The sequence below is a fragment of the Lissotriton vulgaris genome, chromosome 1_1, assembly GCF_964263255.1.
Source record: "Lissotriton vulgaris chromosome 1_1, aLisVul1.2, whole genome shotgun sequence".
Lineage (NCBI taxonomy): Eukaryota > Metazoa > Chordata > Amphibia > Caudata > Salamandridae > Lissotriton > Lissotriton vulgaris.
This window is the reverse complement of record NC_141685.1, coordinates 589,776,583-589,920,761: the sequence shown is the minus strand read 5'-3', so window position 1 is coordinate 589,920,761 and position 144,179 is coordinate 589,776,583. Positions and strand designations below refer to the sequence as shown.

Genomic DNA, 144,179 nt, shown 5'->3' with positions numbered 1-144,179 from the left:
CCCCTTCTATGTCTGGGCACTGCTGAGAGTCATATCCATACCCCCATATGTCTGGGCAGTGCTGGGAGTCATATTCACACCGCCTCCTATGTCTGGGCACTGCTGGGAGTCATATCCAGCAGCCCCTCCAATGTCTGGGCACTGCTGGGAGTCCTCTGCACTCACCCCTCCTATGTCTGGGCACTGCTGGGAGTCAATTCCAGCCACCCCTCCTATGTCTGGGCACTACTGGTAGTCATAGCCACACCCCCTCCTATGTCTGGGCACTGCTGGGAGTCACATCCACACACCCCTCCTATGTCTGGGCACTGCAGGGAGTCCTCTGCACAAACCTCCTTTGGCTGGGCACTGCAGGGTGTCCTTTGCACTCACCCCTCCTATGTCTGGGCACTGATGGGAGGCATATACACACCCCCTCCTTTGCCTGGGCACTGATGGGAGTCATATACAGCCACCTTTCCTATGTCTGGGCACTGCTGGGAGTCATATGCACACCCCCTCCTATGTCTGGGCACTGCTGGGAGTCCTTTGCACTCAGCCCTTTAATATCTGGGCACTGCTGGGAGTCATATCCAGCCACCCCTCCTATGTCTGGGCACTGCTGGGAGTCATATCCACACCCTCTCCTATGTCTGGGCACTGCTGGGAGTCACATACAGTCACCCCTCTTATGTCTGGGCACTGCTGGGAGTCATATCCACACCCCATCCTATGTCTGGGCACTGCTGAGAGTCATATCCACACACCCCTCCTATGTCTGGGCACTGCTGGGAGTCCTCTGCACTCACCCCTTCTATGTCTTGGCACTGCTGGGAGTACTCTGCACTCACCCCTCTTATGTTTGGGCAGTGCTGAGAGTCATATCCACACCCCCTCCTATGTCTGGGCACTGCTGGGAGTCATATCCACTCATCCCTCCTATGTCTTGGCACTGCTGGGAGTCCTCTGCACTCACCCCTCCTATGTCTGGGCACTGCTGGGAGTCATATCCACACCCCCTCCTATGTCTGGGCACTGCTGGGAGTCGTATCCACACACCCCTCCTATGTCAGGGCTCTGCTGGGAGTCATAGCCACACCCCCCTCCTATGTCTGGGCACTGCTGGGAGTCATATGAACACCCCCTCCTATGTCTGGGCACTGCTGGGAGTCATATCCACACCCCCTCCTATGACCGGGCACAGCCGGGAGTCATATCCACACCCCCCTGCTATGTCAGGGCTCTGCTGGGAGTCATAGCCACACCCCCCTCCTATGTCTGGGCACTGCTGGAAGTCATTTCCACACAACCCTCCTATGTCTGGGCACTGCTGGGAGTCCTCTGCACTCACCCCTCCTATGTATTGTCACTGCTGGGAATCCTCTGCACTCACCCCTCCTATGTCTGGGTCTTGCTGCGAGTCATATCCAGCCACCCCTCCTATGTCTGGGCAGTGCTGGGAGTCATATTCACACCCCCTTCTATGTCTGGGCACTGCTGAGAGTCATATCCAGCCACCCCTCCTATGTATGGGCACTGCTGGGAGTCCTCTGCCCTCACCCCTCCTATGTCTGGGCACTGCTGGGAGTCAATTCCAGCCACGCCTCCTATGTCTGGGCACTACAGGGAGTCATAACTACACCCCCCTCCTATGTCTGGGCACTACTGGGAGTCATAACTACACCCCCCTCCTATGTCTGGGCAGTGCTGGGAGTCATATCCACACACCCCTCCTATGTCTGGGCACTGCTGGAAGTCCTCTGCACTCACCCCTCCTATTTCTTGGCACTGCTGGGAATCCTCTGCACTCACCCCTCCTATGTCTTGGCACTGCTTGGAGTCATATCCAGCCACCCCTCCTATGTCTGGACACTGCTGTGAGTAATATCCACACCCCCTCCTAAGTCTGGGCACTGCTGGGAGTCATATTCATACCCCCTCCTATTTCTAGGCACTGCTGGGAGCCATATCCAGCCACCCCTCCTATGTCTAGGCACTGCTAGGAGTCCTCTGCACTCAACCTTCCTATGTCTGGGCACGCTGGGAGTCATATCCAGCCAACCTTCCTATGTCTGGGCACTGCTGGGAGTCATTTCCACACCCCCTCCTGTGTCTGGGCACTGCTAGGAGTCATATCCACACACCCCTCCTATGTCTGGGCACTGCTGGGAGTCATAGCCACACCCCCCCTCCTATGTCTGGGCACTGCTGGGAGTCATTTCCACACAACCCTCCTATGTCTGGGCACTGCTGGGAGTCCTCTGCACTCACCCCTCCTATGTCTTGGCATTGATGGGAATCCTCTGCACTCACCCCTCCTATGTCTGGGCACTGCTGTGAGTCATATCCAGCCACCCCTCCTATGTCTAGGCACTGCTGGGAGTCATATCCACGCCCCCTCCTATGTCTGGGCACTGCTGAGAGTCATATCCATACCCCCATATGTCTGGGCACTGCTGGGAGTCCTCTACACTCACTCTTTAATGTCTGGGCACTGCTGGGAGTCATATCCAGCCACCCCTCCTATGTCTGGGCACTGCTGAGAGTCATATCCATACCCCCATATGTCTGGGCACTGCTGGGAGTCCTCTACACTCACCCCTTTAATGTCTGGGCACTGCTGGGAGTCATATCCAGCCACCCCTCCTATGTCTGGGCACTGCTGGGAGTCATATCCACACCCTCTCCTATGTCTGGGCACTGCTGGGAGTCATATACAGCCACCCCTCTTATGTCTGGGTACTGCTGGGAGTCATATCCACACCCCCCTCCGATGTCTGGGCACTGCTGGAAATCGTATCCACACACCCTCCTATGTCTGGGCACTGCAGGGAGTCATATCAACACCCCCTCCTATGTCTGGGCACTGCTGGGAGTCATATCCACACTCCCTCCTATGTCTGGGCAGTGCTGGGAGTCATATTCACACCCCCTCCTATGTCTGGGCAGTGCTGGGAGTCATATTCACACCCCCTCCTATGTCTGGGCACTGCTGGGAGTCATATCCAGCCACCCCTCCTATGTCTGGGCACTGTTGGGAGTCATATCCACACCCCCTCCTATGTCTGAGCACTGCTGAGAGTCATATCCACACCCCCCTCCTATGTCCGGGCACTTCTGAGAGTCATATCCATACCCCCCTATGTCTGGGCAGTGCTGGGAGTCATATTCACACCCCCTCCTATGTCTGGGCACTGCTGGGAGTCATATCCAGCCACCCCTCCTATGTCTGGGCAGTGCTGGGAGTCATATTCACACCCCCTCCTATGTCTGGGCACTGCTGGGAGTCATATCCAGCCACCCCTCCTATGTCTGGGCACTGTTGGGAGTCATATCCACACCCCCTCCTATGTCTGAGCACTGCTGAGAGTCATATCCACACCCCCCTCCTATGTCTGGGCACTGCTGGGAGTGATTTCCACACAACCCTCCTATGTCTGGGCACTGCTGGGAGTCCTCTGCACTCACCCTTCCTATGTCTTGGCATTGATAGGAATCCTCTGCACTCACCCCTCCTATGTCTGGGCACTGCTGCGAGTCATATCCAGCCACCCCTCCAATGTCCAGGCACTGCTGGGAGTCATATCCACACCCCCTTCTATGTCTGGGCACTGCTGAGAGTCATATCCATACCCCCATATGTCTGGGCAGTGCTGGGAGTCATATTCACACCGCCTCCTATGTCTGGGCACTGCTGGGAGTCATATCCAGCAGCCCCTCCAATGTCTGGGCACTGCTGGGAGTCCTCTGCACTCACCCCTCCTATGTCTGGGCACTGCTGGGAGTCAATTCCAGCCACCCCTCCTATGTCTGGGCACTACTGGTAGTCATAGCCACACCCCCTCCTATGTCTGGGCACTGCTGGGAGTCACATCCACACACCCCTCCTATGTCTGGGCACTGCAGGGAGTCCTCTGCACAAACCTCCTTTGGCTGGGCACTGCAGGGTGTCCTTTGCACTCACCCCTCCTATGTCTGGGCACTGATGGGAGGCATATACACACCCCCTCCTTTGCCTGGGCACTGATGGGAGTCATATACAGCCACCTTTCCTATGTCTGGGCACTGCTGGGAGTCATATGCACACCCCCTCCTATGTCTGGGCACTGCTGGGAGTCCTTTGCACTCAGCCCTTTAATATCTGGGCACTGCTGGGAGTCATATCCAGCCACCCCTCCTATGTCTGGGCACTGCTGGGAGTCATATCCACACCCTCTCCTATGTCTGGGCACTGCTGGGAGTCACATACAGTCACCCCTCTTATGTCTGGGCACTGCTGGGAGTCATATCCACACCCCATCCTATGTCTGGGCACTGCTGAGAGTCATATCCACACACCCCTCCTATGTCTGGGCACTGCTGGGAGTCCTCTGCACTCACCCCTTCTATGTCTTGGCACTGCTGGGAGTACTCTGCACTCACCCCTCTTATGTTTGGGCAGTGCTGAGAGTCATATCCACACCCCCTCCTATGTCTGGGCACTGCTGGGAGTCATATCCACTCATCCCTCCTATGTCTTGGCACTGCTGGGAGTCCTCTGCACTCACCCCTCCTATGTCTGGGCACTGCTGGGAGTCATATCCACACCCCCTCCTATGTCTGGGCACTGCTGGGAGTCGTATCCACACACCCCTCCTATGTCAGGGCTCTGCTGGGAGTCATAGCCACACCCCCCTCCTATGTCTGGGCACTGCTGGGAGTCATATGAACACCCCCTCCTATGTCTGGGCACTGCTGGGAGTCATATCCACACCCCCTCCTATGACCGGGCACAGCCGGGAGTCATATCCACACCCCCCTGCTATGTCAGGGCTCTGCTGGGAGTCATAGCCACACCCCCCTCCTATGTCTGGGCACTGCTGGAAGTCATTTCCACACAACCCTCCTATGTCTGGGCACTGCTGGGAGTCCTCTGCACTCACCCCTCCTATGTATTGTCACTGCTGGGAATCCTCTGCACTCACCCCTCCTATGTCTGGGTCTTGCTGCGAGTCATATCCAGCCACCCCTCCTATGTCTGGGCAGTGCTGGGAGTCATATTCACACCCCCTTCTATGTCTGGGCACTGCTGAGAGTCATATCCAGCCACCCCTCCTATGTATGGGCACTGCTGGGAGTCCTCTGCCCTCACCCCTCCTATGTCTGGGCACTGCTGGGAGTCAATTCCAGCCACGCCTCCTATGTCTGGGCACTACAGGGAGTCATAACTACACCCCCCTCCTATGTCTGGGCACTACTGGGAGTCATAACTACACCCCCCTCCTATGTCTGGGCAGTGCTGGGAGTCATATCCACACACCCCTCCTATGTCTGGGCACTGCTGGATGTCCTCTGCACTCACCCCTCCTATTTCTTGGCACTGCTGGGAATCCTCTGCACTCACCCCTCCTATGTCTTGGCACTGCTTGGAGTCATATCCAGCCACCCCTCCTATGTCTGGACACTGCTGTGAGTAATATCCACACCCCCTCCTAAGTCTGGGCACTGCTGGGAGTCATATTCATACCCCCTCCTATTTCTAGGCACTGCTGGGAGCCATATCCAGCCACCCCTCCTATGTCTAGGCACTGCTAGGAGTCCTCTGCACTCAACCTTCCTATGTCTGGGCACGCTGGGAGTCATATCCAGCCAACCTTCCTATGTCTGGGCACTGCTGGGAGTCATTTCCACACCCCCTCCTGTGTCTGGGCACTGCTAGGAGTCATATCCACACACCCCTCCTATGTCTGGGCACTGCTGGGAGTCATAGCCACACCCCCCCTCCTATGTCTGGGCACTGCTGGGAGTCATTTCCACACAACCCTCCTATGTCTGGGCACTGCTGGGAGTCCTCTGCACTCACCCCTCCTATGTCTTGGCATTGATGGGAATCCTCTGCACTCACCCCTCCTATGTCTGGGCACTGCTGTGAGTCATATCCAGCCACCCCTCCTATGTCTAGGCACTGCTGGGAGTCATATCCACGCCCCCTCCTATGTCTGGGCACTGCTGAGAGTCATATCCATACCCCCATATGTCTGGGCACTGCTGGGAGTCCTCTACACTCACTCTTTAATGTCTGGGCACTGCTGGGAGTCATATCCAGCCACCCCTCCTATGTCTGGGCACTGCTGAGAGTCATATCCATACCCCCATATGTCTGGGCACTGCTGGGAGTCCTCTACACTCACCCCTTTAATGTCTGGGCACTGCTGGGAGTCATATCCAGCCACCCCTCCTATGTCTGGGCACTGCTGGGAGTCATATCCACACCCTCTCCTATGTCTGGGCACTGCTGGGAGTCATATACAGCCACCCCTCTTATGTCTGGGTACTGCTGGGAGTCATATCCACACCCCCCTCCGATGTCTGGGCACTGCTGGAAATCGTATCCACACACCCTCCTATGTCTGGGCACTGCAGGGAGTCATATCAACACCCCCTCCTATGTCTGGGCACTGCTGGGAGTCATATCCACACTCCCTCCTATGTCTGGGCACTGCTGGGAGTCATATCCACACTCCCCTCCTATGTCTGGGCACTGCTGGGAGTCATAGCCACACCCCCCTCCTATGTCTGGGCACTGCTGGGAGTGATTTCCACACAACCCTCCTATGTCTGGGCACTGCTGGGAGTCCTCTGCACTCACCCTTCCTATGTCTTGGCATTGATGGGAATCCTATGCACTCACCCCTCCTATGTCTGGGCACTGCTGCGAGTCATATCCAGCCACCCCTCCTATGTCTAGGCACTGCTGGGAGTCATATCCACACCCCCTTCTATGTCTGGGCACTGCTGAGAGTCATATCCATACCCCCATATGTCTGGGCAGTGCTGGGAGTCATATTCACACCGCCTCCTATGTCTGGGCACTGCTGGGAGTCATATCCAGCAGCCCCTCCTATGTCTGGGCACTGCTGGGAGTCCTCTGCACTCACCCCTCCTATGTCTGGGCACTGCTGGGAGTCAATTCCAGCCACCCCTCCTATGTCTGGGCACTACTGGTAGTCATAGCCACACCCCCTCCTATGTCTGGGCACTGCTGGGAGTCACATCCACACACCCCTCCTATGTCTGGGCACTGCAGGGAGTCCTCTGCACTAATCCTCCCATGGCTGGGCACTGCAGGGTGTCCTTTGCACTCACCCCTCCTATGTCTGGGCACTGATGGGAGTCATATACACACCCCCTCCTATGCCTGGGCACTGATGGGAGTCATATACAGGCACCTTTCCTATGTCTGGGCACTGCTGGGAGTCATATGCACACCCCCTCCTATGTCTGGGCACTGCTGGGAGTCCTTTGCACTCAGCCCTTTAATATCTGGGCACTGCTGGGAGTCATATCCAGCCACCCCTCCTATGTCTGGGCACTGCTGGGAGTCATATCCACACCCTCTCCTATGTCTGGGCACTGCTGGGAGTCACATACAGTCACCCCTCTCATGGCTGGGCACTGCTGAGAGTCATATCCACACCCCCGTCCGATGTCTGGGCACTTCTGGGAGTCTTATCCACACCCCCTCCTATGTCTGGGCACTGCTGGGAGTCATATCCACATTCCCCTCCTATGTCTGGGCACTGCTGGGAGACATATCCACACCCCCTCCTATGTCTGGGCACTGCTGGGAGTCATATCCACCCCCATCCTATGTCTGGGCACTGCTGGGAGTCATATCCACACCCCCTCCTATGTCTGTGCACTGCTGGGAGTCATATCCACTCATCCCTCCTATGTCTTGGCACTGCTGGGACTCCTCTGTACTCACCCCTCCTATGTCTGGGCACTGCTGGGAGTCATATCCACACCCCCATCCTATGTCTGGGCACTGCTGGGAGTCGTATCCACACACCCTCCTATGTCTGGGCACTGCTGGGAGTCATATCAAAACCCCCTCCTATGTCTGGGCACTGCTGGGAGTCATATGCACACCCCCTCCTATGTCTGGGCACTGCTGAGAGTCATATCCATACCCCCCTATGTCTGGGCAGTGCTGGGAGTCATATTCACACCCCCTCCTATGTCTGGGCACTGCTGGGAGTCATATCCAGCCACCCCTCCTATGTCTGGGCAGTGCTGGGAGTCATATTCACACCCCCTCCTATGTCTGGGCACTGCTGGGAGTCATATCCAGCCACCCCTCCTATGTCTGGGCACTGTTGGGAGTCATATCCACACCCCCTCCTATGTCTGAGCACTGCTGAGAGTCATATCCACACCCCCCTCCTATGTCCGGGCACTTCTGGGAGTCTTATCCATATCCCCTCCTATGTCTGGGTACTGTTGGGAGTCAAATCCACATCTCCCTCCTATGTTTGGGCACTGCTGGGAGTCATTTCCACACCCCCTCCTATGTCTGGGCACGCTGGGAGTCATATCCACTCATCCCTCCTATATCTTGGCACTGCTGGGAGTCCTCTGCACTCACCCCTCCTATGTCTGGGCACTGCTGGGAGTCATATCCACACCCCCATCCTTATGCCTGGGCACTGCTGGAAATCGTATCCACGCACCCTCCTATGTCTGGGCACTGCTGGGAGTCATATCAACACCCCCTCCTATGTCTGGGCACTGCTGGTAGTCATACCCACACTCCCTCCTATGTCTGGGCACTGCTGGGAGTCATATCCACACTCCCCTCCTATGTCTGGGCACTGCTGGGAGTCATAGCCACACCCCCCTCCTATGTCTGGGCACTGCTGGGAGTGATTTCCACACAACCCTCCTATGTCTGGGCACTGCTGGGAGTCCTCTGCACTCACCCTTCCTATGTCTTGGCATTGATGGGAATCCTCTGCACTCACCCCTCCTATGTCTGGGCACTGCTGCAAGTCATATCCAGCCACCCCTCCTATGTCCAGGCACTGCTGGGAGTCATATCCACACCCCCTTCTATGTCTGGGCACTGCTGAGAGTCATATCCATACCCCCATATGTCTGGGCAGTGCTGGGAGTCATATTCACACCGCCTCCTATGTCTGGCCACTGCTGGGAGTCATATCCAGCAGCCCCTCCTATGTCTGGGCACTGCTGGGAGTCCTCTGCACTCACCCCTCCTATGTCTGGGCACTGCTGGGAGTCAATTCCAGCCACCCCTCCTATGTCTGGGCACTACTGGTAGTCATAGCCACACCCCCTCCTATGTCTGGGCACTGCTGGGAGTCACATCCACACACCCCTCCTATGTCTGGGCACTGCAGGGAGTCCTCTGCACTAATCCTCCTTTGGCTGGGCACTGCAGGGTGTCCTTTGCACTCACCCCTCCTATGTCTGGGCACTGATGGGAGTCATATACACACCCCCTCCTATGCCTGGGCACTGATGGGAGTCATATACAGCCACCTTTCCTATGTCTGGGCACTGCTGGGAGTCATATGCACACCCCCTCCTATGTCTGGGCACTGCTGGGAGTCCTTTGCACTCAGCCCTTTAATATCTGGGCACTGCTGGGAGTCATATCCAGCCACCCCTCCTATGTCTGGGCACTGCTGGGAGTCATATCCACACCCTCTCCTATGTCTGGGCACTGCTGGGAGTCACATACAGTCACCCCTCTTATGTCTGGGCACTGCTGGGAGTCATATCCACACCCCATCCTATGTCTGGGCACTGCTGAGAGTCATATCCACACACCCCTCCTATGTCTGGGCACTGCTGGGAGTCCTCTGCACTCACCCCTTCTATGTCTTGGCACTGCTGGGAGTACTCTGCACTCACCCCTCTTATGTTTGGGCAGTGCTGAGAGTCATATCCACACCCCCTCCTATGTCTGGGCACTGCTGGGAGTCATATCCACTCATCCCTCCTATGTCTTGGCACTGCTGGGAGTCCTCTGCACTCACCCCTCCTATGTCTGGGCACTGCTGGGAGTCATATCCACACCCCCTCCTATGTCTGGGCACTGCTGGGAGTCGTATCCACACACCCCTCCTATGTCAGGGCTCTGCTGGGAGTCATAGCCACACCCCCCTCCTATGTCTGGGCACTGCTGGGAGTCATATGAACACCCCCTCCTATGTCTGGGCACTGCTGGGAGTCACATCCACACCCCCTCCTATGACCGGGCACAGCCGGGAGTCATATCCACACCCCCCTGCTATGTCAGGGCTCTGCTGGGAGTCATAGCCACACCCCCCTCCTATGTCTGGGCACTGCTGGAAGTCATTTCCACACAACCCTCCTATGTCTGGGCACTGCTGGGAGTCCTCTGCACTCACCCCTCCTATGTATTGTCACTGCTGGGAATCCTCTGCACTCACCCCTCCTATGTCTGGGTCTTGCTGCGAGTCATATCCAGCCACCCCTCCTATGTCTGGGCAGTGCTGGGAGTCATATTCACACCCCCTCCTATGTCTGGGCACTGCTGAGAGTCATATCCAGCCACCCCTCCTATGTATGGGCACTGCTGGGAGTCCTCTGCCCTCACCCCTCCTATGTCTGGGCACTGCTGGGAGTCAATTCCAGCCACGCCTCCTATGTCTGGGCACTACAGGGAGTCATAACTACACCCCCCTCCTATGTCTGGGCACTGCTGGGAGTCATATCCACACACCCCTCCTATGTCTGGGCACTGCTGGAAGTCCTCTGCACTCACCCCTCCTATTTCTTGGCACTGCTGGGAATCCTCTGCACTCACCCCTCCTATGTCTTGGCACTGCTTGGAGTCATATCCAGCCACCCCTCCTATGTCTGGACACTGCTGTGAGTAATATCCACACCCCCTCCTATGTCTGGGCACTGCTGGGAGTCATATTCATACCCCCTCCTATTTCTAGGCACTGCTGGGAGCCATATCCAGCCACCCCTCCTATGTCTAGGCACTGCTGGGAGTCCTCTGCACTCAACCTTCCTATGTCTGGGCAAGCTGGGAGTCATATCCAGCCAACCTTCCTATGTCTGGGCACTGCTGGGAGTCATTTCCACACCCCCTCCTGTGTCTGGGCACTGCTAGGAGTCATATCCACACACCCCTCCTATGTCTGGGCACTGCTGGGAGTCATAGCCACACCCCCCTCCTATGTCTGGGCACTGCTGGGAGTCATTTCCACACAACCCTCCTATGTCTGGGCACTGCTGGGAGTCCTCTGCACTCACCCCTCCTATGTCTTGGCATTGATGGGAATCCTCTGCACTCACCCCTCCTATGTCTGGGCACTGCTGTGAGTCATATCCAGCCACCCCTCCTATGTCTAGGCACTGCTGGGAGTCATATCCACGCCCCCTCCTATGTCTGGGCACTGCTGAGAGTCATATCCATACCCCCATATGTCTGGGCAGTGCTGGGAGTCATATTCACACTGCCTCCTATGTCTGGGCACTGCTGGGAGTCATATCCAGCCACCCCTCCTATGTCTGGGCACTGCTGGGAGTCCTCTGCACTCACACCTCCTATGTCTATGATTGATCGCTCCAGTCCGGATTTTGCACGTTGCAGTGTGAGCAAGTGAGCGAGCGCGGGACGACAGTCTCAGCAACAGAGGCAACAGAGAATCGCTGAGAACCGGAGAACCGGAGAACCGGAGAACCACAGCAACCCGGACCCACGGACCCACGGAGAACAGCGGAACAGCGGAACGGAGGCAGCAGCACGGACCTGGGAAATCAGGTATCGGGATCTCGTGGGGATTAACCCGCAGCACACAACCCTTAACCAGCGAGCCTGTGCTGGTGTCTCGTTGGGGGCCGCGGGCCACACAGAACTGAGAACTCAGCGAATCTGTGCGTGGTTGACGGGCGCTGCAGCGGTGCCGTAGGTCCGGGAGAGTGAGTGCGAGAGCTGGGCCATAGTTTTGCATCAGGAGCCAGGAGCCGTGGAGACGGTTTGGCGTGAGCCGACCGGTACTGTGCTCACCTCCGCGGGAGGGACCAGAGCCTTTCAGCCAACCTGGGGATCGGGCCAGGGGGAGACACTAAAGTCTTTTTGTCTCTCCCGCCTGCTTGCCTGCCCGTCCGCCTTCCTGCCTACCTGCCTACCTGCCTGCCCGCCGCCATCTGCACTCGCCTCCACTAGCTACACCTACTAGCTACACGCAAGGACGGGAGAAAGCAGGAGCAGCACGAGGTGCGGTGGCGGTGGCAGAAGTAAACAGAGGTGCCTGACCGTGCTAGCCCCTTTACATCCTCCTCTTAGAGCAGTGAGAGAGGGGGCTGGTACTGGGGGGCTCGGCAGCATTAACAATAGTAACAGCAGAAGACCGCAGACCGGCGCCTCAAGAACTACCTATGAGCTACTTATGACGACGGTCGCAATTCCTGCCCCCTTCAATTCAAGAGAGATCTTTTCACTACAACAGTTATATTGAACAACGCCTCCCTCCTATCCCCGCTCCCTCCCTGACGGCAGCTGTCCTTTACCAAGTGGCAGATAGGCTTGGGAGGGTTAGGTTTAACGTGAGGGTCAGGCTTTGGGTAGAAGGCTGAGGGTGTGAACACTACACATTCAGCCGCTATAGTTTCTCTACGTATCATCTGAATTGGGAACACAGCCTGCGACAGATTTGCCCGTGTGTGAGATCGACTCAGAATCCTGAGAACTCCGGAGCCAGCAGATTACACACAGTTTGCAAGAGGTGTGAGCGCGGAAGACCGCGCTGCGATAACAACGCCTCTTCAACCCAAGTGAGGAGTCTAATATCAAAACAACCGGGGATGCGTTCTGGGAAGATAAGATCAACAGGCCCCCAGACAAAGAAGGTGCGCAAGAATAAAGCACTGAATGTCCAAAACATAAAAGTGCAGGCAAACGGATCAAACCAAACCTTAATCTCACCAATTGCTCGGATGTTTGAAAGATCAACTAAAATACTGCAGAAATTCGACTTTTTAGCTGACCCGGCCGGGGTATTAATGTCAATGGAATCTGACACATCCAAAAACCAATTACAAACCTCAATTAAACCGCTAAACATCCTCATCCTTAAGGAAAAAAACGGAGACATAGATGAAGTATCTGAATCAACCGAGGAAAAAAATCCAATAAACGATAAGAACCAGAAGGTCTCTTTATGCGAAAACTTTGACCTAAGTAGGGATCAAGGACATCACACCCCATTGCAGCAAAAAAATGTAGAGATAACAAATACGGGCAAAAGAGGGATTGAAGAGTCAGCTGAAATCAACCCTCTGCAACAACAAATTATTGAACCAATAAAGCTATTACCATTAGAAGTTAAAGATGACATAACAAAAAAGAGAAAATTGGAAGAAGTAAGCTATAATGACATTGTCACTACGAAATCACATGTAGCAGAATGTATTTCATTAAAAAAACTCACAAATAATACCATAAATAAAGAACTGGAAATGCCAATTCCTTTCCCATTAGAGGTCAAAGTGGACATAACGAAAAAGATGAAATTGCAAGAATTAACTAATATTGACCCAGGAGCTACATGGGATATATTCTACCAAACTTCCACTTTAACACTAGAAGCACTGACATATCAGTCAAATAAAATGGACGCTCAGATTGAAATACTGGGAGTAATGGCTAATGCGGTTACCGGAATAGACCGTAAACTGACAGAACTAAACCGCTTAATAACTAAAGCCCAAAAACACGCAGAAATGAATAAATCCGTATGCACTTGTGAACCAATTATAAATAAACTTTCCACTATCCCTGAAGTAGTAAACACCATATTAGAGGATGTGAAAGATCTAGTTCACAAAAAAATATAACAATAAAAAAGATGAAATATGTCAGGCTCAGCAGCCAAATTACGATCATATTAATCCTTCAGAAAGAAAGCAATGGGGGCTGGTGGAAATCATTCAACCAAAACAAATGGAAAATTCAACAGGTCAGAATGCGATTATTGAAATGTCACCAACTATTGCGCAAGAAACTCACGGGAAAATAATTACTGAAACAGAAAAGGAAAAGGATAACAGCCAAGGATATAAAACTTCAAAGAGACAAAGAAAAAAACTTTGTAAAGCTAGAAATAAGATAAAAAACGATAACGTGGTAAAAATATATCCATCTTCAAAGAAAATACTAGAAACAAAACTGGAAGAATTATCACAAGAACAAATAGATTTAGAAAAAAATGAGGCGGATGTGACCCAGTCTGAAAAAGTGGAAAAGAACAAAAAATATTATGACATCTTTAACAAATCATCAAAAAAGGATATGGAAAATAAGTCACATGTCCTCTACGAAACTACAGTTGAAGACGGTATAGATCAAAAACAGCTGCCACAAAGACATACTAAGGAAAATAAAAAACAGCATCAAGAGGAACAAAAAAAGGCTCTGGATTGTAAAGTAATACGCTCTCAAAAAGGAAATGGATGTATCTCCTGGGGCCAGCTAAGTGATATACAAAGTAACCCGAATGAAACAAAGACTGGATTTTCTGAAATAGAGTCTACCTTACTGTTAAATGGGGAAAAAAATCAATTAGATTTAGGGATACAGAGGACAATTTCTCAAGAAAAAAACAACTCTCTGAACGAACCTACAAACTCCCTGCAACAAAATAAAAACATAGCCCCTAATCAAAAACAATCAGGTGCAATCAAGACTAACCTACAACGATCAAATAAAATGACGGCCACTGGAGACTTCCAACGTAACAATGAAGAACTAACAATTACAAAGACGGCGCAAGGCAAACTAATTACCTGTAAAACCCATCAAAAAGAAACTGAAAATAAAACGGACTCACTACTCTCGAAGACATTGTCACAAATAATACTGACGCCACTATACGACTCTAGAGGCACCAATGACATCCTGAATAGAGGTAATATCCACCAACTAATGAAATCAATACCTTAATTAGAAAAAGTAACAACAAAAGACATTGAATCTGTGGGCTTTGCACAAAATCTGGAGGGCACTCAACCACTCACAGTCTTAACGTTAAACACAGCCTGTTTAGTGGATCAAATCATGCTAGAGCAAGACATTTTTCAAAGTTGGGGGATAAAAATTAGTCAACCTCTCCCCAAACCTTATCCGACGCCGTTAAATAAGGAAGAACTCCTAAGAAAAGCTCCCAAAGAACCAAAGAAGAATCCGGTATATTCCATATTAAAAAACCCCCAGGGTAGTTCACACGAGGCTAAAGAAGAGAGTTCGGAAGAGCAAAAAATTGTAGAATCTAAGCGAATAAACGAAAACTGGATAAGGAATGCACTACACGACCACTGACAAGAAAATAAACGGAAACATTTTGAGGTAAGGGGGTACCCTCGACGCCCGATTTGTATATGTTCCGGGAACATTAATGGATTAGGAAAAAAAATCAACAACGCGGAAGTAGAATCCTTGTCTACTCACTACCAAATCATATGTTTACAGGAGACATGGGAAACGGACGCTTTCTTTCTACAAAATTACAAAGGATACTACGTACCAGCCATTAGATATTCCAAATTTGGACGTCCTTGTGGGGGTCTGGCAATATTCATTGGGGCTGACTTGCAAACTATGCATGAACAGCTGGACACAAATAACGCAAACATACAAGCAGTTAAGGTAACTTTTGCAACCGGTGAGCAAAAAAACAGGAATACGTTAATAATACTTAACATATATATCCCACCAAACCAGTCATCTCGCAAGAACATAAGCGTCGCAATAGTAACATTTCTACTGGAACAAATAATACTTGACCCGTCTGTGAATATTCTAGCTACAGGGGACTTTAATATAAACTTGCTGATTCAAATGACACGGGACGATTTTATCTACTCTCAAAATTATGAATGGTCAATCCCCGAACAAGTTCTAGACCTCAGCATAAATACCAAACAAAACCCAATCGGAAAAATCCTACTGATGGACCTGGAAGCCATGGGTCTCTGAGCACTAAATGGCAGGTTCCCAACCGATCAGCCCGCTGGCTGGTCATTCCACAACCATGAATCAAAATCAAGAATAGACTTTACATTACTGTCAATAGACATTTTTGATAAAATTGGTTCCTATAGACTAAAAAAAGTTATCGAGAGTGACCACAGCCAGCAAATATTGGGAATTTATTTGGAACTGCCAAAAAACCATATCTATTTAACTACACAAGGTCAGATCTGTACAATTAACCATAGGAAACTCATTTGGAAACCGGATAAAAAATATGTGGTGGAAAAAAAAGCCCAAAAATTGGTACAAGAATGCTTTAAGGTTCATCCGAGCCAGTCTATACTTATGCATTGGGAACAGTTCACCCAGAAGGTTGTCAAATTGGATGAAGGTACTCCGACCTGCAGGAAATCCAACCTAAGGAGGAAAATAAATAGAGATACTAATATTAATCTTCCATATACCATTAAAAAAGTTAGGCAAACTCGCAACATACTGAGGAAACAGCTAACTAGGTTACCAGCTAACGAGGAAATTAGAAAGCAACTTAAAAGTGCGAACAGTAGTTTGAGGAAATTACTGTGGTCTGAAAAAAACTTAAGGCAGCAGGTCTTTTGGGCAAAACTCTATCACGCAAGTAACCAAGCGAATTCCAGAGAATTTTGGAAAATAATTAATGCCATAAACAGACCTAATAATCATGTGATAGCGTCACCCATATCAGAGGAGGACTGGGTAAAATTCCTAAAAAAGACCTTATATGTTGAAGAAGATCTCTGCTCTCAGGATGTCAATCATACAGGGATCACTGAGAGGGAACAGGAAATTGATCTGGGGAAAAACTTCACAGAGTGCGAGGTAGCTAATTTAATAAAGAGACAAAAGGACGGAGCACCGGGACCAAACGGTATTCCATTTGCAGTCTATAAAGAGGACCCTGCCCTATGGGCTACCTATCTGACAATGGTATTAAACGAAGTTATCCAAACAGGGCACATACCGGAATCCTGGAGAGGATCACTAATATCACCCGTTTACAAAAAGGGTAATTGGCAACTACCTGAGAACTATCGTTTGATCACTCTCCAGGACACGGATGCTAAGCTATTTGCGGGTCTCTTATTATTAACTCTCTCTAATTGGGTCAAAGAAAAGCTAATATTACCCCCAAATCAAACCGGGTTCATTAAAGGCTTAGGAACCTCTACTAACATTTTAATCCTATCAGTTTTAACGGATAAAGCACTTTTAGCTAAACAGTCCCTCTATTTTTGTTTTGTCGATTTTAGATCGGCCTTCGATCTTGTTAATAGGACCCTACTATGGAGAAAACTTGTAGATTATGGTATCCCGGGCTCAATACTGATCCTCATCAAACTACTGTACTCTGAAACCTGGGTCAGGGTGCGGCTCGGTGATGGCCGATCATTATCTAATAAAATACCGGTGACACGTGGTCTCAAGCAGGGTTGTGTCCTTGCACCATTACTTTTTAACTTATTCATAGCCGACCTCTATGAATCATTGAATGAAATTAACTCACATCCACCGAGGTTAGCGGGAAAACAAATGTCGATTTTGCTATATGCAGACGACGTGGTGTTGATGAGCCACACAAAAGTAGGACTGCAAAGACTGATTGATCGATCACTAAAGTATGCAAAGGATAACCAAATGGTAATAAATGAGTCAAAAACAAAAATAATGGTAGTCACAAGGAGCAGAAGACAAAAAAATAAATGGATGCTGGGACAAACCCATTTAGAACAAGTTGATAGCTATCGGTATCTTGGTGTCCTATTTAACGAGAGCGGAAGTTTTCTCCCCCAAAAGAAAGATATCTCTAGGAAAGCAAATAGCTTGGTTGCCGCATTTAGAACCATACAAAAGAAAGTAACCGCCTTGACATATGGTCCTTTATTAAAAATCATATCTGCCAAACTACTACCAACTCTAACATATGGTGCCGAAGTCCTAAATGGGAAGGATGCAGAGCTAATTAACAATGCAGTGGCAAAAACATATACAATTCTTTTCAACCTACCATGTAACGCCTCACAGGCACAAATAAGGCTGGAGTTTGGGATAAATAATCAGCTTTATGCCCGGCAAGGCCAAATTTTAAAAGTGTGGAACCGGGTAAAAAACGACCAGGTTAATCAATTGTCACAAACATTATGGAAAGAAGTAAGAGACAATAGGAAACTTCAAGCCTGGGTATACTTAAACAAAGCAAAAGAAGATTTTGGATTAACATCAATTTGGGAAAATACTATCACCCAGGAAAGTTTAAAAAAAACAATTAATAAGGTGGTCATTCATCTATCACTGCTAAATGACAAAGAACTACTTGTAAAAAGAAAACACTCTTGGCCAATTGTAAACGATTATAAGAAAAAATAAGTGCAGAAACATCTAGAAACTCCTTGGTCTGTCAAAAGTAAGCGAACATTTATTAGTGTGCGCTTTGGTCTATGGCCAGGTTTGTGTCATCTTCCACCGTGGAAGTTAAATGAAGGCAATATGATCTGTAGGTTGTGTAAAGGAGGATAAGAAGATATGTTGCATCTTTTATGTTTGTGTCCTGCGATAGAAGTAGAAAGGAAAGTAATCCTCAGGCGGTTATTCAATGCTAGAGGTGTAAGAACGTGTAGACAAGCTCTAATGGCGTGCTTAAGCACGAACGATCTACTAATGAACTCTGCTTTTGTAAAATTTTTATCTGTGATTACAAAAGGCCTTAAGGCAAATCTTATTTAGAGTTCAGCTTTTTAAAATTATCTGTTTATGCTCTTAAACTTTTTATTGTTGAAGCTATTTTTTTAAAGTGTACTTTTTTGTAAGATTTTAATTAATCAAACAAATAAACTTAAACTTGAAACTTGAAACACCCCTCCTATGTCTGGGCACTGCTGGGAGTCAATTCCAGCCACCCCTCCTATGTCTGGGCACTACTGGTAGTCATAGCCACACCCCCTCCTATGTCTGGGCACTGCAGGGAGTCCTCTGCACTAACCCTCCTATGGCTGGGCACTGCTGGGAGTCCTTTACACTCACCCCTCCTATGTCTGGGCACTGATGAGAGTCATATTGACACCCCCTCCTATGCCTGGGCACTGATGGGAGTCATATACAGCCACCCTTCCTATGTCTGGGCACTTCTGGGAGTCATATGCACACCTCCTCCTATGTCTGGGCACTGCTGGCAGTCCTCTGCACTCACCCCTTTAATATCTGGGTACTGCTGGGAGTCATATCCAGCCACCCCTCCTATGTCTGGGCACTGCTGGGAGTCATATCCACACCCTCTCCTATGTCTGGGCACTACTGGGAGTCATATACAGTCACCCCTCATATGTCTGGGCACTGCTGGGAGTCATATCCACACCCCATCCTATGTCTGGGCATTGCTGAGAGTCATATCCACACACCCCTCCTATGTCTGGGCACTGCTGGGAGTCCTCTGCACTCACCCCTTCTATGTCTTGACACTGCTGGGAGTCCTCTGACCTCACCCCTCTTATGTCTGGGCACTGCTGAGAGTCATATCCACACCCCCTCCTATGTCTGGGCACTGCTGGGAGTCATATAAACTCATCCCTCCTATGTCTTGGCACTGCTGGGAGTCCTCTGCACTCACCCCTCCTATGTCTGGGCACTGCTGGGAGTCATATGCACACCCCCATCCTATGTCTGGGCACTGCTGGGAGTCGTATCCACACACCCTCCTATGTCTGGGCACTGCTGGGAGTCTTATCAATACCCCCTCCTATGTCTGGGCACTGCTGGGAGTCATATCCACACCCTCTCCTATGTCTGGCCACTGCCGGGAGTCATATCCACACCTCCCTCCTATGTCAGGGCACTGCTCGGAGTCATAACCACACCCCCCTCCTATGTCTGGGCACTGCTGGGAGTCATTTCCACACAACCCTCCTATGTCTGGGCACTGCTGGGAGTCCTCTGCACTCACTCCTCCTATGTATTGTCACTGCTGGGAATCCTCTGCACTCACCCCTCCTATGTCTGGGCACTGCTGCGAGTCATATCCAGCCACCCCTCCTATGTCTAGGGAATGCTGGGAGTCATATGCACACTTCCTCCTATGTCTGGGCACTGCTGAGAGTCATATCCATACCCCCCTATGTCTGGGCAGTGCTGGGAGTCATATTCACACACCCTCCTATGTCTGGGCACTGCTGGGAGTCATATCCAGCCACCCCTCCTATGTCTGGGCACTGCTGGGAGTCCTCTGCCCTCACCCCTCCTATGTCTGGGCACTGCTGGGAATCAATTCCAGCCACGCCTCCTATGTCTGGGCACTACTGGGAGTCATAACTACACCGCCTCCTATGTCTGGGCACTGCTGGGAGTCATATCCACACACCCCTCCTATGTCTGGGCACTGCTGGAAGTCCTCTGCACTCACCCCCCTATTTCTTGGCACTGCTGGGAATCCTATGCACTCACCCCTCCTATGTCTGGGCTCTGCTGGTAGTCCTCTGCACTCACCCCTTCTACGTCTGGGCACTGCTGGGAGTCATATCCACACCCCCTCCTATGTCTGGGCACTGCTGGGAGACATATCCACACCCCCCTCCTATGTCCGGGCACTGCTGGGAGTCATATCCACACACCCCTCCTATATCTGGGCACTGCTGGGAGTCCTCTGCACTCACCCATCCTATGTCTGGGCAATGCTGGGATTCATATCCAGCCACCCCTCCTATGTCTGGGCACTGCTGGGAGTCATATCCACACCCCCTCCTATGTCTGGGCACTACTGGGAGACATATCCACATCCCCCTCCTATGTCCGGGCACTGCTGGGAGTCATATCCACACACCCCTCCTATATCTGGGCACTGCTGGGAGTCCTCTGCCCTCACCCCTCCTAAGTCTGGGCACTGCTGGGAGTCAATTCCAGCCACGCCTCCTATGTCTGGGCACTACTGGGAGTCATAACTACACCCCCCTCCTATGTCTGGGCACTACTGGGAGTCATATCCACACACCCCTCCTATGTCTGGGCACTGCTGGAAGTCCTCTGCACTCACCCCTCCTATTTCTTGGCACTGCTGGGAATCCTCTGCACTCACCCCTCCTATGTCTGGGCACTGCTGGGAATCATATCCAGCCACCCCTCCTACGTCTGGGAACTGCTGGAGTCATATCCAGCCACCCCTCCTATGTCTGGACACTGCTGTGAGTAATATCCACACCCCCTCCTATGTCTGGGCACTGCTGGGAGTCATATTCCTTCCCCCTCCTCTTTCTAGGCACTGCTGGGAGGTCATGTGTTTTTGGCAAGCGGCGACACACTGGGCATCTGACTGGTGGCCCTTAGAGCTGGGCCCTGTCCCTATTCCCAAGAGTACAGTCAGGAATTTGGGAGTGCTTTTTGATCAGCAACTTACTTTCAAAGGCCACGTAAATCAAGTTGCTGGAACCTGCTTTCGGGCTATTGGTATGTTAAGACGTGTCTTCCCCTACATACCGGACCATCACAGAAAGACGCTTGTACAGGCTCTTGTCATCAGCAGGGTTGATTACTGCAACGGTTTGCTCCTTGGAGCTAACGAGGAGCAACTTAGTAAACTACAGGTAATCCAAAACACAGCAGCAAGGATTATCCTGAATGCTCCTCCAAGGACACCCTCATGTCCCTTGTTGAGGAGACTCCACTGGCTTCCAGTGAGGAAACGAGTCCAGTTTAAAACTCTATGTACAATTCATAAGAGTATGATAGGGGAGGGCCCAAAATACATGACCAAAATCTTCCAGCCCTACACTCCAGGGCGCCTTTTGCGCTCTAGTCATCAGCAGTTACTGCAGGTACCCAGAGTAAAAAAGACCAGACAAGGCGGCCGTGCATTAGCCTATGCCGGACCAATACTCTGGAATTCTCTGCCCCCAGAACTAAGATCTCTCTCTAGTCACCTGACTTTCCGGAAAATTTTAAAAACCTATTTGTATCCTAGTAAATAATGCCCTGTAGCTTTTTATCTTCTGTTTGGACACACAATCAAAATCAGAACACTCTTTGTTGCAGCAATAGCGCAGAGATACCCCTTCGGGGGTCTAGTCTGGCGCTTTATAAGAATATAAAATAAATAAAAATAAATAAATATCCAGCCACCCCTCCTATGTCTGGGCACTGCTGCAAGTCCTCTGCACTCACCCTTCCTATGTCTGGGCACTGCTGGGAGTCATATCCAGCCAACCTTCCTATGTCTGGGCACTGCTGGGAGTCATTTCCACAACCCCTCCTGTGTCTGGGCACTGCTAGGAGTCATATCCACACACCCCTCCTATATCTGGGCACTGCTGGGAGTCATATCCACACACCCCTCCTATATCTGGGCACTGCTGGGAGTCCTCTGCACTCACCCATCCTATGTCTGGGCACTGCTGGGATTCATATCCAGCTACACCTCCTATATCTGGGAGCTGCTGGGAATCATATCCAGCCAACCCTACTATGTCTGGGCACTGCTGGGAGACATATGCACACCCACTCCTATATCTGGGTGCTGCTGGGAGTCATATCCAGCCAACCCTACTATGTCTGGGCCATGCTGGGAGTCATATCCACAACCCCCTCCTATGTCTGGGCACTGCTGGGAGTCATATCCAGCCACCCCTCCTATGTCTGGGCACTGCTGTGAGTTGTATCGACACCCGCCTCCTATGTCTGGGCACTGCTGCTAGTCATATCCACACCCCCTCCTATGTCTGGGCACTGCTGGGAGTCATATCCACACCCCCCTCCTATGTTTGGGCACTGCTGGGAGTTATATCCACAACCCCCTCCTATGTCTGGGCACTGCTGATAGTCATATCAACACCCCCTCACATGTCTGGGCACTTCCGGGAGTCATATCCACACACCCCTCCTATGTCTGAGCACTGCTGGGAGTCATATCCAGCCACCCCTCCAATGTCTGGGCACTACTGGAGTCATATCCAGCCACCCCTCCTATGTCTGGGCTCTGCTGGTAGTCCTCAGCACTCACCCCTTCTACGTCTGGGCACTGCTGGGAGTAATATCCACACCCCCTCCTATGTCTGGGCACTGCTGGAAGACATATCCACACCCCCCTCCTATGTACGGGCACTGCTGGGAGTCATATCCACACACCCCTCCTATATCTGGGCACTGCTGGGAGTCCTCTGCACTCACCCATCCTATGTCTGGGCACTGCTGGGATTCATATCCAGCCACCCCTCCTATGTCTGGGCACTGCTGGGAGTCATATCCACACCCCCTCCTATGTCTGGTCACTGCTGGGAGACATATCCACACCCCCCTCCTATGTCCGGGCACTGCTGGGAGTCATATCCACACACCCCTCCTATATCTGGGCACTGCTGGGAGTCCTCTGCCCTCACCCCTCCTATGTCTGGGCACTGCTGGGAGTCAATTCCAGCCACGCCTCCTATGTCTGGGCACTACTGGGAGTCATAACTACACCCCCCTCCTATGTCTGGGCACTGCTGGGAGTCATATCCTCACACCCCTCCTATGTCTGGGCACTGCTGGAAGTCCTCTGCACTCACCCCTCCTATTTCTTGGCACTGCTGGGAATCCTCTGCACTCACCCCTCCTATGTCTGGGCACTGCTGGGAATCATATCCAGCCACCCCTCCTATGTCTGGGCACTGCTGGGAGTCATATCCAGCCACCCCTCCTATGTCTGGACACTGCTGTGAGTAATATCCACACCCCCTCCTATGTCTGGGCACTGCTGGGAGTCATATTCATACCCCCTCCTATTTCTAGGCACTGCTGGGAGCCATATCCAGCCACCCCTCCTATGTCTGGGCACTGCTTCGAGTCCTCTGCACTCACCCTTCCTATGTCTGGGCACTGCTGGGAGTCATATCCAGCCAACCTTCCTATGTCTGGGCACTGCTGGGAGTCATTTCCACAACCCCTCCTGTGTCTGGGCACTGCTAGGAGTCATATCCACACACCCCTCCTATATCTGGGCACTGCTGGGAGTCATATCCACACACCCCTCCTATATCTGGGCACTGCTGGGAGTCCTCTGCACTCACCAATCCTATGTCTGGGCACTGCTGGGATTCATATCCAGCTACACCTCCTATATCTGGGAGCTGCTGGGAATCATATCCAGCCAACCCTACTATGTCTGGGCACTGCTGGGAGACATATCCACACCCACTCCTATATCTGGGTGCTGCTGGGAGTCATATCCAGCCAACCCTACTATGTCTGGGCCATGCTGGGAGTCATATCCACAACCCCCTCCTATGTCTGGGCACTGGTGGGAGTCATATCCAGCCACCCCTCCTATGTCTGGGCACTGCTGTGAGTTGTATCCACACCCCCCTCCTATGTCTGGGCACTGCTGGGAGTCATATCCACACCCCCTCCTATGTCTGGGCACTGCTGGGAGTCATATCCACACCCCCCTCCTATGTCTGGGCACTGCTGATAGTCATATCAACAACCCCTCACATGTCTGGGCACTGCTGGGAGTCATATCCACACACCCCTCCTATGTCTGGGCACTGCTGGGAGTCATATCCAGCCACCCCTCCAATGTCTGGGCACTACTGGGAGTCATATCCAGCCACCCCTCCTATGTCTGGGCTCTGCTGGTAGTCCTCAGCACTCACCCCTTCTACGTCTGGGCACTGCTGGGAGTCATATCTACACCCCATCCTATGTCTGGGCACTGCTGGGAGTCATATACATACCCCTCTCCTATGTCTGGGCACTGCTGGGAGTCATATCCACACAACCCTCCTATGTCTGGGCACTGCTGGGAGTCCTCTGCACTCACCCTCCTATGCATTGTCACTGCTGGGAATCCTCTGCACTCACCCCTCCTATGTCTGGGCACTGCTGTGAGTCATATCCAGCCACGCCTCCTATGTCTAGGGACTGCTGGGAGTCATATGCGCACCCCCTCCTATGTCTGGGCACTGCTGGGAGTCATATCCACACCCCCTCCTATGTCTGGGCACTGCTGGGAGTCATATCCAGCCACCCCTTCTATGTCTGGGCACTGCTGGGAGTCCTCTGCCCTCACCCCTCCTATGTCTGGGCACTGCTGGGAATCAATTCCAGCCACGCCTCCTATGTCTGGGCACTACTGGGAGTCATAACTGTAGGAAGGTGGATACCTGACTATGGTTGCCCCCAACTTTTTTGCCTGGTGTTGTGCTGGTTTTCCGACTTAGTTGGCCTGGGACCCTGCCAATTAGGACCCCAGGCCTACTGCTCTCTCTCTAAAATGGATTCCATGTACCTTAGGTACATTTCCAATTGGTACTGGGCCACCTTATCAGACCCTGTAACTCAGGGCATAGGTGTACCCAGGGCCTACCAGGGGCTGAAGCATGTATTATGCCACCCCTGGATGGCCATCTAAATCTGACACAACTGGCTGCACGACAGCTGGGGCAAGGTGGTGTAATCACCCTTTGCTTTAGATATAGAATACCTATATCTAACCCTAAAAATGGACACACAGATTCCTATCAGTCATTCCTATGGCAGGCCTTGACAATCCTGAAGGCAGAGTGCTTGGAATCGTGTGAGATGGTGCTCTGGCATGAGCTGAGCCCGTTTGCAGCTTGCGGAACTGTTGGACAGGCCTCGTGGCCGGCCCGTCCCCTCCCCGCATGGCGGGTCACGGACCCCTGCTCCTCCTGTTCCCCGGACAAGAACCACCCCTGCAACCCGCCAGGGCAACCCCCGGCCCTTCCCCGATGGAACCCTGGCTCCTAAACAACACCGCATCGGCCGGCCCGGGTCCCTTCCAGAACCCAGGTCTCCGGCCCAGCCGCCATTTTGGACACTACACGACCAGGCCTCGTGGCCTCGGGTCGACCTCGGCCTCGGGCCCAGCCAGGCCCCGACATCGAGGCACCACCATCCACCCAGGGGGTGAAGAGACAACTTGGCAGGTCAATGGGAGAAGGTGTGTCGATGGCTCCCCTCCGCCAAGTGTCGATCGCCCCCAGCCTCCCCGGGCGCTGGCCCCACCCCCCTGCTGGGTGTCTGGACTCCCTCATCCCGGACCTCCCGACCTCCAAGCGCAAGGGTCTGGACATCAAAGGGCGCCAGACCTATAACTGGGGCAGCTCCAGAGCAGGAAGGCAGTTCTATCCTGGAGTCGAGAGACACCGAGACGAACTCATCCTTGGAGGCCTGCTGGCGCTGCCGCGGCTCATCCTCGTCGTGAATCATCTGCAAGGCCTGCTGGCGCTGCCGCGGCCCTCCTCGTCGTGAACCATCTTCAAGGCCTGCTGGCGCTGCCGCGGCCCTCCTCCTCGTGAACCATCTTCAAGGCCTGCTGGCGCTGCCGCGGCCCTCCTCCTCGTGAACCATCTACAAGGCCTGCTGGCGCTGCCGCGGCCCTCCTTGTCGTGAACCATCTTCAAGGCCTGCTGGCGCTGCCGCGGCCCTCCTCCTCGTGAACCATCTACAAGGCCTGCTGGCGCCGCCACGGCCCCTCCTTACGAACCCTCCAGCTCGAGGATTGTGAGCTCCACCTTTTGCTGCTTCTGTACCGGACCGGTACTCAGACTGTCCCGCTACCCTTTTCCCCAAAGAGACTAGAATTGACGGGATCCTCGTATCCTGGTCCTACTGTACCGCTCATCACCTTGCCTAAAGATATATATAAAAGTGTGCAGAACTTATCCTTGTGTGGTGTCTATCTGTGGGGGGGAAGTTACTTGTCTGTACGATTACCGGAGAGGGCCCTCGCCAGAGGCCTCTCCCCCTGTACTCGGCCGACCCTCCGGGTCTCCATCTAACAGGAACCAAGTCCTAATAGCTGTTCCATGGTAACGCATACCATATACTCTTAAGTGCATTATAATCCTCGCGGTTAAATGCTATCTCTGGTATCGCTTTATAAAAACATGTCGAGTAAGGTGTCATACGACTTGGAATACTAACCCCTCGCCAATTCTGGCGAAGGGGGTTAGCATTCCACCCTTCTAGAGGGACACGACATGTATGTAACTGTGAACCCCGGTTAAAGTTAACTCAAGCCTCAGCATCACAAAATGGATGCTGCCACCACAGACACGAGTCTGACCCCCTGCAGCTGGGAGTCCTTCCAGCGAGGGGAGCTTGGACAAAGGGTTTCCTGTCAGGGGCGGTGCTAGCACCATCCCAGACAGGGTTTTGTGTATCCTGGGTAGGCAGGGCTTTACAAGAAGGTGACGGCAAGTGGCACCCCGGTGCTCACTACGCATCTGCCGGCTGGAACCAGTTTCAGGGGCACACCAGCCCCTGGCCTGGGGAAAGTCCGGCATGGGAGAGGGGTGTAACCACCCCCATTCCTGGTCCCACCCCTAGGGCAGGACCTAGTCGTGTACCCACCCCTTTCTTTAGGATAAAGGCAGGAGTGGGAACCCTTCCAAATTAGATCATCTTTGAATCAATAAACTACTTTCTACGAAAGGAACTCTCGACTTCTTCTCAAGATTTCTCCCTTGTGACTAAGGAGTAGTCACCCTGCATCCGCAGGCACCATCTAAGAACTCTGCGGTTTGCTGCACATCCTTCCTCCGGAATCCGACTGACCAGCTCGACGAGACCCGGTTCCCTGGCACCTCTGACCTCTACCTACCTCTACAGCTAAGCTGAGAACCGTAGGTGCGACGAGACCTCGAGGGACCGGGCCATCATCAGAACTGCACGACTTCTATCCAGCACGACCGCCGAGGGATCCTCTGGTGAGTGCTTTGGGGTCCGAGAAGGCCCGACCCTGAGCAGCTCCAGCACCGAAGTCCAGCCCCCCAGCATCCACGAGATCTGCGTGGGGCCCTTCTGCTTTTTGGCTGCTCAACGCGTTGACTGGCTACTAGCCCGCTGGCTTGTGGCCTTCCCGACAACGATCAACGACGACAACACTGCTGGTCTGGTTGCTTCAGACTGGCCCTTGCTCCCTTCCAAAAGAGGAGCACCCCGGACCCTCCTGGTCCACTCCAGATGCCATTGTAGGTCCACCGCGTGGGCTTGAATTTGCCAAGACATGTTGCCCCAATCCTGGGTCCAGCGACGTCGACAGCATCAACCATCGTGGGACAGCTCGCACCTCCATCCTGGTCGCCGACAACGCCTCCTGGTCCGTGAGACTGCAGAGCCCAGCGTCGCCCACTCACCTAGTCGAGGTGACTTCGCCCAGTGCCATCCTGGTGCCCACACAATCACTGGCTAATGATTAAGAACTTGGTCCCCTCTGCTTTCAGGTGTCATCCATCTTCGATCCAGGCTTGGATCACTTCGAACAATCTTCACTGGTCGCCTGCCAGCAACTCTTTCTTCAGGCTCCCGGTTCGTCAACGAGGATTCCCGACGTCTTTTCATACTATGCAGCCGCAGCCCCTGGGCTAGGTAACTTCGGCATTTCAGTGCCCCAGCATAGCCTCACTATCCAAGGGTCCAGATCCAATTTCGTTTTTGACCTACCTAGTCGGGTTCGCCCGAGAACACTAACTTTGCTTTCACTAGCCTCCATTGACTTTGTCCCGCATCCCGCGTGAGAGTGCACACTCTGCACCCGAGTCCCCTAGGCCTCCTACTAGTAATCTGAAGGTTCAGTATCGTAGTCCTAGCGATTCCAAAGCCTATTAGTCCAGTACTTACCTGCTAGTAATTTCGCATTCCACTTTCATAGTATAAGGTTTTTCGTGCCCCTCGGGCATTTGTGTAAATTGTGCAACTTAAAGTATTTTCGTAAGAGTTTTGTAGTGTGCTTAGTACCCTGTCCTCATAAAGAGTACAGGGCTGATGTGATCTAAATAAATACACTGTTTATTTTCATAACACTTCTGTGGTGTCCTTTCACTTGGTGTTTGTTGTGATGCTTCTTACGCTCAGGAAAGCAGGAGACTGGAGACAGAGGCCTTGTTCAGGTAAGTTTATTGGAAGTAAGCAACCTGGCATCCGACCACCTCGACAGCGCAGGACAACCGTCAACTCTCGAGTGTCGTGTACCAGATGTTCCACACGGAACATAGAGAAAGAGCAGAGCGAGGAGAGAATCTTAAGCACAGGTAAGATTCCAACACAACACATCCTCTACCCTAGAAGAGAGTGAAACACAGCAAAGCAAAAGCAAAAGATCTATCAAAACATGCAATGAATAAAAAGAAAACCTAACATGAAAAACATGAGAACCATACAGAATCCATCCCATTTCGGTGGAGAAAAAAAACAAACCAAAACATAAAAACATTAAGAAAGGACATAATCACTGAGATAAGCAGGAGTCTTATGCACTCTGGGCCCAACAGGCAACCTCACACTTGGAGGAGGACGAACAAGGGAATCACACGAAGGCTCGCGGGCACCAGAAACCGAAGGACCAAAGTCACAGACCGAATCTTGAGACCGAGGGTCTCTGAAGTCAGAGTCAGGGATGAACATGGCACCCGAACACCCCTCACCACTTGAAGCAGGGATATGAAACGAAACACCCTTCTGGTAAAGAGCGACATTCCTAAGGTTCCACCTGTCACCACCTTCCAGAAAAAGAGAAAATTTGCTGACAGAGACAACACGAAAAGGGCCCTTAAACTTATGCAGACCAGCCTTAGTTCTGCCGGACTTAACTTTGACCCAATCGCCAACAGCGATCCTCCCGGACACAACAACGGGAGAACTCACGCCATCGGACAGAACCCAATCCTTTAACCAAGCAGGGATAGTTCTAGAACCAGGGGAACGCCCACGCATGACTTGAAAGGGAGACATCTTGGTGACACTGTGGGGGGTAGTTCGGTAAGACCAAACCATGTCTTGAACCAAACGTTTGGGGTCTAAATTGTTGGCTAAAGCAAGTTGGATGGTACCTTTAACAAGGCGATTGGACCTTTCAACCATTCCATTGCCCATGGGGTTGTACAAGGAAGTGCGAGAATGTTTGACACCACACTTCTCAAAGAAACACAGGCGGATCCAAGCATCAGGAAAGCGTCGCCAAAAATGTTGTGATTCTTCTTACGCTCAGGAAAGCAGGAGACTGGAGACAGAGGCCTTGTTCAGGTAAGTTTATTGGAAGTAAGCAACCTGGCATCCGACCACCTCGACAGCGCAGGACAACCGTCAACTCTCGAGTGTCGTGTACCAGATGTTCCACACGGAACATAGAGAAAGAGCAGAGCGAGGAGAGAATCTTAAGCACAGGTAAGATTCCAACAAAACAGTGTTCAAGGGGTATATGTGATGGTATAACAGCTGGCTTAACACGCCCTCTAGAGTTTAGCCCGAAGATTGCTCTTGTCCATGCTACTAGGATAGCTGGTCTATCGGTTGACTTACAACCAATCACCATAAGGGTTGTTTGGACTGATACATAGTGATCACTAGAATAGTGAACACTGAATATCAGGCCAACTTCTCACAATAACTACACCTCCCTCCTATGTCTGGCCACTGCTGGGAGTCATATCCACACACCCCTCCTATGTCTGGGCACTGCTGGAAGTCCTCTGCACTCACCCCTCCTATTTCTTGGCACTGCTGGGAATCCTCTGCACTCACCCCTCCTATGTCTGGGCACTGCTGGGAATCATATCCAGCCACCCCTCCTGTGTCTGGGCACTCCTGGGAGTCATATCCAACCACCCTCCTATGTCTGGGCTCTGCTGGTAGTCCTCTGCACTCACCCCTTCTACGTCTGGGCACTGCTGGGAGTCATAACCACACTCCCTCCTATGTCTGGGCACTGCTGGGAGACATATCCACACCCCCCTCCTATGTCCGGGCACTGCTGGGAGTCATATCCACACACCCCTCCTATATCTGGGCACTGCTGGGAGTCATATCCAGCCACCCCTCCAATGTCTGGGCACTACTGGAGTCATATCCAGCCACCCCTCCTATGTCTGGGCTCTGCTGGTAGTCCTCAGCACTCACCCCTTCTACGTCTGGGCACTGCTGGGAGTCATATCCACACCCCCTCCTATGTCTGGGCACTGCTGGAAGACATATCCACACCCCCCTCCTATGTCCGGGCACTGCTGGGAGTCATATCCACACACCCCTCCTATATCTGGGCACTGCTGGGAGTCCTCTGCACTCACCCATCCTATGTCTGGGCACTGCTGGGATTCATATCCAGCCACCCCTCCTATGTCTGGGCACTGCTGGGAGTCATATCCACACCCCCTCCTATGTCTGGGCACTGCTGGGAGACATATCCACACCCCCTCCTATGTCCGGCCACTTCTGGGAGTCATATCCACACACCCCTCCTATATCTGGGCACTGCTGGGAGTCCTCTGCCCTCACCCCTCCTATGTCTGGGCACTGCTGGGAGTCAATTCCAGCCACGCCTCCTATGTCTGGGCACTACTGGGAGTCATAACTACACCCCCCTCCTATGTCTGGGCACTGCTGGGAGTCATATCCTCACACCCCTCCTATGTCTGGGCACTGCTGGAAGTCCTCTGCACTCACCCCTCCAATTTCTTGGCACTGCTGGGAATCCTCTGCACTCACCCCTCCTATGTCTGGGCACTGCTGGGAGTCATATTCATACCCCCTCCTATTTCTAGACACTGCTGGGAGCCATATCCAGCCACCCCTCCTATGTCTGGGCACTGCTTCGAGTCCTCTGCACTCACCCTTCCTATGTCTGGGCACTGCTTCGAGTCCTCTGCACTCACCCTTCCTATGTCTGGGCACTGCTGGGAGTCATATCCAGCCAACCTTCCTATGTCTGGGCACTGCTGGGAGTCATTTCCACAACCCCTCCTGTGTCTGGGCACTGCTAGGAGTCATATCCAAACACCCCTCCTATATCTGGGCACTGCTGGGAGTCAAAACCACACACCCCTCCTATATCTGGGCACTGCTGGGAGTCCTCTGCACTCACCAATCCTATGTCTGGGCACTGCTGGGATTCATGTCCAGCTACACCTCCTATATCTGGGAGCTGCTGGGAATCATATCCAGCCAACCCTACTATGTCTGGGCACTGCTGGGAGACATATCCACACCCACTCCTATATCTGGGTGCTGCTGGGAGTCATATCCAGCCAACCCTACTATGTCTGGGCCATGCTGGGCGTCATATCCACAACCCCCTCCTATGTCTGGGCACTGCTGGGAGTCATATCCAGCCACCCCTCCTATGTCTGGGCACTGCTGTGAGTTGTATCCACACCCCCCTCCTATGTCTGGGCACTGCTGGGAGTCATATCCACACCCCCTCCTATGTCTGGGCACTGCTGGGAGTCATATCCACACCCCCCTCCTATGTCTGGGCACTGCTGGGAGTTATATCCACAACCCCCTCCTATGTCTGGGCACTGCTGATAGTCATATCAACAACCCCTCACATGTCTGGGCACTGCTGGGAGTCATATCCACACACCCCTCCTATGTCTGGGCACTGCTGGGAGTCATATCCAGCCACCCCTCCAATGTCTGGGCACTACTGGGAGTCATATCCAGCCACCCCTCCTATGTCTGGGCTCTGCTGGTAGTCCTCAGCACTCACCCCTTCTACGTCTGGGCACTGCTGGGAGTCATATCTACACCCCATCCTATGTCTGGGCACTGCTGGGAGTCATATACATACCCCTCTCCTATGTCTGGGCACTGCTGGGAGTCATATCCACACAACCCTCCTATGTCTGGGCACTGCTGGGAGTCCTCTGCACTCACCCTCCTATGCATTGTCACTGCTGGGAATCCTCTGCACTCACCCCTCCTATGTCTGGGCACTGTTGTAAGTCATATCCAGCCACGCCTCCTATGTCTAGGGACTGCTGGGAGTCATATGCACACCCCCTCCTATGTCTGGGCACTGCGAGAGAGTCATATCCATTCCCCCCTATGTCTGGGCAGTGCTGGGAGTCATATTCACACCCCCTCCTATGTCTGGGCACTGCTGGGAGTCATATCCAGTTACCCCTTCTATGTCTGGGCACTGCTGGGAGTCCTCTGCCCTCACCCCTCCTATGTCTGGGCACTGCTGGGAATCAATTCCAGCCACGCCTCCTATGTCTGGGCACTACTGGGAGTCATAACTGTAGGAAGGTGGATACCTGACTATGGTTGCCCCCAACTTTTTTGCCTGGTGTTGTGCTGGTTTTCCGACTTAGTTGGCCTGGGACCCTGCCAATTAGGACCCCAGGCCTACTGCTCTCTCTCTAAAATGGATTCCATGTACCTTAGGTACATTTCCAATTGGTACTGGGCCACCTTATCAGTCCCTGTAACTCAGGGCATAGGTGTACCCAGGGCCTACCAGGGGCTGAAGCATGTATTATGCCACCCCTGTATGGCCATCTAAATCTGACACAACTGGCTGCACGACAGCTGGGGCAAGGTGGTGTAATCACCCTTTGCTTTAGATATAGAATACCTATATCTAACCCTAAAAATGGACACACAGATTCCTATCAGTCATTCCTATGGCAGGCCTTGACAATCCTGAAGGCAGAGTGCTTGGAATCGTGTGAGATGGTGCTCTGACATGAGCTGAGCCCGTTTGCAGCTTGCGGAACTGTTGGACAGGCCTCGTGGCCGGCCCGTCCCCTCCCCGCATGTCGGGTCATGGACCCCTGCTCCTCCTGTTCCCCGGACAAGAACCACCCCTGCAACCCGCCGGGGCAACCCCCGGCCCTTCCCCGATGGAACCCTGGCTCCTAAACAACACCGCATCGGCCGGCCCGGGTCCCTTCCAGAACCCCGGTCTCCGGCCCACCCGCCATTTTGGACACTACACGACCAGGCCTCGTGGCCTCGGGTCGACCTCGGCCTCGGGCCCAGCCAGGCCCCGACACCGAGGCACCACCATCCACCCAGGGGGTGAAGAGACCACTTGGCAGGTCAATGGGAGAAAGTGTGTCGATGGCTCCCCTCCGCCAGGTGTCGATCGCCCCCAGCCTCCCCGGGTGCTGGCTCCACCCCCCTGCTGGGTGTCTGGACTCCCTCATTCCGGACCTACCGACCTCCAAGCGCAAGGGTCCGGACATCAAAGGGCGCCAGACCTATAACTGGGGCAGCTCCAGAGCAGGAAGGCAGTTCTATCCTGGAGTCGAGAGACACCGAGACAAACTCATCCTTGGAGGCCTGCTGGCGCTGCCGCGGCTCATCCTCATCGTGAATCATCTGCAAGGCCTGCTGGCGCTGCCGCGGCCCTCCTCGTCGTGAACCATCTTCAAGGCCTGCTGGCGCTGCCGCGGCCCTCCTCCTCGTGAACCATCTTCAAGGCCTGCTGGCGCTGCCGCGGCCCTCCTCCTCGTGAACCATCTACAAGGCCTGCTGGCGCTGCCGCGGCCCTCCTCGTCGTGAAGCATCTTCAAGGCCTGCTGGCGCTGCCGCGGCCCTCCTCCTCGTGAACCATCTACAAGGCCTGCTGGCGCCGCCACGGCCCCTCCTTACGAACCCTCCAGCTCGAGGATTGTGAGCTCCACCTTTTGCTGCTTCTGTACCGGACCGGTACTCAGACTGTCCCGCTACCCTTTTCCCCAAAGAGATTAGAATTGACGGGATCCTCGTATCCTGGTCCTACTGTACCGCTCATCACCTTGCCTAAAGATATATATAAAAGTGTGCAGAACTTATCCTTGTGTGGTGTCTATCTGTGGGGGGGAAGTTACTTGTCTGTACGATTACCGGAGAGGGCCCTCGCCGGAGGCCTCTCCCCCTGTACTCGGCCGACCCTCCGGGTCTCCGTCTAACAGGAACCAAGTCCTAATAGCTGTTCCATGGTAACGCATACCATATACTCTTAAGTGCATTATAATCCTCGCGGTTAAATGCTATCTCTGGTATCGCTTTATAAAAACATGTCGAGTAAGGTGTCATACGACTTGGAATACTAACCCCTCGCCAATTCTGGCGACGGGGTTAGCATTCCACCCTTCTAGAGGGACACGACATGTATGTAACTGTGAACCTCGGTTAAAGTTAACTCAAGCCTCAGCATCACAAAATGGATGCTGCCACCACAGACACGAGTCTGACCCCCTGCAGCTGGGAGTCCTTCCAGCGAGGGGAGCTTGGACAAAGGGTTTCCTGTCAGGGGCGGTGCTAGCACCATACCAGACAGGGTTTTGTGTATCCTGGGTAGGCAGGGCTTTACAAGAAGGTGACTGCAAGTGGCACCCCGGTGCTCACTACGCATCTGCCGGCTGGAACCAGTTTCAGGGGCACACCAGCCCCTGGCCTGGGGAAAGTCCGGCATGGGAGAGGGGTGTAACCACCACCATTCCTGGTCCCACCCCTAGGGCAGGACCTAGTCGCGTACCCACCCCTTTCTTTAGGATAAAGGCAGGAGCGGGGACCCTTCCAAATTAGATCATCTTTGAATCAATAAACTACTTTCTACGAAAGGAACTCTCGACTTCTTCTCAAGATTTCTCCCTTGTGACTAAGGAGTAGTCACCCTGCATCCGCCGTCACCATCTAAGAACTCTGCGGTTTGCTGCACGTCCTTCCTCCGGAATCCGACTGACCAGCTCGACGAGACCCGGCTTCCCTGGCACCTCTGACCTCTACCTACCTCTACAGCTAAGCTGAGAACCGTAGGGGCGATGAGACCTCGAGGGACCGGGCCATCATAAGAACTGCACGACTTCTATCCAGCACGACCGCCGAGGGATCCTCTGGTGAGTGCTTTGGGGTCTGAAAAGCCCCGACCCTGAGCAGCTCCAGCACCGAAGTCCAGCCCCCCAGCATCCACGAGATCTGCGTGGGGCCCTTCTGCTTTTTGGCTGCTCAACGCGTTGACTGGCTACTAGCCCGCTGGCTTGTGGCCTTCCCGACAACGATCAACGAGGACAACACTGCTGGTCTGGTTGCTTTAGACTGGCCCTTGCTCCCTTCCAAAAGAGGAGCACCCCGGACCCTCCTGGTCCACTCCAGATGCCATTGTAGGTCCACCGCCTGGGCTTGAATTTGCCAAGACTTGTTGCCCCAATCCTGGGTCCAGCGACGTCGACAGCATCAACCATCGTGGGACAGCTCGCACCTCCATCCTGGTCACCGACAACGCCTCCTGGTCCGTGAGACTGCAGAGCCCAGCGTCGCCCACTCACCTAGTCGAGGTGACTTCGCCCGGTGCCATCCTGGTGCCCACACAATCACTGGCTAATGATTAAGAACTTGGTCCCCTCTGCTTTCAGGTGTCATCCATCTTCGATCCAGGCTTGGATCACTTCGAACAATCTTCACTGGTCGCCTGCCAGCAACTCTTTCTTCAGGCTCCCGGTTCGTCAACGAGGATTCCCGACGTCTTTTCATACTATGCAGCCGCAGCCCCTGGGCTAGGTAACTTCGGCATTTCGGTGCCCCAGCATAGCCTCACTATCCAAGGGTCCAGATCCACTTTCATTTTTGACCTACCTAGTCGGGTTCGCCCGAGAACACTAACTTTGCTTTTACTAGCCTCCATAGACTTTGTCCTGCATCCCGCGTGAGAGTGCACACTCTGCACCCGAGTCCCCTAGGCCTCCTACTAGTAATCTGAAGGTTCAGTAACGTAGTCCTAGCGATTCCAAAGCCTATTAGTCCAGTACTTACCTGCTAGTAATTTCGCATTCCACTTTCATAGTATATGGTTTTTCGTGCCCCTCGGGCATTTGTGTAAATTGTGCAAATTAAAGTATTTTCGTAAGAGTTTTGTAGTGTCCTTAGTACCCTGTCCTCATAAAGAGTACAGGGCTGTTGTGATCTAAATAAATATACTGTTTATTTTCATAACACTTGTGTGGTGTCCTTTCACTTGGTGTTCAAGGGGTATATGTGATGGTATAACAGCTGGCTTAACACGCCCTCTAGAGTTTAGCCCTAAGATTGCTCTTGTCCATGCTACTAGGATAGCTGGTCTATCGGTTGACTTACAACCAATCACCATAAGAGTTGTTTGGACTGATACATAGTGATCACTAGAATAGTGAACACTGAATATCAGGCCAACTTCTCACAATAACTACACCCCCCTCCTATGTCTGGCCACTGCTGGGAGTCATATACACACACCCCTCCTATGTCTGGGCACTGCTGGAAGTCCTCTGCACTCACCCCTCCTATGTCTGGGCACTGCTGGAAGTCCTCTGCACTCACCCCTCCTATTTCTTGGCACTGCTGGGAATCCTCTGGACTCACCCCTCCTATGTCTGGGCACTGCTGGGAATCATATCACCAGCGTGTTGTTCTTCCTGAGGCGAAAAGCCGGGAAGCATTATTTTTGCACATCGGAATAGCGTGTTAAAAGTGTGACTTTATTTTTCAACTGTGTTCTCTATTTTTAAACTTTTAAAATTTGCCTATTTGCACATACTTAATTGTGACACTGTTCACACTGTTTTCTGCTCCCTCCTCGGACCGCACAGCAGATTGAACGCTGTGGCGGCTCGAACCGGGGTCAGCCGCCATCTTAGGGAGGTGCAGGGATCGCGGTCTAGGCTTTCAGACCCTCCCGCCCTCCCGGGGTATTTAAACGCTCAACTTGCACTGTCTGGTGATTGACACCAGCGTGTTGTTCTTCCTGAGGCGAAAAGCCGGGAAGCATTATTTTTGCACATCGGAATAGCGTGTTAAAAGTGTGACTTTATTTTTCAACTGTGTTCTCTATTTTTAAACTTTTAAAATTTGCCTATTTGCACATACTTAATTGTGACACTGTTCACACTGTTTTCTGCTCCCTCCTCGGACCGCACAGCAGATTGAACGCTGTGGCGGCTCGAACCGGGGTCAGCCGCCATCTTAGGGAGGTGCAGGGATCGCGGTCTAGGCTTTCAGACCCTCCCACCCTCCTCCTGTATAAATGTGCATCATTTCCCGTCCGCGCAGCGGGCGGGCGCAGCGGGCGCGCCGATGGCGCGCCAAAGGCGCGCCAAAGGCGTGCCCGTCTGCGCCAGTCCGCGCCCAACCGGGCCCCGGGGCCATAACCCCTGGTTCTTTTCCATCGGCTTCGCTTCCTTATTCCAGAAAACAATTACTTGACTTAAGATCTGTCAATACGCATATAACGCACTCTTTTGATCTGCTCGGTAATTTTCCTCTGCACTGTCCTGATTGTCCTTTCCTTTTGAATACTCCTGACTTATGTAAAAGTCAACAACACTCAGTTACAAATCTTTCTCCTCCTGGTTTTACCTTCATCAGCCATAACTGTCGCTCTCTACCCAAACATAAACGCAATCTCTTTGATTTGCTTACTGATGAGGCGCCTGATGCACTATTCATTACTGAGTCTTGGCTCAATGATAATTCTGGCCCTGATATTGCCGAAGCACTGCCCAGTGACTATGCTATTGTCCGTTGTGACCGACCTGTAAGGACAGGTGGCGGTGTGGCAATAATTTTCAATAAAAAATACCAATGCCATGCTGATTCCATTACTTTGAGCAAATGTGAGGCTCTCCACTTCAAGCTCACTTTAAACCCCAATTTTACTATTACCGGACTTTTAATGTATTGTCCCCCTGGCACTACTAATTCCTGGTATACTCAATTCCTGGATTATATGGCTTCTGTGCTCGTATCTTCCAGTAACTTCTTCGTCATTGGGGATTTAAACTTACATTTGGACAACCCCAATGATAAGGCTGCTGATAGCTGCATCACTGATCTTGCTGCTATGAATTTAACTCTACATAACACGGGCCCCACCCACAGGGATGGACATCTTTTGGATCCTATTTTTTCAAACTCCTCATTTATAACAAGTTTTCCTGCCTTACCTGTCCCTTGGTCAGACCATTATCTAGTTAAATTCACGGTAGTTACCAATAAGATTCAGGCCACATCCAATTCCTCTTTCAATCTTAAAAGGAGAATCTGGAAGAATTTGGATATTACAGCTCTCAACTTAAAACTGCTTGATCTTTTGCCTAAATATCAACTCAACTTACACAATATGAACTTAGCTGCTAATTCGGTGAACTCCTGGCTCTCTGATGCTATAAATATTTGTCTTCCTCTTACAGACAAAAAAAATGTTGTCCATAATTCTCCCGCCCCATGGTTTAATGAAAATCTTTGCCTTCATAAAGCCCAATGTAAGAGACTAGAACGGGCTTGGAGGAAAGATTACTCTACTGCTGCCGGGCTTACGTATAAAGCCGAATTGAAGCTATACCACAAGGCCTGTGCTCACACCAGAGCCACCTATGCCACAAATTTGATTACAGAAGCCATGAATAAATCTAATGTTTTATTTAAAGTGGTAAAAGACCTTGCCGGCTCTCAGACAGTCGCTATACCCCCTCCTCTTTCGAGTAAGAAATGCGATGAACTTGCTCAGTATTTTACGTCTAAAATCGACATAATCTATAGAGATATTAAATCTCTCGAGGAATCTACTGACTGCCCTGGGCCATCCCCTATTACCACTGTTCCTCCCTTGGCCTCTCTGCAGACCTGGCCTGATCTTGTACCTGCCACTCTTTTAGAAATTTTAAACAATATCAAATCTGGCTCACCCATGGATCCCGTACCTATTTCGGTTTTACGCCAGCTTGAATCCTCCCAACTTGAAGTGATCTGCTCTTTGCTTAATGCTTCCCTTGCTTCTGCCACGGTCCCCCATTGCTGGAAGCATGCAATGGTTACTCCGCTCCTCAAGAAACCCACTGCAGATCCTAATGTCGCTGCCAATTTCCGGCCTATTTCATTGTTGCCAGCTTTTTCAAAAATTTTGGAAAAACACATTCATCTACATCTCTCACGTTTTGTCACCTCTAACAATCTTCTTCACTCATCCCAATCTGGCTTTCGCCAAGGCTTTTCTACAGAAACCACCCTATTAGGTGTCACTGAGAACATTCGCCAATTATTGGATCAGGGTCAAACAGCTGCACTGATTTTGCTTGATCTCAGTGCAGCTTTCGATACTGTCTCCCACAGTATTCTTCTCGATAGCCTTGCCTCCTTTGGCATTTGTGACAAAGCCTTACTCTGGTTTTCGTCCTTTCTTTCTGATAGGACTTTTCAAATCTTTTCTAATACTTCCACTTCGAACATCCACTATTCCCCTCACGGTGTTCCCCAAGGTTCTATCCTTAGCCCTCTCCTCTTTAATCTGTATGTCGTTCCATTAGCCCATGTTGCACAGCTTTCTGGTCTTAATCTTTTCACTTATGCTGATGATTCTCAGATTGTTTTTTCTTTATCTCAAGCTGATCCTTCTTCACCTTCCTCTTTGCAATCCGGTCTCAGCGACATCTCCCGTTGGATGAGCCGTAATTTTCTAAAACTTAATAGTGAAAAGACGGAGGTGCTTGTCTTCGGTAACAAGCCTGACCTTTGGAGTCCGAGACACTGGCCATCAACCATGGGCGTTCTACCTACTCCATCTGAACGTGCTAGGAACCTCGGGGTTCTCATTGACAGGGATCTGTCGATGAAAGACCAAGTCAATAAAGTCTCAGCCACCTGTTTTACTATTCTTAGATGGCTGAGAAAGATCTTCTGGATTCTGCCATCTGACACCCGGAGATCTGTTGTGACGGCCTTGGTGACCTCTAGATTGGATTACAGTAATGTGCTCTATCTGGGGGTTACCAAGGCGGTCTTGCGTCGTCTCCAATTGGTCCAGAATGCTGCTGCCCGACTCCTGTGTGGATGTCGGAAATATGATCCTATCACGAAACGAATTAAGCAACTTCATTGGCTTAATATCGAAAATCGTGTAAAATTTAAGGCACTATGCTTTATGCATAAGATTAAAATTGATGTTGCTCCCACCTATCTTCGAGCACTCGTCAAGCCTTATCTACCCATCCGCTCACTCCGTTCTTCTTCCCAACATTTGTTCTGTGTACCTAGATTCAGACTTTCTAGAATGGGAGGCCATTCCTTTACTGTACTGGGACCCAAACTGTGGAACTCTCTTCCCATGGACTTACGAATGGAGCAGTGCCATCTCCGTTTTCGAAGAGCCTTAAAGACCTGGCTATTTGCCCAATAATTCTTCTCTTCAGGATCAACTATGTGCTTACTGTTAATCAGCGCCGGGAAACCCTTATGGGTAGCTGTCGCGCTCTATAAGATTAATAATAAATAAATATCCAGCCACCCCTCCTATGTCTGGGCACTCCTGGGAGTCATATCCAGCCACCCTCCTATGTCTGGGCTCTGCTGGTAGTCCTCTGCAGCCACCCCTCCTATGTCTGGGCACTCCTGGGAGTCATATCCAGCCACCCCTCCTATGTCTGGGCACTGCTGGGAATCATATCCAGCCACCCCTCCTATGTCTGGGCACTGCTGGGAGACATATCCACACCCCCCTCCTATGTCCGGGCACTGCTGGGAGTCATATCCACACACCCCTCCTATATCTGTGCACTGCTGGGAGTCCTCTGCACTCACTCATCCTATGTCTGGGCACTGCTGGCATTCATATCCAGCCACCCCTCCTATGTCTGGGCACTGCTGGGAGTCATATCCACACCCCTCCTATGTCTGGGCACTGCTGGGAGACATATCCACACCCCCTCCTATGCCTGGGCACTGCTGGGAGTCATATCCACACCCCCCTCCTATGTCTGGGCACTGCTGGGAGTTATATCCACAACCCCCTCCTATGTCTGTGCACTGCTGATAGTCATATCAACAACCCCTCACATGTCTGGGCACTGCTGGGAGTCATATCCACACACCCCTCCTATGTCTGGGCACTGCTGGGAGTCATATCCAGCCACCCCTCCAATGTCTGGGCACTACTGGGAGTCATATCCAGCCACCCCTCCTGTATCTGGGCTCTGCTGGTAGTCCTCAGCACTCACCCCTTCTACGTCTGGGCACTGCTGGGAGTCATATCTACACCCCATCCTATGTCTGGGCACTGCTGGGAGTCATATCCACACAACCCTCCTATGTCTGGGCACTGCTGGGAGTCCTCTGCACTCACCCTCCTATGCATTGTCACTGCTGGGAATCCTCTGCACTCACCCCTCCTATGTCTGGGCACTGCTGCGAGTCATATCAAGCCACCCCTCCTATGTTTAGGGACTGCTGGGAGTCATATGCACACCCCCTCCTATGACTGGGCACTGCTGAGAGTCATATCCATTCCCCCTATGTCTGGGCAGTGCTGGGAGTCATATTCACACCCCCTCCTATGTCTGGGCACTGCTGGGAGTAATATACAGCCACCCCTTCTATGTCTGGGCACTGCTGGGAGTCCTCTGCCCTCACCCCTCCTATGTCTGGGCACTGCTGGGAATCAATTCCAGCCATGCCTCCTATGTCTGGGCACTACTGGGAGTCATAACTGTAGGAAGGTGGATACCTGACTATGGTTGCCCCCAACTTTTTAGCCTGGTGTTGTGCTGGTTTTCCGACTTAGTTGGCCTGGGACCCTGCCAATCAGGACCCCAGGCATACTGCTCTCTCTCTAAAATGGATTCCATGTACCTTAGGTACATTTCCAATTGGTACTGGGCCACCTTATCAGACCCTGTAACTCAGGGCATAGGTGTACCCAAGGCCTACCAGGGGCTGAAGCATGTATTAAGCCACCCCTGGATGGCCATCTAAATCTGACACAACTGGCTGCACGACAGCTGGGGCAAGGTGGTGTAATCACCCTTTGCTTTAGATATAGAATACATATATCTAACCCTAAAAATGGACACACAGATACCTATCAGTCACTCCTATGGTAGGCCTTGACAATCCTGAAGGCAGAGTGCTTGGAATCTTTTGAGATGGTGCTCTGGCATGAGCTGAGCCCGTTTGCAGCTTGCGGAACTGTTGGACAGGCCTCGTGGCCGGCCCGTCCCCTCCCCGCATGGCGGGTCACGGACCCCTGCTCCTCCTGTTCCCCAGACAAGAACCACCCCTGCAACCCGCCGGGGCAACCCCCGGCCCTTCCCCGATGGAACCCTGGCTCCTAAACAACACCGCATCGGCCGGCCCGGGTCCCTTCCAGAACCCCGGTCTCCGGCCCAGCCGCCATTTTGGACACTACACGACCAGGCCATGTGGCCTCGGGTCGACCTCGGCCTCGGGCCCAGCCAGGCCCCGACATCGAGGCACCACCATCCACCCAGGGGGTGAAGAGACCACTTGGCAGGTCAATGGGAGAAGGTGTGTCGATGGCTCCCCTCCGCCAGGTGTCGATCGCCCCCAGCCTCCCCGGGCGCTGGCTCCACCCCCCTGCTGGGTGTCTGGACTCCCTCATCCCGGAGCTCCCGACCTCCAAGCGCGAGGGTCCGGACATCAAAGGTGCCATACCTATAACTGGGGCAGCTCCAGAGCAGGAAGGCAGTTCTATCCTGGAGTCGAGAGACACCGAGACAAACTCATCCTTGGAGGCCTGCTGGCGCTGCCGCGGCTCATCCTCGTCGTGAATCATCTGCAAGGCCTGCTGGCGCTGCCGCGGCCCTCCTCATTGTGAACCATCTTCAAGGCCTGCTGGCGCTGCTGCGGCCCTCCTCGTCGTGAACCATCTTCAAGGCCTGCTGGCGCTGCCGCGGCCCTCCTCCTCGTGAACCATCTACAAGGCCTGCTGGCGCTGCCGCGGCCCTCCTCGTCGTGAACCATCTTCAAGGCCTGCTGGCGCTGCCGCGGCCCTCCTCCTCGTGAACCATCTACAAGGCCTGCTGGCGCTGCCGCGGCCCCTCCTTATGAACCCTCCAGCTCGAGGATTGTGAGCTCCACCTTTTGCTGCTTCTGTACCGGACCGGTACTCAGACTGTCCCGCTACCCTTTTCCCCATAGAGACTAGAATTGACGGGATCCTCGTATCCTGGTCCTACTGTACCGCTCATCACCTTGCCTAAAGATATATATAAAAGTGTGCAGAACTTATCCTTGTGTGGTATCTATCTGTGGGGGGGAAGTTACTTGTCTGTACGATTACGGGAGAGGGTCCTCGCCGGAGGCCTCTCCCCCTGTACTCGGTCGACCCTCCGGGTCTCCGTCTAACAGGAACCAAGTCCTAATAGCTGTTCCATGGTGACGCATACCATATACTCTTAAGTGCATTATAATCCTCACGGTTAAATGCTATCTCTGGTATCGCTTTATCAAACCATGTCGAGTAAGGTGTCATACGACTTGGAATACTAACCCCTCGCCAATTCTGGCGACGGGGTTAGCATTCCACCCTTCTAGAGGGACAAGACATGTATGTAACTGTGAACCCCGGTTAAAGTTAACTCAAGCCTCAGCATGACAACATGGATGCTGCCACCACAGACACGAGTCTGACCCCCTGCAGCTGGGAGTCCTTCCAGCGAGGGGAGCTTGGACAAAGGGTTTCCTGTCAGGGGCGGTGCTAGCACCATCCCAGACAGGATTTTGTGTATCCTGGGTAGGCAGGGCTTTACAAGAAGGTGACTGCAAGTGGCACCCCGGTGCTCACTACGCATCTGCCGGCTGGAACCAGTTTCAGGGGCACACCAGCCCCTGGCCTGGGGAAAGTCCGGCATGGGAGAGGGGTGTAACCACCACCATTCCTGGTCCCACCCCTAGGGCAGGACCTAGTCGCGTACCCACCCCTTTCTTTAGGATAAAGGCAGGAGCGGGGACCCTTCCAAATTAGATCATCTTTGAATCAATAAACTACTTTCTACGAAAGGAACTCTCGACTTCTTCTCAAGATTTCTCCCTTGTGACTAAGGAGTAGTCACCCTGCATCCGCCGTCACCATCTAAGAACTCTGCGGTTTGCTGCACGTCCTTCCTCCGGAATCCGACTGACCAGCTCGACGAGACCCGGCTTCCCTGGCACCTCTGACCTCTACCTACCTCTACAGCTAAGCTGAGAACCGTAGGGGCGATGAGACCTCGAGGGACCGGGCCATCATAAGAACTGCACGACTTCTATCCAGCACGACCGCCGAGGGATCCTCTGGTGAGTGCTTTGGGGTCTGAAAAGCCCCGACCCTGAGCAGCTCCAGCACCGAAGTCCAGCCCCCCAGCATCCACGAGATCTGCGTGGGGCCCTTCTGCTTTTTGGCTGCTCAACGCGTTGACTGGCTACTAGCCCGCTGGCTTGTGGCCTTCCCGACAACGATCAACGACGACAACACTGCTGGTCTGGTTGCTTCAGACTGGCCCTTGCTCCCTTCCAAAAGAGGAGCACCCCGGACCCTCCTGGTCCACTCCAGATGCCATTTTAGGTCCACCGCGTGGGCTTGAATTTGCCAAGACTTGTTGCCCCAATCCTGGGTCCAGCGACGTCGACAGCATCAACCATCGTGGGACAGCTCGCACCTCCATCCTGGTCGCCGACAACGCCTCCTGGTCCGTGAGACTGCAGAGCCCAGCGTCGCCCACTCACCTAGTCGAGGTGACTTCGCCCGGTGCCATCCTGGTGCCCACACAATCACTGGCTAATGATTAAGAACTTGGTCCCCTCTGCTTTCAGGTGTCATCCATCTTCGATCCAGGCTTGGATCACTTCGAATAATCTTCACTGGTCGCCTGCCAGCAACTCTTTCTTCAGGCTCCCGGTTCGTCAACGAGGATTCCCGACGTCTTTTCATACTATGCAGCCGCAGCCCCTGGGCTAGGTAACTTCGGCATTTTGGTGCCCCAGCATAGCCTCACTATCCAAGGGTCCAGATCCACTTTCGTTTTTGACCTACCTAGTCGGGTTCGCTCGAGAACACTAACTTTGCTCTTACTAGCCTCCATAGACTTTGTCCCGCATCCCGCGTGAAAGTGCACACTCTGCACCCGAGTCCCCTAGGCCTCCTACTAGTAATCTGAAGGTTCAGTAACGTAGTCCTAGCGATTCCAAAGCCTATTAGTCCAGTACTTACCTGCTAGTAATTTCGCATTCCACTTTCATAGTATATGGTTTTTCGTGCCCCTCGGGCATTTGTGTAAATTGTGCAACTTAAAGTATTTTCGTAAGAGTTTTGTAGTGTGCTTAGTACCCTGTCCTCATAAAGAGTACAGGGCTGTTGTGATCTAAATAAATACACTGTTTATTTTCGTGTGGTGTCCTTTCACTTGGTGTTCAAGGGGTATATGTGATGGTATAACAGCTGGCTTAACACGCCCTCTAGAGTTTAGCCCGAAGATTGCTCTTGTCCATGCTACTAGGATAGCTGGTCTATCGGTTGACTTACAACCAATCACCATAAGGGTTGTTTGGACTGATACATAGTGATCACTAGAATAGTGAACACTGAATATCAGGCCAACTTCTCACAATAACTACACCCCCCTCCTATGTCTGGGCACTGCTGGGAGTCATATCCACACACCCCTCCTATGTCTGGGCACTGCTGGAAGTCCTCTGCACTCACCCCTCCTATTTCTTGGCACTGCTGGGAATCCTCTGCACTCACCCCTCCAATGTCTGGGCACTGCTGGGAATCATATCCAGCCACCCCTCCTATGTCTGGGCACTCCTGGGAGTCATATCCATCCACCCCTCCTATGTCTGGGCTCTGCTGGTAGTCCTCTGCACTCACCCCTTCTACGTCTGGGCACTGCTGGGAGTCATATCCACACCCCCTCCTATGTCTGGGCACTGCTGGGAGACATATCCACACCCCCCCTCCTATGTCCGGGCACTGCTGGGAGTCATATCCACACACCCCTCCTATATCTGGGCACTGCTGGGAGTCCTCTGCACTCACCCATTCTATGTCTGGGCACTGCTGGGATTCATATCCAGCCACCCCTCCTATGTCTGGGCACTGCTGGGAGTCATATCCACACCCCCTCCTATGTCTGGGCACTGCTGGGAGACAAATCCACACCCCCCTCCTATGTCCGGGCACTGCTGGGAGTCATATCCACACACCCCTCCTATATCTGGGCACTGCTGGGAGTCCTCTGCCCTCACCCCTCCTATGTCTGGGCACTGCTGGAATCATAACTACACCCCCTCCTATGTCTGGGCACTCCTGGGAGTCATATCCACACACCCCTCCTATGTCTGGGCACTGCTGGGAGTCATATCCACCCCCCTCCTATGTCTGGGCACTGCTGGGAGTCATATCCACCCCCCCTATGACTGGGCACTGCTGGGAGTCATATCCACTCATCCCTCCTATGTCTTGGCACTGCTGGGAGTCCTCTGCACTCACCCCTCCTATGTCTGGGCACTGCTGGGAGTCATATCCATACCCCCATCCTATGTCTGGGCACTGCTGGAAATCGAATCCACACACCCTCCTATGTCTGGGCACTGCTGGGAGTCATATCAACACCCCCTCCTATGTCTGGGCACTGCTGAGAGTCATATCCACACTCCCTCCTATGTCTGGGCACAGCCGGGAGTCATAACTACACCCCCCTCCTATGTCTGGGCACTGCTGGGAGTCATATCCACACACCCCTCCTATGTCTGGGCACTGCTGGGAGTCATATCCACCCCCCTCCTATGTCTGGGCGCTGCTGGGAGTCATATCCACCCCCCCTATGACTGGGCACTGCTGGGAGTCATATCCACTCATCCCTCCTATGTCTTGGCACTGCTGGGAGTCCTCTGCACTCACCCCTCCTATGTCTGGGCACTGCTGGGAGTCAAATCCACACCCCCATTCTATGTCTGGGCACTGCTGGGAGTCGTATCCACACACCCTCCTATGTCTGGGCACTGCTGGGAGTCATATCAACACCCCCTCCTATGTCTGGGCACTGCTGGGAGTTATATCCACAACCCCCTCCTATGTCTGGGCACTGCTGATAGTCATATCAACACCCCCTCACATGTCTGGGCACTGCTGGGAGTCATATCCACAAACCCCTCCTATGTTTGGGCACTGCTGGGAGTTATATCCACACCCTCTCCTATGTCTGGGCACTGCTGGGAGTCATATACAGCCACCCCTCCTATGTCTGGGCACTGCTGGGAGTCATATCCACACCCATCCTATGTCCGGGCACTGCTGAGAGTCATATCCACACACCCCTCCTATGTCTGGGCACTGCTGGGAGTCCTCTGCACTCACCCCTCTTATGTCTGGGTACTTCTGGGAGTCTTATCCACACCCCCTCCTATGTCTGGGCACTGCTAGGAGTCAAATCCACACCCATCCTATGTCTGGGCACTGCTGGGAGTCATATCCACACCCCCTCCTATGTCTGGGCACTGCTGAGAGTCATATCCACACCCCTCCTATGTCTGGGCACTGCTGGGAGTCATATCCACTAATCCCTCCTATGTCTTGGAACTGCTGGGAGTCCTCTGCACTCACCCCTCCTATGTCTGGGCACTGCTGGGAGTCAAATCCACACCCCCATTCTATGTCTGGGCACTGCTGGGAGTCGTATCCACACACCCTCCTATGTCTGGGCACTGCTGGGAGTCATATCAACACCCCCTCCTATGTCTGGGCACTGCTGGGAGTTATATCCACAACCCCCTCCTATGTCTGGGCACTGCTGATAGTCATATCAACACCCCCTCACATGTCTGGGCACTGCTGGGAGTCATATCCACACACCCCTCCTATGTCTGGGCACTGCTGGGAGTCATATCCAGCCACCCCTCCAATGTCTGGGCACTACTGGGAGTCATATCCAGCCACCCCTCCTATGTCTGGGCTCTGCTGGTAGTCCTCAGCACTCACCCCTTCTACGTCTGGGCACTGCTGGGAATCATATCCACCCCCCTCCTATGTCTGGGCACTGCTGGGAGTCATATACATACCCCTCTCCTATGTCTGGGCACTGCTGGGAGTCATATCCACACAACCCTCCTATGTCTGGGCACTGCTGGGAGTCCTCTGCACTCACCCCTCCTATGTATTGTCACTGCTGGGAATCCTCTGCACTCACCCCTCCTATGTCTGGCACTGCTGCGAGTCATATCCAGCCACCCCTCCTATGTCTAGGGACTGCTGGGAGTCATATGCACACCCCCTCCTATGTCTGGGCACTGCTGAGAGTCATATCCACACCCCCCTATGTCTGGGCAGTGCTGGGAGTAATATTCACACCCCCTCCTATGTCTGGGCACTTCTTGGAGTCATATCCAGCCACCCCTCCTATGTCTGGGCATGCTGGGAGTCATCTGCCCTCACCACTCCTATGTCTGGGCACTGCTGGGAATCAATTCCAGCCACACCTCCTATGTCTGGGCACTACTGGGAGTCATAACTACACCCCCCTCCTATGTCTGGGCAGTGCTGGGAGTCATATCCACACACCCCTCCTATGTCTGGGCACTGCTGGAAGTCCTCTTTACTCACCCCCCCCTACTTCTTGGCACTGCTGGGAATCCTCTACACTCACCCCTCCTATGTCTGGGCACTGCTGGGAATCATATCCAGCCACCCCTCCTATGTCTGGGCACTCCTGGGAGTCATATCCAGCCACCCCTCCTATGTCTGGGCTCTGCTGGTAGTCCTCTGCACTCACCCCTTCTACGTCTGGGCACTGATGGGAGTCATATCCACACCACCTCCTATGTCTGGGCACTGCTGGGACACATATCCACACCCCCCTCCTATGTCCGGGCACTGCTGGGAGTCATATCCACACACCCCTCCTATACCTGGGCACTGCTGGGAGTCTTCTGCACTCACCCATCCTATGTCTGGGCACTGCTGGGATTCATATCCAGCCACCCCTCCTATGTCTGGGCACTGCTGGGAGTACATATCCACATCCCCTCCTTTGTTTGGGCTCTGCTAGGAGTCATTCCCACACCCCTCTCCTATGTCTGGGCACTGCTGGGAGTCATTTCCACACCCGCCTACAATGTCTGGGCACTGATGGGAGTCCTCTGCATTCACCCGTACTATGTCTGGGCACTGCTGGGAGTCCTTTGCACTCACCCCTCCTATGTCTGGGCACTGCTGGAGTCCTCTGCACTCACCCCTCCTATGCCTAGGCACTGCTGGGAGTCATATCCAGCCACCCCTCCTATGTCTGGGCACAGCTGGGAGTCAGTTCCAGACGCCCCTCCTATGTCTGGGCACTCCTGGGAGTCCTCTGCACTCACCCCTCCTATGTCTGGGCACTGATGGGAGTCAGATCAACAACCCCCTCCTATGTCCGGGCACTGCTGGGAGTCATATCCAGCCACCCCTCCTATGTCTGGGCACTGCTGGGAGTCATATTCACACCCCCCCTCCGGGCACTGCTGGGAGTCATATCCACACCCCCCCTCCTACGTCTGGGCACTGCTGGGAGTCATATCCACACCCCCTCCTATGTCTGGGCACAGCTGGGAACCATATCCACATCACCCTCCTATGTCTGGGCACTGCTGGGAGTTATATCCACAACCCCCTCCTATGTGTGGGCACTGCTGTAGTCATATCCACACCCCCTCCTATGTCTTGGCACTGCTGGGAGTCATATCCACAAACCCCTCTTATGTCTGGGCACTGCTGGGAGTCCTCTGCCCTCACCCCTCCTATATTTGGGCACTGCTGGGAGTCATATCCAGCCACCCCTCCTATGTCAGGGCACTGCTGATAGTCATATCCAGCCACCCCTCCTATGTCTAGGCACTGCTGGAATTCATATCCACACCCCCTCCTATGTCTGGGCAATGCTGGGAGTCATATCCACGCCCCCTCCTATGTCTGGGCACTGCTGGGAGTCATATCCACACCCCCCTTTTATGTCTGGGCACTGCTGGGAGTCATATCCAGCCACCCCTCAGATGTGACGCACCGTAGCACAACATAAATGGCATGTGTGCGGCTCCTATCACTATTGCAATGGTGATATACACACATACGTGTGACGCACCGTACCCCAACATTCACGGCATGCGTGCGGCTCGTATCACTATTGCAATTGTTATGTACGCGAGCGTGTGACGCACCGTACATGTACACTTCACCGTATGCGCTGTTGTCGGTTTCTATGCACCAGGTCGTAGGCATACAGGACTGGGATGATACGGTCGATGGGGTTCATGGCGTGTCTGTCGCGTACCTGGGTGCGGTTCGGGCCGAACTCTGCTTTTACGGTAGTTTTCAGCTCCCGTTGCAATAGGGTTGTACGGAGTTTCAGCGAGACGAATCGTACTTGCTGGTCTGGAAACTGCTGCCTGTTTACATACGAACGGCGCGTTGAGCGTAACCCGATATGAATCATATGTATTTTTGGTTCGTATGCTATTTGGTACGATTCGTATGTAGACATGCTTTGGGTTAGTATCGTACTTCATTGTACGTGCGGGGACGTTGTAGGTGCACAAATCGTATAGGAAAAACGGACCGTCCTGCGAATCGTGGGGGATTTTACCGGATCGGAATTGGCCCCATAATGCTGACCTGAATAACAGTTTTTTGGGGTATGAGAGCGGATTGTGGAATTCACGTTTGTACGGAATCGCCAAAGTCCAGTCTTAAGAGAATGGGAGACCACTAACCTGAAGAATGCCAACAACAGGTGCAGTCTGCACAGTTAAGAGCTGTGGGACGGCAAGAGGGAGGAAGTCGACTGACAATGTGATTGGTAAAATTAAATAAAAAAATATATAAAACCACTTTCCTTGCGTTTGTCGTAATCGCAAGGTAAGTGGTTTTGTTTATTTAACTTTACTTATTCCATTGTCTGTCGACTTCCCACCCCAGTGCTCTGACCTGTGCCGGCTGTGCCTGGAAAACACAAGAAATATTAAGAGTGACATCACACATACTATAAAACTGGACGAGAAATGAACAGCCATAATTATAATGGACAAAGAAATGTTTGATTAAAGAGTACCAATATTGAACACTACAGGATGACCTTATTTATTCCCATCACCGACATTCAGGCTCAACAGACAACAGACACAATAAATATAATGAAAGGATTGGAATTCAACCAAGATGCACAGTCATTTTACACTAACATTCCAGGGCTTTAGAAATGCTGAAACTCTACTGTGAAGAGAACGCAAACATGCAATGCAACTACCAGTTTCACCCCTAACCAAGGAAGAATTATTTTTATAAACAATGATCAGTTCTATGTACGAACCAAGACTTTTTGGAGACAATTCTTCAAATTCAACATTCAGGGCCCGATTATGATCTCGATCGTAAAGCCTCCGACCTTAGGACCTCATGACCAAGATCCTCAGTTTAAATTTTTATCGCCTGATTACAATACAGCCGCTCCGAATTGAAATTGGCTGGTCATTCCAGTTGGCTTCAGACGGGCTCCAGGAGCCTATCTGCCAGTTGGAGACCGGCCCGTAATCCGAATGGAAGGCATTTTCACCTTCTGGAATAAAATGCACGGTTTCTGGCAGGGCTTCCCTGCCGGCCCTCTCCAACATAGAAAACCTGTTGGAAAGTGTGTTTAGGATCCCTTAACAGGGCCCCATCTGTTTTCGGCCTCCGGTTAGGGACCGAGGGGGCAGGCACCTTGAGGTGCCTGCCACGGGGTGGTGGGATGAACACAGACTCCCATTCCTCTATGGGAGCTTGTTTTACGGCCGGTTTATGGCTGTAAAACGAGCACCCATAAAGGAATGAGAGTATGCGGCTGCAGCATGTGCGGTCGCATTGTGATCAGACAGTGGGGACCGCCGACTGGAGGTCGGTCGGTCCTGGTTCTGCAACATGGCTGTCTTACATAAAGTACGCTTCTATGTCTTTGAAATGATGACTTGACCATAGTTTCTTGTAATGCAATGGAACCAAAGAAGAGATGGAACATTTTACCACCTGGCTCAACAGTAGAAGGAAATATACACAGTTTATGACAAAAAGGAACCATATGGAGAATTAGGGGCTTATTTACAAGCCTCTATCGCCACAAGAATGTCACTTTTAATGATATTCATGTGGTGATAGGAGCTTCACCTTACTTACAAGGAAGCATTAAGCCACTTAAAGTGGATTAATGCATCCTTGTAAATAAGACACCCCCTCATGCTATAATTAGTATGAAAGGGGTCAGCAATGGGTGTTGCTGTGGCAGTTCCACCGCAACACCCATTTATTTTGAGTCTGCCCACTATTTACCAGGGTGGCGTAAACAGGAGGCAGCACCAACATTTAAACCAGGTAAAACCTGGTCTTAACATGTTGAAAAAAGGAGAAATGCTTTATTTCTCCTAAGTTTTTCTGCTTCTATGTGTGCTGAATTGTGCAGCACATATAGAAATAGTAACATGCCATGAATGATTGTTTATGAGTAGGAAGGTGTCCCTTCCTGTTCATAAATAATCATAAAAAATGACTATTTCCACAGTGCAGCACACATAGGAGTTTCAAATCGCCATTTGTGATTGTTTATGTGCAGGAAAGGCCACTTCCTGCACATAAACAATCATTCCCTCAATGCAGGCAACCTTGTACTATGGGGCAGTAGTGCCTGCATAAGCGCTAGGCAGCTTAATTTAATGCCAGAGCTAGGGAAAGCGCAGGAATGTGCTGTATCTTTGTTAAAATGGCTCATCCCTGCATTTTCGGAGTGTGGTGTTAGCACTTTGTGCTTAACGCTATGCTCCGCTATTCCCTTGTAAATATGCCCCTTAATTTCGTGAGATAATCATCAAACAAGAGAAATACAAAATATTATCGTCCACCTATCCCAAACCTACTGACAGAAACATCCTCCTGCACTTCAACAGACATCAGTCACATCACTTTAAGACAAATCTTTCATTAGGTTAACAGTTGCAGTTATGAAGAAAGTACAGAAGAGAGAAAAATTATCTGTTACATGCAGAAAATTTAGGAGGGAAATTAAAGATTGAGGACACAGCAAACAGCAATGGAACACCAAGAAAAGAGTGTGATACAATGACAGAGAGATGTTGCTCTCATCAAAATACAAAATGCCCCAAAAAATATTTGATATGCACTACCACGTGTTGTGCATATGCACCAGAGAGTATATTACTTCTCAGGAACAAATGTAATTTTTGCTTTTATAAAACCAAAGGACTGTTTTAAAAGATTTGGCCACGGCTCAATGAAAGAGCAATATGTCCAATCAAGACATGACAACTGCATTTAATATACTTGTAATAAAAAAACACAGAAAGATTAAGAGGCATGAATTTATTGATATGTGGTGGTATGCTCTTGAAATTTAATGTACATTCACAAAACAAACCAGGAGACAGAGAAAGCATTACACTAAATAAGTGCAATATCCAGTGCAGATCAATCAGTACACAACTGGATTCTTATACCACTGTGGAAGAGGTGTGCCACAGTGGCCACGGTGACGAACGCTGGACGCTGGCGATCACAGTTCGATTTCCATCTCTGGCGGCAGGAGTCTGCCAAGCACTATGCGACTCTGGGCAATAGCTTGCTTAATCTTACCAACAGCCCCCAGCGCCTTGACACCTTCGGATAATTGTTCGCGCTTTATAAATACTGGACATTTACATTTCATTTCATTGACAAAAAGCATTAGCAAAACCAATATGTCAGTGTTGGCTGCCAGCCTTTTGGCACTTCTGGTTTTGTTCTGTCATGGTGTTTGCAAAACATCATTGTTTTGAAAACCCTCATTAAATTTAAAACTAAAAATGGGCTAAAAGCAAAAGTGTTTTTCTGGTCTCAAAAAGGAACACATTAGCATGATAGATCCGGCACTAAACGGAACTACCTTGTCTGTGGATGTGCTCCTTGTAAAAGAAACACATTTTGCAACTAAAAGTGATGTCAGACAATGGCTGAAGTTGGTTAACATTGCTCTGTGGCAGAGAAATGTGAATTACACAATCACACACTAATGGATGAAGTTTTGTAGAAAACCTCAATAAGGGACTCTGTTATGCATACATCTAGTGAAATCAAAAGGGCTGGCCTAAAACAGAACTAAAAAAGCCATCAGTCTGCCGTCGGTAGCTAGCTTTGCCTTTGAGAAAAAAGGCACAAGAGAAAGTAACAGAATACGGAAGAAGCAAGGCAAACAGAAGAAAGAGGTTAAAAAAAGTAAGTAAGTAGGGATGTGGGAGGGATGTGAAGGGAGGTCGGCACCAGGGGACAGAAAGAATGAAGCAAAAAGAAGGCAGACGGAAAGAGGAAAAAAGAGAAGAAGGCAAGAAAGAAAAGAAAAGAGAGAGAAAGCAAAAAGTAAGAAAAGAGGAAAGAGAAAAGGAAAGCAGGTAAAAACAAAACAAGGAAACAAAGAAAGAAAGAAAGAAACAAACAAACAAAGAGAAAGAAAGGAAAAACAAAAGGCATAAAGAAGGAAGGAAGGAAGGAAATAATTAATACAATGGAAGAAAGAAGGAAAGAAGGAAAAAAGAAAGAAATAATGGCAAAGGATGAAAGAAGGAAAGAATGAAAGAATGAAAGAAAGAAGTAAAGAAAGAAAGAAGGCAAAAAAAAGGAAGAAAAGAAAAGAAAAAGAAAATAAAAGAAAAAGAAAGAACAAATTAAAAAAGGAAAAGAAAAACTAAGAAGGAAAACTAATAAAAAAGGCCCTTTGCCTGTTGCCCAGGGCTCACTGCATCACTTCCACACCTGCTGGCTGTGGGAGGAGTCTGACATTGCGCTAGAAAGTGCTGCCTCATACACCACATCGCGGGATGCTCTGCCTGTTGCCCTGGTGGGAATACCTGTCCCTGGCTCACTGCATCACTTCCACACCTGCTGACTGGGGGAGGCGTCTGACATGCCCCCTAGAAAGCGCAGCCTCGCAACCTGCTGCGCAAGACGGATGCAGCATATGCTCGGCCACGTACCAGGGTGAAGACGGGGCCAAGAGATGACCCATGAGCATCTGTCCCCGGCCGAACGAGGCTGGGCCAGGCCGCCGCTCTTGGCTGGTAGATTGCAGCTTGGGACATTACTTCTGTGCAACGTATCCTTAACCTTGATTAACCCGTTCCGTGTGGTGCAAGCACTACCTTCTGGGTGCTCCACACGACCGTTGACCGATGCAGACCTGCCCACTCTGTAGAACGTCCATTCCGCCACGGTAAACAGGTTAAGGTTAGAAAATGGCGAAGTGGAAATCTGCAATGACTGCCTCCAAAGAACGTCCTCCAACAGCTACAATTACTAGTTTTCTCACTACAGAAATGGGGGCCCATTAGCAGCCAAATTGAGTGTGTGGAGTAAAGGGTAGGGGTCAGGAAGAAAGCTTTGCAAGCTAGCCCCTCTGGTGGGGGAGTTAGAGTTTAACAACCATCTTGCCCAGAAGTAAATGATAAGAACTCCTTGGAAGACTACATTCTTGTGTGTTTAGGGGCGATTTAGAGTTTATTTTTAATGATGATCGAGGTGCCCAAACTGATACTTCTTGTTCACCACCCTCAAAAAAGGCCAAAGACCCTAATAAACCTTCTGTGCAATTGAAGTTGCCGCCAGCTAGAAAATTACAACCTCTACTCAGGGGAATGTTTTGATGCCACCTATTATTGAACCAGCAAAAGAAGTCACAGGAAAGGTACTAACACATGCCTTGTTTGCAAATATACATGGAAAAACTCTAAAATGTATTTTGATCTACTTCTGGCCACTCTCAACAGTATTTATATCTCATTGAAGACTCTAATTGGTTCAAATTCAAATAGTGGGTCCATAACGGCTATAAGGCCAAATATTTGGGTTGCCAAAACATCCATCATTCAAAATCATGAAAGATTAAATTCCTCGCAAGAGAGTAGTCCGTGGGATAACAACTTGGCAGGCAACTCTCCATTTCAAAATAAAGCAGCCATGGACTTGAGTGTGGCTCAAAGCCAGGTGCAGCTGGCACATGTAAGACTGGTGGGGAGGCGTGGTGTGGGGGGGCAGGTTGGAGGGTGGGAGAAGTCTGCAGATGATGGGATAGGTAAAATGAAATAAAAAAATAAAATAAAACCACTTACCCAAACTCGCTACATCGCTGACTCAGCGATACGGAGAGTGCAAGGTAAGTGTTTTTTAATTATTATGATTATCTTTATTTAATTTTACCTATGCTGTAATCTGTTGACTTCCCTCCCACCCTGCCCCACCCCGCCCCACCCCACCACCTCACCAATCTTACCTGTGCCGTCTGAGCCTGCTCAAAGCAAAGGACATTCCTGGAACGAACATGGGCTTAATACCTTAGGAACTGACAAGATTACTGGTATTGAGCACCATGCAGAGAGATCCAGCTCTAAAAGAGTGCTTGGGGTCCCAATGGAAGCAACCCCACTGCAAATAGTTTCGACGAATGTTCATCCTATATTTCATGGGAGGGAAGAAGACACTCAGCAACTAAAAAGTAAGGTGGCACGCTGGCTGGGAAGAGCGACAAATTGGTACAACTGTTAGAGTCCATTTAGGAGTATAAACATTGTATAAAGAGTATCCTGGGTCGGCTCACAAACAGAGGATGACCCTGGAAACTAGGTCGTCGTTAATTTTCAAAATATGCACATGGTGGGTTCTAAACTAGAAAGGCTTTCTGGGCTTAGACCTTCAAGAGACAGTATAATGACGGTACTTTTGGGCTATTTTTACAAACCAGGTTTCCAAGTATCCTCTATGCTTCTTCCCGTTGATCGTTGTTTCCCTCACACATACAGTGTTCCGACCTATAATCGGTTCTCTCCCCTTAAACAAATCGATTGACTGCAATTTTGGAGATCATTTGCTGCCTCGGAAATAGTATGAGTGGATTAAGTAATAGACACTGGGGAAAATGTGACCACAGCCCTTCCACATATCGAAGTGGTAACTAATGTCACAATGGAACTTGGGTAAGAAATGGAGGCAGGCATTGTTCCTGTAAATACAATCTCTGACATTGTTTGTGGCAATAATGGTGTTGCGGACATATCTGCTCGGACTATCAAAAATGTGCAAAATGTATTCAGCTGTTTATTTTGGAATGTGGCAGGTCTTCTAAGTAAGGTGACGAATGAGGATTGGCTTGACCTTAAAAAGGGCTATAATAGTGTTACAGTTTGCTTGCAAGAAACCTGGATACGGGAAATAGTTCACATTGATGGGTTTATATCAATTCTTACCCCAGCTGGTAGCTCACTGGGGGGATATCACAGAGGTGGTTTGCTTACTTTATTAACTACCACTCTGGGTGACAAGGTCTGCAGTACATAATTTGATTCACCACATTTTCAATTCATTATCATATACAAGCCTAATGTAACTCTGATGATTGTTAATTTCAATCATAACAATTTTGTCCCTGCTAACAATGATAATGCCGCAAAGCATGAACATTTAACCGCATCGCTGCGGCGGCTTTTCCCGCTGTGCGCGGCAGATTTGAAATTACCGCGTTACGTGACGAGCTGGCCTTGTCATCCGCGCACGACAGGTAAGCGCGATGACGAGCCCAGCTCGTCAATAGCCTCGAAGGGGTTAATGGATCTTAATACAAACTATATTGTCTTGTGGGGTGGAGACTTCAATTGTAGATTATGTACGCTATCACAAACGTGGGCCGGTAGTTTGATGGGAGAGGATACCGAAGAACAATGCCATTTTGATCATAACCCCATGGTGATATTTCAAATTCTATTTTATCTAAAGTTTCCCTTTTTTGACAATGGATCTTATTATGCATTTGACAAAGGACCCGATTATATATATAGGTAGAGATCAAGGTAGTCTCATTGATTGTATTGCTCTTTCAGAGTACTACAAAACAAAGGCAGTGGGCTTTTCTATTAAAAAAAATAATGTTTTAGTCATCATTTCTCTTTGTCGATTTTATTTCATACACAGATTCCAAAACGTCCTATAAAGTCAAATTCAGACAATGAGCTATACTAAAACACGGGGCTCATGTGTAAATGGGCCTCTGTTAATCCTGATATTTTACTAGAAAAACTAATGAAAGAAAACAAGGCATACATTTTAGTTTGTTTATAGAGCAAAATAAATCCAGAAAGTAAGTTGGAAACGTTTTAGGATATAACCCAAACAATAAACGAGTTATTGTAAGATGATAAAAAGCCAAAACTTCAAAGACCACATGGATGGTTTAGTAGTGATTGTTCGCGAACAGATAGCAATCTCATTATGGCTGTGAACAAGAAACCTAGGGGCAAAGGGTTGGTGATACTATGTAGGTACCAATACAAGCATGCTCCTATGGCCTGCAGGCTCACTATTAAACAGGAGGCTTGTGGCAAATTATACGAGGCTACTGTTAACAAGTACCCTCACCTTTGCTGGAAGACTGTTAATGCTTCTATTTTTCCAGATAATCATAATACCTGCATTGATGTCACAATCCCTCCCAATAGATGGGTTGACCACTTCTTTGGGTTATATGGGAGCCACAGGGAGAAGCCGACAGTAGAGCGGAACGCTGTGGGTACGTTTACCACGCGTTGCCTTTCATTGATTACTCTTTCTACGACTACAGCGGAGCAAGGTGTGTTGGTTGACCACTTGCTGCCGTTTGGCCTTGGATGTTTTTATATTGTTTGTTACAACGGAGAACTGTGGTGGCCACTACGTTCTACCGGATGTAACCTGATCTTTCTTGTGTTGGGATCCCAAGTACTATGCCATTACAGGAATATGATGATACAATATTCCAGGAACATAATATTGGAGACTGGTAGTATATGGAGATGATCTGTGCTCATGCCAAATCTCTATAGTTCTATGAATTATAAGGAGCCTCATCCTTATCTGAAAAACTGAGTTCCCTTCTTCCAGAACGAAGGGGAGAACTGTTTTGTGTATTATTTGATTTATTCCTGAACTGCTGACTGAGTGCTGGTTCTAGGTTGGAGGTGTGTTATGGTCGTTCTGTACATAATATATAGCGAGAATTCATGAGAGTAGTTGTTTGTTACAGGCATTGCATAACCATGTCTTTATGTTTATGTCATTTCAGAGCCTTTGTCCCAGCAGTTCCTTCCCCTTCCCTTTTTTCCCTCGCTTAATGGTTCAAACTCCCTGTATACTAAGATCAGGGAGTTGGTAACATTAGGAGGTGGACCCTTACGAGCATCAACCGGATCCTGTGGAGCATATTCCTGACAGAATAACGCGCCCAAGAATAGAGCTCCACCCGATCCGGTGGGTTAAGGGGCCATGGCTACTATGGACAATGTCCTTCAGGCTTTGGTGTTAGTGCAGCAAGAATTGATTTCCTCTAAGGCTGAGACATTAGCCTTGATGGAGAAGGTGGACATGTTGTCTAGAAATCCCTTTGATGCCTCCACTGCTGCCCCTCAAATACAGGTCACGGTACCCCCTCCCATTCCTTTGGCAAATCCCGAAAGGTATTTAGGAGACCCGTCAAAGACCCAGGTGTTTTTGACTCAAGCCATGATGCATTTTCCTGCAAACCCTCGTCTTTCCCTTCCAATCATTCTAGAGTGGCTTTTGCAATATCTTATTTGAGTGGCGATGCTGCCAATTGGGCGGTGCCTTGGTACGCAATGACAATGCCATTTTATCTAATTGGACGGCATTCCGTGCTGAATTTGAGAAGGTATTCGATAGAAGGGCTACCACCTTCAGCGCTGACCGAGAACTGCTAGAATTGAAACAGGGGCGACAGGATTTGGTGTCTTATCTTACAACCTTTAATAGGTTGGTGGCTGAAACAGCATGGCCGGAGAAGAGGAGGATGTCACTGTATTACCAGGGTCTGCCAGAGGGCTTGAAAGATATCAGAGCTCAAATAGATCCTCAAGCCCCCACTCGTTCTTATACGATAAGCCTTTCCCTAAGGTTAGATGGAAGGCTAACGGAGAGAGCGGGTGACAGACGTAAGTCAGAGAGGGGTTATTACAGAATTGAATACTCCCCACGTAAGACAGGTAACCCTATCGATACCGGCAGTGAACCTATGGAAATAGGAGCTGTTAGAGCACCCTTATCTAGGGCCGAACGAGAGAGCCGCAGGGCCTTAGGTTTTGCATGTACTGTGGGAAGAAGGGACATTATGTGAAAGAATGTACCATGAAACCAAGGAACACAGGGAACTGGGCAAGGAACAAGAGAGCGGCTGTGTCTTCTGTTACTACCGAAGACGCATCTCAGGTGGTCAGTGAAGATGCTAACTGGAAGATCCCTTCCTTTTCTTCCACTAATATTCAGGATCATGAATCCCACATAGTGCTCCCCATGACCCTAGAAACATTGGATCAGGTACATCAAGTGATGGTAATGATTGATTCAGGAGCCACAGGTAACTTTGTGGACAGCAGGTTGCTATCCCTTTTGGCTCTCCATAGAGTACTTTGAGATAGTTCTGAAGAAGTGTGGGCGGTGGATGGTAGACCGCTAACTTCAGGTCTTATAACTGAACAGACGGAAAGAGTAGTTTCATCAGTGTCAGTAAGTGGGGGTACTCATCGAGAAGAGCTAAGTTTGAATATCATAGAAGCACCTCATTACGAAGTGATATTGGGTATGCCCTGGCTAAGCCACCACAATCCCTCGGTTCACTGGAGGAAGAAGACCTTACAGTTTTTAGACCCTCGCTGTAAGGAACATATCTCTATAGACACAGACACACAGGTGAAAGCCTTGCTGAATTCATACTGTGTCGCTACGGCAGCCGAGAAGGTGGTGGTACTACCGCAGTGTTATCAGGAATACCAGGACGTTTTTAGTGAGGCCATGGCGGAACAGCTTCCTCCGCATAGAGAATACGATTGTCGTATAGATCTGGTGGATGGGGCCGTAGTTCCTACCTGTAGGGTGTATGCCTTATCTGTACCAGAAACAAAACACCTGAAGGACTACTTGGACCACTACGTAAACATAGGCTTTATCAGACCGTCCCGCTCACCATCAGCTTCTTCTCTGTTTTTTATTTCAAAGGCCAATGGTGAGCGTGCTTGCATTATCGAAGGTTGAATAAGATCACCATTCGAAATCGATATCCATTGCCCCTCTTTACAGTGTTACTGGATCAGGTTCGTAACGCCAAGATTTACACAAGACTAGACCTACGAGGGGCTTACCATTTGGTTCGCGTAAGGGCAGGGGACGAGTGGAAGACAGCATTTAAGACCCATTTTGGCTTGTATGAATACCTGGTAATGCCATTTGGACTATGCAATGCCCCTACCGCATTTCAGTTTTTTTTAATGACGTGTTGAGAGAGTACATTGATGTCTGTGTGGTGGTGTACATCGATGATATTTTGATTTATTCAGATGAGGTTGACACACACACAGCTCAGGTCATCCTGGTGCTTCAGAAGTTGAGGGAACATAAGCTGTATTGCAAGCTCAGCAAGTGTGAGTTTGGGGTGTCAGTGGTTGAGTTCCTGGGGGTTATGCTTCACCCAGAAGGGCTGCGTACATCTGATCGTAAGGTGTTAGCAGTTCAGGAGTGGCTTACGCCCAATACTGTGAAAGACGTTCAGAGCTTTTTGGGCTTTGCTAATTATTATAGATGCTTTTTTGTGCATTTTTCTCAGTTGGCAGTGCCCTTGACTCGTTTGCTTCGAAAGGGAGCGGTCTTTCTGTGGTCACAAGAAGCTAGCAACGCCTTCGAAACTTTGAAGGAGGCATTCACATCTGCACCTGTTCTTGCCCACCCTCAACCACAGTTGCCTTTTATTGTAGAAGCCGATGCTTTCGATGAAGCGATTGGAGCCATTCTGTCTCAAAGAGACTCAGAGACCGGGCAGCTACACCCGGTGGCATACCAGTCCAGGAAACTAAGCCCTGCAGAAAAGAACTATACCATTTCCGAAAAAGAACTTTTGGCGGTAAAGAGGGCTTTCCAAGAATGGAGGCATTATCTTTGGGGGGCAGTATACCCAATCACGGTATACTCGGTTCACCAGAATCTGCAGTACATGAAGTCAGCCAGACATCTTACCCAAAGTCAGATGCAGTGGATGTTGTTCTTTGCCGATTACAATTTTGTTATAACTTTAAGACCTGGGTGTTAGAACAGGAAGGCTGATGCACTGTCCAGGCAAGAGGAGGGAGACCCCTCGACAGCTCCTGTTATGGAATCCATCATCGAACCCTCAACGGTGTTTTTTGTTGTAAGTGCAGAGAACTTCCTACAGAAGATAAAGAACACAAGATCTCTACCTCTCTGGGATACCTGGGCTACCAAAGAAAACACACGAGCCATAAAACAGGGGCTGCCATTTGTGAATAATCGTTTGTTTGTACCATCCGTTGACCTACGGAAAGAGGCATTCAGGTGGTGTCATGTATCACCACTGGCAGGACATCAGGGTGCGCTTAAGACAATCCATCTGCTACAGAGACACTTCTGGTGGGTATCTCTGAGGAAGGATGTCATTCTGTGGGTATCTCAATGTGATGTTTGTGCACGTTCCAAGAATGACAGTGGTATGAGGAGAGGAAAGTTGATAACCATGCCAACCCCTCGTAAATGTAATGTAATGTGTAATGTATGTATACTTGTTAAGCGCAACTGCCACCCAAAGGGTATCCTGGCGCTGTGACCATAACAATCCATCAGATGCGATACACTACATTGCTCTTGGAAAGAGGTGGGTTTTAAGATCCTTCTTGAAGGAAGTCAGATCTTGCCTACTTCTCAGCGACAGAGGTAAGGTGTAAACTGTGGCAAACTCTCAGTCTGGACTTTGTGACTGGATTGCCACCTGATCAAGGCAAGTCCACCATCCTAATGGTGATCGACAGCTTAACTAAACTGGGGCATTTAATACCGTGTATCAACCTTCCTACTGCAGGAAGTAATAGTGTCTGACAGAGGCCCCCAGTTTATTGCTAGATTCTGGAAACACTGTTGTTCCGCATTGCAGATCAAGTCTTCGTTGTCCACCAGCTTCCATCCCCAAACGGATGGACAAACGGAGAGGCTGAATCAGACTCTAAAGAAATACCTTCGCTGTTATGCGGATACAGCGCAGGATTCCTGGGTGTCTTTGCTGTGGATGGCAGAATTGGCTTATAATAACGCATGGCACCGTTCTGCGGGGGTATCTCCCTTCTATGCAACCTATAGAATTGATGCAAACATTCTTCCGGTGCAAATCCCTGAGAGTGTATCTGACCAACCCTCGGTATATGGCAGATGAAGAGATTGCCCTTTGTTCACAAGCAACTTATCAAGCATTTGATCAAGGCCAAAGCTGCCTACAAACGGTGGGCTGATGTGCATCGTCGTGAGGGTCCTGACTATCAGGTTGGGGATAAGGTCTGGCTCACAACCTGGAACATCCAAGTGTGTTTCATCCTCGTTACATTGGTCCCTATGTCATCATCAGGAAAATAAACCCTGTAGCTTTCAAATTGAAGTTGCCAGCTAGTCTTCGAATCCACCCTGTTTTTCATAGTAGCCTCCTGAAGCCTGCCTTGTCTTGTACACGGAGAGCCACACCTCCGGTTCTGGTTGATGGCGGGGAGGAATATGAAGTGCGTTGTATACGTGACTCCAAGCGGAGGCGTGGTGTTTTGTGGTACCTGGTGGCCTGGAAAGGGTATATGGCTGAGGACGACTCGTGGGAGCCGTGTGACAATGTTCATGCTTCTCGCTGTTGTGCGTCGCTTCCATGAAAGATTCCCGGCCAAGCCTGGTCCCAGGAGGCGCTGAGAAGGAGGGCCTACTATCAGGATTCACGTACGTAGGCGCCTGACTAGCGCCTAAAGACTACAACTCCCATAAGCCTCCTGTAGTCGGAGGTATTTAATGATATCACGCGCCGTAGTGCGTACACGTTATTCTGTTTGTTTCCTGTCTTGTTCGTGGCCGGCGTCTCAGGGAGCTGGCCTCTCGGTTCCAGCGATTTCCAGCGGTCGGGCGCTGCACTACAAGAGGCGTGATGAGTCACCGGCGCGGCTGACCCATTGACATAGCACGGAACGCAGTGAGTCGGCTGACCACGTGTTACCGTGTAGAAACTGAGTCGCCTGCTGTTTTCTCTCCTTGCTATCTGCTTCAGCGCGGAGGCGCTTGTGTTTGACTTAGCGGAACGTGGTTGGTCGGCGGACCAAGAGTTACCGATTAATACTTCTGTGGCTTCATGGATAGTTGCGGAGCATAGTGGTTGATGCCACATGTTGCCTTAACGCTATTTTCTCTTCCTACAGTAGAGCGGAACCCTGTGGGTACGTTTACCACGCGTTGCCGTTCATTGATTACTCTTTCTATGACTACAGCGGAGCAAGGTGTGTTGGTTGATCACTTGCTGCCGTTTGGCCTTGGATGTTCTTATATTGTTTGTTACAACGGAGAACTGTGGTGGCCACTACGTTCAACCGGATGTAACCTGATCTTTCTTGTGTTGGGATCCCAAGTACTATGCCATTACAGGAATAGGATGATACAATATTCCAGGAACATAATATTGGAGACTGGTAGTATATGGAGATGATCTGTGCTCATGCCAAATCTCTATAGTTCTAATCATTATAAGGAGCCTCATCCTTATCTGAAAATCTGAGTTCCCTTCTTCCAGAACGAAGGGGAGAACTGTCTTGTGTATTATTTGATTTATTCCTGAACTGCTGACTGAGTGCTGATTCTAGGTTGGAGGTTTGTCCGCGTCGTTCTGTACATGATATATAGCGAGAAATCATGAGAGTAGTTGTTTGTTACAGGCATTGCATAACCGTGTCTTTATGTTTATATCATTTCAGAGCCTTTGTCCCAGCAGTTCCTTCCCCTTCCCTTTTTTCCCTCCCTTAATGGTTCGAATTCCCTGAATACTAAGATCAGGGAGTTGGTAACATTAGGAGGTGGACCCTTACGAGCATCAACCGGATCCTGTGGAACGTATTCCTGACACCCAGTGCTCAAACATTTTTAAAGCTGTGTAGCAAAGTCAGGTCTGTTGAAATCTTGGTGCAGTGCGACGATAGTACCTATTTTCAAAAAGGGAGACAGTCCAAACCCTAAATGCTATTGCCTGATTTCTTTGAATGATTTTACATGTAAATTAATTGACAGGGTTTTACTTGATGATCTCGAATCTTGGGTAACAGGCAGGGTGACATTTTCATACATCTAAATTTTCTCAGGAGAGGCTTGGGCATTGTTGAGCAGTGTCTCAATCTACACCTAGCCATAAGCAAGTAACGGCTGGTAAAGAATGGCAACCTTTACCTAGGATTTATGGATTTAACATCTGCATTTGACTGGGGGAGACAGGGAAACTTTGGCAAAAAATGCTGGGAATGGGCATTGATACATCCCTGGTCCACCTCCTAGCACAGATGCATTAGGATGTGACTGGGAGAGTCAGGTATGGGGCGACGGTGAACTTACTGCACCTATTAAATTGAGGATTGGAGTAGGACAAGGGTGCCTATTAGCCCCCTTTTAGTTCTGTTTATAGATTAATGACCTTGAGAGCTTTAAATCAGGAGGGTGCTGATGTACCAAGGGTGGGTTCTAGAAATTTTCCAGCTCTGCTTTATGTGGATGATTGAGTATTGATATCCAGAACCGCTATTGGCCTGCAAATAATTTTAAAAAGAATTTAAGATTTTTGAGTTTTTTGGGCTTAAAGACATATACAGCTAAGTCACATGTCATGGTGGGTGGGAAAACTCGCTTGACTTTAAATTCCTGTTTTATTGATAAGGTTAAGCTGCTTCATGTACAAACATATTTCTATTTAGGGGTTCAATTTGATCAAAGAGGCACCATCTTATAGAGGTTAGGAAAAGGTGCTTTCACCAAATTCTTGAGGCCTTGTTTAGGTTTGTAAAGAAATTTGGTTCCAAACCATTTGGCGCACTCACCAATATCTATGTCGCACACTGCTGCTCTGCTATTATGCACAGGGCAGGAGTGTGGGGCTTTTGTAATGCTTCACCTTTGCAGATAATAGAAAAAAATGCTCTTAAAAGGCTCCTGGAAGTTCCTTTTAATTTGACAAATATATTATGCCACATGGAGTTAGGTTTGGTCCCATTAATGCATTGTATGCAAATTGCATTATGGCGGTCTTTTTGGCCAAAAGCTGAACATGTACTTAATTGAGCTATAATGCAGGATTTTTTAAGTCTTGATCATATGCATAAAAATCCATGGCTTACCCGAGTTAGAAAGCAGCTTGAACTTATAGGGGGAGCTGACTGTTTTTCGAACCCATAACTTATTGCAACTGACCTGAAAACTAAGCTAAAGCAGAACCTCTTAACTGTCTTAAGGGAACATAGGGAATGTATGGAGCTGGGCAAGAAGACAGCGGTTGAATATTTGCCTCTGGCCACCACTGAACTTGTAGAACATTACCTTTGGTTTCCTTGCAATCATTCCAAAATGTTTTGTCTTGTTAGATTTAGGATTAGTATCGCATATTTCTTGGTTTCCTAGCCCTGTAAAGTATATTCTGACTCCCTCCTGGCTCCTTATCCACGTGACTCTAAATCTCCCCAGAATATGCTGCATTTTCTCTTTTATTTGTCGGCTATATTCTAAACCATGTAAATAATGCATTATTCCACTATTAAGGGTTTTCAATATTAGAAAATGCAGGCCAGCACTATATTGCCTCCAGCTTCTTAAAACAGAATTGTATGTCAAATGATATATACATTACTTTCTACTGCAGTGAGAATAAGGAATATAACAGGAAATTATTACATTGTATGGCATTCTATGATATTGAATCATATGGATAAGCCCATTTAAAATTGATTAAATGTAAGAAATATTTGGTAAGATGGAAATCTGTGAAGTGGATATTAAGATTGTTTTTTTTACTGTATTTTGGCATTTTAATTTGAAATGTTTAATATCCTAATGTGATTCTATTCGCATATAATGATTTCTTTTTATTTGTCTTGCATTAACTATTTTATTCATTTTTTTGTAATTTACACGAATTTTGCCTTTCTATACATATTAATTGAGTCTTATGGAAATGTGAGATGCAATTAAGATTGTCTTTTTTGATTACACACTGCAATTACATTTTAATTTTTAGTAATTTAAATGTGATTTGTATTCTACTTTTATGGTTGTATAAACCAAATAAAGAATTTTTGACTTGAAAGAATGCAAAAGGGAAAGATAGAAGGAAAGAAAGCAAAAATAAAGAAAGAAGGAAAAAGTGAAGACTCAAGAAATAAAGATGCACAAAAGGAAAGAAATAGGAGAAGAAGGAAAGAAAAAGGAAAGAAGATAAAAAACTAAGAAAGGAAAGAAGTAAAGAAAAAAGGAAAAAATAGAAAGGAAATAAAAAAGGAAAGTAGTTAAAAATAAGGAATAAAAGAATGAAAGAAGACAAAAGAGAAAGAAAGAATGACTGAAAGAAAGCAGACAAGAAAGAAAGAAGGAAAGTCAATAGAAGAAAGAAGTAAGGAAGAACAGAAAAAAGGAGCAAAAGAAAAAAAGAAATAGGAAAAGGAAAGAAGGTAAGAAATAGTAAAGAAGGCAAAAAAGATAGAAAGGAAGTAATGAAACAAGAAAGGAGGGCAAAAAAGAAAGAAATGACAAAATTAAAGAAAGAATGAAAGAAATAAAGAAAGAATAAAGGAAAGGCAAAAAAGATAGGAAATAAGGAATGACAGAAGAAACAAAGGTAATCAATAAAGAAAGAAGTAAAAAGGAAAAAGAAGGCAAAAAAGAAAGAAAAGAAAAAAGAAAGAAGATGGAGAGAAGGAAGTAAAGAGGGTTCACAATATAAAATATTGGATACTAAAACCCAAAGTAAACTCCAACTATGGGGCTGATTACGATGTCCTTCAGAAAGGCTCTCAATTGCAGAATCCGATTTGGAACACTTGTTTCCATACGAATCGTACACATTTACCAACAACCGATTCGGGCAGTCCGAATCGGGCGCTGAAAGGCATTTGGACAGCCAGAAGTCAGAGCCGAATAGTACAGCTCTATCGAATGAGCGATTACAATGACAGATTCGGACAGCCATTCTGAGTTGGTCTGCCCGTCACGAAATGGATGTCAAAATCTGTATTTGGGGGCCCTTTGCAGGCCCCCCTTCACCCAGAGGCATCCGATTGGGGTCCGTGGGGGTACCTAAGAGATCCCTCTCCCCACCCATTCACAGGGTGGAAGGTTTTCCCCAACCACACCTTTTTTCAATGGGAGCCTGTGTTCTCGATCAAAACACAGGCTCCCATTGAAGTCAATGAGAGTCTGACTGAACGATGTTAGAAAGCATTGTAATCGGTCGTTTTGACTCGTAGGACCCGATTCGTTCGGAGCAGTTTCCAAACGACATCGTAATCGGCCCCTATGTTTAAATAAAACAGTAACAAGTGTCCTGCAAGTTAAACATGATAAAGTTTGGTTCATTAAAGATTCATTGCGTAAACCTAGCCCAGGAACACAATATGGTATGCTGTAAAATAGCAGCAGTTCACTTCAAACGGAATTTACAGCAGCAATGGAAGGAGACGTTTAAAACTGGAATTTGCCCTGTACTGACTTCAACTATGTTCTACTGTCCAATTTGCTCCAAAGGGAATTACCTTGTGAAAGAGCAAAATGCAGCCACTCAAAGTAATGTTAACCAGAAGCTTCAGTAAGCTGACCCATTGCCCCATGCTGTATAATGTAGTGAGTGGAAGTAAAATGGGGTTCACACAACAACATACCAATGGGTGAAGAGAGGTGACTGAAAGCACCTTCAAGTAAGTATATCATATATAATATTTTAGTAAAATCAAAAGGTCCTGGCTAAGACCAGACCTATCATAAACGAATCTGCGATCCAATGGAAATATCCAGGCAATCAAACACAGCATTAGACGAAGCTATTCAGATTATTAGTTGGTGAAAAAGTGAGCCCGTAGATTTGGAAATTTAAGACAAGCGAATATGGTCTCAATTAAAATACTGAATCCAGCAACATTGAAATTTGTTTACTGTACTCCACCTTGTTGTGTGTACATTGGGTCTGTTCTAATATATACCATTTGTTCTTTAATCACGGACCATAGATTTTCTCCCAGGGAGAGTTCAGAGTGCATTTTAAAGTAATAATGAATAATGGCCCCTTGCAGCTCAAAGTGATGAATGTATGTGCCTCATTTATTAGCCAAACTTGTGGGGTTTGCCGATATCAGAATGAAACTGAAAGCCTCCTTTACATTAGCCACACAACATATGCATCTGGTGATTCACGGGCTTCTTTGTTGAAAAAAAAAATTAGATGTGCTACCTAACATGAAACCAACAGTCCTGTCCGGCATTGCTGTGATAGAACACACACATCCACACGGAATCAGCGAACAAGCAAAAGACCCAATCATATTTATTTGCAACTCACACTAATAAGAATCACGATGTGAAGTTCTCATATGTTCCCTTCATCAGGATGCAACACCTATTATGTATTCATAGAGGTGAAGGTCCAAACAATTTATTAAGGCTAAGTACCTTGCTAATGCATGCTTTTTTCAATGTATCATCTGGCATATCATCATCATGAACATCTTTAAAATGACCAAATGCATATGATTTCTGGTATTCGACTATCAAACATTATAACATATTGTGGGAACCCTACATGGTCAGCTCTTAACCAAATTCCCTTTCAGTCTTGCTCAAAACTTCAATAACTGTTATATAGTTCTTTTCAAGGAAACTAACCAGCCCAGAAGAAAAGGTTGCTCCTGTGGGTTGAAACATGTCTACAACCTCTCTGAGGGGTACAAACCCACATACCAAGCAATATAGATGGGACAAGAGAGATAATACATGCTTCCCAGCAGAAAGGACTTGATTTGAAACTACTGCAAAACGGACACATCTGTGTTGCCCAGAGACAAACCTCCTTATATTTATATGTTCCTTTACGGACTGCTTTGCCTTATTTCCACAAGCAGCAATTTGCTGTATATCACAATGTGCGTTCACTACACTATGGGATGAGTGAAGTGTGTGCTGGAGGGTAGTACATCACACAGTCAGGGTCAGCACTACTGATTCCTCAAATAAACCATCTTCCATAGTTGTCCTCCTGGTTTATATTCTATTAAAAATACATTGGGGCTTACCTCCAAATAGTCTGAAATATCCTCCCCAACTAAAACAACTGTGGTAATTCATCAGCAGACCCATCAACCAATATTTTGAAATCGCCCCCTGTGAACCTGCTCTATCACTTTTGATCTGCTACGCTGTAGTGAGTTGTTTGGATGTACAAATTTTCTAATTTCATGTCACAAAACATGCAGATTTTAGAACTCATATTACTGTGCCACACATACAACTAACATTAGATTCAGAGGATGAAATGGTGTGGTACTTTGGCAAGCAGAACTTTACATCACAAAATGTGTGAAGTATTTCCATGTCTGGGCTCTCCGATTGACAAATACTTGTTATGCACATTAACAGAAGACTTTGGCCTTCACTGTTGCAGCTGTGACATGTTTAGCATTTCTATCCCACATCTGTAGATATATCGCATATTATTTGAAACTTATGTCATCACATTCTGTCACCACTTCCCAAACCACATTGACAGCACATGTGATAATAAAGTGCTGAGTATGGCGACCTGATCCTTATATGCCGGGGACAGGTTTGCTTTCAATGGCAGAAACTTGAATACCTCTCTATGATTAATGCTATCTCCACCTCCATCATGGCTTTGGAATTGGTAACTGGAATGAAATACCTCAGAGGAAGAAGGCTACTGGGTCACCCTGCCAAGGTTTAAATCAAGAAGTCTGTCCCTAACATTGTCTTCACTTTGAAGTGAATAGCCACTCTCAATAAGGACCTCTCGCTCATGCACAAGAACAAGCGTCCATGGAATGTAATAGTGAAATTCCTCCCCTCATTCTGGCAAACAGTCCAATAGACTCAATTCTGAAAGTCTGCACCTCACTGTTTAGAAATTCTCTGGCATATTTAATAAGGAATCACACAAGGCAGGGCAGCAAGTCATCTTGCTGGACTGCGCTGCATGATAGGGAAGGGGTAGAAATATACTGCACATTCCTGTCATTTCCAAGCACTGGCACACAATGTGCTGCATAGCGCCAACACAGAAGGCGCCTGTGTTGTAAGCAGGAGGGTTTTTGTGCTGGAAGGGACATCTTCCTGAACAAAAAAAATCCTCTGAGGCATTTTCCTCTATCAGAATGCAGTACACATACAAAGAGAGAAAAACGAGGAGAAATAAACACATAATTGTCCTTTGTATGCCTCCCCAACAGAGGCGTAGCATTTTGATGCATTCCCAGGTTTACCATAGTTGGTAAATCTGTGAATGCTCCAAAATCCATGGGTGGATGCATGGAAACACCCACACGGCACCCATGGAATGGCTCCCTGGGGCAGCGTAACGTTGGGCTCTGAATTGATCAAGCCCTGTGGTTGGACTTGCATGGCGTGATAAATCTGACTTCGGCTTTGCCTCACACTTGCACCCCCTTTGTGGTGCAAGGGTGATGCAAAACCTTCATAAATTTGCCCCTATGCTTAAACTTTCCTAGGACTGATAATGGTGTCCACGTTTACCCCATTTCTATTATTTTAACCTGGTGCTTATATCTACCATTTAATTTACAATGCAACTCAATTGCTTTGAGTGTTATATATATTTCCATTCTTTTTAGTAACGAGTGGTCTCCTTTGACTTCTGAACAACAGTGCGAACTTTGGCCCTCGCACATCTGGATGGAGGCAACACTCCGGACAGTGATCTCCACAAACCACACTGAAACACCAGAAACGTATCCTCCATACTACTCCTCATCTCACCACGGGCTTGAAGAAGTTTGACCATATACCGTGAATGCTAAAGGAATACGATGACTTTCTAGCCAGGCCAGCGACATTACTTACAGTCCATCAGAAATAATATTCTTGATTACTTGGCTCAGAAAGTTTTCATCTTGGCAAAGAATGCCTCACCAGGATACAAGACATGGATGCACAGAAGATGATGAAATACAACAAAGAAGCAACCAGAAGACTAGCCTTCTCCACATAAGGCCCTAGGATCTAGATGAGCATGCACATTGACATTAAAATACCCATGCCTTCTTGCAATTCAGAAACAGATTAACGAGGCATCTCTGAAAAGAGGATAATTAGGCTACGTGATATGAACCTTCCTGCCTTAATGTGAGCAATCTTCAAATATAGTCCTGGCCTCTACCTGCTATTCAGCATTCCGTAGATCCCCAGCTAGGCATACATCTTGCTTCTGTTGCTGATTGCTCTCTTAGCAGCATTTCTTTAATATATCTGTTATTTCTGTAATGTAACTAAAGGCTTGGTAATGCAGTTCTTGCTGCCATTTGCTGAGAATTGTAGGGATAGTCTCAGGGACTCACATTAACAGGAACATACTTCTACAAGAAACTTTTAGCTCAACAGCATTGTTCATCTGTTGCTCATATATATAGTGGTTGAATATTACTTGTACTTTCTTGATATTACAAAGTATGGGTATTTTTTCTAATTAGAGGTGATTCATAGGAGTGAGACTATGCCTATTTCGGGTTGCAGAGGAATTATGTGACTTCATAGAGAAATTAAGTTAAATAAATAATTCAATTACATGTCCAGGGAACTCTGACATGATATGCACAGTCCTGCAAAGGTTTTTTTCACCTTTTGTAATACCTCTCATTCTTCCTCAATCTACTTTCCTTGCAAAGCTTGGGAACTTGTTCTCTTATTTGCAAGAGAATTTATTTTTGCTGATTTGTAGAGTATATTTAGATGATGCATTGTGGAAAAGACACAGTAAAATGCAGATTGCAATTTGTTGAAAACTGTTTACAGCAAGCGAATTTTGTTGTGTAACATGTGCGCCAGTATGCAGATTGAATAGTGCCCTCCTATTCTGAACTCAAACAGACTATTAAAGACATGTACTGACACTGTTATCTTCTTAAAATATAAAGGCTGTTAATGTTAATTGTTCCAATGACACTTGTTGATGTGGCAAGGCAGTGGTGTTTTGACTGTTGCAGCACACACAATTGAACAATAATGCATTATTACAATAGCAATGTTACAGATTCAAGAGCAAGCAGCAATAATCTACACATATATATATTTTAAATCACAAAGACATTTCTCAAAAAACGTCAATGCTGTCACAAAAATCTATTAAAGTGTAAAATAAAATATGTTAAGGGAATACTGTCTGCTCTGATGCCCTCGCGTCGTTTACACAATGATTTAGATTCACTATCATTTAGATAACTCCTGTCTGGCCGAGTCAGAACGACCAGAGCAAGGTTATCACAACCTTTAATAGGTGTACAGGGGCCTGCCAAAACCCTCAAGTGAATATCATCAGCACACCCACATATGCATTTCTTTCATCATTGTGAATCAACTACATTTTACAAATCTTTGCAAAAACAAATGTAATCTATTTTAGTTAGTCCCTTCTTTGTAAAAAACGAACAATTATTTCAATTCTTTCTACATGCCGATTTTTGGCTAAACCTTGATGTCATAGTGAATGAAAGCAAATGTTTGCCTAGCTTGATAGAAAAAATGTACCTGTCTGCCAAGATAAACTGGTAGGTAGCCACACACTCCTCTTTTTCTGCTATAAAAGCAGCCGGGCCCCTTGTCACCTCCATTCACCGCCACCATGAGGGGAATCATCCTAGCCCTTCTGCTCGCCCTTGTGGGTAAGATGGCACTCTGCTCCTTTCATTGTGAAAATTTGGGGGTTGGGTAGAAAATCTTTCTGATTCTTAATTTTATTTTTTGATGTTTTCAGAGGGTATTAGTACAGTTAGATTTCTTTTAGAACACTTATTGGAAAAGGAGCTAGAGGGACAATGAAGATAATCCTTATTGTTAACATGTAAAGTGTTTCAAAATAAAGGTAATCTTTTATGAATTTGGGTCTAAGCGCTGTCTTACCTTTCTGTTTGATATTCCTCCACACAGGCAGTGAGCAGTACAACTATGGTATGTATTTTTTCTTTGGTTATAAGTGGAGTGTTCACCTGTTTCACCTCACTGCAGCTTTTTATGTTGATTAATGCCTGGTAAAGTGGCCACCTAAGCTCTCATCTCTGTGTCTTCTTCCAGAACCTATCTTCAGTGAAAGTAAGACCTACGTCTTCCAGTACGAAGCCATTATCCTGAATGGATTACCGGAGGCTGGCCTGGCCAGATCTGGAATAAAACTGAACTGCAAGGTGGAGATCAGTGGATTCGCCCAGAAGGCCTATCTCCTCAGGGTAAGAATGAACACAGTGTGAAGCGCACAGTGACAACATGGCAAGGGGGTGCAGTGGGAGGAGGCTCTCCTACAATCACAGTAATAGTGATACAAGTAGAATCAATGTTAACAGTGGAATCATTTGTCAGTTAATAGCAATTGTATATACTACAATTAGTTTTAATCTTGTATATTGTAAAATTGAATTGTTCCAACAGTATTACTAATGATAAAACGGCCTACTAAATCCAAGGCCAAATACAAGTATAAATACTAACATAAATGTAATATATTGGTCACAATGCAGTAATAAAGATAACTCTCTCAGATTTTTTTGAGCAGAGCAAAAGTTGGCAATGACCTAATTTTAAGTATGTGTTAAAGGGAATATACTATCAATCAATTAATATCATTGGCAAGTAAGGTGTTTTGCAAAGAAAATAGATGTTTCAGGTGAAAATAGTCTATTTATTCAGCAGATATTCTATATACTAAATTCAAAATACAGTTTTTGACTGCTATGATACGTGTTTCCTCTGCTCTGTCACCAGTGACAGTGCTTGTTTTCCTGGTGTACCTCTACCTTACCCAGGTCACCAGAGATATATCGAAGTAGCAGAATGGCACCAAATGCTCCTCTACCTCTTGAGCCCTTTTCAACTTGTGATTTTCCCCAAACCTGAGGAAGGTGGTGAACATGGGTCGTGCTCTGTTTCTCCCCAGGGAAGAAATTTGCTCTCAGACACTGGTCTGCAGAAATCCACAGCTGGCATGGGATTCTATGCAATGCTAATGTGTCTATCACAGAACCACTGCTGGCACTGTACCCACTCCAAAGCACAGCTTCAAGTGACGATGGGGAAGGCAGAAATGGTTGTGGAACAGGGTTGCAGAACACCAGATAATACATTTTTGGTAGTTGGGTGAAGGTGGGAGGGACAACCAAGAGAGGGGTATGGAAATACATAACAGGGCACTAGTATTTCATTTTTTTATATTTGGGAGCGGAAACACTAGGTAATGCTGAAGGTGGAGTGGAAGGTTTACAGGATGATAGGTATCTTGTTTTCAATTGACGTGGCTGTCGGGTAAGGCAGCAGAATAGTTCAGGTATGAATGGCAGGAGATCCGATGTAGGTATTATTTATGTACATGTAACATGGGGACAGGAGGATGAGACAGCTAAAGCCATGTTCTGCATACCTTTTCCATGACTCCTCACTCACTGGTCTATGATCTAAACAGGGGATGAGATATTCACACCATGTATAACATACCATTGTAGCCAGGTAATTGACAATTAAGGGGGCACGTTTCACTTTTGCTTCTGAATGATATAGTAAACTACTTAGGTTCTGCTTTAGTTTCTTGTTTGATTTCCTTCAGAAGCCCTTGGATAAAACCATCATAGTTACTTACAGTTATCCAGCTATACTTCTATATGCTCTGCTTTGTTGCCTTGAATGATGATTTTAAAACCTAACTCTGCATGCTGATGGACAGGATATTGGCCTTTCTACTTCCATTGAACATTTGAATTGGAGCAAAGGCGTTTCAAGCACAGAAATGCTGTACAAAAATTATAATGTTAAAGTATTCCTATTTGTTACATAGTTACATGAATTAGGCTTGTGATTTGAGACACAAGGCCTAGGATGTAATACTCTAAAAGACATTGTTTACAAAAGGATAATCACAAGCTTGATTTGATTTTAAAAGTATAATCCTGAAGAAAGTATGTTTCTACATTATATTTTTCATAAAGTTATGATATACACATGTTTGCTCAGGATAAACTAATCAATGGCTCCAGTATCACAAACAGAAGATCACAGTGTTAAACATAGGTGAGTGCATGGTGTTCATTTGTGGAACATCAAACCTCTGCAGGTTGCACAAGGCACCAACTTCACAGCTATATTGTCTTCACAATACATAGTAATGCATTAGACATATCCTAAATATAACTATTTTATTTTCTAGATCACATCTCCTGAAATGAAAGAGTACAACGGTATCTGGCCAAAGGATCCATTCACTCGCTCCTCAAAGCTGACCCAGGCTCTCGCTGCTCAACTCAGCAGACCTGTAAAGTTCGAGTACAGCAATGGACGTGTTGGAAACATGTACGCCCCAGATGGTGTTTCTGAAACTATACTCAACATTTACAGAGGGATTGTGAACATGCTGCAGGTCACCATCAAGAAAACCCAAAATGTCTATGACTTGCAAGAGGTTGGTTTCAACTAATTTGAAAACAATTGTGAACAAAACAAAACAATCCTTTAGTAACTGCATATGAAAATACTTTCCTAAATATATATTTAATTGGCTTGCCCAAAATAATTGGAGAACTGTGCAAAATTCATTAATAGTAACTTAAGGTTTTCCATAGGCTGCCTGCCTCAGATAATAAATACCATGGGCTTAGGGAAGTGGGATCTGAGAAGTACATCCCCACTGGAAGTAGCAAGGGCCTTGTAGGATCAATTAGTTTCACTAAATCCTGTATCCTTCCAAAATCACAGACAGTAGCTTCTTGCAACGTTACACGCACCCATAACATTCAGTCTCTCCACCCAGACTAGTGTCCTTAGGCACCTGTTGATCAATGTACTGGATTACTTGCACATTGCTTCCATGCAATTGAGTTTATACATTTAGTGGTGTGTGGTCATGGATTCGTGGGGACATCGGCAAAGACCCTCCTAAAGTGCGGTTACCATCTTATTCCACGTTGGCAGAACATGCTCTGAATCCAGACTTCTATTTGCTAACCTAGTGTGTTCCAGATTTTGTAGTCTTTGCTTGCTTGATGGAACCAGTAGGATTAATGCACCAGAGAAGATTAACTTCCAGCAGAAAACCAGCAGGAACTTCTCGTCCTGCAGACACAGACAAAGGTGCAAAACTATTTTTGAGTTTTGAGCTTCATATTATTAGGTGTTTCTAATCTCCAGAATGCATGTCTCGGGTTGACCTGGATGTACCTAGACTCCAGAGTTTGAGCAACAGTCATGATGACTTTGCTAATCTTTTTCACTTTAAAAATTAGAGAGATTTTTTATATATAGCTCAAACCTGGTCCAAGTGCATCACAGTACATTTCATGAGAGCCATTTTTAAGATTAAGCAATTTTTGCCAAGAATCACATAATGTTGAGCTGACCCCGGAATGTGAACAGGTTCCTCAGGTCCAAAGTCTAGCCTTTAGCCCATAGCTCACATCTTTGCAGTTGATTTTTAATGTTTACCTTGCATCCAGTGGTAACCAGTGCAGACTTCAGAGAACGAGTGTGATGTAATCACACATATTTGGAGTACTCACACGTCTGACACAGACATGGTGTCCTCCCTTATATCTAGGTAGATGACTTATAGCTATCTCTAATAGAACATCCAGCTGGTAGTCAATCATAGGGAACACTCTTTGTTGTGTAACGGCCTGAGGAGCAATATGTTTAATCATGTTATGGACCACTTGCAGCAGAAAAATGTAATTATTGGCAGACCTCACTGTCTCTGAGTATGTTGGTATAAGGACAAACCAATACCCAGAATGTAGCCCATTAATTTTCACTTTCTCTGCTAATTTCCATAGTCTGGAGTCACTGGTGTCTGCCACACAAGGTACGTTATCCAAGAAGACAAGAAAACTGATAGAATCATTGTTGTGAAATCCAGGGACCTGAACAACTGTCAGGAAAAAGTGGAGAAGAACATCGGCATGGCGTATGTGGAGAAATGCTCTTCTTGTCAGAAGGTTTGATCATGTCACATATTCTGTACTTAAATCAATATTTACTCCTAAGGTCTTACTCTTCATGACAACTGTGTGTGCTTATTACCACAGGATGTAAGGAATTTGAGAAGGGCTGCAACATTTACCTATAAGATGAAGCCCCGAGATGGTGGTGCTCTAATCACTGAAGTGACTGCACGGCAGGTGTATCAATTTTCCCCATTCTATGAACTGTATGGTGCAGCTGTAATGGAAGCCAGGTGTGTGTCTTTCATACATTCATCAGTCTCATTGTGTGCTGTTATGTATAAGACTATCATGAAATTAGATAGTGTGTGCCCAAATGTTCATGGCAGTGTTAAAGATGAATTTAGCAATTTCAACTTAATTTAGAGAATTTATTTTTCAGTTAAACAGCTGCTCTATATCTTAAAAATAACTTACATAATAATGTGATATGATACTAAACCAGGAAAGGCATGTTACTAGTAATAGAAATGCAAGACAATTTTGAAAGTAGATATAGTGTGCCCAAATGTTCATGGCAGTGTTAATGATGAATTTAGAAATTTCAACTTAATTTAGAGAATTTATTTTTCAGTTAAACAACTGCTCTATATCTTAAAAATAACTTACATAATAATGTGATATGATACTAAACCAGGAAAGGCATGTTACTAGTAATAGAAATGCAAGACTATTTTGAAAGTAGATATAGTGTGCCCAAATGTTCATGGCAGTGTTAATGATGAATTTAGAAATTTCAACTTAATTTAGAGAATTTATTTTTCAGTTAAACAACTGCTCTATATTTTAAAAATAACTTACATAATAATGTGATATGATACTAAACCAGCAAAGGCATGTTACTAGTAACAGAAATGCTTAAACGTTCATACATTAAATACAAAGTATTCAATAAGTAATTTGCAGTTTAAGTCTTTCCGATTTGAGAGTCAGCTACTCAGTGTACATCTCTCAGAAGCCGTTTTGTCTCCATAATAAAATAAATGTGGAAAATGCTTCCTTTTCTGCTTATAAGTGAAAGGACGACTGACCCCAAATATGTATTGCCTTCTGTTTTGAATATTGAAACAACATATATTTTTAGATGCTTTCATACCTTAACAAATACCTAAGACATAATCATATAAGGGAGTAGCTTTTCAGGAGCTGTGAGGACTTGCATTACACTAATTTTTGAGCAAGGTAGTTTGCTGCTTATCAACACACACATCAAGATCAATTAAATTAGCTTGGTTCCTAAATGCTACCACATAGACTGGTTATACCATAGTGTATAATTCAAATGATCAACAAACACTTCTAAAATTCTCCATGGAATAATGAGGTGAGAATGGGGTTTGACAATCTCACTTTCATAGTGAACCATCCAAAGCATTCGGCACTCCAAGGAAAATAGCATTTTGACTATAGGAGCATTTCTTGAAGGCTTGAAAATGGCCATGTCTTAGGTCGTCTGCAATTTGGCAAATTAATAGGTGGCACTGTGGGACTTCTCCTTATGTGACCTCCATATGCAAGCTTTAGGCCTTGACAACGCAAATGGGGAATACAAACATTTTCTGTTTACCTTTCTTTCAGGCAAGTGCTCACTTTTGTGGAAACTAAAAGCAATCGAGTTAACTCTCCTCAGACTGACCTGCAGAACCGTGGGGGGCTTCAATACCAGTTTGCTTCTGAAGTTTTCCAGATGCCAATTCAGTTAGTAAAGACAAGGAGTCCTGAGACACAAGTATGTACCTCTCTATGCATCAGTGTGCATGTGAACCTCACAACTTCACATAAACCCTTACTTTGGATTTCAACACTGTACTCAGCAATAAAGAAACAAACATAAATAGATTTTATTGAACACGTCAATTAAAGGATACATTCATTATAATCTATAATTTTAAAGTATTGTAAATAACTGTCAACATTATTTGTACAACCTTCAACAACCTTCAAATTATGAATGGAGTGTCAGACACACTGAAAGTGAAACTTTCGACACACACATCCGAATATATGTGATCGTATTCCAGTGAGCCGTTTTCCTTGCAAGTTCAGTCCTTCTCCCCCTACATGCACAGTGAAAAAAATCATAATCTCTGATTTGTTAATATTTACCAAAGAGATCTGTTTTTTCACACTTGACACTAACATTTTAGAGGGCCATTTGTGAATATACACATAGAATTATATTGTATAACATTGAATATCTGGGATTTTTTTTTACTAGGGGGTTCTGAGTATCATCAAGTACACAATGAAAGCCCAAGCTTGAGCTGAGTAGTTTGTCACTCAGAACCACAAGGTGAAAAATATTCCTGCTATTCACGTTATACCCATCTTTAGTTTAATGTTATATATGGCCCCCAAAAACATGTGCCCCTGCTTTCAACTAATTTGCAGAGGCACAGAAGTAATGGGGGGCCGTACATAACTTGGCGTCTCCTTCCTGTCCCAAATGGTCAAATGTAAAAATAAAATAAACTCCCTGGCCACCTTGAACCAAACCAGACTACCCTCCCACACCCTACCCTCCAGAACTGTGCTGGAGCCAGTTCCTTAGACTCTCAGGCTGACAGGCTCTCAGAGAGTCCTGGAATAGCAGTCTGGAATTCCTTTATGATGTAGCAAAAGTGGGGATCAACCCCTATATATAATTCTCAGTCAGTTACTCCACACACAAAGGTCTTAACCATTGATGTATTGCTAGCGATAGATCAATTGAACCCAACCCAGGCTCCATTAGCAGTCATTCAAGCAAAGAGTTGTTCACTTTTGTGGTCTCACCATTTACAGAGCTTCTATGGCACAGGTTGTGCTTACATTTGAGAAACAGTTCACAGATATACTTTTGAAAAAAAACCTCTCACTTATTGATTACTTCTTTAAAAGATTTCGCTAGCACCAACCAGCCCTCAAGAGGTGTCAGAGTGCAGTACATGTATAAAAGTTATGTAGTTGGAGCCATACAAGTTTTTTCGCCTGTTTTTTTAATGATAAATGTCATCTGTTGTTTGTCACTCTGATGCACGCTGCACTTCTAGAGCATCTCTCTCTGGACAATTCTAGGAAACCATAACTTACCCAGAAACTAATGCAACATGGACCAATGCCCTTACAGAGTCAGTGCAAAAGAAGGGACAGTAATAACTACCTTTAGCAATTTAAAATCTTCAAAGTTACAAATCTAATGCATTCTTTTAAATTAATTCCATCTATTTCCCTTTTTGGTACAGGTTGCAGAAACGCTGCAGCATTTAGTACAAAATAACCAACAACAGGTACATGCTGATGCTCCTGCCAAATTCCTACAGCTTGCCCAGATTCTTCGTGCGGCAAACTACGAAAATATCCAAGCCATATGGAAGCAGTTTTCAGAAAGACCTCAGTACAGGTGATTTGTTGTCATAATGTCACAGCTATGACTTATAATACTGGGATCGCTTCTGTTTAACTCATGGGATTTGTATGTTATATGCAGACGCTGGCTGCTGAATGCCATCCCAGCAGTGGGAACCATTGATGCACTGAAGGTCATCAAGCAGAAGATCCACAACGAGGAGCTGAGCCCCAGGGAGGCAGCGCAGGCTGTCACCCTAGCTGTCCAGTTCACCAAAGCAGATCACCAGACCTTACAAGTTGCTCAAGTGAGTCAGTTCAGATGTTTGTAATGTCATAATCGAGGACATATTTTGTATAAATCACGTGAGGAGGACAATGCGGTATCACTTAAGGCAAATGCATGAGAAAACACCCAAACACCCTCACTTAATGGCGCTCTGAACTGGGGCCTGGGCCAACATATATGCAATACTATCAAATCAGCGTTACATTGACTTGGATCCTATTTACTGCAAAACAACTCGAACAATAGTCAGGACACATGACTATCTAAGGGTACTCATCCACAGTTGATTTCAAAATTAACTCTTGAGCTAAAGATATATTTTCTATTGCAAGGGTAAGCTAATTTACCCACCCATCTGTAGTTCATGTGACTTCCCTTCCCCAATGGATTGCTAAACTTTGATTGTCTGTGAGGAGCACCTGGATCTTTTGATTTCTTGGTCAATAGGAGAATGATTTGCACTTTGGGACAGGGCATACCAGCAGGATAAACTGTGGGGCCGTTGGAAATGCAGTGTTAAAAATCAAATTTATCTTTGTAATCACTTAATCCCAGTCTGAAGTTGAGCTATTTTAGTGCCCAATTTGTAACACTGACAAAAAACTAAAGAAGACGGTTGGAGTCCTTGCAAAATGTTTCCGCAACTACCAATCAATCAGGCTGCATTCCAGTTCAAGATTTTAATCCCACTATGACACTTCAGATGTACAAATCAGCCTTGGTCCTGTTCCGGTAGGAACAATAAATACCAACCTATCAGGCCTGATCTGAATGGGAACACAATTGATTGCCCTTTTTACACTTTCTCAATAAGGAATTACTTCAATCCAGTGGCACAATGAGCACAGGACCAAGACTGGATTTTTCTGTAGTACGTACACAAATGTATGAAGGAAACCATAAATGTGATGTTTAGAATGCTTGCAAAAAACCTCAGCCTCTGATAAGCACTAGAGTTGCATTTCAGTCCCCATGTTTTACTTTCAATGCCACTTCAGACAGAGACAGGCCTTATGTAAGTCAGCTTTGGCCCATGTTTTTGACCACTGTGCCACATCAATTGGTGCGGGGTTGCTTCTCTCCATGATGGCCTGTTTGGCAGTTTGGGCTGCACTGTTCCCACGGGAACAGGCTAATGATTGATTTTTATTTGACTGATCTGTGCTAGATATTAGGTAAAAACTAATGACTGGAATGCAGCCCCAGAGTGATTTTCAGTGCTAAAATGAATTCCAGCATTCCATCCATCACTTTGCTGCTAGAGGCAGTTTGTAAAAAATGTCTCACTTAGGATGCAAACTATAATTGTCATTCCTAAATAGTACTTTTAAGAACAATTCAGCATTGATATTTTTTCCAAATTTTCTGCATTTCATACTATTGGCAACAAGTGAAATTCTAATTTTGACTGTATCAGAACTGCTTTTCCCATAACTCCATGCCAACAATGACTTTTAAATTCACCCTGTCGGTGCTATTACACACCTATAATTAATTGGGCTCACCAATATATTCTTAGCTGCCTTGCCTCTGTTCTACAAGTGTATGAAGTTCAACAAGGAGCACAAAATCTCATGTCAACCAAGTCCTATCTTTGAAAATCAGTTGTCAAAAGGTTGTTCTCCAGAGTGCAGCCCTATATTCTATAATTAGATGATGTTAGTTTTTGCAATGTGTTTTCCATCTATTATTTTGATCCACATTGTACATAATTGCAAAAATATGAAAATATCCGCAACATGAGTGGTGTATAAAATAAACATGATCTACATGCCAATGGTTTACCTCTGTCCCTAACCCCACAGGATTTAATGAAAGTGGCGCAACATCAGAAATCCCCTGTTGTCTACAAGGCAGCGACCCTGGCGTACGGGTCCATGGTGAACAAGTACTGCGGTGCACATTCTTCCTGTCCTGAGGAAGCTCTATCCGTGAGTAACTTTTCAATATTGACCAGGAAAATGATTTTCCATGAAACATATTTATTTTATTTACATCATTAATGTTCCTTATTCAACCTATGCGCTAATGTATATGCATTAACGTACAAAAACAGCATCTGTGACCATTTTGTGTCCCTTTGTACCACCAGTAGAAAGTGCTGAATCAAATCCAGAATTAAGCATGTTATGCCCTCATCTCCCAATAAGCACCAATACTAAAACAGTACCTAACTATGGGGGTCATTAGGATTGCGGATAATCCGCATCCTCCGGGACGGCGGAAGCCACCGCCGGCCCGGAGGTTGCGGATCATCCGCTGGGGACTGAGAAAAGACCCCCCGCCAGATTAGGATGGCTGGGGCATCTTTTTTCAGTCCGCCGCTTTTCCGCCGCGGTCGCGGTGTCTATCAGACACCGCCAGGCATATTAGGATGGAGCCGGTCCTATGCCTTTCCATGGCGGCATTTCCCCCGTGGAAAGGCATACAGTGTTTTCTTTGGGGGCCCATTGCGGGCCCCCAGGGGTGAAGGGGGGTTGGGGGTGCACATGGGGTGCCTGCAGCTTCGTGCACGCAAAGGAAAACATGGTTTTTTAACATTGCGGCGTGTGCTGCTTCAAGCAGCACCCGCCGCAATGTTAAAAATACAGGATGTGACAGCCAGGGTGGCGGTCACATCCTAATTAGCACGGAGGGACTGCTGCTGCCCCTGAGGACGGTCCCTCCTCCTCTGGGGTGGCGGACGGACTCAGGTCCGTCCGCCATCCTAATAGGCCCCTATATTTGTACACCCTCGTACTCAAATAAATGTACCAGCTGGAAATAATTTTCTTGACTGCATGGAGCACATCTAGTAGACCATGGCTCATGTGGAAAATGGGTGTCTCTATGACAGATTACTTTTTTCCTTTTAATTAGTGCTAGAAATCAAAACTTTAATGCATAAGTGTAGTTTATGTAGAGCGGTATTAACTTAGGTTCCCTACATGCAGGGTTAGGTGTTGTTCGTGGCTTTCGTGGGGAGCCCCTATATTGAACACACAATTTGAAACCCAGTTATTCACTGCTATGGCACTAGAGCTATGCTACTATGGCACTGTAGCTAAAACTACAGAAGCGCAGCCCATCTTCCATTGGGAATCTGGGAAGGGGTGGAATGTAAGACTCAGAGGTCTTTGGAGAAGGTGGCAACATGCTGGGTATTTTAACTTACCACATAGTTTAACGCAGTGGTTCTTATCTAAACCTGTGGTCTGGGAACTCCTGGGGGGGGATTCTACAACTGCTGAGAAAATTAAATAATAAATGGATTATTAAAGTGTATATAAATAAAGGCACAAAATGTAAACATGACAACATTTAAAAAATCTGTAAATGTGAATGAATTTGACATTGAAGGCTAAAAATATAGGGGCCTATTAGGATTGCGGTGAATCCGCATCCACCGGGCCGGCGGAAGCCACCGCCGGCCCAGAGGATGCGGATTCACCGCTGCGGACCTCCAAAACACCACCAGCCACATTAGGATGGCAGTGTTATCAGTGGCCGACGGCAAGTCTGTCCGCCGCTGATCTGCAGGATGTTGTCTGCAAAGAAGCATGTGTACCTTTGCTTCTGGGGGCCCGTTGCGGGCCCCCAGGGTGTTGGGGGGTGGGGGGTGCACATGGGGGGTACCGATGGTACCCCCCTGCATATGCATGCACTATGCAGCAGGCACTGCGCGGTGCCTGCCACTTTGTGCATGCATATGCAAAGCATGCAATTTTAACCTTGCGGTGGGCGCTGCTTCAAGCAGCACCCGCTGCAATGTTAAAGATATGGGATGTGACCGCCAGGGTCGCGGTCACATCCTAATTTGCATGGAGGGAACGCCGCAGCCCCTGCGGACGGTCCCTCCACCTCGGGGGTGGCGGGCGGACGCAGGTCCGTCTGCCATCATAATGGGGCCTAAGTTAGTATCTTCATATTGATTCATGGGAGCACAGCAAGTGCATCAAATGTGTTTGATTAGGGCTTGTTTCGGTATTTTTAGTGTATTGTTTTGCGGCTCAAATCATTTCCAATGGGTAGGCTGGAGTGATCGGTTTCCAATAATGACTCATTGGGGTCCCCAGATTCCAATAATGATTCAGTTGGGGTCTCCGGATTCCAGTAATGATTAAGTGTTGGACCACAGAAGTCAAAAGGGTATTCACCACATTTTTTAAGGATGCAGTTTGGCAACTCAGTGAGGTAAATGCTTACCTCAGACTTTTGTGAGCTATCTGGAGATCTTAAGACAAATCTCAAAAAGGCCAAATCAGCTTTCCATTTTTCAGAGATTGGCAAATTAAGCATAATTTAATTAGCTAATAGTAACTCCTTCTATTTAATACACTTGTAGATTAAGGGAAAAAGAGGCAATAAAAAATGTTTATACACAAGATGACGGTGGAGGGCTTTAGGAGGTGGAGAATGGGTATATTTGTACAATTTTCCCCATGACTCTACTTCCTCTGCATTGCTCATTTATGGAATTTATTGTGTGGTTTTCATGGGGGAGCTTACATGATATAAAATGGTGGATGAATACGTCAGTTGAATGGGTTTTACACATCTGATTGCCAAGTTACATCATTGATATCTCAAGCTTCACTTTCATTGTCTAAAACATCATGGGCCTCATTTACGAAAAGTGGCGCATCACTGCATGAAAGCAGCGATGCGCCACTTCTCAGTGCGCCCTCCTTGGGACAGCAATGATGCGTCATATTTACAGTATGATGAATCATGTCGCAAGGAATCATAGATACATCAGCATAACTGATGTTTCTGCCGGCGCAAAAAGTGGTGCATTGCTGGAATTGTGTTGGAAGCCTGACGCAACTCCAGCAATGTTCCTTTCACCTAGAGCAAACCCCATGTGAAAGGTCCTGCATCACTCTTACGCCTATCATGAGACAGGCGTAAGGTTTTGACGCATTGGCATCCTAGAAGTGGCGCACCGAAATGTCATAGATTTCGCTGCGCCACTTCTACAACCCTTTCTTACGGGAGAACGCCCACCCTGCATACATTATACATGGCGCATGTATAATGTGGCGCAGGGGTTTACGAATTGATGCATCTACCTAGATTGCGGTGGCACAAAAGTGATGCAGGTGCTCATGAATAAGCCCCCATTTCTGGGTGGAAAACAAGTATGTTGTTGACTGATCTCCTTCTATCATTCTTTATGGAATTATTATATGAAAGAAAGTACAAATAAAGATTTGGCAGGAGAGCGTGACAGTGAAATAGAGGCAAAATAATTAGCATTAGATGTGTTTCTTTTGCAGCCCCTCCATGACTTGGCAGCTGAGGCAGCCAACAATGCCCATGAAGAGGACATGGCGCTGGCTCTTAAGGCTCTCGGGAACGCAGGACAGCCAGCCAGCATCAAGCGCATCCAGAAGTTCCTGCCAGGATTCTCTTCCAGTGCTTATCAGCTCCCTGTTAGGATCCAGACTGATGCAGTGATGGCTTTGAGAAACATTGCGAAGGAGGAACCGAGAAGGGTAAGAGAGAAGGAGCAAGATTCGTCAAAGCATACATCTTATAATGATGCATACCAGCTTCAAAAAATAATTTTAAAATTTTCAGTAAGCACAATGTTTGATTCAATATCCCTTTCACTGGGTTGGTTTGCCTACATACTAGCACCATACAAAGCCTAGAATAGCCCAGAAGCTTCATCTTTACACAAAATACAATTAATAATGTAGTTATTTGTGGCTATGTGCACTCATTGATGGTCTGTTGGGTCATTAAAGAGCCATTTATCCTTCAGATCTCGGCTACACTTCATGCACAAGTGGCGATGTGTGTCATAGATGTCTTTCCAAATGTTGTTCAAATAGAATCATACTAGACAGAGCATCTGAGTGTGTGTGCCTTCATACGTGATTGTGTGCCTTACTTTAATCTCTGCGGTACACTGCCAAGCCTTGCTCACTTTGCACTGGATTCAAGCAAGCCGGGCTGAAGACGGCTGGAATGCCAGAAACCGGTCCTCGAAAGCTTGTTTCCGGTCCAGGGAAGACATGGCTTGGCAGTTCGGGCTGGACTGTTCCCATGAGGCACAGGGTCAGGCTGATTTGCATATAGCCATGTCTGAACTGGGGTGGCAGAGTGGGCTAAAGAACGGTGATGGATTAAACCCAGATCTTTTGACTGGGTGTGAGGGTTTGATTGATTCAGATGCTCCGTTTATCACCACCCCCTTTTGTACCGCTTACTTCAATCTGTGAACATTTTCGTAAAGTTTTCCTATATCTCATTTTGGTGTCAGTAAATATCCCACTTACAGAGTGGCTTGAATATATCTCGGATATAACATAAGCCATTGCTAATTAGCCAACAAAACATTCTCTGATTTACTGTATTCCCCAAGCAATAACATTCAATTTACCCATCCATGGAAAGTCTGTGTAGTTCCAATGTAGTGGTATTCTATATGCACACCATACTTATCAGTATTAGTATAACGATTCTACTAAAATATATGATTATTGTTCAGGCATGTTGGTAGTAATTTTACATTAGGTATGCCTTCTTTTAAAGCAACACAATACAAATAAAATAGATCACATATGTTAAACATAGCATGAGTTAAAGTATACATTTATTTATTATTTTTTCTTTTTTTTTAAATATTTTTTATTGCGTTTTTGAACCAAAATTGAACATAGTCCACATTTTATGGTTACAGCATTACTTAAATCATATGTGTTTCTTTTTATACTGTTCAATATCCATATTTGTTGCTCATACATATGCATAAAAAACATTTGAGTCAATGTCATTTTCATCTTAGCACATTGCAACATGGCCAAACAGAGCTACAGTAGACAAGGTACCCCCTATGAGCTGGCATTCGAGGTTGACTCTACCTGTGGGGGTTCAAATATATTTCCCCTGAACGCATTCCATTTACCCCATATCCTAGACCTTTTCTTAGGGCATCCTCTGTGTGAATACACCGCTCTCTCCGCCACCATCGCGCCATCCATGTCATTTCTCCATTGTAGGTATGTTGGGAGCACCCCCGAACCCCTGTTTTGGGCTATGTTCCGTTTTGCGATCGTCATTCCCAGTGTCACCCAGTCCTGCATCCGCAGGTTCAGATCCATGGCATTTATTCATTTTTGATGTAATTTAATATACTCACATAGTACACTGGATGGGTGGTTACAAATACTGTCATTCTCTCTGTCAGGGTTTCTGGACGACTTTCCAAGAAGCGGGCAATTTTTGCTTCAGTGATGTTTTCTGATATAAAATATCACAAACACAACCTTAGGACTACAGAAGACTCATATCAGAATCAGGTGCCTCCTACGTGCATTTCACTGGAGATCCAATATAATACAATAGAGTGTGTCTTATCTCTGACAAAATTTAACAGACAGCAGCTTATTTTGTAATAGGCTTTTCACCATTATAGAGACACACAATAGGTAACTGATTCTAAATGACATTTTTGTGTTTATCATACATTTTTACTCTTTACTTCAGTAGCGATTAACAGTCTTTCATTAAAAATCTATAATTAAATAATTAAATAAGAGCAGGCGCCTACTAAAGTAACACCAGAATACCCACTGATTCCCTTACTTCAATATTTGATCAATAATTGCAAACATAATATGGGAAAAATGCTCTGATGCATATGTGAATATCAATGGGGGAAGAAACGTGATTTTGTCTCAGGGAAACATGGTAATTCTCAACAGAACATTCTGATTTACATACATTTTCTTTCAAGCTCTTGTTTTCTTAATCCTACATATATTGAATCTCTGAATTTAAGAAAATCCTCATCCTTATCTTGTTATAACTTACACTTTGGTATGTGAAAATAGTGTTCAAAATACCTGACAGTATCACACACAGGGTGTATGACCTTTTTATACAAAGCTCTCCTTTACTAAAAATAAGGTTTGTAAGAATGACCAAAATATGAAATCAGAGGGAACAAACTGTGTTTTATGGTAACATAAATTATTTACAGGTTCAGGCACATTAACTGATCTACGGGTTCACTGCTTGAGAATGGTAAATGTGCTGTTGGAGGACACATCTTGTATAGAGTGTGTCTACTTCACTGATACACTGAATTTTGAATCCCAATTTGGTGCTTCTTATGAAGTACATTGAGTATGTCATCTAAATCTGTTGAATAGCAGTTGAACATTCATAGCACCTGGTGATTCTGTTGTTGTAGTTGTTGCGCTAAAGATAGAGAGTTCAAAGGTTGGACAATTTTGATTGTTGCATGTCAGCCATCCTGATATCATTTTAGACAGATGGAGAAATGACTAGGCAGGAAGGTGCCTCTTTAGTAACCACACACCCCACAGTGTCTTCTGGGTATCAAGCTATATATCAATGCAAATACAGGCATTTTTCACAAAGGTCAATGTGCATCACCAGATATTGGTGATGTGTTTTCACACTAGATATTTAAATAAATATATTATGTTTCTCTCTATAGGTACAGGAAATTCTTTTACAGATCTTCATGGACCGCCGGGTTCGTACAGAAGTCCGGATGATGGCCTCCGTGGTTCTATTTGAAACCAAACCTGGTCTCGCCTTAGTAACAACCATAGCCAACATTGCATCAAAGGAGAGCAAAGTGAACCTGCAACTCGCAAGTTTCGTCTATTCACAGATGAAGGCCTTGTCCAGAAACAACGTCCCATCGCTCCATCAAGTGTAAGAATCAAAGTAGAAGTTATGTTATGGATAGAAACATATCATAACATGTGATTATATATGCCAGCTTATATTTAACAAGACCTCACTGAGGGTTAACATCATTTCTTTTAGGGCTGCTGCTTCCAGTGTTGCTGTAAAGATGTTGAACCCCATGCTCGACAGAATGAGCTACCGTTACAGCAAAGCTTTACACTTTGGTTCATTCCAACGTAAGTACATAACATGCACACAAATACATGATCACTTTTTGAGTTGTTTTGAGGCTCTGTCTTCAACGTTCCCAAACTATACTAGCTTTGATGTAGCTCAATACAAATGCTTAATACAAAAATATATATAGCTGACCTGTGGAGTAATACAGAGCTATGTTCACTCAAGTAATAGTGTTCATAAAAAAAACAATGCAACTAAATCCTGATTTTCTAAATATTCTTTCTTCAAACTGTCAAAACTCCCCACATTTTTACAGACAGATGATATTTTGCATATTATAGAAAACTTCCAACCTTCATTCACTGTAATGTTTGCCTTTAGTACCAATTATCAATGCTCTGACACAGACACAGTTAAACAAAATACAATTTTTGTGTTAAATACCTACCTACCACATGGACAGGCTGTAGACAGTTTCCTGTTGACACCACGAGTACCCCAAGGATCTCTGATATGAACATCTGGAGTAACACAAATTGAAAAAAATGTAAACTCCTAGCTTTAGAACAGACATTCAAAGTAGTGTTTGGGGACTCTTTTATCTATTGAGTGTACATCTCGTATTTGATGGTGACAGAAAGTAGCCATTCAAACTAAAATGTGTAGGATAGAAAATACCTAAACAGTGACAATCAATCAGTATGGGGTTCACCTACTTGCACACAGTGCTAAGGTGAAAAACCTTGAATGCCATTGGATCAAATTGAGACACCACTCAGTGATGTGTTCCTCAGTTGGCCGATAACACATTCCTCATACATCAACATTGATGATCAGCATCTTTAGGTGGTATACAGAAGTGAAATATGGTCTTTCTGAGCATATATATTCTGACAGCATTTTCTCTGAATTATTTGCATAATGTAAGTTCAACCTATTGTATCCTGATGTCGTGAAGTGTTATTATTTATTGCAAGTGCCCTGGAAACGTGGTATCTTGTACAGCATCTTGAGTTGTCATGGCCATATCGGAGTGTGACAATAAAGCAGCAGGAAGATGAACCATCTATGCCATTTTTAAAAAGAACCTGTATTTATTCTTTCACTATAGATGCACTTATGGCTGGAGCAACTGCAGATGTCTTTATCATGAACAGCGCTAACACAATGTTCCCTGTGTTACTGCTGGCCAAAACCCGAGGGTACATCACTGGTGCAGAGGCTGATATTCTAGAGGTAAAGACTGTTAGACTGTTCCGGTAAAAAAAACAGACTTCTAGACCAGTAATTAAAGAATGGATGGATTATCATTGTAACTGTAGCAAAGGCAGATCTAGTTAAAAGTGTGTATCAGAATATCAGCAAATAGGAGGAACCTTGTAAACTAAAGGCATTACATTCCAAACTCAAACTTACAAGCACATGCCTCCGCCTCTGTGCTTGTCGCTTTAATGGAATACTTATTGCATTCTTAACATACCAAATCAGGGCTCAACATGTTCCTAATTGATACATCACTACCTTCATACAGAAACTTACAATTGATTATTTGTTACTAGATTGCTGTCCGAGCAGAAGGTCTGGAACAAACTCTCAGGAAACAGAATATTCCATTTGCTGAATATCCAATGCGCAAGAAAATCCAGCAGATTGTAAAAACGGTAAGGCATTAATTCACATCTGTTGAATTCATTATTTAATGGCAAGATTTCCATAAATACCATGATACTTCCATGCATACTTTAGTCGGTAAATGCATGTCAAACATAGAACAGACTCCCACCAAATGCTTCTCACAAGTTCACACTATGTGCACTAATGATAACATTAACCATTTCAGGTAGTTATTGAATCTCACAGGAGTAATGCTTGCACAGTTTCTTTTGCAAAAATTGCCCAATTAGTGTTGGCTCTGATTAAGAGGTGAGCAGCAATATAAAGCCCACTGATTTCAGTCAGATCTAAATCTACCACTAGGCGGTGGATTGCTGGCTGCAGATGTGTTAATGCTGTCAGGATTTGCTGCATATGCCAGAAATCAGAAGATTTTACAAAAAACGCGAACCTCTGCAGCCTTATGTTAGGAAACACTACAATTTTCAATAAAACGAAATTGATCCTAAAAATGTATATTAAATAATCTTTAATAGACATGCATATCCTTTTTTATGTACCATTTATTCATTTCTGACAAGTTACATTAGTAAGACCGACTCAAAGCACAAACCATTTTTAAAATAATAGTGGATAAAAACAGAACAAGGGTACTAGACTTTGCTTCTGGAGTCATGAGGAAGGGATACTGGAATGGGTTTTTCTAATGATAACAAGCCTTTTGGAAAAGGCAGTACTTGCTCTGTGCCTGGAATTTCATTTGGTTTGACTAGCATGTGCTAAGGCATTAAATGGACTGGGTCACTCTATTTTACAATATTGCAATATGAACAAAGTATTTAGGTGCAATTACTGTTCCCCCATCTGAGTTTAAGACAGTTACACATAATCTAGCTAACTTAAAGCTCACTTTGCACCTGAGGTCCTTGTTCGGATCTCCCAGGCAGACCACAACCCATCATAGGTAGATATTTCCGCCTTGTTGGTGAACCGCATACTTAAGAAAGTGCTTCTGGTAACATGTTATGAGCACTTTGGGAAAGCTTAACTACCAACCAACCACCATGCATCATTACCAGTCAGCATAACATGTTGAAACAAGCCCTTAAAGTAGGGCAATAGCAAATCAATGCAGTTGACATGCAAGGTATATGCATATGCACTCGATCTTAGGGTCTCTCAGCACCTTGAGATCCTAACCGGTGAGTGGTGTGCTCTACAAAACCCTGATTGATTGATTGACCAGGTGGCTTATACTTCGTCTATATTTCTGTTAGCACCATACATATGGTGTTGAAGGTGGGTGACCAGATCAAGAGTCTCCCTTGCCAGACCCTGCTGAGGTTCTACGGTCAGAAATGTTACCTAAATAAAATGAAGCAACTTCAGTTTTTGAGGAACAGGAACACTGATGTATTGCAGTAGGATGATTGTTCTGCCAGACTCTAAATAGTTCCCATAGTTTTCATTATATAAACTGGTGGAAGGATTCTCTGGCAATAGTGGGGAGACAGTTCAAACATAGGTGATCTTGCAACCCAGTTATTTAATGTGTGACTACTGCGGTGACAGATTCCACAGCAAAAGGTCACATTGCATATAGGAAAATTGCATTAGGTCATGTGAGGGACTGCAATAAGTATCATAAGAATCCTTTCTAATGTAGCAGCATCCAGAGACCGAACTTCTCCATGGTAAGACCATATCAATCAACACATATTGGACAGCTGGTCTGAGAACCTATAGCACTCTCTCTCAGGGAGATGACATGTCTCTCTTGTTGCAGCAAAGACAGAGGGTCCTCAAGCAAATATCTTGAGAGAAGCAGCTGACAGTGTCACTTTCTCCTAGTTTTCAACAGGTTTAAGGAAGCCCAGGTGCACACTGATTCTGTGCATCCCTTCTACTGGCCAGGATTTAAGTTAAAATGAGAGGCCCAGTAGAGTCAAGGCTGGAACCAGTTACTGGCTGAGGCTTATGAAGTGCCAACTCAAATGGTATCCAACTTCAAGAGCTTTACATCATACACTAATTACTTAGTGAACTTAGTTTTACTAAGCAATTTGATTTTATAAAGCAGTTTCTATTTTTTACTACTTGTGTTTTTTGTTTCCACAGCTGCTGGGCTTTAAGGCACTGCCTGCAGATGCCCCATTGATCTCAGCTTACATCAAGATGTTTGGGCAGGAGATGGCCTTCCTTGACATTAACAAGGAATGTATTCAGACTGCCATTAAGGTAACCACAGCTCTCTTCTGCATTCTTATAGCTCACTACTGCAGCAGTACCTCTCAGTCAATGATTTTCTGGTTTATTTCATTTACCACAGGCTCTCAATGAACCAGCAGCAAGGCACAGTATGGTGAAGACTGTTATCAACAAACTTCTTAATGGTGTTGCTGGGCAATATGCCCAACCAGTGTTGGCAGCTGAGGTTCGACAGATCGTCCCCACATGTGTTGGTCTGCCCATGGAATTGAGCATATATTCTGCTGCTGTAGCGAATGCTGCTGTTAACAGTACGTTTCTAAAATTATTTTATTGAATACCTATATCAAGAAAGGGCAGTGAGAACAACAGTTTAATATTGAACTAGTGCTCCGCAGAGATATGTGTCTGCTTTGAATGTTTTTGTATTTCTGTTTCAATACTAATTTTTCTTTTACAGCTGATGTGAAGGTGTCTCCCTCTCCATCCTCGGATTTCAGTCTTTCTCAGCTTCTTGAGTCTAACATCCAGGTTCACGCTGATGTAGCTCCAAGGTAAAATAAATATACAATAATTTATTCAATGAAAACTGACAGAAATTTATGTGGGAAAATGATCATTGTTAATTTCCAGGGTGACTGTTTTTTAAACTTCTCCACCTACATTTGAAAAAAGTGCCATAATCCTAGTGATTTGTTTTTAAATAACAAAAAGTCAGATATTACAGTTAGGCTCCAAATATTAGCCAGGTTTGTCTAGGTCAGTAGTCTCCAACCTTTTCTGTGGTCAGAGCTTCTTCTGATCAGTGAAAATCATAATGAGCTAGTGAAGGCTAAGCAACTTGTGCATTGTTGCCAGAAACCATCACGCCCAGCTCCATCGACTTTAAGCCTAATGTCCATAGAACCTGATACTATGGTTTGAACAAAATACTTTGAGTAGGGGCACCATGACAGAACTGCCATGTGTGTCAGTGAGAGTGTAGACTTTTGGCTTGCATGAACATATGTACGTATGAATAGGATAAATGTGTATGGCTAACTGTGAGCCTTCACGTTTGTACTTGAGGCACTGGAATGCCTTTCATCATATATGGCATTGTTACATGTATAATGCAAACATCTAACCATTTTTTCAAATGGGAAACTTTAAAGTGCAGAAAATGTTCTGCAAAAATTTTGATGATATGTTACGTTTTTCGGCACCTTAAATTTCTCCCATTTAAAAATAATGGCTGTATTTTTCAGTTATAAATATGGCACAGTGTCTACCAGTCACTGAAAGCAAGATGCCTGCTGGGTGTAAATTTGACTCTTTGAAATTGGGGGAAATTGAACTAAAGAGATAACTATCCGTTTATAGGGATCCCGTAAAAGTCATCATTTAGATATAATCCCATTTACAAGAACCACATTTATAAACACCAGGCATCTTGTCCAAGTGATCTTTAGACAAGGTGTCATATTTATAACAGAAAAATACAGCCATTTTTTTCAATGGGAGGAAATTAAAGACAGATGATTCTCAGAACATTAAGATGTAATTGGCATAATTGAAAGTGGAGAAAACATTTACTGTTTAATGTTTGAACTCAGTAAAAAGTAGGAGAGGCAATGTTTCATAAAGGAAGCGCTGGTTAATACTAAATGACTTCTTAGAGTGTGTGTCACTTAGAAAGAGAGTGGTTCAACCCTACCCCTTTTCAACTTTAGACACAACACTTTATAAGCTGAGTATTACATTTATTAAACAAGAGGGAATTTGAAAGGTCTTTTTGGTATGAGAACCTAAAAAACTCATGGGCACAGAAAAAAACACAAGTCCCACCTGTTCAAGATTACAAGAAAGACAGGGATGTGTTCAAGGTAATGTCCCACAAGCTGTAATTCTTTTTCTTTTGGCATGCGTGCAGTATATCCCATGCCTGCACAAAAGCTCTTTCAAAGTGTTTTCCAAACTCACAGGGTTTTCTAAAAAGCATTTCATTGGCCTAGTGAAATGGTAAAAGAGTATTGAAACTATAAACATACCATCTCTGCGTCCCACTTTCCTCTGATTTCTATAAATTGTACGTATTTGAATAGATTTACCACATCTGTCTTATAATAGTAAAACCAATGATACTGATGATAGCTTAGGGATATTTGGAATGATACTGATGATAGTTTAGGGATATTATCAATTTCTCAGTGTGCTGAAGTGGACAGGCAGAGAAAAGGGTATAGAAAATTAAGTTGGTAGCCCCTTTATTTACCAACTACCTGAACAATAATCTTTACAACTGTGGGTCTTGGGCAATGGGAAAGTTTTATGCAGTAAGCAGTGCTGATTTGAGACATTCTTTAAAGAGGAATAGTATTATATTAGCGTAGTCCACCTAGCCAGTGGGGCCACTAGGGCAGGCTGATGAGTAAGTGGCTACAGGCATTTGATGCATGCTGTACCAAAGCTACCACAAAAATAGGTTCAGTGGATGTCATCGATGCAAAGGAAAAACCTCTTAAAAATATCTTCCTTTTTGCCTTGGGTTCTATGAGCCATGTTGAAAGCGTACTCTAAGGGAATAAGGAAGGTACAACAAAAGCAATTGAAAAAGTAGGTATAATAAAATAATAATGGATAAATGGTTGCAGTCCATGCTATGAAAAAGTTAACTATAGTACACAGTTCTTACCAACACAGGGGGTGAAAAAAGTGCCTTTAAGAATCAGAGATGAGTTGCCTTTTTGGGTGATAAGTAGTTTATAGGAGTCTGGAATGACAGGTATTTAGGGGTGGTGAGGGATTTTTAAAGATCTGGCTTGAGTGTTATTTGGGGTGGTATTTTAGGGGTCAGAACTGTGAAGGAGTCAAGGATGTATGGTGTTTAGTCAGGCGCAGTGAGGGGTCAGCGAATTAAAACTTTGAAAGTAATTGTTTGAAAATGTAGAAGATATCAATCTGAAGTTCCCTGATGTAAAGCACTGAAATAAATACCTCAGAGAAAAATTTTCTGAATGCAACCATTGCATTTATACCTTAAGAAATAAGGATGTAAAAGACAATTTCGAAAAAAAGGACTTTCTATGAACTGATTTCTATGAAATGTAAATGCCATCCATCCTACAAATTTCCATTAATCAGTTTAGTTGAAGTGGGTTCTTAGTAATAGTATTCCATGAAATCGGTTTTCTATAAAAACAAGCACAACAATTCACTGACACATAAACACAGTTAGGAAAAAAAGATTGTCTCACAGTCAGGGGAGGCACAATATGATATTTGGTAATCATTTATTTATAGGCAAATAAAAACTATTGCAATACAGATACAAAAGAAAAACCACAATATGATCAACCTCCCCTTACTAAAACCAAATTCACTGCTTAAAAGCTTGATCGATTTAGATAAGTAAAAATTGAATGTCATATTCTAGTCCATCAATTGTAAAAGTCAATTGCATTTTATAAATGGGTTTCTTCAAGTAGTTGATAAAAAACGTTGCAGAACATTCGGGTTAGGCCATAACTTTAGCAATGTACCTTGGATGCTTCTGCCAAGCCTTTCATAAAATTGCCACAACAATTTACTATATCCACTTCACAGATTCACTTGTATTTTAATGTTTGATTTTTATTTATGTGAATTAATTACTTATAATATTAGGTGGAAGCCTTTTATTGACACATATATCCTGTGATTAGTTTTTCTCATTAAAGGAACTTTTGTACTTCAGAATATGACTTTAATAAGAACTGTTTCATTGTTAGCTTGTAATAATATAATACAAGTGAGTAGTGGTGTCACTCAACCATTTTCCCTGCACACCACTGTGTGTGAGGGCCCCTCTCGTGCCCCTCCATGATCTCAGCTAAAGGAGATGGATTCTTGTGAGCAGTGATAAATTCTCCTCCTGGCACCTGCCTTATCACCCCCTGCTAACTCTTAACAGTTGTGGAAGCTGTGGTCCTTATCAGGCAATCCTCTTTCTATTTTCCAATTCCTTGTGACATTGCGTTTATGTTCACAGCAACATAATCTCCTACAGCTGCTATTGGAAGCCTATTCACGACTCATGAAACACGTTCTTTGAGCAAAAAGGTCCTCCTAGTGAGGACGCTTTCAGTTTGTCCTGGTGGAGCATGAGCTGTGCACACAGTCATCATTTTCCTATTTCTGCAAAGGAAAAAATAAAACTACTATTCCCAGAATGTAATTGCCCCTTTACATGGCCACAAAACCACATAGTGACTCGATGCATGTGTGTAAATAAATCGACTGCTTAAAAGCGTGATCGATCGTGTGTAATGTACAGTTGGGTACACATTTTTCCATAAATACTATAAGCTAGTGAAAGGTACAAAAACTGTAGGGTGAGTGTTACATAAAAAGAATAAGAGGTGGGGGGCATGGCCAGGAGAGCCAGGATGGCGATTGCACTTCACAATCACCTCACAAATCCACCACCAGCCTCCTTTTCCAGCCATATCGGTCAACACCAATACCCTACGTCCCCCACAAGAGGCCCCGGGGAGAGTCTATCAACGTACCAAGGGGGCATCCAAGGCGCTGTTTGAGTCTAGGTCAGAGGCACTGCCTGCTATATTCTGTAGGGCAGTACCAATGTCAAAACAGCTGAAGTAATTAAAGGAAAGAGTGCTGCAGCTGAGAAAGAGCACATCCTGACTCTGGCGGACTCCTGACCCTATGGATTTTGCTTGCACCAAAGCCATAGTATCTGCAGCCATATGGTGGGTGATAGACCGAGGCCACACTATTCGGTAGCCTCACATCCCCGATAAAGTGGGACTGCAACCCTGTGGGAGGCATCCGATTTGCCAGGGCCCACTTCAGCCTGGGAAACATTTAGCACAACTTAACATCAGAGGATGGGCCTTTCCCTCCCACATAGGGAGACACGTGCAGTCAGGCACCAGCTGGTTCTGCTGACCCACCCTTCTCAAAGATCTCCTGAGTTGGCAAGCGGGTTGCCGATGGGGCACCAGCAAGCTGGATCTAATCCCACCCTTCACCCCTGGCCACACCCGACATTCCTGTGCCAACCCACACTAGACTCACATGGCTGGGGCACCGGATGCATTCTCCAGTGGCCCTTATGTCCCCTGCACATAGCAAGGTGGGAGACTTCTGTGATGGCCTATGCTGGACCCAAAAAATTAGGATGCACTGGAGGCCACAAATCCTGGGAAGAAAGGTCTTCCCTCCCCCAACAGAGAGTATGTTTGGGTAGGCTGCCAGATGCTCGTGCTGACCTTCCCTGTCAAATACCCTCAGGTGGGAAGTAGGCCAGTAGCAGGACACCAGTACATCAGATCCTCTGCAGGAAAACTCAGTGACACAGAGGCCACAGCCCTACAGATCTCTGGGGTGAGGCTCATTAGACAGCCCCTGAGTCTGTCACTCTTGCCTGGGCCTTGGGGGATGCTGGTTGAGTCCTGGACATACCACACTTCGGAAGGTACTATCAACCAGTCCCCAGAAACACGTGTAGTCCTTGTTCAACCTAGCCTCCACCCCTGCAACCTGTAACAGTATTGAGTGGGACATGCATCATGGGGAAAGACAAGGGTATGGGTACCCAATCTAAAATGGACAGATACGCGATTCCTTCCTCTGGTGTGACTGGGCCCCCAAGAGCATCTCTCTCCCGCAGTTCTCCTTCAAAAATTGACATCTGGCTACCATCCTGCGGGCCATTCGGTCCTCCCAGGAAAGGGTGGAATCCACAATAAGATGGAGATTAAGGACTCTGAATCGTTTCTGGAATCCTGGCTCATGTCCTGGATGCCCCCAGATCATCTGTCTCTTTGGCTGCAGTGGTGAAGCACAGTCAAACGATTTTAAACATTGATCCTAAAATGCAAGAGACACACCTAATGGGCATTGCCTGTCCTTTCCTACGTAGATTGGCTATGGCAGAGTCTACCACTCTTGTTTGGTGAGGGTGGCTATTCTTCTCCATTAATCCTTTCCTATTAGAGTGATTAACTGCATTAATGACAACCTAGGCCGCTTTGTGGGGATATATGATGCCTCATAGACCACTACAACCTCCTCAGCATGTATGTGATGCCCTACCTGGCCTCAGCTGCCCTCCATGACAGTTCTCCTTGCAAACCCAATGGGTAGGACTATCCTTGAAGGGGACTTTAATGCCCCCAGACCATGACAGGCATGCTTCAGGGCCCACCCAAATATTCATGCATCCATCAACCAATTCAATTGAAGACCTGGATAGACGCACTAGGGTTTTATGATATTTAAAGGATTAGACACCCAGTACAGACAGGCTGTACCCATACGTCAGCCGCCCATTCTCGCATTGATATTGATCTACTCTTACTCCCTGCAGAAAACTATCTACAGGTTCTAGACACCAAGATTTTCTGACGTTGCATATCTGGCCACTCACTCTTCAGTATTGCCTACCATACTCAGGCTCCATACCTCCATGACACCAAAATGGCACGGACTTATAATTTATTTATTTATTTATTAGGCTTATAGAGCGCGACAGCTACCCAAAAGGGTTTCCCGTCGATAACGAGACAGTGAGCTAGGAAGCCAAAAAATTACTATCATGCAAGATCAAGGTGAATTATTGATCAAACAACCAGGTCTTAATGGCTCTGCGAAAGTGGGCATAGCTTGGTTCTGCAGACTTCCTGGCTACAGAGATTACTGCTTACTTTGAAACTTAACAGAATTCTGTGTATTCTCCCACCATACTCCGGGAGGCGAGTAAGACCACCATATGAGAACTGATGAAATCCTGTTACATGTTGCGAAGGTGCCAAAAGTCAAGCGATCACAGAGCTGGAAAACCAAATCCTTCGAATGGAGAGACGTGCCTTGACTGAGGACTCAGATATGTTTCATTGGAAACTAGCACATATAAGAGACTCATTATGACAATTGACCCAGTAGGAAGCATGCCAGTGCTGGAGGGCAAAAACACAGAGTGTATACGAATATGGCAGCAAAAATGGGAAACTACTCTTCTGGATGGCCACCAGGGAGTAGCGTCCCGGGTGGTTCCCACAATGCAAGAGACCCAATGTAGACTGGTCTGCACCTCAATGGAATTAGTGCACACTTTTGCATCCTATTAATAAGGCTTATATGACCACCATCTCGGTCCCCCTGAGGAACTACATGCCCCATTGGTGGCAGGCATACCCACCCTCATTACTAAGACGTTGAGAGCAGCTCTAGATCCGCTTTCACTAACGATTATTTAGAGGTAATACTAGCACAAAATACTGCAAAGATCCTGGGACCAGACGGATTCCCTTCCAAATATTGTCAGAAGTATTGAGATATGCTGGACCCACATATCTTGGAGAAATATCAAGAGACTTGAGATACTAGGGTCTTCCCTGAAAAGTTGGACTCTTTGATTATCGTGGTCAACCCGAAATCTAACAATCTTAAATCCAAATGTAAAGCCTTTCTCCCCATCTCCCTGGTAAATATACCCTGACAATTGCAGCTTGATGCCGCCGGAGCACAGTACCTGACACTGTATTATATGGACACATCTGGCACTCATCTGTGCCTGGGAAGCCAATGTGCCCTGCTGGACTTGACTTCATAAAGGCATTTTTTTCTCTAGGCTTGACCTTCAAAGACAAGGTCCTTGACGGCATGGGCTTTGGCTTTTACTTCTGATCATTTGTGTAGCTCCATTTTGTCCACCCAACTTCAGTAGTGCAGGCTAACAAAGTCCTGTATGACCAGTTCCTGATCTGACGAGGAACCCACAAGGGCATCTGCTCTCTCCACTGCTTTTCACCCTCGCCATTGAATCACTAGCTAGACTGATTCAATGGGACACCCAGATTACAGGCTGGGACTAAGAAGGGGTTTGAAGACAGGATTGCCCCATACACCAATGATGTCCTGCTCTATTTAACAAACCTCACCAATATGGACCCTGCTGCATGTGAATGCCAACCCTTTAAGGACAAGCATCAGGACTCCAACTAAATAAAACGAAATTCCTCCTTACCCCATATACAATTCCTGGATGGAAAATCTATTGATCCAAAGACACCAATTTAAATACTTGGGTTTTATGGTGGTTCTTGAAACTAAACCTCACACAGGCCCGAATCTCAGTCCTTTAGCCACCAACATGAAAACAGACCTCTTATGTTGGGTTTCATTTCACTCAATATACTAAAATGTATCGCCCTATTTAAAATAATGATCCTCTCTCATTTCCTCTAGTCCCTTCAAAACTTCCCTTTAAAAACTCCCAACAGCTAATTCATGAAACTGACTGCCGATATGCGTTCCAACCTATGGGCCCCCTGCATGTTCATGGCCAAATGCCGATTCTCGACATGTGACCAATGAATGGGGATGGCAGTCATATAACTATACCACCTAGTCACCCACCTACTAGTGATCAATGACTAGATGCAGAGGTGCTGGAACGACCCATTATACCACTCGAAACTCTCCATACTGGGTCTGGGTAAGGTGATGGGACTGCTATATGGGTACCCGATTCCTCAAACCCTCCCTGACATGCCACAACAGTTTTTTCTTACCTGGAGAACAACATTACACTCCACAGAATGATTGAATAGACTGGTCTTCCAGACTACCCTATGGCAGGAGTGCCTCATCCAGCAAACCTTACACTTGGAGGGGTTCACCAAATGGGACAGTATCAGGATATTTACTCTTGAGTACATATGGGGAAAGTGGGGTCTAAGCTCCTTTCAGGAATTACAGACAAAGTTCACCTCTCAAAAACCCAGTTACATAAAGACCTCTAGCTCTGACACGCACAGAATGCAAAACAGAGTTGATGGACCGACCTGAGCATGGCCCACTAAACAAATCTCCTGAAGGGGGCTCTTGAAAAGAAGGGGTTTTTCCCATTATATACGGAACCTTAATACTCAATGCTCCCAACCTTCTGAGGTAAACGTCCTTAGATGCATGTGGCAATATTTGGTGAGCCCTATTGAAGACATAGATTGGTACAATGTCTGCATGCCACTCCATGAATTATGGATCTTCTGCCAGCTCCAGATGATCCAAATTAAATACATTCACATCACATTCCTCATGCTACAACGCTTAAGGCTAGTGGGGTAGTGGGTCAGACACCAACCTCAGCCTGCACTCTGCAGCCAAACTGGCACACATTTTGTTCACATGACTTGGCTATGTGGATCCTTATTGCTCGTACTTGGAGAAGGGTGGGCAATACCATGTCCTGAGTCCTAGAATATCATACTACCATTACATCAAAGAGTGCTTTACTAAGAGTCCTGGGCGCCCTGAGTGTCACCAGAGAAAACAAAAAGATGATGGGCATAGCCACTTTAGTGGCAAAAAGAGATTTAGCTTGATTATAGAAGTATCCACATCCATCTATACTAGATAGTGGCATGAAGGGTTGGGCTGGTGCACCCAACAAGAGACCCCCATCTATGCAGCAAGGGGATGTCCACAAAAACACACCAAGATCAGGACTAAATTGTGGAAAACTGTGGATTGGACCTAGAAATGCTGATTCCTGATGCCTAACACTGATGTTTGTAAAACGAATGTTTTACATGGCTCGGCTAGCTGGCCTCTTGCCTGTTTTTTAATTTATTGGTTGTGATTGTACTAAACAATTGATTATCCAAACAAGGTATGAGAGGTGATGTGTCAAGGCAAATGGCAGTGCTGCAAGGAATGGGGATGAGGAGTGATTTATTGCATGAAAATATTGGTGCAGTTAAAGTGCCTGTAGATTGAGTGTTGGGCTTGGTAATGCAGTATCTGGTAATGTCCTGAGTTTTTTCTGAAATGAGAATGGGATGCAGAGAGGGAGGGAACTGTACTGACAGCAAAATAGTACTGCAGTACCTGAAACACAATTTTACAATTCTTGCTTTTAAGGTCTATGCTGTACTACTCTGTACACTTGCTTAATTGTGAGTTGGATTTACGTGACTATACTACACTGCTCTTCCATTGTGCATGAAATCCCCACTGTGAATTACAACATATCTGTTGTTTATTGTAAAGTACTCTAAAAACATAATTCTGTGATGGTACTTTCTTTGCTAGTTACAAATTAGTTTCAGAGTAAACAAATGCTATAAATAATTTTAGGTAATGGTTTAATACTGATTTTTGAAATTAGAAATGCTACACATTTCTCTCATCTAAATGGGCAGGCTGCACTTTTTATTGGTTAAATAAACAAACAAAATGCACATTGTTGTAAAGTATCAAAGTATACAAAGTCATCTGGTAGTCGCATATTTTACAGACTTCTCAATGACCCACTACACATTTTGGAGGGAGCTGCCCACATTCACTGTGTGAGGTGTGCTAAAGTTACTCTACAAAGGAAATTGTTCATTTATGACAATCAGAGGACAGATAGACAGACAGACTTTGATTTCAATTATCTACAATTTTCAATCAGACCCTAAGTATGACTTAGGGTCAGATTTAGTGTTTGGTGGATGCTTTACTGTGTTACAAATGTGACTGATATCCCATCCACATTAATTAAAATGCACTGGATATAACTGATTTGTAATAAGGTGGGCGGTGAAGGAGTAACCAATCCCCCAAACTCTACATTAGGCCCCTAATATATGTTTCTCCTTTTCTACGAGTGCCTTTAATTCGAAGGATCTCAGAAGTAAAACGTTGTTGTTCTATTGCTACCCAAACCAATGATCCAAGAATATTTAGCCAGCATAATATTCCTAAATGTGGGTCAGCCGTTACCTTTCTCTCTATATACTGTGGCAGAACACTTTATTTTATTGTTCACTTTATATATTAATAATCTAGACTCCGCTTTGTGTATAGGCTGTAAAGATATCCCTCGAGTGGGGGAGCGGTTAATCCCAGCACTTTTATATGCATATGATACTGTTCTATTAGCGGGCACAACAATTGTGCTCCAGTCTCCTAAGTTCCTTTGCAGATTTTATGAGCTCACTGGATTGAGGTGTTAATTTGACTAGATGTCACACTATGATTATGGGCTCCAGACCGCAAAAATTAGAAACGCATTATTGTAAAGGAAACAAAATATCTAGGGTGACTACTTTTCCATACTTAGGGGTCTTGTTTGATGAAAAGGCCAAATGGGCACCGCAAAAGAAAGCCAAAAGAAACGCTTTAGTGACATCAACAGTGGTGGTTCTTGAATTTGCACACAGGTTTGGGGCTAAGCCGGTTCAAGCCATGTTAAATATATATAGAGCAAAATGTATTGCTATTGCTAATTATGGATCTGCTATAAGGGGCCATGAGGAGGCTGAGGACCTCCAAATAGTGGAGAATACATTCGTTAGAAATTTGTTATCAGCATCTCCTGGTTATGTTATGTTAAGAAGTTAACATTGAAATTAGGTCATCCATAGCTTTTTGATTCACCAAATAAGCTATAAGAGAAGGATCTATCTTGGGTCAAGAAACACTTCTTATGTATGATACAAGCTGAAAGACATATCAGAGAGTTGATGAAACCTACGGTACGAGCCAATTCACACCTGAAAACAAACCCAGCAATAGAACCATATTTCAATGAAGTAACAAAGCCCTACCACCGCTTTCTTTTAATAAGGTTTAGATTTATTTATTTGCATTTTTTACTGTCAGAACCACAGGGAGGCGAAGGGTGGAAGATTTGTGTCCCTGCTCCTGTGATATTTTCTCCACCCATGACCCTTTGCACTTTACCATGTATTTCGACTACTATCTGCATATCTGTAAACATTTTTCGTGACGATTTTTAAAGAGTAAGGGTTTTGTGCAGGTAAGGCCTGCCTTACTATATTTACAGATGTTGAATAATGTATGGGAAATGTTTAACATTGTTAGTTTTTTAGTTGCAGCGGTTAGAGAAAGGAAAAAATGAAGCTTGAAGATATGAAATATTTTTTACTTTTTTATAAGTATAAGGGGATGAATGCTTAATTGATGCCCTGGGTGTATAAGATTTAGTTTGAAAGGAATAGGTACAAGAATTGTTTGCTATGTTATAAGGATGGGGGTGTTTTTAGTGACATATTTTAGGGTGTTTTGGAATATTTGAAATTAATTTTCTCTTTGTGCTTTTGTTGTATTTAAATGATGATTTTTGTAGTGTCCTTTTATAGTTATAATTAACGAATAAAGGGGCACATGCATCAAGCTAAGCAATTGCGATTCTTTAATAGTGATTATTAAGGAATCACTATTAAGGAATCACAATTGCCTATGCATTTGGGTTTCACCCAAAATGTGTTATTCCTAAATATTTCCTAATAGCGAATCACATTAATTCCTATGGGCCTAAAGGCCTACAGGAATGAAAGGGAAACCATTCGCAATTTGCGATCACCAAATAGGTAATCACAAATTGCGAATGAAATTTCAAGGGGGATGGGGGCCACAAGGCCACCCTGATGCACTCCCCAAATTGGCATGTGTGCAAATGTGGCGGTCACACATGCCCTAAGGGCATGTGTGTGCGCCACATGGCACTTAGAAAAATTCAATTTGGTGAATTTTTCTAAGGAATTGTAAATTACCATCAATTTGAAGTTGATGGTAATTTGCGATTATTTAATGCAAAGTCACATTCTGAGAATGCATCTTGCACTGCATTTAGGGAATCGCACATTGTGATTTCCTAACTGCATTTGAAAAATGAGTAATCACAAATTTTGCGATAACCTATTTTGTGAATGGCTTTGGGCTTGATGCATTCCAAAAGGTTAATTACCGGTCGCAAAGGGGGCGATTAGTCGAATCGGCCTGTTTGCCATCATTAATTAGCTTGATGCATGTGCCACAAAGTGATAATGATTGACATTATCTTAGGTCAGTACCTACATCAATTTGTACACTACTTTAAAATTAGATTCATATTACCTCACTCTTCTGGCTGTCCTCTACAATCTCAGTGTCAAACATATTTTGTTAACAAATACTCGCCACATAGGTGGTAGATTAGTGTTTCCTATTCTAAGAATGCAGACCTACATGGCCAACTTTTGCTGCAGGTCAACAATGTCACTTTTGTATTGATTGTGAGATAATGACCACATATTGTACTTTTGATTTCTCTTTCAGTGTGTCCAAGCACACTGTGGCAACTATGGGTATCAACACCCACCTCATCCAAGCTGGAATTGAGTTTCATGCCAAGGTTCGTGCAAATGCTCCAATGAAATTCACAGCCAAGATTGACATGAAAGCCAAAAATATCAAGTTTGAGACTGCACCATGCCAGCAGGAGAATGAACTCCTAATAACCAGGTATTCCATTTGTTTATTATTTAAAATATGTACATATTATTAACCTGGATTTTTTGAAAATGAACAGTTTTTGTTTCCTCATCATTAAAAGTTATTGATTTGACTGCATTCTATAACTAATGGATTCATGGGCCACGTATACGACTGTCAGGGGTTGTGACTCGCACAGCGCAATTTTTAGCAACTCGCAATATGCGAGCCACAAAACCTGACGTACAACAGTGTCTCAGACACTGTTTGCGAATCCCAAATGGGTCACAAGGGACCTGCCTCATTAATAGTCACGAGGCAGGTCGCAATTTGTTATCCATTAGGAATGGCCGACACTCGGAGGGATGGTCTGTGAATGCTTGTTAAATAAAGCAGTTTTTTTATGCAGCCCATTTTCCTTAAAGGAAAATGGGATGCATTTCAGAAATGTAAATTAAAATATTTTTTTTCATCTTTTTAGAGTGGGCAGTATGCTGTGGAATCACTGCCTGCTCTGAAAAAATATTGGCGCCCCAATTCAAAAAGGGAAAGTGGTACCTAGGGGCCCCCTTCCCGTTTGTGAATAGCATTCCACCAATCTGAAATGGGCCATTTGCAACCGGTAAAATGCATAATACATCTGGCCCTTAATGTTTTCTTTGGTATTGTGATATGTTAAAGTAAGGGTTATTTATTTTCAAAGTTGCTGCAGATTCGCCTAGCAAGATTGCAGAGGTCAGACATAACTTAAACAATTCTCTACAAGAGGGCATATAAGTAGTGTTATTAAAGAACAGATTCCAGTCATCTAGTCCTCAATGTTATCTCTTTGGATACATAGGTCACAATCCTGTCAATAACCATATCCAACATTAGGTTAACGTTATGAACTGGAAACCCCTTATGACACAAACTTTTAAGAACATTGTGTTTCATTGCCCATCTGGTAAATGATCAAAGTTCTGGGCATCCCTTTTTAGTAAGAAAAAAAAGAACTGACATACAGTAAAAACATCTTTGGGACTGAATGGTTTAACCAGTTGCTGTGTCTCATGAAATGCTCCCTTAGTTTTAAAGATAAATGAAAAAACACCACCCAGCTACAATTTCATTTTTTGAAGGCATGGGCATGAAGTATTGGCTTCAATGAGAATGCATGACGCCACTTGTACTAGGTGTGAATGCTCTTAACTGAAAATGCGGAATCACTCCTAATAAGCAGACAACCATTCTCCCTACGGAAAGGTACAGAGAGGTGGTGTAGTATTCAAATATAGCCTTTCACTCTATTACCCTTATCCTCCCACAACAAATACTCCAGCAAACACTCCACAGTCTCTATTGTGTTTTACATACCAAACATCCCCCTTTACCATTATACTTATGCGTATATTTGTCAAGAATAAAAGTTTCTTTGCTACGGAAAACCACGTATCCGAGTTTATTGAAATAGAGAAGGAAAATATACAGAGTTACAATACGTATAGTGGACTGGAGTCTTGGGTTTTGTAGGACGTGTCATCCATTTTGTTTTCCCCCCACACCCACTCCATAGAATATTGACCTGATTGGCTTTTTCTTAGCAGCTGTACAACTAAAACTAAAATTACACGGTCAGGTTAGACCTTGATAACTAAACACCACAGTGAGCTATTAATCACATATATTGTCAGCTAAGTTTAAGAACACTGCACGGAGCGGGCCATGGATAATAAACCCTATCTTACCTCCCTTCTGGCTGGAACTTACATATTAGACTCAACTTTACCCTAACGAGTACTGTGTCTAATTGATGAGGTATTTATAAAATATAAGCCACTTGTCGCTCCCAAAATACATTTGAAAAGCTACTATATATGCAAATACAAGGCAGTATCTAGTATACAAGAAGCAAACTGTAGTGATGAGATGGTATGTGGCAGTGTCCTTCACCATGAGTGTGTTGAAAGGCCATAAGGATTTTATTAGCAAACCATGAAACAGATGTAAGAGCTATGAGATAAGCCTTAAAATATTTGCAACCATCACCAATTCACAGACAGCTTAAATAGCTACCATTTAAGGCTAGATAAAGTTAAATGCAGCAATCTTGAGGGATAAATTGCCACAAGAAATCACAGTCAATGGTTCAAATGAAACTGTGATTTGTAGCCTGTCACTTCTTTACAGTAAGCTAAAACTCTCCATTACATTATCCTGCATCTCCAAAAATCATCTTTATGGTGAAGTTGATTCATTTAATATTGCTATTATGCATGGGAATCTGATGCATCCGTGGAAATGTTAACAATACAAAAGATATGCACATCTGAACATCTGCCATGTGAACTCCTTTTTGAGCACACTTCTCCTTCTATTCCTGAAACTTACAAGTGTATCACATTGTGTAAAGCCTATGGGGTACATTTATCAAGCTTTAAGGCAGCACAACGCAGCAAACCAACTCACTGCACTCTGTTGCGTGACAGTGCAGAAATATCCCCTATTTAACATTATACGTGTCCTTTTCTTGGGCTAGTGCACAATGTGCTGCATAGCACTAGTGCAGGCAAGGGTGCCTGCATTGCAGAAAGGATTGATTTTGTTCAGGAAGGAACACCTTCCTGCACAAAAACAAACCTCCTGCGGCAGAATGCAGCACACATAGGCAGAGGAAACGATGAGGAGAAATAAAGACATTTCACCTGGCGAGGTGTAGGATTTTGACCCATTCCCAGGTCTACCAATAATGGTAAATCTGGGAATGCGACAAAATCAAAGGGTGGATGCATGGGAACACCCACCCTCCACCCATGGAACACCTTCCTGGGGTAGAGTAACGCAGTAACGCATTGCAGCGATCTGCTTTGCATTTTGTTCTACTCTAGATTTATCAAGCCAGGCAGAGCCACGCAAGGTGGCCTTAAGTGGCGTGATAAATCTGTCTTAGTAGTTGCATCACCCTTGCGCCATCTTGCGTGGCGCAAGGGTAACGCAAGTCAATAGAAATCTGCCCCTAAATGCATAATGTAAACCTCACCTCTGAAACTTCTTGTACAGCCCCAGTCCCAGTCCATCTGACAGATTCACAGTATTTCAAATGTGTCCCCAGAGCTCAGGTGTTTGCTGTTACAAGAAATGTAGAAGACCTGGATACAGCCAAGAGAACCCCATTACTGACACAAGGAGCTGTGCCAAACATTCTTAAGAAACATTTTGAGACAACAGGAAAATCATCAGCAGAGGCTGCCAGCATGATGGTAATGTGACATTTTGTATTTCAAATTGAAAAGAGAATCAATAAGTCATTTCAGTAAAGATAATTTAATTCTGTTTATAGTTCAAATGTTGGTTGATGTAAAAGAATAATACATAAGTAAGGTTTCAAACTTAGTCTTAACTTTGAATCAAATACGTACATGTCAGATCAGGGCAAAGCAGAATAATGTGTGACCAGATGTGAAACTTACTTAGAAATGAATATGGCAAAAATGCCAAACTTCACCTAATTCAATAAATGGGTTGGATTTTAAAACAAATCCAAGTCAAAGAATAACAGGAAAATTGGTTGCAAAAGTGGTATTGTATTCCTTTTGACTTCATGTTCACAAAATAGGGTCTACTTCTTAAGGAGTTCTATTTTCCTGCCTGTGACGGAGAGCAACAGATAAACACAGAAGCACAAAAGACAGACTCAATGATCACTAGCTAGCTATATGTACATGAAGACAGACAAACAGAGAGAGAAAGTAATTAACCATTATTGCCTACATAGTCACACAATGCACAGACCTAGCAAGATAATCACAATATGCACTACATATACAAACACTAAAAACACATTTATAAATAATCATTTTTCTATGTTTAAATCAGGAAGTATCGTCTGAACTTTTGTCCAAGAGGTACGCCTACTCCGCAGAAGATAGAGATCACCACTCTGCTGCCAGAAGTACTAATGCATATCAGTCTTGTGCGAAAGCTAAAACCTTTGGCTTCCAAGTGTGCCTCGAGTACAAATCTCAAAATGCTGCCTTCCTCAGAAATTCACCTCTGTACAAATTAATTGGAGAGAATGAAGCCAAGCTTATCATAAAACCAGGTACCCCTTTACAACATTTGAACAATTTCTTTTTAGTGTTCGTGTGCAGACTGTTGAACATAATTGAAATCTGAAGATATATTGAAGGTTGTATGAAATAATGTAATTACCCTGGTTGGTTACAGCTCATACAGATGCAGCTATCCAAAAACTGATGCTAGAGGTACAGGCAGGACCAAAAGCAGCATCAAAAATAATCACCATGGTAACTGTAGAGGAGAACGAAGGTGAAGAGCTTGAAGACTCTGTGGTTCAAATGAAGCTGAAGAAGATTCTGGGAATTGATGAAGAATATACGGTAGCTGGCATAATATTATACTAGATAACTAAAGTAGTTAGTAGTAGTAGTAGTAGTGTTAAATGCTTTTCTAAAAATATTAATTTCACTATCACTATAACTATTTTGAGGAAAGTGTTGCCAATATCGGACAAATATGTTTGCATACTTCTTTATTTTAAATTTGTATTAATTTATAGTGTGTTTATCTGTTACACACCTTATTTATTAATCAGAAGAACATAATTTGAAATGTCAGTGCATGGTGCATTGTGCAAAATGACTTTGGTCACACCAAATGCCCTTTGACCTTATGTAACTGTGCAAGAGAGTGTTATTAGACTAAAAAAACTGATGCTATTTGGCAAAGCAACTACAAGATCTTGTATTCCTATTCTTATTCTGTTTGCAGGTTAGAAATGGAAGCTTGCCTAAAAAAGACAAGAAACATCAGAGGAAAAACAAACATTCTAAGGAGCATGCTCCAAATGTTGCTGAGGTTGCAAAGGCTGGAAAGAAGAACAGTTTATCAAGTTCATCTAGTTCCTCTTCTACCTCCTCTTCCTCCTCCTCCTCGTCCTCCTCCTCCTCCTCCTCCTCATCATCATCATCATCATCACCATCATCCAGCAGCCCCTCAAGAAGCATTCAGCAAAAAGATAGCAGAAATGCTAGAAAGAACAAAGGTCAAAGTAGCAGCAGTAGCAGTAGCAGCAGCAGCAGCAGCAGCAACAATGCCAGTAAGAGCAGAAACAAAAAGAGACAAAACAGCAGAAGCAGCAGCAGTAGCAGCAGCAGCAGCAGCAGCAGTAGCAGTAGCAGTAGCAGTAGCAGCAGCAGCAACAGAAGAAAAAGTCTCAGGCGCCATCAAACTTCTCACCATGGAAGCCAACAACAGCATCAACATAATCGCAGGAATCAATGGAGCATTAGCAGCGCAAGCAGCAGCAGCAGCAGCAGCAGTAGCAACGAGTCCCACAGGAAACGGGTAATGTACTGATTTCATTGTGAATGAAATACTTTTAAAAAGATATATTAAAGTAGTAATTTTCAAGGATGAGTCTATTTATCTGCAGCTGAGCTGACTTCATGTGCAGTCCCTGTGGGGTTGACCTCAAATAAACACCAAATCTAGTTCACCTAACAGGATACAGCAGAGCACAAAGACTGCACTGTATCATCATTCTTCATACAGTTACGTCATTTTGAATCCTAGGCATTCTACACGTGTTAATTAGAGGTGTGTATTGTGATGCTGTGTTCCTAGCTCTCAGCTCAGCCCACTATGTTCCAAACAGACCCCAACAATCATATCAAAACCCTTGGGCAGAGTATTTTGTCTTACATTGCATTCTCAGCCATTGTTCACCAGTTAATGCTACTGCTCCAATAATGGGTGTAGGGTGACTACACTATTTCTGTACACTTGCTTTAGTTACTACAGAAACACTTTTCTGATTAAAGATTTTTTTATACCTAGTGACATCATTAATTTGCCATATGACCTAAAATATAGTAGGTGTTTATAGGTCCAGATGAAATCTGAATGCTGCTTTAAGTTTCATACTCACCCTTTTCCAATATGTCTCTATGATTGGGCAACTCAATAGCATGTGCATGAAGGCGCCTCCTGACCAGCATCCTCTCAATTGATGAGCAGTGGTTGACCTGCAATTCTTTCTTTTTACCTGAAGCCTCATGTAGTGTACCCAGGGGAGAATCTCCAATTCAATTATTCGAAAATGTGACCTCAGTAATACTTTGCTTGGGTACATCAATGCCTCCTCCCAAGAGCTCTCATTAGTGTTGCCTATGTACTTTCCCTCCTCTTCTTCATGTTCTTTAGATCCATCTGTGTGTTCACCTTCAGGGGGGGGGGCATGTGTGTGATTTTACCTCCTTTCCATCCTGCTTTTAAACAGTCTGTATGTGCTCAGCAGTGAATCCAGCTGATTACATTGCTGATAATGTATACTGACTCGAAGAAGGTTTTTAATTATACAATAGTAATGCCACACACAAACCACATTTTTTACAGCAATAAGGTAGCAATAATAGGCAAAAAGAAATCACTGTATTGTGAGAACATATTTAAAAGTCATCATTATTTTTTAAGTCAGGGACCCTCCGTTAGAATGTAGGTACAATTGCCCAATACCAAATACTGTACGCTGTCGCAAAAGGTGTGCAAACACAGTGCATAATTGGATGTGACAATATATGTGAAATCATGATAAAGACTCCCTCTTTAAGCCTTTTAGATGAACTAGAAACTCATTCAATAGAGGCTGTCCAGTTAAAATGAATGAATACAGACTGTCACTCATTCGACTTGATCCCTTCTTCACCTCTAATATAGAAGATCATGGCATCCTATCTGAAGAATAAAAGCATGGATGTGCACCATTTAGGTTTAAGCTGGCAGTAAAGTTGAGCTAGTATTTCATTTCATGTGAAATATGTTTGGTAATGTGAAATTAGTGGTATTTCAAGTGATGATCAAGTACATTTTAATGTAATTCATAAAGTTTCAGTCGAACTACAATGCAACTAAACGATGTACAGGAGACAAGTTACAATTTATATAGGTGAGACATAATAGGGCTTGTTGGAATAAGGTGAAGATGGGGATGGGGAACAAAGTAAATAGGTTTATGAAGCTAATAGTAGAATGAACAGTAAGCATGAGAGTGGGAACTGATGGAGTGGGGGCACCTTAGATTAAATGGCAGTGGCGATAGTGAAGTGATGGAGCGCTTCTTGGAAAGATGATTCTGCAGCTCCTTCCAGGACTGGAGCAGTGCCCTACTGGATTTTATTTGGGATATTGTTCCAACCTTTGGATGCAGAATAGGTGTAGGCTTTTCATCCCTTCTCTTTCTTCTTGCAATTCCTCATTTGCAGCTTGGAGACTTTTCCGCTGCATGTTTTTTATGTTTTGCTAGAGGTTCTGTTCTTGGATGCAGATGTATGGAAGGATATTGGCAATGACAGTCTTGTAAATGATGCAGCTAGTGTTGAACATGATGCATCAGGCTTGATAATCACTTGTTTGAGCTACATTCATTGAATGTTTAGAGAAAGGGCCAGCACTTGTTCCCACTAAACATGTAGTTCCTCATTTTTTTCTCCTGCAGACGAACCCTGACATATATGACCTACGTTTCACCCCAGCATACAGAAGCTCTGTAAGTTGTATTCAACATAATCTGGAGTTAATATTTATGATATATAATTCTTGTTTGATTTTCTCGAATTATGTGTAATGAACAATGATATTTCTGTAATGTTAGCACCATGTTTGATATGTCATCAAAAAGCTGAATGTTGGGTTTTCCAGTTTTCAAGTGGGAATCAAAGCCATTTCTCTAAGTTGAGCACTAAGGGTCAGATGTATGCAGGTTTTTTGATGTAACGAACGGGCCGATTCCCAGAACAAATCGGGCTGTTTGCGACCACAAAAATCCTTTTAACATGTACCAAACCCTATTTTGCGATTGGGTAAACTTGTTAACGAATCTCAAAATGGGTTCGAGATTTGGTATAGGGAAGGGGCGTGTTAAAGGCTCCCTTCCTAATAGTGACACTTAGTGGTGTGTGTGAATATTTTGTAATGGAAATGCTGTTGCAAAACATTTGGGACCCCTTCCCCTTTCTGAATGTTTGAGAAAACGTTTTTTAGAGCAGCAGTGGTCCCAAGGTTAAAGAAAACTTGTAATTTCTGTTTTTGAAACGCAACCGATTTTTTTTAAGGAAAATGGACTGCACTTAAAAAAACATGTTACTTTATTTAATAAAAGCAAACACAGATATGGTGGTCTGCTGGCCCCATCAGGCCACCATCCTAGTGTTTTAGCGATTCCCAATGGGTTGCACAATGCGACCAACCTCATGAATATTAATGAGGTAAGTCAATTTGTGACCCACATTTATTCCTACCGTACCTCAATCCAAACCATCATTAGCAGGAGGACAGAAAGATGACTACAATTGTGTATAACAGAAACACCGAAATACATGGCTATCACACTCACTTGTGAGGATTTAGTTAGTCCTAAAATCTCTAAGTAGCAGTCAGGCCTGCAAATATATTTTAACTTTTTTTTTTAAGTTATTGATATAACTCTTATGTATGTAAACTGCATTTAAACTGTGCATATTCATAAACTACTTTGTAATAATCCAGAATCCTAAGAAGAGATCCTCAGGACACAGAGTGTCTTCCCAGTCCAGCTCCAGCTCTTCAAGCAGCAGCAGTAGCAGCGCCTCCAATGCCAGAAGATCTCAGAGGGTAGGTGCCGCATGAATATAGATCAGTATCACATTATTCCCCCCATGTCGGACATCTTGGGAGGGCTCCTTTTCAGATTCTGTAAATTAACAAATTACGTTAAGCCAACACTGAGGAAGTGGAGATAGAACACTCACTTACTTCTGTAAGGGGTGGGTCACAGTATCAGGACTCTGGGTGTCATCCAAACAATTACAATCTGTTTTTCTGGGGTGGCCACATTTCTAGAAGCAAACACGTTTTATAATTATAAATACCTACAACTCTAAAATACACTACTTTGAAACAGGTTTTCTTTGCAGTGACCCTGCAATTATGAACATTTTACTATTCTACCTCTGATAAACACCTGCTTTCAAACAGTGTAATGATTTGTTCAAAAGGGTTTTGACGAAAATGAACTTTCAAGAAGTTGAATTGCTTCCTGCCATGGTCAAACTACCTTGTGTGACACGAAAACCGATCTTTTGTTTGGTTGCCATATTCTAATGTGAGCTTTGCAAAAATGATTTTAGTTTATCTCTATTTTGTCTTGAAAAATATCACATTTGGACTTGCTTCAGTTCAGCATCCGCTGTCAGGCACATCTTACTTATTACATACCCTTTATATATATATATAAATGTTCAAGTTGTCAGTCTACATTTAATAAGCCCATGTTGCCTTTTTCATATTATGATTTACAAAAGGCATAATCTCGTTTTTCTGACAGAGCAATACTGTTGGACACTTGTCTGTATTGTGTCCCTGATTGTTAATCAGTTTTCACTCTAATGCATTGGCATAGCCTTGCTCCTGCCTTTTGTTTAACAAGGACATGTTTATACCTATACATTATATTTATATCTCCTACAAAGCGCTTCGGCGCTCTGGCTGTATAGCCATAGAAAACCATCTAAAAAGTGATGCTGCATTATTAGTGTTGGATACACAGTTCACAAGATGTAGGAGTCTTAGGTGGGTCATAGAAACACTGGATGCTGCCTGCTTGTTATCCAGACCATGGATTACTGTTTCGAAGGTATTCCAGACAATGTGATAATGTCCTGTATGTAATCTGTGTTCTAGATGCTGCGTTACTATTTTGTTCTTATTGCAGATAATGCATCAGCACTCTATACATACTCCAGATTATGCACTGGTGCTCTCTAAGTAATTCTTAGAGAAACACAAAATCATGAGTGACAAGTTGATACATAAGGTCCCTGTACAACAGATGACCGTTTAATGATTGTTGACAAACTACATTTGCATCACCCTTCATTCTCCATGACGCGGTGTAGGCCAAGAAACCTTGTAATAGTTAGTGGCGAAGGCTTAGACGACAGAGCTTCCCACAGAAGGTGACAACTTTTGTAAAATCTGTGTAATGGCTGTTTGGAAAGAAGAAAATATATTTCCTTTGATGGATTGTAGCAGTCCTTAGCTTCATGGTTTCTCAGTATTCTTCTGTACATCATATGTGCATTCCGTTGCATTTGCATTGCAAAGTGTACACAAGTTGACGAAACACATTTCAAGCCCCAACTATGGAAATCAAAAATGTTTGCATATGGCTTTTCCTTCGAGCAGATTGTCCCAGGTTTAACAGAACAAAGCTGTTGTCTGAGCAAAGATCCATTTTGGAAAGTGTCTGTCCATCAGCCCTGACAAACAAACTAATGCAGAGTTTTCAGGTCCTCAGTTTAATAGCTGTTTTCCACTTTTGTCACATGCCTCTAGCCTGCATTTATGGGAGACAACAAGCCCCCAGTGCTGGCTGTTACTGCTCAAGCTGTGAGAAATGACAACAAGAAACAAGGATACCAGGTGATCGTGTACGCCGACTACCATGCCTCCAAGCCCCAGATCCAGGCCTATGCTGTGGAAATCGCCGGCTCCAGTAGATGGCGCGCTTGTGCAAATGCAGTCGTTGTCAACTCTCATGAAGCACAGGTGAGACAGCCGTATGTAACCGGGGGGGGGGGGGGGGGGGGGGAATGGAGGGAGCTAACGATACAGGGAAAGTAACATCTCCTCTGTCTTTAATATATCGGATTTAATGTATGACATTTGTTACATTATGATTAGGCCTATCTGAAATGGGGTCAGAATTGCCAGGACTACAAAATTGCTGCAAAGGCTCAAACTGGTCACTTTGGCAGCCAACCGGGCTTGAGGCTGAAGGTGGAGTGGCCCAGAATCCCATCAAAACTGAAATCAGCTGGAAAATGGTAACACTTCTACATTATGTAGAAATTTACTAATTGTATATATTCATAAAATGCAAGAAATGCTATATTCTGAAGTAGACACTGACAAGTGATTTCCCTTGTCACTTACACATTATCACTATATAAGATCTCAATTCAACTTGTATTTTAAAAAGTATTACACAAGAGGGAAGGTATTAAGAATACACAAAATAAAATTGGAAATTCAAAATGTTGCAGTACTGCAAAATTGACCAACAAATTGTACATGATATTCAGCCCAAAGGTTTAAAATGTACCCAAATTACGACACAAACCAGATGCCTAGCCATTTGGTCCATGACGTTAGTCCCCACTAACTGTACTAGCACTGCAGCTTTAACTGTAGGTTATCTTCGAGCTTATTTAGACATTTTGCTCTTGAGCATTTTTTCAATGACCTAAATAAATTGAGGTGAAGCTTTAGGAGAACAGAAGGCATATTTACAAGGAGTTAACGCTATAAGAACATCACTTTTTGCAAAGTGCTGGTGGTGTTAAATCCGCCTTATTTACAGGGTGCAGTTAAGCCACTTAACGTAGCTTAACACCGCCTTGTAAATATTGCCCCTATTCATGCAGCACTTAGCGTGAAAGGGACGTGCAATGGGTGTTGCAGCGGACATTCCGGCGCAACACCCATTGCCCAATATTTACAAAATATAGGGCAGCCAAAAATAAGACCAGGAAATACCTGGTCTTAAACAGGTAATACTAGTAAAAATGTTTAATTTCTCCTTCTATTTTGCTCTTTCAACATGTGCTGCATTCTGCAAAACACATGGCTAGAGCAATTGGCCTGTTAAGATTATTTATGTGCAGGAAGGTGTACCTCAGCTGGCTCTTCTGCTGAAAACCACTGAATGGTGGTCCGGTAATCATGGGACCACAGGTCCATAGTGGGCAGTCGTAACAAGCTATTAGGGTGGTGCGACTCCTATGCTTATGTAAAGTCGCATAGTGGCCCATCATATATTCAGAGCATTTAATGACGCCTCTGCAGCAGCGCAAAAATTCATGCCTGGCAGGGAGTGATTGTTGCATCTGCTGGACTGTCCTCTCCTAGCAGTGTGAAGGCCAGAGCCTCTGCTGACCTGGGGGGGTTGGCAGGCCACACTCTACACTCTAAAGGAATCCCCAGGAATGATCTAACTCACCAGTGATGGCACTGGAGATGTGAGCCGTGCTGAAGGGCTGATGAAATGATTGCCAATAGCTATAATAGTACAGAACATGCACTTGAATGATTGAAGGAAAGACTCCAAGTTGAAATATACAGACTGCAAAATCTCAACTGATCATAAATCACTCCCTGCAAATAGATCAACTATTTTTTCATTCCCAACCCAAGCCAAACTCAGCCATAAACACCTTCGCTGCTAAGGCAATTCCCCTCCTGTGCTGGAGATTGTTCTATTTCATTGTTTTATGACGAGCTGGGCTCGTCATCAGCACACGACCACTATGCACCATGACGAGCCCAGCTCGTCATCAGCATCGAAAGGGTTAAGGAGCATGATTAGCTTTTTAAAATGCTACTTCAACACAGAGCATTATATTAATGGAAACATTACCGCCTCAATTTATGCTTCATCTAAATCAGTAAATCAGCAAAAAAAATGTATGTGTTTTCAACTATGCAGGGCTGCACAGTTTGTCCCAGGAGCTGCACTTATGGCTGGGTGCTCTGAAAAGTTGCAGAAAAATCCCTCTAAGAAAGCAACAGTTGTTCTCTCACTAAGCTCTCCAAGAACCATTGATGTAGTTATGCAGGTTCCAAGGGTAAGTATTACAGCCACTGACAGTAACACATTTCTATCTATGTAAAAGGTGGATCCATCGATATTTAATGCCTTTTTATAATTCCTCTGCAGCTCACACTTTATTACAGATCCATTCAGCTTCCAGTTGCGATCCCTACTGCTCACCCTACACAGGTCTCTGCCATTCAGTCCTCCAGCTGGAATATCTTTACTGAAGCCCCTGAGTACCTGCTGGACAACCTCAGAGGTAAACATTTGCCAGTACTTATATTGACATATTCCTTTGCACTCAAATGCAAAAATATTTTAAGGACACTCTTGTGTTTTTCTGGAATTTAATTCATATCGGAACATAATACACATTTATGTTAAAAACCTTAAAATATAAAATTGCAAAATGTAGAATATATGCATTTTCTCCTATTTATAAATGACTGAACACAAGTCCCAATAAAACCCGCCGCAGCGTCATACGTTAAATATAATTATTTAAACATATACGTTTCTAATCTTTTAAACACTCAAATATCAGGCACTCCAATAATATATACTCATACCACGGTCTAGACATGTGTTTTGAAATTGGCAACAGATACAGGATTTTAATAAGACCTGTTCTAATCCATGCAACAAGACTTTACATTGGCAAAATAATTGTGTATCATGAAGAAGAAAATGTGCACTCATTTAGCTGACATGAGCATTAATAAATCAGGTTTGCACAAAGATGCACTTGGTGTTGATGATGGGGCACTTGTTTAAACATGGATGCCAGTTAGTAGTACCAACAGTTACCCTTGGCTTTACCTTTGGTAACCTTGATCTCAGGCATCATGAAGTCAGAGGCGGAAATATCACATAGGCTAAGTTCTGACATTTCCGTTCCTAGAATTTTCTCATCAGTAAATAGGATGCTGTTGAGGAGCTAAGTCTGAGAAGGTGGTTTATTCAGCAACATCAAGCTTTACAAAAGTGTCCTATCACTTCCAGTATTTTGAGAAAAGGGGACCCCCATATATTACTGTTGCACCTGCTATACATAGGGAACAAACTGAGTTAAGGAAGTCTATAGCCAAGTGACATAATCAAAATATGTTTATATGGAGATCATGGTTGATATAGCTTACATATGAGATTGAGAATGGAAAGTCCAACTATATATAGATAATCTCAAACAATGAAATATTCTCATTTGATGTTATTGGTATATATTATATATATTTATCAATTCTTTTTAGATTTACATATTTTGTATTCTTTTTGTGTTTTTCTCTTCTGTTTTCTTTTCTTTTTTTATAGTTGTTTTGCAATGTAACAAAGGTCAATTAAAACCATACTAGAAAAAATATACATAACCAATAGACATGAGACTGAACAAAATGTTGAAGGCAAAGTGGTAGATGTCACAACGCGCGTTTCGGCTCTTGAGCCTTCTTCAGGTTACTGTCTATTGCTCTAAGAAATTGTAAAAAAAATATATCAATAATTTTACATTACAAACATATTATATAGAGTGGACTTAAATACATACATATAATATATACACTTATTCAGCTATGTGTCTTCAAATGAGCAGCAAGGTAAGAGCATTAATTAACGAGTATGTCTTTCAAATATAGATCTATTGCATCAACATTGAATTTTAGCACCATTTTGAATATTGTCTTTCTATTTAAATATTCACATGATTACATGATCTATATATCAAAAAATGAATAAACATTTATCAGATATGACAATTACAGTAGGTCTGTTACATCAACATTGAGTTTTAGCACCATTTTAAATATTGTCTTTCTATTTACATGTTCACATGATTACATGATCTGTATATCAAAAAATGAGTAGACATTTATCAGATATGACAATTGCAGTAGAACCTGAATTCATATTCTCAAAATTGTAACAGTTGTACCAGACACATGTTTTCTGAATTCATAGGAGAAACATATCAGTAAAATAGGAGAACATCACTTGACTTGATCACTTTCATAAGCATATTCTATATAGTGACATTAGCGAATGGCGTTATCTAATATATATAACAATTTTGCTAAGCCCCGAAATGATTTGTTCAAAGAGTAATGAGAAATGAGAAAGATGTTGGTCAATTCTGAAAACCTCCATAACTTGATCAGTTTCCCGAACATATTTTATACAGTGACCGTAGAGAATAACATTCTTTGATTGTGGCAATGAAATAAGACAAAAGCAAATTGCTTCTCACTTAGGCTGAGATGAATATGTTAGGAAGCTCCAAGGACATCACATGACAAATTCTGAAAGTGATAGTATGACTAAAAGCTAACTAGTACCAAGCCTAGATAAGCAGGAACCTGTAAGATTTTTGCAACAACACATATCATGATTATAGAGTAATAGTGTGGCTAAGTGCTAAGCAGCAGCATTTGAAATTAAAGAGATCCATAATATACCAGCTCTCTAGTGATCATATGAGATTACTCTGCTATACTTACAACAATTGGTCTTGACCCATACTTACAAAAATTTGTGCGAACTCAAACCTAAATCTTGGTTAGGATGTGACAGGTCAGTCGATATTTAGAGTTTCTTGATATCTGTAGATTTAGGATAACAGAGCATTAATTGATATTATAGCTTTAAACCTTTAGACTGTGGATAAAGTTACAAATTGGAATTTAGGGACAACCAGATCTCTGAGAAGCCATTCTTTTTGTGCCACAATAGAGTAGTTAATCATAAATTATTATACCTTCAAACGCAGGTAGATGAGAGCGAAGAACATATATGTTGTAGCTGTCGAGCGACGAGGGTGATATCTATTAAACAATAAGCACGTATTACTGATGCATGTTCCCATAAATGAAATATGATAAAGAGATCAAAAAGGGAAATGTCATACAGTTACCTAGAAGTCACTAGATCAGTTCCTGTCCGTTATCTACCGTTTATTGGCACTGGGGGTAGTATAGGAATTAACTTGCTGGACATGAAAATAAAAGATGTCTCTGAAGTTTTCTGCCCGAAAAGAAAAGAAGGTGATAATAAATTACTCTGCTAGTTTTAAATACATATGACCGATGTTGGATACAGTCTTAAATGTATATACCTTCACAATTGAGTTATGAGGCAAATGGACGACGAGGATAAACGATAATAGCATCAAAGGGATTGTTAATTATCTAGAAGAAAGACATATATACAGAAATATATTTAGTTGATTTGTTAAGAGTGCGTCGACTGGGTATATGTTACATACGCTTATCCTATAGAATAGAAAAGGGTACAGGTTACATGGGGATAACCAGAGAATTGCTTCCCGGGAGTTGGGATCTGTGTAATGATTAACGTTCATATTGCCATATCTGTAGACGGAGGATATATATAGAATGCAATGAACTACACGCTTTTTCAAATAGTCCATGAAACAGATATATGTATACAGCATAGTGCATGCCACGTGAATGGAGATGTGCTTGTATCATTATAAGCTCCAATTTATATATTATTGACTAGTCCTAGCTCACATTGAGAGCTTCGTGGTGGCTAAATAAGTTTCAGAATGCACTCATATATTTAAACCAATTAATGGTTGCGCATGCCAATAAACACGAAAAACTACAATGTGGATGAGTATAAGGGTATAAATTAAAATGGCAGCCACAGACGGATAAACCTACAGATCGGGCGAGAAAAGAGAGGGGAACGCCGTAGGCATTTTGTCTCACCTGCTGAGAATGGCTGAAGGTTTCTAACTCCCGGTATATAGAAGAAAACGACCACCTGTAACTGAGAACACTGGATATAAACAGCCGCCTCATGGGAGTGAGCTGCTTTATATACTACAGGTGTCATTAATTAGGAAAAGTAAAGGAATAAACATAGAAAGAGGGCTGGTACTATATTTTGAGAGTAGTAGATGCAGTGACCAGAGTAGGGAATAGAAATAGACGGAGGACTAATGGATGTCTATTTGGATGAATCTCAGAGTTGATAAAATGAGGGAAGCAAGAATAAAAATAAAAAGAGGACTAGTGAATAAGTATTGAGAATTAAAAATGGAATAACGAACAAAGAAAATAGAGAAAATAAACAAGGGACTAATAGGAGTGTTTAGGGCATATCTGGTAAAGCACTGATATATAATGTTATTGAATAGATAGGAATTAGAAATAAACAAAGAGCAGACAAATGTATAATAAAATTATCTGGTAAGCGTTGACATAACACGAATGTGAAGAGAAACATGAGATTGTTTTTCAAAACAATAATAACAGAAAATAAAAAATAATAGTGAATGGTCAGTCAACTTACACTGTCCTTGTTTTGTGATTAAGATGGAAAGTGAGATATTAAACTGAGAAAGGGGAATAAAGAAATAAACATATATTAACAATCTAGATAAGAAATAGATACAGTATACCGCACTGCCGGATGAAATGAATAACAGTCGACCCGATATGATTGTGTTGAAAGACTTACAAAGATTGGATACACATAAAAGATTATTCCCTACAGGTAAACTGTTAAGCTAGTTGTCAATTATGACCATAGGGTACCCTACGGTACCCTTGTTATCTAAATACTATGTATATTTCTCATGTGATGTCCTGAAGTCCCCCAATTCCTTCATGTATTTCAAGTCTTCTACTTATCATAAGCTCCACACTCTTAGTATCCATACACAATATTTGTGTGGTATAGGCCATAGAGAATTTCTTGCTGAGTATATGTATTATTTAATTCTAAGGGTGTTCAGGGTTTCTTAATATTAGGACATAGATGTTCAACAATGATTCATTCATATGTTTCTGCTATGTTAGACGATCGCTTGATCCCATGGGATCTCAGAGTTTAGTCCATTATTGATGATATTAAACATGAATATATAACCTCTCATTTTTTTCTTATTTTGTCACAGCAGAGCCCTGCTGTGGGTACTATTTTCTCCAGTATATACCAGCATATGTCGTCTGGTGAATGTTGTTTTTCTATTACCAATGGTGCAGCCATTTTTTGTGTGCAGATAGCCGATCTATGCTCAGTCAATCTGCTATTCATACACCGAGAGGTTTCCCCCACATATGCCTTATCACAGGGACATAGAAGCACATAAACCAAATTTTTGGTTTTACAATTTGTCATGCCCTTGTTTTCAACAGTTATTCCATTGTGGCAGAACGATCTGCTCTCTATGGCAAGTGGACAAGATTTGCACGTTCCACATTTAAAGTTTCCATTGACTGGATGTGAATCGCTAATACTTCGTTGGAGAAGTGGTTTGTCTTTTGGCATTCAAGATCTTACTACTATGTCCTTGAGATTTCTGTTCTTTCGATAGGCAAACATAGGTTTTTGTAAAGCCTCTGTGGCTTGTTTGTTGATATTTAGTAGATGCCAATTAGAGCAAATAATCTCTCTTATCCTTTCGTTAAGGACAGAGTGTCTTGTTACAAACACCAGATTTTGATCAGTGGTGTTTGAATTCCCTGAGAGTAGATGTTGCCTATCATAAAAACGTGCTCCCTTATATGCATGTCGAATAATTCGATGAGGGTATCCACGTTTTTCAAATTTGGCCTTCATTTCTTCAGCTCTCTGATCATAGTCCGAGAGTTTGGTGCAATTCCTGTGCAATCGCAGAAATTGCCCAAAGGGGATTGCATTTTTTTGATTTAGTGGGTGGAAACTGGTATGATGGAGGATAGTATTGCGAGCAGTTGTTTTTGTATACAGGTCTACATACAACTGTCTATTCTCATGTTTGATCATGATGTCCAAGAACTCAATCTCTACATTACTATAATGAGATGTAAATTGCAGATTTTCATCGCAAAGATTGAGACATTGTGTGAATTCTTGCAAAACTGGTAGATCATTATTCCAAATAAAAATGATGTCAATGATATATTGTAACCAAAAATGGACTGTTTCAAAGAAGGGGGCCTCCTCTTTGAAAATGTACTTATGTTCAAAGAATGCTACATAAATGTTAGCAACAGTGGGAGCACAAGAGGCTCCCATGCTAACTCCTTTTGTTTGTTTGTAAAAGGACCCCCGAAATTCGAAGATGTTTTCTTCAAGTACAATCGATAAACAATCAAGAATACATTTATTATCACAATCTACTTGGTAGGTTTCTATGAACCAATCAACTGCACGAATGGCCCCTTCGTATGGTATGTTGGAGTATAGACTTTCCACATCAAGGGTGACTAGGCATTGTGTCTCTGCATTATAAGGCTTACCTTCTAAAAGGTTAATTACTTGACTTGTGTCCTTTATATAGCCTGTATCAGTTGTATATAAGGACGTAAAATAGCATCCAAGAATTAAAAAAAAAGAAAAGAAAACAGAAGAGAAAAACACAAAAAGAATACAAAATTTGTAAATCTTAAAAGAATTGATAAATATATATAATATATACCAAATAAAATCAAATGAGAATATTTCATTGTTTGAGATTATCTATATATAGTTGGACTTTCCATTCTCAATCTCATATGTAAGCTGTATCAACCATGATCTCCATATAAACATATTTTGATTATGTCACTTGCATATCACTTCCAGTACCCAGTACATTATTGTTAATCAAGGCCCTGTTTTTAGAGTTTAAGGTTTTTCTTATGATAAGGTATCCAAATATAATTATTTGAGTTTTTGTTTAATATTTCTTAGGTCGCTGCACGGTTTCCAAAGACACAATCACCACCTTCAATAATGTCGCTTTTAACTACTCGATGCCCAGAAGCTGCTACCATGTCCTGGTCCAAGACTGTAGTCCTGATCTGAACTTCCTGGTGATGGTGAAGAAAGTGGAAGAGTCTTCCGAGCAAAAGGCCATCAATGTCAAACTTGGAAGCTAGTGAGTATTTTCATTCTTACAATCTGAATGTTGAAAAGTGTGTATATGTGATGTTCATCTCTAAAAATCAGTAGAAATGTGTTCCTGTGTGACATGATCATCTAATGATATTTATGATTAAACAGATTGCAGAAGTGGTTGACTCAATGGTTACCAACACGTTGTATGCTATATAGATGTATACTTAGATTATTGTGTTTGAGCTATTCAAACATCCATATCTTCTTTACACAATTGATGGCCTCTGTGGACTTCGATGATGCTTTTAATCTAGCACTGAAATGGACGTGTTTACTTCATAAAAATGGCAGCTCTCATTTTGCACCCCATGATGCATTTGTTCATCAATCTCATAAGCAAGATAGCTAGTGCAAGTGAAGTTACATAGGAATCAGTGTGGGGAAATGTGCTATGACATAAGTGTATTTAGTAAGGTTGTATTCCAGAATATCACAGAAGGAATTCCCATCCTACAAACATTTTCTTTCCTAAATATTGACAATCAAAATCAATTCAGTATCAAAAATCTAAATCCCACTTCCTCATCCTTGAACCGTTAATATATATAATGGTATAGTAAATGAATACTTTCTTTCATTTACTTTTCTTCATAATATTTTGTTAGTTGATATGTTGTTCATGATATTTATGCAGGATGACCTTTCAAGCACTATATTTTAATAGTATAACATGCAGGAATTCGCAGAAATGTAATCTCAGAAATTCCTTTTTCAGTGGTCTAGATGTGCCTTTTTACTGCAAGCTCAAGTAATCGAAATATCTTCATAAACATAAGACCCTTACATATGTAGCAAGTCTCGTAGGTGAGAATGCAAAAAAATAAACTTGGAGAGATCATAGGTCAATCATGTCAAACTGTCAATGTCGAACCATTCCCACCTTAATATTAAAAATAAGAATAACCAAATCGCTATTTTAGGGAAAATAAGGCAGCATTCAGTTACAAGTCTTGTGAACAACTTTCAGTTACACACTATTGACACTATCTTTCAGTCTGAGGACAAAAAGGTCAGGATGAGAACCCAAAGATATGTAAACTAGAATTCCTCCCAGCCAGTGAGCAACAAAGTTCAACTGTCTAGTGTTGCAGAAGGAATATTATTCATTTACCTACTCAGAATGAAAGCCAAAGCTCATTTGTGGCATTCCAGCGGAATTATCCCCTGGACATTAGCAAACTCTTATCTTGAAAGCCCAACTAGGGGCTGGTTAATGGTAATGGTAATGTAGTTTCTTATATATCACCACAAAGGGTATCTCGGCGCTTGCTTTGGGAACCCGTCCTGGTTTTTCCCTGTGGGATAGCCCAGCAGGGCACCCCCAAGGTGAAAGCCAGGTATCCCGCCGCGGGGGCCGTAGTGGAGATTGAGCAAGCTATTGCCCAGAGGTGCAGATTACAATGGTTGGGAGACCATCACCACAGACAGGCTGTCGGTGGCGGTCACCCAGCCATTTTACTCATTACTCAAGTTTACCGCCCGCCACATTTTGATGGCGGGCAGCTGTGTGGAGGTCGGAAAGACAGACTGCCCAGGATCCGATTGGCTCAAGAAGTCTGTTGGTCCATTGGAGGTGCTTGTAGTCCCCACAATGCCATAGGGATTACGATGTCCCTTACCCGCCAGCCTTTCCATGCCAGGTTACCCACCATGGAAAGTCTGGCGGGTAAGGGACATCGTAATCCCTATGGCATTGTGGGGACTACGAGCACCTCCAATGGACCGACAGACTCCTTGAGCCAATCGGATCCTGGGCTGGAGAAAAACGACAATGGGGGCTTGTAGTGGGCCCCCCCTTCAATCAATAAAACAGGGAATTGTAAGCGCACTGCTCACCTGTGAGGGTTTCAAGGCGCTGGGGAGATGGGGGGGGAGCAGGTTTTCTGTTAAGCCAAAGAGCCAGGTCTTGAGAGTCTTCCTGAAGGTGTTCAGGGAGGAGGCGCGTCTGATGTAGATTGGGAGCTCGCTCCAGGTCTTCGGCATGATGTAGGAGAAGGATCTCCCCCCTGCTTCGGCTCTGTGGATGCATGGGGTTTTGGCGAGGATGAGGTTTTGGGGTCCGGTGCTTTGTAGGCATTTGTAGGGGTGGGTGAGTAACTGAACAGAGTTAATGAGCTATCAGTTTTGACTCCCAGACTTTCCACTTCTGGGAAAGGAGTGAAGAGATCTCACACTTAAAGAGGCCAGTAAGAGCCCAGCTACAGGTAAGATTTCCCATCAATGACTAAAACCTCAGTTATTTTAGAATTCCATTTAAGCCTATGTTTCCTATCTAATTCTAAATAAAAAAGCTTTAAAGGCCTTGTGGGAAGTGGAGCAATTACCTAATCTAGGAGGAAATGTTAAGTGGCCAGTAAACATATACATTTCTAAGCCCATTCTGGGTAAAGCAAGAAGAGTAAATTCTATATTGAACAGGTAAGGGCATAATGTTGATCCCTGTGGTACCCCATGCCAATGTTACTGTTTGATATTGCCTAGTAAGAAAAAAACTAGATCCAATGAATCTGACTCCCCTCTGAGCCTTCTCTAATGATATGGTTGAGTACGATAGGTGGAGTGGTGTGGCTCACTGGTTAGAGGCGGCAGACCCGGGTGCAGAAGTCGGCCCGGGACCAGGGTTCAATTCCCGACGCGGCAGGGTTGTGGACCAGGATCAGCGGATTCGACAATTCTTGCCTCGGTGCCTACTCTAACCTGGGGTCCCACTCGGCAACTCTGAGCATTAGCTTGCCTAATCTCCACAACGGCCCCATCAACGCCGGGCATGCTTGGCTCCACCTTGGGGATTCCCAGTAGGGACAATCCCACATGGAAAACAAGGACGGGTTCCCCAGCGGTATACAGCGCCGGGACGCCCTTTTGCTGGGGCAGCTGTGCGCTTTACAAGTATGCGACATTTATTTACGATATTATGATCAGCTATATCAAATGCTGCAAAAGGGTCTATTAAGATTGAGGCATTGAAGTGTCTCTGATCCAAGTCCCCTTGTAGGGCATCTAAAATAGATAACAGAACATATTCAGAAATATGTGGTAGGTGAAAGCCAGCTTGTGAATCATCTAAGAGTTGTGTCTCTTGTAAATGAGTACATAGAATACTTTTCACATATTTTGTGTGGTTTTGGCAAAAATTGTGTAAAGTGAAATCGGATGATACGCTTTGTGTCTGATGAGTCCCTGTCTTTTTTTACTTTTCAACAACAATTCCTTCTTTAAGGGTGATAGGAACTAATCCTTGTTCACGTGGATAATTTATTTAAACAGGCAAAGGCTCAGGTTTAGTGCTGGGTAATTGATCAACAAGGTTCCAACGGGGTGCCTGGTTTTGTTTTGGCAGTTATAGAGAGTAGGTCTTCCCTAGTCATCTGGACTGAAGAAAGATATATTCTCAGAACAGAATTCTAGGTTGGGGAGGAAGGGAAAAAACCTTTGTAAATATCTAGACTGAAGCTGGCAATGTTTTCCACAAATATGAGGTAAGTTGCTTGCAGAAGACTTGTGCTGGAATCATGGAAGAGGATATTTTAGAAATGTCAAAGTGCTCCTCCACAAAAAAGGTTCCTTTCTGCTTATGTCACTGATTAACAAAATAATTATTTTGTCTGACCCCCCAAAATATTTTTTTTGTACGGAGATATGCCTTTCTAAACACTTCTTTATCATGATCATATAATAATAATAATAATGTAGCTTGTGGGGTTTGACTTCGTCCTATGCTAAATCATAGGAGTACTATGGAGTAGAAACTCATTTAGAAGTCAAAGGGGCATGGTTATCAAATGCCTTTATAAACCACAAAGCAGACATTGAGGCTCGACTGAATTCTGTTTAAAACTATTCTCATTAAAGGACGTGGCAATAGCAGGTAATACTGCTCATTTCACAGCAAGGGAGCCTAATAGTATAGGAAGTCTGTATTTCTTCAGGGAACAATTATCAGTTTTAATAACAATTATGGTCATACAGGGAGAGTGAAGGACAGAAGGTTTACCTAATGACAATAAATGATTACACATGTTTTAAAGCCTGTCCTATCACACATGGGGGTACCTGCATTGATTGTATTAGATTATTTGTGTATATTCATTCCCAAAATGCCCGTTGGCTCTTATCTGAGCTTCCTGTAACCTGAGTGTTCTGTATTGGGTCATTACTGCAGTAGTGATGCAACACCAGACAAAATGTGATCAGCTTGACTCTATTGGGAAAAGTTTCAGATTCTTGTATTGCTATGACCAGTTGCCATTTAAAACACAATTTGTATTGATCACTAAAGCTACTGTGTATAATGCTCATATGCAGTAACATTTGCTTTGTAGGACATAGTGTGAAGGGGCTTGGTGAAGTGGGCAGCAAAGGTCTATATTACTTTTTACCTGCAAAATGATTTTTCTCAGTCTATTTCCAACAACTTGTGTAGACTCCAAGAGTAGTTGCTCACGTTGCTACTTGTTTGCCTCAGTTAGTGATAAATGCTTATTTTGCCAATAATGTTAACAGTGAGGTATGCACTGATTGGTAAGCCTCCTGAAGTTCGCAGTCTTGTAATAGAAGCATCCATATTTAGGCTATTTAAACACTAATAGTATGACAACATATTACTTAACTGAGGGATCTTTCATATGTATCAAGAATCATGGATTTCTGCAGTAATTAAAAGCATGGAAAAACACTGACACCTGCTTACTGACCAATACCAGCCCTAGGCCAAAATGCAACTGATGCCAAATGAAAAGCAATGAGATAGCAATAAAAATACAGGCTATAAGAAGAAAGGTGGTCCATCAAGCACACCAAGGCTGCCTCCTACCCCTAACAAGAGATGGGGCATGTGGTATGGGTAAAGTCCACTTTCTGGTTGAAAAATGAGAAATGTGACTCTCTGGAGTCGAATCAGAAGGTGCAATGTTCATTCTTGGGTATATGTCAGGAAAATCCTCGAATGCCATCACTTGACCACTTTAGTGTTTATGCAGTGACCACATGTATGGTTTTACAGAAAGGGCCTTTTATTAATTTCAAAGTGCGAGCCAATCAAACACACAGAGCAAAGTGTTATAAGCATTGGGCCACACACTTACCATAACAAAGCATGTGATTTTGCTTTGGAAGCAAAAGATATTAAAAACATACATATATTCTGTTCTTATTCTTCAGTGATATTGACATGTCTCCATCTGCTGACTCCATTAAGCTGACGATAAATGGCATTGAAGTGAACAGTCTGCCATATGAATCACATTCTGGTAGGTGACAGAGTTTTATTGGATGCATCAATAATCAAGCAATCAATTTCATCCTAACTTAACTAAAATGAGAACCTATTTAAGGGTCAGTGGCAGGGGCCTATCCCTTAACAGCTGATACATTGGTATGACTCATTTGCTTCTATTATGAGATTAAGCTAGCAGTTGATGCAGATGTATCATCAATATCAGCATCAGGGAATACTGCTCAGTTAAGGGTATTTAAGAGTGCTGTAGTTTTCCACTGTTCTTCTAGATGTAAATGAATTTAGACTCGTTTCTGGCTCGTTCTCTTGCTCTGTCCTGCTCTTCCTGTCCTTTCTTTTGACTCTGCAACTCTCCTTTCTTGCCACCAACTGTCTCTAATGGTATAAAGTGATGGAAAATGGCCCTCTAGATCTGTGAAATACATAAAAAGTGTAAGATTTGTGGTGCAGATTAGAGTAGTTGTTGTTCCTACAATAAGTAAATCATGTACATTCCTGCCCTTCTCCTGGATTGATTCACAAAGATACCTTTACAAAGTTAGGAATCTACCCTTATATTTGAAGCAAATGTTTGCATTGTTAGGATTGCCTAACCAATATAAGGCAGCATCCTGGGAATTCATGACAGTCATACTATCCAAGAGCACCCTTAAACCCAAATCTGTACTCATTTGAGTTTTCACCACCCATAAAAAATGTGCATGAGTAAACATGAGCAAATGTGTATTTCTAACATTTTTCTATGGAAAGTAAATTGTTCCCCTTTGTAGAGACCCTTAGTCCTACCCCTTATGGTTACAATAAACATGGGAGTGTTCCTTTTGTTCTCTTATGCTTAAAAGGTACTTGCTCATACATGTGACAGGAGTAGTTATGTATATTTCCAGGGTGGGAAGCTAATTTCAAAATGTTCCTCGCACTTTGTGCTGTCATAAATCAAAACAATTACAACAACACAGGTTTCCCAAAGTAACTTTGTTTAAGTAAAGGAATCATTATGTCACTTCTGAAATGTATTCATTTCAGTTTTTACTACAAACATTGAAAATCTTACTTTGTTTTGATCACATAAAGTTAATTCTCGCATTTTAAAGATTTTCAACGCTGACTTTTTGTGGCTACTCCAGTTGATCAACAGCAGATAGTTTGATCCTAAAATCTGTATGTAAATTGCTTTGAGGATACATAGATACCATCTTCTGCCTTGATGACATGTGAATCATGTTTCCTAGAAATGTTGTAGGTTTGCTAAATTGTGATTCAGGAATATCAGAAGGAGTGAAATCAAATACACATGTGGTTATGCTTCCAGAATATTACATTTTGAAAACTGACATGAAAAAATAAGGTGACAAGAGTATGAACTACCTGAATGTATTGAAGATAAGTAGGCATAGGTATGCCCAGATTTACTATACTTAACTCCACAGGTAGTACCACAACAATATATATCCCTAAGATACAGAGACATAAAGTTAAGAAAAGTAACTCTACACTGACTATTATATACCTCCTTACACAACATTCTGGTTGTCAATATGTTATCCACAACATTTGACCATGTCAATATTTCTGTAGTCAATATTCTGACACACAAGCTCAAATGCATTTCCCCTTTATTATTGAGGCTGACCTAACGTGGAATTGATAAGCCTTTACTGTTAGTCGATAAAGTGCGATGATTAGGCATAAAATAGGCCTGTAATTATTTGGACAATGTTCTTTAGAGATTGCACATGTCTTTCAAATCAATTAAAGGACCCCTCCTACATGGTAAGCATGTTTATTTGCAGACTTGTTGCATTCTAAACAGATGTTTCACATTAAAACTATATATATATCTCCTATTAATTAAAAGATAAATCTCTTTCTCCTCTTGGATTTATCTCTGGCACTTTTTTTTATCTCTGCTGCACATGTTCCACAATATATTATGTAGTTCCTAGTTCATTTGAAATTAGACCACACTACACTTCTTTTGATTCCAGAACCGCATTTGAAGATTGAAAAGGAGACTGATGGGCTGATCCTGCTCGCACCTGACTTTGGAATTGAGAAGCTTCAATACAATGGAGTCACATGCCAGGTATTCTGGTGCATTCCGCTTACTGCGTGATTGGCCATATTGACAAGATTGCATGGATTTACATCAGAGGTCTCTTTCCTTTTTTATCCTAAAGGTTAGACCAGCCTTGTGGATGAAGGGCAAGACATGTGGCGTTTGTGGACATCATGATGATGAGCGGGAACAGGAATATCAGATGCCAGATGGATTTGTTGCTAAAGATGAGGAGAGTTTTGTGAAATCTTGGATTACAGAAGAATCATGCTCTGTTCAATAGCGATGAAAGGTTCAAAACTGGTGAGTTGACAAAACTGATTCATTGGACCATTTTTATCATAAAGGTTAGACCAGCTTTATGGATGAAGGGCAAGACATGTGGCGTTTGTGGCCATCATGATGATGAGCGTGAACAGGAATATCAGATGTCAGATGGATTTGTTGCTAAAGATGAGGAGAGTTTTGTGAAATCTTGGATTATATAAGAATCATGTTCTGTTCAATAGCGATGAAAGGTTCAAAACTGGTGAGTTGACAAAACTGATTCATTAGAATAGTTCAATAAGTCTAGCAGAGTGGCTATCATTTTATTGGAACCATATCCACAATATAGAACGGCAGAGTGACCCATTTATCCAATAGACATCAACCAACTCAAGTAGTTTTCCCACATTTAATTTCCTGGCATCTTCTAAGTAATTCTTGAATAAAATACCATGGTATGTTAGAACATTTGTTTTTATCTCCAGTTACAAACAGTATTGTGAATTTCAAATTACACACACACACACACCATGCACAGATGTTTCTACACCTACACAATTACTACACCTAGACACAGACACATAAATACCTACATCTTCTGTTTGCTAAAGGAATGAAATATGACACTAAGGGGGTTATTAGGATTGCGGATTTTCCGCATCCTCTGGGCCGGCGGAAGCCACTGCCGGCCCGGAGGATGCGGAAAATCCACAGCGGACCCACCAAAGACCCACCTCCACATTAGGATGGCTGGTGGGTCCTGGTTTCCGTCCGCAGCTTTCCCGCAGCAGCTGGCTTACAACCGCGGTGGAAAAGCTCCAATATGGTGACGGTGTCTGTCAGACACCGTCTGCCATATTAGGATGGCCTGTTTCAGATGCTTTTCCGCGGCGGGTTTTCCGCCTTGGAAAAGCATGTGACTTCACTGCGGGGGCCCGTTGCGGGCCCCCTAGGTGAAGGGTGGGGTGGGGGGTGCACATGGGGGGGTACCTATGGTACCCCCCTGCATTTGTATGCGGAAAGCAGCAGGCACCGCGCGGTGCCTGCCTCTTTCTGCATACAAATGCAACACCTGCATTTTTAACATTGCCGCGGGTGCAGCTTGAAGCCGCACCGCCGCAAGGTTAAAAATAGAGGATGTGACCACCAGGGTGGCGGTCACATCCTAATTGCACAGGAGGGAACTCCGCATGCGGAGGTTCCCTCCTGCCCTGGGGTCACGGACGGACGCAAGTCCGTCCGCAGTCCTAATGAGGCCCTAAAAGTGGTTCCAAACATTTTTCAATTTCTAAACAATTGGATGGCAATGCCTGTGAAGTACAAAGCATTTAACAGTCATATTTCCTCAAATTCAACATTTGCCGTACGGGATTCTGAATGGAAACCTGTTCAGTATATGGAACCAGCGTGTTGAGGGCGCCCCTTCAATGCCAGTTTGAGTCATATGTGTCAATACTTTGCAACCAAATCCAGATTGAAAACATTGAAATTTTGTCATCCCCCGCATTGTTCCCTTTCGGACCTCCACCCGTTTGTGAATTAAAAAAATCAAGCAAATAAATGAAACTCATCTTTTTAAATGCATCACCATTTTCTTTAGGGAAAACAGCTGTATTAAAAAAATAGATTTTTTTTAAAGCCAATAACAGGGAGATCTACTGACACCATCAGGCCACCATCCTTGTGATGGCCTCCAAGTGGAAGAAGTCGCAATTTGCGACCTACTTGATGAATATTAATGAGGTAGGTTGAATTGCGACACACTCTGAGACTGAGTTTTCCAACTAGACCTAATGATACATAAGTCAGTTCGGAAAAGTACTTACTGGACACAAAATTAGTGATTTCAAACTGAGACCCGTATCACACCCAATGAGACAAAGAACAAATGATGCCACACACAGAGAAGCTAGTGGCCTTACAAGATTGTCAACGTCTTTGGGCTTTATCTCAGAGGTGTAACTTGAGTCCCCTGTTAGGCCCAGGTGATCCTAGGGCACTGAAATGTTCCCAAAGGCAGAGAGTGGTAAGGTGGACCCATATATTGGTCAAGCGAAGGGAGTACCCAGGTATGGCTTATATGCTGTATGATACATTAATGGAATTATGCCCTTTGGACAATGCCAACGGACCTAGGCACTTACATATTTTTCTGGTTGTTATTCACCAATCCTGCAATTAAGTGGACAGGAGGTGGAGGTGCAAATGAAAGTCTGGTCACCTTTGGTTTATACTCTGAAAGGAGTTGTGGTTTTGGAAAATATAATCTTGCAAATATAGCCTTTATTGACTATAAAGTGGGGTTGACTTATAATTTAGATTACAACATCAACCTGGCTGTTCCATGTTGATAACCTTCACTCTTTCTGTACAGATTCTATTCTGATCCATGCTTATAGCCTAAACTGGGCAAGGAGTGAAAATGTTAGTGACACATCATAATGCTGATCCGGAGAACTACAAAGCACTCCGCAGAACAACCACTCAGAGGATGAGATTTCCGCATCAACCTTTCACCAGTGTGTCATTTTAAATGATTCTAAATTTAAATCGTACCATGACTTGCCTTTCCCATTATAAAATGTCAAATTCCATATAAATATATTATTTCCAAATAAACAATGATTTCATTCAAAAAGAAGTGCATGAGTCATGTTTTCATTTCAGTTAGCAAGTCATTAATTGCAAAAAATAATTTGATCATTTCTCCAAAGAATTAGGATTGGTTGGATTATTTTGCCCTGGAGCTAGGGGTGCAGCACTTGATACAGCATCCAAAGAAAGGTCAGCATAATAATGGGATACAAAGAGGACGCTTCAAAAGGGTTTATTTTTACTTCCAGAATGTCATCTATGTCCAAATACATACGGTTAAATGTCAAGCGCACTTTCCTTTTACTGATTATTCATTTACAAAACAATACCTGTTTTGGTTTCTTTTTGGATGTGTAGGACCCTCATTCTGTAACATGAATCCAAGTTAAGCATGAGCGGATTTTGCGGATTGGCAATCCGCGAATTTTGCGGATTTGCGGATTCGCAATCCGCAAAATCCGCGAATTCCCGCGAATTTGCGGATTTTTTTTTTTTTTGTGTTCGCCCGTGTTTCTGCCAGTTCGCGAGGGTTTTTACAATTTCGCAATTTGCGAACTTACCTGTCGGGTCGCAAGTTTTGCGAACTTGTTGTTTCTACGTGTCCAGCCTGTTTGGGACACTCTTCTTCATCACTGCCACTCTCTGTCACCACTGCCACTCTCTGACTACTCATGCCACCCTCTGGCCCACCCATGGCACCCTCTGTTTCATCACTACACCCTCTGGTTGTCCAGTGTACATTATTTTCGGCAAAGCAAAGCACACCTTCCCTGCCTCAAGTGACCTGAATTAATTTGGGGCTGATTAATGTGTCACAGAATATTTTTTTAGCTGGCACCTGCTTCCTTAGTGCGCCCTGATTAGTGATCTTTTGCACTTGCTAAGTGCTTTCATTGTTGCAAAATTAGTTACAACACCTGCCCTGCCCCAACTGACAATAATGAATTAGGGGCTGATTAATGGATTTTAACTTCCAGCCTGGCTCCTGCTTGTCTCCCTTAGCTGTAATTCAGGACCTTTGTGGCATATGTGTAACTATTCTGAGGTTCAGAGCAGGGTCACATAATAGTTTCAACTGGCAACTGAACTCTGGAGGGGCCCCTCAGGAAGCACTACAGGAAATGGCTACTAATGATGTGCCTGAACTTTTGAACCTGGTAAGTAGTTACTTTCAGTTTTGCCAAGATCGTATTTCTGCAATTTTGCACTTATTCGCGGGGCGCGAACTCACGCGAACAGTGCGAGCAGTGCGAGCAAAATCCGCTGCTCGCGGATTTGCGGATTTTGCGGGAAATTCGCAAATCTCGCGGATTGCGGATTTCCCGAAAATCCGCAAAATCCGCGAGCGGAACGGATTTTCCGCCCACGCCTAATCCAAGTAATGCTTAACTAAAAATCAGGAGACTGGAAACGAACGTTCTAAAATCGTTCTAAAATACACTAATGTTTGCCTCCTTATTAGACTTCAATCCTAATGAAAAATATATCACCTTCATGAGACCTACAAATGAGACATTACTTGTAATGCTTTAAGTGATAGTTCCCTATATTTTAGAATCTTGAGCACAAACCGCATACGATAGTTGTGTACACAAACCTACATTTTAAAAAGCTCCTTCTCAGTTAAGATTGACACTACTGAAGAGCAGGTAGACGGATGTGGTGTCCTTGAATATTATAATATTTTTCTCTTGTATGTTGTTAGTCTTTTCCATGGATTTTAGGTTTTAAGAAGACTCAGCAGCAGTAGCATAAACCCACTATCAGCTAGACAGTAGTAAGCTTCTAGGTTTTAATACTTGAGTCTAAATTCGTCTTTAGAAATTGGTGTGTCCGAAATATAGGGCCCAATTCACAGAAAAAGTAATAAAATAAAAGATGTGTCAACTTAGCATGATCGCTGTAGACTGTAATGAATGTTCCACTTTTCGCCAAATTCCTGTGTGTATTTAAAGACAATCCATGATTTACTTAGATGTCACTCAATGGAGTAGTCAGAAAACGAAAATATACCCACTTCCAGCCATAGTCCAATTGCATTGGCATTGGGTGAGAATTCCTCCCCTAAGAGAATTCTGAAATTCTGAAATATTCCCTTTACCTCACTTCATCATTATTTCAATATTTTTTCATTCTCCATTTATCCATTCTTTCTTTATTCTTCTCCCTGCCCTTCCTCTTCACCATCAGCCCTTCTCTCCATCCCTCCATTCCGTCAACTTCAAGAGTGGTATTCACAAGCTTTCCATCAATGTCATAGGAACCATAAGCAGCAATTTAACTGCTTTATTTCACACATAGGGCCCGCTGAGAAACATTCATCTCACTCTACAAGCTGCTAAAGGGGGGGAGGGAGTTTTCACCATGCCCGTGATGTTACTGCATATGGATGCATTGCCTTACATTATGCTTACAGACATCCCAAGATTAGAACAATGTGGACAATCAACATATATAGGCTTTGTAAATTCATGACATGTTTTTGATTATCCTTTTTCAACCTGAAAAGCATTTTGCATGTAGCAACATTTCTTGCTTTATATCCTCTTTATAGGGGTGGGATCAATGTAATGTCCTACACAATATATGTAGAACTCTTACACCTACTTTAAGTCTATGTAAGTTCAGACATATGGAAAGGGCATTTGCGGGAGTGCACCAACTTGTATTGTCCACAACATATAAGCATCAGGATCTCATCATTACTACAATGGCTCTGCAAAGAATATGCAATGTCAAGTGAAGCCACTGTCACACTGTAGGTTGGTTACATTTTGGATTGTTCTGGAACATGCAAAAAAACTGGGTGAAAACCTGCAGTCAGGCTATATCTGTCCATGCAGCAGCAGGGCAAACTCTCTAACCCTGGTGGGGCCTACGCAGTAGGGAGATCAATGTAGTAGGTTAATTTCAAACTGTCAATGGTAGCACCAGTGAAAGTGCAGTAAGAGTCCAACATGAACAGGCTGGATTGAGTTCTTAACATTTTGGTTTAGGTCCTGATTTAGAGACTTGTGGACAGCGTACTCCTTCACAAAGGTGACGGAGTACCCTTTCCATCACATCCAAATTCCGGCCTCCTGATTTAGAGTCAGGCTGAGCTCCAGAAGTCAGTCTCCGCCACTGACATACACCTCCAGTGGTCTGATGGAGTAAGGGCTGGAGGAGGTTTGGCCACACAATGCCCATCCTATTTAGAGTGGGCAGTCAAATAGCTAGTGTTCACTTCACATAACTATCATGTAAAACCTTGTTGTAAGGGGCAGTGAACAATTCGCTCAGACATTGAGAGACAAATCCCATATTGCTAGAGTCATTATTTTTTCTATTTCCAGAAATAAAAATCCTGCTTTGGGATGTTTAGACCTGTCTTCCTTGGTGTGTTCTTCCCCCAAACCTTTTACCTTCTCGCCCCCTGTTTGCTGAATTTTGTTTTTGTCTGCCTTAAGACTCTGTGCACTTTACCATTGCTATCCAGTGCTAAAGTGCTTGTGCTCTCTCCATAAATCATGGAAAAATTTGTTTACACCAGAATGGCATATTTATTTTACTTATAAGTCCCTATTATACAGCACTACATGTACCCAGGGCCTGCATGTTAAATGCTAACAGTGACCTGCAGCTTTTATTCTGCCACTCACTTAAGTAGCACTTTAAAACATGTCTCAGGCCTATCACTGCAGCCTGTATGGCAGTTTAAGGCTGCCAAATGTATGCATTATTCTAAAAAATTTAATCAAAGAAAGGTTTGCTGAACAAGCAGAATTGTATCAAAAAGATTTTTTACCACAGTTATTTTTGGTTTCAACCTCTTTGCAGTTTGTAGTTGAAACAGCTGTGTTACCCATGGGTGCTCTAAATTCAGCAAGGGGTCGTTTGTGTACATCCTTCAAAGTTTTCCAAAAGAGACTAATAGTTGACAAAATCGTACATTGAAAATGAGTGAGAAAACAATTACCACTGGTGAGAATGTTATCATGAGTATTTTTTTTGCTAGAATGGCTGAGTAACAAAAGCAATATACTATTACGTTCAAAATACTCTCCTGGTTGCAAGGATGTAAAGGGTTTGTAGATTCTCAAAAAATACCCACTACCTAGAGCTAAAAACAGAGCTGCAGCCTATAATGGTTTGTCAATGTCTACAGAATCAATTAATAATGGATATGAAGGTAACTTATATATTTTTAAATGTGCACAAGATACTGAGATTAGGAGCACATTAGGAGCACTGGGTATTTGCACACCTCTGAATATTGGGTTTCCCATAGCTTCATGTGGTTCAGAGGTTAATTTACAACATATATTCTTTCTTGCTCAATGGCTTACATATGAAAGATTAAACTGCAGATTCATTTGATAACTGTTCTCTGTTCCACATCTCCTGATATAAACTGTACCCCACATGTGTAGCTGGGCACAGCAGTCGTAACTCAAAACCAGTGACATATTAAATATTTGTGAGGCCCCTGATGAGATATATATTAGGCCACTGTATGGAACAACTTTGAATGTAAATATAGGTGAGGTCGGGAGCTTGTAAAGTTAATACAGAAAGGTGGGGTATCCAGAAGGAAAGATAAATAGAGGTCGAACAAGGTAGAAAGAGGGAGATGTGGGTAGGTTAAAAGAGGTAGAAAATGGGTATGTTTTTGAGGGTGAGAGAGAGCTAGATATAGGAAAAGGAACTGTAGAGAGAAGCGGATGAGTGCAATACTCCAAAGAGTGAGGTAAAGAGGGTAATAATGTAGAAAAAAAGATGCACCAGACAGAGGTAAGTGCAGCAAAAGGTAGCAGAAGAGAGAGGGATTTGATGCAAAACAAACAGATGCAAGCTAGACAGAGAGATGAAAAGGAGATGAAAAGGAGATGATGGATGGAAAACTGATCAGGTAAAGATATTAGTGGGAAAGAGAGAAAGGTAGAGAGAGGGGTTAAGAGTAGAAATTGAATTGTGGTGTAGGGTGAAAAGAGGAAGATGAAAGAAATACATGAAATATAGAAATATGTAAAGAAGTGATGTCTATACAGAGGTCCGGAGTTTTGAGATTAAACATGGTGCGGTAGAGGTCAATAAAGAAAGACATTGATAGAGATAGTTGAAGTGGAGGGGGTGAGGTGAAATGAAGAAAAAGATGCACTGGGAAATATGTGTTTGAGTGTTAGAAAAGAGACTGAGAGAGAGTGAAGCTGGTGATAGAGATAACAGGTTAGAGGCAAAGAAATAAAAGTTGAAAATGAAGAAGTAAGATAGTTAAAGAGTGTTGGAAATAGGGATACTGGTTGAGGGGGTGAAACTCTACTCAAGCAGCAATTACAATCTCTGTCAGGATGAAACACAAGCAACCCCAAATTAAGCTGCGCTTAAACCTCTATTAGCTTGGCACAAAAGCAGTCAGGCTTAACTTAGAGACACTGTGTAAAGCATTTATGCTGCACTTCAAACAGTAATAAAGTGAAAATAAGCACAAGAAAAATCCCACACCAATTTAGAAAAATAGGGTAAGACCCAAATGACAAAATGCAATCTTTAGAACAGGATATATGGAATTTTAAAGATATTGGTGAAAATAGTGGCTAAAAGTACAAAGCGTTAACTGTGGTTATCTGGTTGCGCCAGACCAGAACAAAGCCACAAGTTGAAGTCTACTGCAATGGAGCACATGCCAGATACAGGGGGCAAGTTAGGCCTGCAGAACAAAGTACCTTAAATCCTTGTTTTTGGAATGCTGCAAGATACTGCGTTTGGAATGCACCCAGCAGTGGTGGTTCGGAGGAAGCTGTGGTGCTACCGTGAACAGTCTACATCATTGTTGAGGATTCTGCAAAGTCCTCCATCATCGTCCAGGTTTGTACGGACGAGGGGTTTGCGATATGAAGTCTTGCAAGAAGGATGCATCACACCGCAGCAGTTTTGAGGACGCTGTAGGGTGGAATTGAAGGTCCTGTGTTGGCGATATTTCATATGCAACAGAGCAAAAAAGTAGCAGTCCTTGTAGTAGAGCAGCACAGTAGACCTCCTACGTATTCAAGGTAAAGATGTGTACTGAACAGTTGGGTCTGAGAGTCCAATATTTATACCTGGTTCCCACTTTTAAGTAGGAGAATGTTCTGAAGGTTTCCATCCCCAGAGGTGCCTGGTATTTCCTGTCTCCCTGCCCTGGCCACAGCATGTCCAGGGTCACAACAGACTAGTGTCAAAACCTTGGTACATGTGCTCAGACAAAGACTTTATGATGTTCAAGTGTGATAGGTAACAGCTTCTCCCCCTCCCAAAGTCAGGGAAGCTTTGCAGTCCAGGCATGAACACTAAGGGGAAGATGTATTGTTTTTGTACTGCAAAGCAGTGCAGGGAAAGAAACAGTGCAGGGCCATATTAAAAAAGAAATGGACTGCTGCTGCTTACAACCTCTGTGATTTTACACAAACACGCTGCTTAGCACCATGCACAACCTTTACACCAAGGTGGAGGAAAGCATGTGTGCTGTCTAGCATAGGATTTGTTCTGGAAGCATACCATTTTACATCCTATGCCTATATACATCCTTAAACATTCCATATCTTGTATTGTGCTGTACAGTAC

The 144,179-nt window shown here is 44.7% G+C and overlaps 1 protein-coding gene across 1 annotated transcript; it reads left to right on the top strand.

Moving 5' to 3' along the window:
* The first annotated feature begins 73,981 nt into the window (after positions 1-73,981).
* LOC147747527 (vitellogenin-A2-like) lies at positions 73,982-137,643 on the top strand. Its single transcript, XM_086954002.1, has 34 exons — positions 73,982-74,092; positions 74,358-74,378; positions 74,502-74,653; positions 76,618-76,869; positions 78,236-78,397; positions 78,488-78,636; positions 79,982-80,132; positions 81,628-81,785; positions 81,873-82,038; positions 83,825-83,950; positions 87,278-87,496; positions 90,475-90,698; positions 90,813-90,910; positions 91,966-92,090; positions 92,414-92,515; positions 94,587-94,706; positions 94,798-94,987; positions 95,137-95,230; positions 107,772-107,957; positions 111,019-111,166; positions 111,783-112,008; positions 112,134-112,306; positions 112,698-113,273; positions 115,423-115,473; positions 116,472-116,576; positions 118,299-118,511; positions 118,647-118,789; positions 120,451-120,589; positions 120,682-120,817; positions 127,234-127,420; positions 132,601-132,689; positions 134,665-134,762; positions 134,857-135,038; positions 137,377-137,643. The coding sequence occupies exons 1-33, from the start codon at positions 74,053-74,055 to the stop codon at positions 135,016-135,018; spliced, it is 5,181 nt and encodes a 1,726-aa protein (XP_086810128.1). The 5' UTR covers positions 73,982-74,052; the 3' UTR covers positions 135,019-135,038; positions 137,377-137,643.
* Positions 137,644-144,179: the final 6,536 nt, after the last annotated feature.

Coding starts and splice junctions, on each gene's coding strand:
- LOC147747527 (XM_086954002.1), top strand. CDS start 74,053: ATGAGGGGAATCATCCTAGCCCTTCTGCTCGCCCTTGTGG. Junction 107,958..111,018: donor AATGAACTCCTAATAACCAG/GTATTCCATTTG, acceptor ATGTGTCCCCAG/AGCTCAGGTGTTTGCTGTTA. Junction 115,474..116,471: donor CCCCAGCATACAGAAGCTCT/GTAAGTTGTATT, acceptor GTAATAATCCAG/AATCCTAAGAAGAGATCCTC.